The 128,559-nt window shown below is 40.8% G+C and overlaps 1 protein-coding gene across 2 annotated transcripts; it reads left to right on the top strand.

The window, feature by feature from the left end:
- The first annotated feature begins 43,286 nt into the window (after positions 1 to 43,286).
- Positions 43,287 to 90,421, top strand: LOC102137239 (uncharacterized). 2 transcript variants are annotated; one of them, XM_045378973.3, is made up of 4 exons: positions 43,287 to 43,433; positions 57,690 to 57,816; positions 62,855 to 62,950; positions 77,457 to 90,421. In XM_045378973.3, exons 1-4 carry the CDS (start codon positions 43,431 to 43,433, stop codon positions 79,847 to 79,849), a joined length of 2,619 nt encoding a protein of 872 aa, XP_045234908.2. In that variant the 5' UTR covers positions 43,287 to 43,430; the 3' UTR covers positions 79,850 to 90,421. The 2 variants fall into 2 exon arrangements, with proteins under 2 accessions (XP_045234908.2, XP_073882709.1); XM_074026608.1 differs by lacking the exons at positions 43,287 to 43,433; positions 57,690 to 57,816; positions 62,855 to 62,950 and adding an exon at positions 68,205 to 68,272.
- The last annotated feature ends 38,138 nt before the right edge of the window (positions 90,422 to 128,559 follow it).

The raw sequence follows: 128,559 nt of genomic DNA on the forward strand, positions 1-128,559 counted from the left end.
TACTCGGGAAGCTGAGGCAGGAGAATGGTGTGAACCCAGGAGGCGGAGCTTGCAGTGAGCTGAGATCCGGCCATTGCACTCCAGCCTGGGCGACAGAGCGAGACTCCGTCTCAAAAAAAAAAAAGAAAAGCTCAAAGGGCCACATTCTCAAAGGGATTCTTTTTAAGATGTCACAATGCAGAAAAATTCCTCCTGTTCGTTTTCATTACCTTCTTAATCTAAAACCTGGCCCTGTCTTGTGAATCGCAGGCAGAGGCCAGCTCTTACATGCATGTCAATAGAGGCAAAAAAAAAAAAAAAAAAAAAAAAAAAAAAGAGCTTTGAACAAAATTAACATCCTTTATGTTAAAAGCCCTCAACCAATTAGGCATTGAAGGTACTTTACTTTAAAATAATGAATTATCTGTGACAAACCCACAGCCCACATACTGAATGGACACAAGCTGGAAGCATTTCTCTTTAAAAAATGGCACAAGATAAGAATGTCTTCTGTCACCACTCCTATTCAACACAGAATTGGAAGTCCTGGCCACAGCAATCAGGTGAGAAAAAAAAAAAAAGAATCCAAACAGGAAGAGAGGACGTCAAACTATGTTTGCTGTCAGACAACAAGATTCTGTATCTAGAAAAGACTATAGTCATGGCAGAAAAGCTCTTTAAACTGACAACTGCAAAAAAGTTTCAGGATACAAAATAAATGTACAAAAATCAGTAGCATCCATGTACATCAACAATATCTGAGCTAAAAGCCAAATCAAAAACAAAATCTCATTCACAACTGCCACAGAAAAATAATTATCTAGGAATACAGTTAACCAGAGAGGTACAAGATCTCTATGACAAAAATAAAAACAACAACAACAACAAAAACATTGCTTAAATAAGTCAGAGATGACAAACAAATGGAAAATCATTTTATGCTCATGGATAGAAAAGACCAATAGCATTAAAATGGGCATACTGCCCAAAGAAATCTACAGATCTAATAATAATCCTATCAAACGACAAAAAATATTCTTTTTTTTTTTTTGAGATGGAGTTTTGCTTTTGTTGCCCAGGTTAGAGTGCAATGGCTTGATCTCAGCTCACCGCAACCTCTGCCTCCTGAGTTCAAGCGATTTTCCTGCTTCAGTCTAAGTAACTGGGATTACAAGCATGAGCCACCATGCCCAGCTAATTATTTCTGTATTTTTAGTAGAGACGGGGTTTCTCCATGTTGGTCAAGCTGGTCTCGAACTCCCGACCTCAGGTGATCCGCCCACCTCGACCTCCCCAAAGTGCTGGGATTATAGGTGTGAACCACCGTGCCTGGCCCAAAAACATTCTTAAGAGAACCAAAATAATCTGTTTTAAAATTCATATGGAACAACAAGAAAAGAGCCCAAATAACCAAGGCAATCCTAAGCAAAAGAAACAGAGCCGGAGGGCTTACATTACCAAACTTCAAACTATACTACAGGGTTACAGTAACAAAAGCAGCATGGTACTGGTACAAAAACAGGCTCAGAGACCAAAACAACAGATTAAAGCACCCCACAATTATTCTGCACACCTACAACCATCTGATCTTTGACAAAGCTGACAAGAGGAATTTGAGAAAAAATCCCTATTTAATAAATTTTGCTGGAATAACTAGCTAGCACTATGTAGAAGATTGAAACTGGACCCCTCTCTTACACTATATATAAAAATCAAGATTGATTAGGCCAGGCACCATAGTTCATGCCTATAATCCCTGCACTTTGGGAGGCCAAGGCGGGCAGATCGCCTGAGGTCAGGAGTTTGAGACCAGCCTGGCCAGTATGGTGAAACTCCGTCTCTACTATACTAAAAATACAAAAATTAGGCCAGGCATGGCGGCTCACACCTGTAATCCCAGCACTTTGGGAGGCCGAGGTAGGTGGATCACGAGGTCAGGAGATCAAGACCATCCTAACAGGGTGAAACCGTGTCTCTACTAAAAATACAAAAAACTAGCCAGGCATAGTGGTGGGCGCCTGTAGTCCCAGCTACTCGGGAGGCCGAGGCAGGAGAATGGTGTGAACCCGGGAGGTGGAGCTTGCAGTGAGCTGAGATCGTGCCACTGCACTCCAGTCTGGGAGACACAGCAAGACTCCATCTCAAAAAAAAAAAAAAAAAAAAAAAAAACCACCCAAAAATTAGCTGGCCGTGGTGGTGGGCACCTGTAATCCCAGCTACTCAGGAGGCTGAGGCAGAATTGCTTGAGCCCGGGAGGCAGAGATTGTAGTGAGATAGCGCCACCACACTCCAGCCTGGGTGACAGAGGAAGACTCCACTGGGTGGGGGGGAGGCGGGAATCAGGCAAAAAACATCAACAGATACTTTTCAAAAAAAGACATACATGTGGTTAACAAGCATATGAAAAATGCTCATCACTAATCATTAGAGGAACGCAAAGAAAAACCACAATGAGGCATCATCTCACACAACTCTGAATGGCTATTACTAAAAAGTGAAAAATATCACAGATGCTGGCAAGGTTGTAAAGGGAATGCTTATATACTGCTGGTGGGAGTGTGAATTAGTTCAACCATTATAAAAAGCAATGTAGTGATGCCTCATCTAAGTAAAAAACAGAATTACCATTTGACCCAGCAACCTCGTAATTGGGTATATACCCAAAGAAATATAAATTATTCCATCATAAAAACACATGCACATGCATGTTCATTGCAGCACTATTCACAATAGCCAAGACATGGAATCAACCTAAATGCCTATCAATGATAGACTGGATAAAGAAAATATGGTATGGGCAGGTATGGTGGCTCATGCCTGTAATCCAACACTTTGGGACACCAAAGCAGGTAGACTGCCAGAGCTCAGGAGTTTGAGAGCAGCCTAAGCAACATGGCAAAACCTCATGTCTGCAAAAAATAGAAAAATAAAAAATTAGTGGGTGTGGTGGCATGTGACTGTAGTCCCAGCTACTTGGAGGGCTGAGGTAGGAGGACTGCTTAAGCTCAGGAGATTGAGACTGCATTGAGCCTAGATCACACCACTCCACTTCAGCCTGGGTGAAAGAGTAAGATCTTTACTTCAAATAAGAATAAAATAAAAGATTTAATAAAAACAAATTATGGTACATAAGCATCATGGAATACTGTGTGGGCATAAAAACAAAACAAAAACAAAAAAACCCAAAAGGCCAGGCGCCATGGCTCACGCCTGTAATCTCAGCACTTTGGGAGACCGAGGTGGGCGGATCACAAGGTCAGGAGATCGAGACCATCCTGGCTAACATGGTGAAACCCCGTCTCTACTAAAAATATGGTAGTCCCAGTTGGTGGGCACCTGTAGTCCCAGCTACTCGGGAGGCTGAGACAGGAGAATGGCGTGACCCCGGGAAGTGGAGGCTGCAGCGAACTGAGATCATGCCACTGCACTCCAGGCTGGGCTACAGAGCAAGACTCAGTCTCAAAAAAAACCAAAAAGAAACAAAATCATGTCCTTTGTAGCAACATGGATGAAGCTAGAGACCATTATTCTTAGAAAACTAATGCAGAGACAGCAAAGCCAGCACTTTGGGAGGCCGAGGCGGGTGGATCACATGAGATCAGGAGTTCGAGACCAGCGTGGCCAACATGGTGAAACCCTCTCTCTACAAAAATACAAAAATTAGCTAGGTGTGGTGGCAGGCACCTGTAATTCCAGCTACTTGGGAGGCTGAGGCAGGAGAATCACTTTAACCAGGAAGGTGGAGGTTGCAGTGAGCCAGGATTTTGTCACCACACTCCAGCGTGGGTGACACAGCAAGACTCTATCTCAAAAAACAATAATAAATAAATATATGTTACCATTTATAAGAACTAAACAATAAGAACACATAGACACAAAGAGAACAGACACTGAGGGGTAGTTCACAGTGGATGATGGGAGGACAAAAAATGTCAGAAAAAACACCTATTTGGTACAATGTTTAGTATCTCAGTGACAATACAATCTGCACACCAAACCCCCATGACACAATTTTACCTATATAACAAACCTACATGTGTACTCAGGAACAAAAAATAAAAGTTAAAAGGGAAAAAATCCATGAGTTTGGGAGAGTGCAATGTAGGCGACAGGACTGGTTTGTGCTACAGATAGTGGCCCAGGTGTGACTCTATTCTAATTTATTTCTGTATTCATGCAGGCAGATGAGATTATGAACAAGTGGTCCAGAACCCTAGGTGGGTGGAGAAAACAGGTTGCTGCTGCAGATTCAGTGTCTGGGGAGGGGATATGGGGAGACTTGTAGACACTTGTGGGCTTTTGGCAAGAAACATTAGGATCAAAAATGCTGTGGTGAAATTCCTGAGGGTGGTGTCTAGCCCTGGGAGTGGTGTAGACACCTCAGTGTCTAGTGGGTGTGTTTGTGAGTGAGTAGAAATCCTGTGCTGGCAGCTGTGAAAAAAGGGAATCTGCTATCATAGCTTCTTTAAATTTTCAGTCCTCTCTCAACCTGGGAGGAAACCTAGAATCACAAAACAATGGGCACTGTGACAGAAAAGCAGAGCCTCCCAGAGTTTCATTCCAGGCCAGGCCTCTGTGGTATCTTTCTTCTGGCACCAAATCTGTAGAGTTTGCTGAACACCAAGATTCTCCAACATCAACTCATTGTCTAAAATTTGCATTCTGACACCACCCATTCAGCACAGACCCTGATTCAGGACTCAGTCGCACAGTATTCTCCTTACTGCAGATGTCAGTAACAAACCCAATGAACCCATCTACGCTCCTGAGCTACCGTTTAAAACTTGGGGACTCCCGCGCCATGAGTGGTGGCTCTCGCCTGTAATCCCAGCACTTTGGGAGGCCAAAGCGGGAGGATCACCTGAGGTCTGGAGCTCCAGACCAGCCTAGCCCACGTGAAACCTCGTCTCTCCTAAAAGTATAATAATTAGCCAGGCGTGGTGGCAGGTGCCTGTAATCCCAGCTATTCAGGAGGCTGAGACAGGAGAATCTCTTGAACCTGTGAGGCAGAGGTTGCAATGAGCAGAAATCTCACCCCTGTACTCCACCCTGGGTGACAGTGAAACTCCTTCTCAAAAAAGGAAAAAAGAAAAAAAAAAAAAAATCAGAAAATTAGCCTCCTGTGGAGTGTGAAAATAATCAAATGGCAGGCAACTAGACTGAGGTGGCTATGGTCCCTGGATTTCTACTTTAAAGAAATTTAACTCAAATGTGTGGTTTTTGTTTTGTTTTGTTTTTTGAGATGGAGTTTCACTCTTGCCCAGGCTGGAGTGCAATGGTGCAATCTTGGCCCACCGTAACCTATGCCTCCTAGGTTCACGCGATTCTTCTGCCTCAGCCTCCCAGGTAGCTGGGATTACAGGCATGCACCATCACGCCCGGCTAACTTTGTATTTTTAGTAGAAACGGGGTTTCTCCGTGTTGGTAAGGCTGGTCTTGAACTCCCGACCTCAGGTGATCCGCCCGCCTGGGCCTTCCAAAGTGTTGGTATTACAGGCGTGAGCCACAGCGCCCGGCCTCAAATGCATGTTTTTATAAATTACTAAACTGGGGGAAACAGTTGAGGCTTAGCTAACTATAATTAACCTCTGATTACACAACAAGGAAGTGTCCGCCTTGATCGTACAAATTAAGAAACTATGTAACTGTACTTAGCCAATTATTGAGTTTAGTTTAAAAGTCTTTTCTTCAAGCCCTTGCTATGGACGACAAACGACAAACCATAGCTGGGTACCCTACTTTTTTTTTTTTTTTTTTTTTTTTTTTTTTTTTTTGAGACGGAGTCTCGCTCTGTCGCCAGGCTGTAGTTCAGTGGCGCCATCTCGGCTCACTGCAACTTCTGACTTCCTGGTTCAAGCGATTCTCCAGTCTCAGCCTCCCTAGTAGCTGGGATTACAGGCACGTGACACCATGCCCGACTAATTTTTGTATTTTTAGTAGATACAGGGTTTCACCATACTGGCCTGGGATTACAGGCGTGAGTCCCCGCACCCGGCCTACAATTTTTGAATCACTCTTTAAATTACTTAATATTTTTGCAGTGACTTCTGTTCATTTTTAATAAAAGAGGAACTCAGAACCCCACAGACCAAAGTTCTTCCCATTCATGAACCCCGCACCCCAAATCAGGATTCTCCTCAGACTACCCTCCCGTGGTCCCTGAACGATTTGGGAGAGACGCTGCGCTGCGGGTGCAGAGCTGCCAAGAGAGGGCTCCAGACCAGGGCACAGTCACTGCGCAGGGAAGAGAGAGGACGCCCGGGGTCTTGGCTTCCAGCGCAGCCGCCATCTTGTGGCTGAAGGGGACTGAGGGCGAGCTGGCCTAGGAAAACTCCGGCGCAGATTATGGAGCTGATTGCGGGGAGGCCTGATTCCCGCCACTGCCACTTCCCACAGGTTCCAACCAGCCCCTTCCCCTCTCCCCGGATGTCCGACCCAGCATTCTCACCATTTCTAGGCTTCCAGGGAGGACCTGGCGTCTTAGCTGGGGATCTCCCAATACCTGCAGGTCACAGGGCCACAGAGGCTGGGCCTCTAAGAGCAGAGGACATAGATTAGGGAAGCCAAGGACATAGATTAGGGAAGCCAAGACCTGCAGCTCCGTCTGCAGCTAGAGACAAAGTACCCGCCAAACCCGAAAGCCGCCCCGTCCGCTGCAGCTGCGTGTCTGATTGGACGGTTTCCGCCCAGCGTCCCTGATTGGATAATGTTGAAGGCCCCGCCCTTTCAGGCCTTGAGTGACAGGAGATGTGATCACATGCTGGCCGGAATGAAGAAAGAGTAACAGCTTCCAAGCTGCAGCCTTTTCAGGCAGGACTTCCTGCCTGAGCTGAGTCAGGCCGAACTCAGAGGTATTTGCATTTAACCTTGTGTGTAAGGTCATATGCGTTTATACATAATACATTATATGGGTGGGAGCGGTGGCTCACGCCTGTAGTCCCAGCTACCCGGGAGGCTGAAGCAGGAGAATCCCTTGAACCTGGGAGGCGGAGGTTGCAGTGAGCTGAGATCGCTTTGAATTCCAGCCAGGGCAACAAGACCGAAACTAAACTCCGTCCAAAAAAAAAAAAAAAAAAAAAAAAGGAGGCAATTTTCTGAAATAGAATGTGAGCCAAAGGTGAATTTTAAATTTTCTAGTAGCCAAACTTTAAAAAGAAAGAAGAAACAGGTCAAAGTGATTGTAACAATTTCAGTAACCCAATATATCCAAAATATTACTATATGAGCAATGTGAATTATTAATGTAGCATGTATATATTTGGAACTATATCTTTGGAAGTAAATCTGGGTTTTTTGTTTGTTTGTTTTGAGACGAAGTTTCGCTCTTGTTGCCCAGGCTGGGGTGCAGTGGCAGGATCTCAGTTCACGGCAACCTCTGCCTCCCGGGCTCAAGCGATTCTCCTGCCTCAGCCTCCTGAGTAGCTGGGATTACAGGCATGTGCCACCCTGCCCTGCTAATTTTTGTATTTTTAGTAGAGACGGGGTTTCTCCATGTTGGTTAGGCTGGTCTGGAACTCCCCACCTCAGGTGATCCACGCGCTTCGGCCTCCCAAAGTGCTGAGATTACAGGCGTGAGCCACCGCACATGGGCTACTAAGTCTGTTTTTTGCCTTTCCAGCACATCACAGTGTAGACCCAGTTACATTCCAGGCACTCAGGAGCCACACATGAAGTGCACCTCTGATGTTATGCAGGTGAAGGGCCTGAACAAATTTATTCTGCCAGTGTGAAGGAAGGGCCTCTTCCTAACAACATTTCTCTCAGTTTCGAGGAGGGAAAAGGTAGTGGCCTTAGAAAGAGCAGGGGGCAGCAGGAATAAAATAACCACAGGTAGATAACTCCTGGCCACCTTTGGCCTACCTTCCTTCCAGAGATCAGAAAGGGAACAAAGGATGATAGGACCAGAGGAGAAGAAAACTCTAAGTCTTCATACCTGTACGTACTCTTGACTTGCAATGTTTAAATATAGAGAAAATAGATTAAAGGCAAATACATTTTACTATTTGGTCTAGAACCTAATCATCGGGCCTCCTGGATTCAAGTGATTCTCATGCCTCAGCCTCCGGAATAGCTGGGATTACAGGCGTGTACCACCATGCTCAGCTGAATTTGTTTGTATTTTTAGTAGAGATGGAGTTTGCCATGTAAGCCAGGCTGGTCTTAAACTCCTGGCCTCAAGTGATCCGCCCACCTTAGCCTCCCAAAGTGCTGGAATTATGGGCATAAGCCACTGTGCCTGGCTATGATATATTTTTACATTTATGGTTTAGGTAATGTGTTCTTCTTCTCTGCCAGGCCCCTGCCAAAACGTGGGATGCTGACATATCCCCGGACCTAGCACCTAGGTAATGTGACTCTTGTATTTTGCATAGGTCCCACGTATTTTGAGTACTGCGACTTATGACTAGACCAAACACGTAGAAGATGGGAGACACCTGTCTGTGCCCTGTAAACAAGGTGTTAGCCCTATCATTCTCAAGAGCCTTATGACATATCTCTGTATTCATCACCTGGGAGATGTGACTCTCCTCTGCTGCCTGCATCCTGCCCACTGGAAAGATTGTGACATAACATTTGGCCCAGCAACAGGGTGATGTGTTTTCCAGGGTCCTGTTCACAGGGAGTGAGTGTTGTGACATATCACTGGGCACATCACCCACGTGCTGTGACTCTGCTCCCTGTGCCCGCCTTTCAGAACAGGAATGTAACATATCCCTGGCCAAGCACCCAGGTGACGTGACTCTTCTTCCTAGTTTCTGCCATGAGAAAAGATTGTGACATATCTCTGACCTAGCACCAAGATGATGTGACTCTCTTGCTCACACACTCTATGCACAGGTGGGATTGTAAAGTATATTTTTGTTCAGCTCATAGGTGAGGTGATAACTGTCATATCTCAAATCAACAAATAGGGGACATACTGCCTTTCAAAACTAGGGTTAGGGAAATACATAAGATTCTGGGTCTCCTCCTTGTATGAAGGTCATAGTGGACTACCACTCTCTTATATATCATATAAACCCTTCAGGTGGTACAGAGAGTGTCATCACAGGGCCCAGCACACAGGTGACATTGCATTTCTTGTATGCATACTGCATCATCTATTAGGATTGTCACCTGGCACGTGGACAGAGCCTATTGGTAAGGTCTTGAATCTCACACGTGGATGCAGTCTACAGTTGAAATTGTAATGGTCGTAGTTGAACATCTGGCTGCACTTGAGATGGTGACTCATTTATAACCTAGGTCCACAGCAGGTGAGAACTCTTTTATCTGGAACCAGCCAATTATAGAGATGTTGACTGTCATACCTGGGCTTAGAACCACAGGTACAATCATGGGTCCATACCATCATAAAGGTCACAGAGCAGTTTGCAACTCTCATTAATAGTGTAGAAAGCTCTTGACTGGTACTGAGAGAGTCTTAGCAGAGCCCAGCATACAGGTAAGATTGTGAGGCTCACATGCACACCCAGCCAACAGCAAAAATTGTCAACTTTCCATATGAACACAGTCCACTGTTGAGGTCCCAAGTTTTCCTCATGAAAACAGTCAAAAGTTGGAAAATTTACTCGTGTGGATTTGGTTCAAAGGTGAGTTGGTGATGCTCAGACCTCTATTCAACACATATGTGAGTCTGTGGCTCCAGTAAGCATTCAGTCTGCATGAGAAATTGAGGCTCCCACAAACAAATCAAGTAGCACCATTGAGATTGTGACTCTTGTACTTAGACCCAACATACAGGAGGTGTTGACTCTCAGATTTAGAACTGGGACATGTGTGAAATTGTTAATCTAATTTGTAAACCATTCTGCAGGTGTGATTGTGACATATGCCTCTGCTCAGTACATGGATAATTTGACTCTCCTGCCTGGGCCCAGTCTGTAGTTACAATTATGACATATTGCTGAACCCAGCACATAGGATATGTGACTCCATACTCCTTCCTTGGCGCTGCCTATAGGGGCCATTGTGACATATCACTGGGCCTTGCATCCAAGTGATGTAAGTCTCTCCTTTTCTGGTACTGCCCGCAGGGGACACTGTGATATATTCCTGGGCCACAAACCTAGCTTATGCCATTCTCCTGTTTGTTCTCTGCCCACATGGGCCACTGTGACATACTGCTGAGTTTAACACCCATGTGATGTAACACTTCAGCCTCAGCCCTGCCTACTTGGAACATAGTGATGTATCACTGCACCCATCACCCAGGTGATGTGACTCTCTTTTCCTTTGTGCTCTCTGCTCAAAGGGGAAGATTGTTACCTGTTGCTGGGTCCAGCACCTAGCTGATGTGACCCTTCTCATCTTTCTAAGTTCTGCCTGAAGGGGAGATGTTGACATTTTACTTTGCCCAACACCGAGGTGACACTAACCTGTTGGCTTTGTCCTACTTTCAGAAGACATTGTGACATATTGCTGGGCCAGCACCAAGGTGATGTGAGTCTCCTGCCGGGACCCTGTTCTCAGAGGGCATTGGTACATATTTCTGACTTCATCAACTATTTCATGTGACTCTCCTCTCTTACCTGGGCTTTGACTGTAGAAAAAATTGTGACATATCTTTGGGACCAAAACCTAGGTTATGTGACTCTCTTCTTAGCACATGGTCAAGCCCACAGAACCAAGATGCCTTATCGTTATATCTAGCACACAGGTGAGGTGATTATTCTGTGTGGTCCCTGCCTACAGGGGTCATTTTGACATATTTCTAAGCCCATCACCTAGATTATGTGACTATCTTCATGTAAACTGTACACAGAGAATATTGTGACATATCGCTTGGTCCAGAACTTTTGGGATGATTGTGACATATTGCTGGCACCACCACCTAGGTTACGTGACATTTTTCTTCTCTCTTAGCCCTACCCACAGAGGACATTGTGACATCTCTTCACCTAGGTAATGTTACTTTTATGCCTGGACCATGCCCTGTGACATATTGCTGGACCCAGAAACTAGGGGATGTGATGTAGGGGAAAGAAGAGAGATCCGACTGTTACTGTGTCTATGTAGAAAGAAGAAGATATAAAAAGCTCCATTTTGTTCTGTACTAAGATAAATTCTTCTGCCTTGAATTGCTGTTAATTTGTAACCCTAGCCCCAACCCTGTGCTTGCAGAAACGTGCTGTGTTGACTCAAGTTTTAATGGATATAGGGGTGTGCAGGATGTGCTTTTTTAAAAATGTGTTTGAAGGCAGTAAACTTGGTAAAAGTCATCGCCATTCTCCAGTCTCAAGTACCCAGGGACACAATATACTGCGGAAGGTCACAGGGACCTCTGCCCAAGATAGCCTGGGTATTGTCCAAGGTTTCTCCCCAGGGAGACAGCCTCAGATACCGCCTCGTGGGAAGGGAAAGACCTGACCGTCCCCTAGCCCGATACCCATACAGAGTCTGTGTTGAGGAGTATTAGCAAAGAGGAAGGCCTCTTTGCAGTTGAGATAAGAAGAAGGCATCTCTCTCCTGCTCGTCCCTGGGAATGGACTGTCTTGGTGTAAAACCTGATCATATGTGCTATTTACTGAGATAGGAGAAAACTGCCTTATGGCTGGAGGTGAGACATGCTGGCGGCAATACTGCTCTTTACTACACTGAGATGTTTGTGTAAAGTCAAACATAAATCTGGCCTATGCGTACATCAAGGCAAAGTACTCTTCCTTAAACTTACTTATGACACAGAGACCTTTGTTCACACGTTTTCCTGCTGACCCTCTCCCCACCATTACCCTATAGTCCTGCCACATCCCCCTCACTGAGATGGTAGAGATAATGATCAATAAATACTGAGGGGACTCAGAGACCAGTGCCAGCCCAGGTCCTCTGCATGTTAAGCACTGGTCCCCTGGGCCCACTGTTCTTTTTCTATACTTTGTCTCTGTGTCTTATTTCTTTTCTCAGTCTCTCGTCCCACCTGATGAGAAACACCCACAGGTGTGGAGGAGGGGCTGGCCTCCTTCAATGTGACTCTCCTCTACTGCTTAGGTTCTGCCCAAGGAGAAATTTGTGATGTATTGCTGGGCCAACAGCTAGGTAATATCATATTTTCCTTTTACCTGGGCCCCACATATTTTGAATATTGTGAGGTACTGCTGGGCTCAACAGTTAAGGAATGGGAGAGTACTGCCTGGGCCCTGCTTACATGAGTCCTTGTGAAATATCTCTTCATCCATCACCTAGACTATGTGGTTCTCCTTCCTGCATCCTTCCCGTAGAGAAGATTGTGACATAGTAGTACTGGGCCTAGCAACTAGGTGATGTGTCTCTCCTGCCTGGGCTCAACCCACAGAAAGCATTGTGATATGTTGCTGGGTCCAGCACCCAGGTGGTACAACTCCACTGCCTGGTCTCTGGCCTTAGGAAAGATTGTGACACATCCCTGGCCCAATAAAACAGGTGATGTGACTCTATCCACCGGTGGTATTGTCACATTTACCTTGGTTTAGCTCACAGGTGCAATACATTTAACCAACCAAGAGCAGAGATTCTGTGTCTCTTTGCAAGGCTTTGGCTAACAGACAGGTTTCTGGGTCTTATTTTTATAAAGACCATACAGAATTGCCATTCACTTGCGTATTGTGTAAAGCTCTTGGATGTTACAGAGAGTGTCATTAGAGAGCCTGGCACACATTTGAGGTTGTGTTTCTCATATGCACAACACAGCAACCCTTAGGATTGGAACCCCCCCCATACACACACACATACACAGAGCTCACTGCTGAGGTTCTTAATCTCATAAGTGGATACGGTCTGCAGTTGAAATTGTGATTGTCATATGTTAATATCCAGCCAGAGTTGAAATAACTAGACATTCACACATGGCTCAATGGCTATGAGCTTCCTGCAGCTCATAGTCAGGTAAGAAATCTCTTATCTAGGCTCAGCCAACTGGAGACATGTTAACTCTCGTACCTGAGCTTAGAGCCTCAGGCCCGATCATGGTTCCATACCAGCATAGAGTTCTCAGACCAGATTGTAACTCTTTTTTTTTTTTTTTTTGAGATGGAGTTTCGCTCTTGTTGCCCAGGCTGGAGTGCAATGGTGCAATCTCAGATCACCACAACCTCCGCATCCTGGGTTCAAGTCATTCTCCTGCCTCATCTTCCTGAGTAGCTGGGATTACAGGCATGTGCCACCACACCTGGCTAATTTTGTATTTTTAGTAAAGATGGGGTTTCTCCATGTTGGTCAGGCTGGTCTATGAACTCAGAAACTCAGGTGATCCGCCTGCCTCAGCCTCCCAAAGTGCTGGGATTACAGGCTTGAGCCACCACGCCCGGCCAGCAACTCTTATGCATGCAGTATAAAGCCCTCAAGTAGGAGAGATTATGTCCTAACAGGTCTCAGCACACAGGTGAGATTGTGACACTTACATGCAGACCCAGCTGACAGTAATGATTGTCATCCCTCCACATGAACACAACCCACTGTTGAGATTCTGAATCTCAGAACCAATAAAAATTTCTAAAGTTGAAAAATTGACTTTCATCCTTGAATCCAGTGTACAGATAAGCTGGTGGCTCTCAGACCAAGATTCAGCATGCCTGAGACTTGAGAGACTGTGAGTCACTAAAGAGACACAGTCTAGAGGATAGACGGAAGGTCTCATGCACAGATCAATTTCACACATTTCACAAAAATGTGTGCGGGGCTCACAGTTGAGACTGTGATTCCTGAACATAGATGCAACATAAAGGAGGTGTTAATTCTCATACCTGGAACCTCGACATGTGTAGGATGGTTAATCTCATTTATAGACCTTCCTGCAGCTATGATTGTGACATTCGCCTCTGTCCAGCACCTGAGTTTTTTGACTCTCCTGCCTGGGCTCAGCCCACAGATTGGATTGTGACACATCGCTGAACCCAGGATCTAGGTGATGTAAATTTATTCTCCTGCCTTGGCGCTCCCCACAGGGAGCACTGTGACATATTGCCACAGCTAACATAGGAGAACCATAACCAGGTTGTGTGACTCTCCTGCCTGTCCCTTGCGCACATGGGCCATTGTGACATATTTTTGGTCTAACAGGAAAAAACCCATGTCAAGTAACTCTCTTGCCTGGGTGCTGCCTACAGAAAGTATTGTGACATATCTCTGTGCTCATCACACAGGTGATGTGACTCTCTTTTCCTCCTGGGTTCCTGCTTACAGGTAGTATTGAAGGAGATTGCTAGTTCCAGCACCTAACTGATGTGACTCTTCTCTTCTTTCTAGGTTTTGCTCATGGGGAACATTGTGACATATCGTTGGGCCCAACACCAAGGTGATGTTCCTCTTTTGCCTTGGTCCTGCTCTCAAAAAGCATTGTGACATATTGCTGATCCCAACAGCAGATTGATGTGTGTTCTGCCTGGACCCCATTAACAAGGGGCATTGCAATGTACCTCTGGGCCCATGAACTATTTGATGTGACACTTCTTTCTTGCCTAGGCTTTCTCCATAGAAGTCACCAGCCCACAGTTTGGATTGTGACTGTCATATTTGAACATCCAGCTACAGTTGGGATGGTGACTCATTTGTAATTCTGGCAAGTTAGATCCTTTCTACCTGGACATGTTTTTTTTTTTTTTTTTTTTTTTTGAGACGGAGTCTTGCTCTGTCGCCCAGGCTGGGGTGCAGTGGCCGGATCTCAGCTCACTGCAAGCTCCACCTCCCGGGTTTACGCCATTCTCCTGCCTCAGCCTCCTGAGTAGCTGGGACTACAGGCGCCCGCCACCTCGCCCGGCTAGTTTTTTGTATTTTTTAGTAGAGATGGGGTTTCACCGTGTTAGCCAGGATGGTCTCGATCTCCTGACCTCGTGATCCACCCGTCTCGGCCTCCCAAAGTGCTGGGATTACAGGCTTGAGCCACCGCGCCCGGCCCTACCTGGACATGTTAAATGGAGAGATGTTTACTCTTTTTTTTTGTTTTTATTTGAGATGGCATCTCTCTCTGTCGCCCAGGCTGGAGTGCAGTGGTGTAATCTCCGCTCACTGCAAGCTCCGCCTCCCGGGTTCACGCCATTCTCCTGCCTCAGCCTCCCGAATAGCTGGAACTACAGGCACCCGCCACCATGCCCGGCTGATTTTTTTGTATTTTTAGTAGAGACGGGGTTTCACCGTGTTAGCCAGGATGGTCTTGATCTCCTGACCTCGTGATCTGCCCATCTCGGCCTCCTAAAGTGCTTGGATTACAGGCGTGAGCCACCGTGCCCGGCCTGAGATGTTGACTCTTATTCCTGGGTTTGGGGCCACAGGTAGGATCATGAGTCTGTAGATGCACAAAAGTCTCAGAGCATACTGTAACTTTAATATGTATATAAAAAATATATAGTATGTAATATGATTTATATATAATATATAATATATTTAATATATATTTAATGACATATAATATAATTTAATTACATATATAATTATATAATATAATTATATACATTATATATTTTATATTATAATATTGATTGTAAATAATATATGATATATAATATATATTTATATAGATACATATATTTTTATATATGATTTTTTATATAAAAAGTCATATATATGTGACTTTTTATATATAAAGAAAACCCATATATAATTATATATATAATTAGTATATATAAACAATATATAATCTATAATATATATTTTATACATATATATACATTTTTTATATATATATACACACACACACACCCCACCCACAGACTGGGCAGTGACATCTTGCTGCACCCAGCACTTAGTCAATGTCTTGGTTCTGCCCATAGAGACAACTTTGACATATTGTGGCTCCTCGCACTTAGGTTATGTGACTCTCCTGCCTGTGTTTTACCCACATGGGCCATTGTGACATATTGCTGAGTCCAGCACACGGGTGATTAATCCTCCACCCTGTCCTCTGCCTACAGAAGACATTGTAACATACCGTTTGGTCCCTCACATGGGTGATATTACTCTCTGGCTCACCCTTCTTTCAAGGGATATTGGGATACACTGCTGTACCCAGCACCTAGGTTATATAAATTTTTCTACTGCTTTGGCTGTGCCCAATGAGGGGTTATGAAGTACCTCTGGGCCCAGCACCTAGGTGATTGGACTCTTCTTTTTTTTCTTCTGAAACAGAGTCTCACTCTGTTGCCTGGGCTGGAATGCAGTGGTGCAATCTTGGCTCACTGCAGCCTCTGCCTCCCGGGTTCAAGCGATTCTCTTGCCTCAGCCATGTGAGAAGCTGGGATTACAGATAACCACCACCATGCCTGGCTAAATTTTGTATTTTTAGTAGAGACTTGATTTCACCATGTTGGACAAGCTGGTCTTGAACTCCTGACCTCAGGCGATCCACCTGTCTTGGCCTCCCAAAGTGCTAGGATTACAGGTGTGAGCCACCATGACCAGCCAGGTAAGAAAGCATCAGTATGACAAGGGCCATTTATAACTCTTGAGTTCTTAACAAAAGATGATATCTGCAAAATTAAGTGTTCTATTTAAGAAAACATTGAGCAAGCTTATCCTGCATTTTTACACAAAGAACACAACAACAGTATAATCCACAACAATAAAGCAAAGTAAGTAAAATTATCCCACGTAAACTAAATAAGGGCAAATGTTGAAACGAAGCTGATATGGGTTTGCTACCTGATTCCAATATGTGTTCAGAATTAGAATACTGATCCGGATTTTTTTTTTTTTTTTTTTTGAGATGGAGTCTCTCTTTGTCAGCCAGACTGGAGTGCAGTGGTGCAATCTCGGCTCACTGCAACTCCGCCTCCCGGGTTCAAGTGATTCTCCTGCCTCAGCCTCCCGAGTAGCTGGGATTACAGTCATGTGCCACCATGCCCAGCTAATTTTTGTATTTTTAGTAGAGACAGGGTTTCACCATGTTTGTCAGGCTGGTCTCGATCTCCTGACCTTGTGATCCACCCGCCTTGGCCTACCAAAGTGCTGGGATTACGGGCATGAGCCACTGTGCCCAGCTCTGATCCAGATTTTTAGATTACCTATCTCTCTTGGTTCTTTCGAGCTGCAGTCAGAGATCACTGGTGTGTTCACAGGAATAAGCAGAATTAGTCTAAATAGCAGGGAAAATACTCAAAAACAACAAATGAGACTAGTGTCTAATAACAGGTGTACCATAGTTCTTGAAACAATTTTTTTCTCTCTCCAGTCTTCCATTTCTACTAAAGACAAATCACAGTAAAACTGATTTACTTGCATAAAAACCTTTAGTATTATACTTGGCCTGATTATTTGTATAAAGTGCAGCAAAAATAATTATTTTTCACATAGGTTTTTAAAATTGGCTTTGATGTAACTACGTCCCATTAAAGGAATATCAGAAAAGACTTTTTAAAAGCCAAGCCCAGCCATGGGTTTGTACCATCAAATACCTATGAGTTGGGTGAATTTCTCTCTTCTTGGGGTCCCAAGATAACTTTGGGCTCCTGTTTCTGTCAGACAGAGACATTCCTGGCCAGGCATGGTGGCACACACTTGTAATCCCAGCACTATTGGAGGCCAAGGTGAGTGGATCACCTGAGATCAGCCTGGTCAACATAATGAAAACCCATCTTAACATGAAATACTGATATTAGCTGGGTGTGGTGGCATGCACCTGTAATCTCAGTTACTCAGGCAGCTGGGGCAGGAGGATCACTTGAACCTGAGAAGCAGAGATTGCAGTGAGTTGAAATCACACCATTGTACCCCAGCCTGGGTGGTAGAAGGAAATGCTGTGCAAAAAAAAAAAAAAAAAGGAAAAAAGAAAAAGAAAGAAAGAGCCGGGCGCGGTGGCTCAAGCCTGTAATCCCAGCACTTTGGGAGGCCGAGACGGGCGGATCACGAGGTCAGGAGATCTAGACCATCCTGGCTAACACGGTGAAACCCCGTCTCTACTAAAACATACAAAAAATTAGCCGGGCGAGGTGCCGGGCGACTGTAGTCCCAGCTACTCGGGAGGCTGAGGCGGGAGAATGGCGTAAACCCGGGAGGCGGAGCTTGCAGTGAGCTGAGATCAGGCCACAGCACTCCAGCCTGGGTGACAGAGCGAGACTCCGTCTCAAAAAAAAAAAAAAAAAAAAAAAAGAAAAGAAAAAGAAAGAAAGAAATGACATTCCTTACTTACCACGGCTCAGGAAACCTCCAACAAATTCGGAGGCCAGATTTCCCAAAAGACTTGTATTGACTCTACAAATTCAGTATGATTTCTTCAAGGATATCACCCCATTCCAGTCAAAGTCTTTGTGAAATTACCAGTGTCTCCAATTGTGCCCTGTTGCAAAACAAAACATGCTTATGACATGTATGCAAATAACTATATTTCCATAAATTAAAAATACTAATAGGTTTCTACATTCTGGAGAAATCAGGTAGAGAAAAACAAATTATGCTCCAAATTTTTTTTTTTACAGAAGTATACATTCCTCAGTTGTTAAAAACTGTAAATAGCTAAAAATATTTTGACTCTGAAAAACAAAGAATTTGCAGTATTTTAAGAAAAAAGTCAAAAAATATTACTTTTGTCTTCTATTAGTTCAGTTTATGCCATAAACTCCTTTTCTGCTTGATATTCATTAACATTTCAGCTCTCCATGACAGTCCTGAAAGCTTTTCCTCTGTTCTGATGTTGCTGTCTCCAAAGTTATCAAAAACCTGCATTTAAAAACACCTGGCAAAGTTCCATTCTGGACCATAAATCACCTCTTGAAGAGAATCAAATCAAGACAACAATTTTCCGTGGGTGACAAAAAGTCCTAGGCCAGCTGTTATTTATTTATTTATTTATTTTTTAGATGGAGCCTCATCTTGCTGTGTCACCCAGACTGGAGTGCAATGGCACAATCTTGGCTCACTGCAACCTCCATCTCCTGGGTTCAAGCAATTCTCCTGCCTCAGCCTCGGGAGTAGCTGGGATTACAAGCATCTGTTACCATACCAGGCTAACTTTCTTTTTTTTATATTTAGTAGAGACGGGGTTGCACCATGTAGATCAGGCTGGTCTTGAACTCCTGACCTCAGGTGACTCACCCACCTTGGCCTCCCAAAGTGATGGGATTATAGGCATGAGCCACCACGCCCAGCTAGAGAGCCATTATTAAAGCCACAATTGACTAGAAATTTTGCTTACTCCTGTGGGATATAACTATTTGACATAAAAATTATAAGTATTAATAACATACACTAAATCACATCAGATTTACAGTTTTCCATAATTTTGGGACACTCACCAATAACGTATTTATACAAATATAACCTAAAGAAAGTCAACACCATTTCATATTTGACAATACATCTTGTATGATTTTAATACCAAATAAGCTGAATAGGTCATTTGGGGACTTTAGGTAACCTAATATTTAAAAGATTAACTAGGTCAGAAAAAGACAAAATTTGTAATTTAATATTGAAAATTTGTCAAATATCAAATGTTTAAAACACTTGATATAATGAAATCAAATTCCAGGTCACCATATGTCATTCATTTAGCCAAAATGAGGCTGGGTGTGGTGGCTCATGCATGTAATCTCAGCACTCTACTAGAAATACAAAGATGGATCACTCGAGACCAGCCTTGCCAACATGGTGAAACGCTGTTTGTTTGTTTCTTTCCTTCCCTCCTTCCTTCCTTCCTTCCTGCCTTCCTGCCTTCCTGCCTTCCCTCCCTCCCTCCCTCCCTCCTTCCTTCCTTCTTTTTTTTTTTTCTATTTCTTTTTTTGAGATGGAGTCTTGGCCGGGCGCGGTGGCTCAAGCCTGTAATCCCAGCACTTTGGGAGGCCGAGACGGGCGGATCACGAGGTCAGGAGATCGAGACCATCCTGGCTAACACGGTGAAACTCCGTCTCTACTAAAAAATACAAAAAACTAGCCAGGTGAAGTGGCGGGCGCCTGTGGTCTCAGCTACTCGGGAGGCTGAGGCAGGAGAATGGCGTGAACCCGGGAGGCGGAGCTTGCAGTGAGCTGAGATCCGGCCACTGCACTCCAGCCTGGGCGACAGAGCCAGACTCAGTCTCAAAAAAAAAAAAAAAAAAAAAAAAAAAGAGATGGAGTCTTGCTTTGTCACCCAGGCTGGAGTGCAGTGGCTCAATCTTGGCTCACTGGAAACTCTGCCTCCCAGGTTCAAGCGATCCTCCTGCCTCAGCCTCCTGAGTAGCTGAGATTACAGATGCATGCCACCACGCCCAGCTAATTTTTGTATTTTTAGTAGAAACAGGGTTTCTCCATGTTGGTCAGGCTGGTCTCGAACTCTGACCTTGTGATTTGCCCGCCTCGGCCTCCTAAAGTGCTTGGATTACAGACAGGGGGCACCCGCCTGGCCTGAAACCCTGTTTCTACTAAAAATAGAAAACTTAGCTGTGTGTGGTGGCACATGCCTGTAATCCCAGCTACTCAGGAGGCTGAGAAAGGAGAATTGCTTTAACCCAGGAGGCAGAAATTGCAGTTAGCTGGGATCAGACCACTGAACTTCAGCCTTGGTGATGGAGCTAGACTGTTTCAAAAACAAACAAACAATGACAAAAAACAAAAAAAAAATAGCTGGGCACGGTAATGCGTTCCTATAATCATAGGCACTCAGGAGGCTGAGGCATGAGAATCACCTGAACCTGGGAGGAAGGGGTTGGAGTGAGCTAATCGTGCCACTGCAATACAGCCTGGGCGACAGAGACTTTATCTCAAAAATAATAATAAAAATTACTTGCTTTCTTAAAGATTATTAAAAAGGCAAAAACCTTTCCTTTTTGATAGAGGAAAGACTTAGGTTTCCAAACTATTTGCCTCCTGTCTTGTTTTTCTTGTAGTTTATTCAAAAGGCAGACAAAAATTTTTCATTTTTCAAAACATGATATAAAGATCTTGTTTAAAAGAGAAAGCCTACATTTCACCTTTGAACTACTGTACTATTGATGTCAAACTCAGTTTTTTTTTTCTTTTTGGGATGGAGTTTCGCTCTTGTCACCCAGGCTAGAATGCAGTCATGGGATCTCAGCTCACTGAAACCTCCGCCTTCTGGCCTCAAGCAATTCTCCTGCCTCAGCCTCCCAAGTAGCTGGTATTACAGGCATGCACCACCACACCTGGCTAATTTTTGTATTTCTAGTAGAGATGGGGTTTCACCATGTTAGTCAGGCTGGTCTCAAACTCCTGACCTCAAGTGATCCTCCCTCCTTGGCCTCCCAAAGTGCTGGGATTACAGATGTGAGCCACTGCACCTGGCCAAAACAAATTTTTAATAAATTATTATTTACAAATCTATCCAATATTAATCAGTTTGACCATAAGGCAAGATTCTCATAAACCTTTAATATAATAACCCTGTACAACTTTTGTTAAGGAACAGATCCGTGCTCTAAAACAAACAAAAAACCTGTTGTACTTATATTCCAATGTTTAATTTATTAAAAGCAACAACAACAACAAAAACTGAATACAGGCCTGGCATGGTGGCTCACACCTGTAATCCCAACACTTTGGGAGGCTGAGGCGCATCACCTGAGGTCGGGAGTTCGAGACCAGCCTTACCAACATGGAGAAACCCCGTCTCTACTAAAAATACAAAATTAGCCAGGCGTGGTGGCACATGCCTGTAATCCCAGCTACTCAGCTACTAGGGTGGCTGAGGCAGGAGAATTACTTGAACCTAGGAGGCGGAGGTTGCGGTGAGCTGAGATCATGCCACTGCACTCCAGCCTGGGCAACGAGAGCCAAATTCTGTCTCAAAAAAACAAAAAACAAAAAAACCTGAATAATATGTCTTTAATTTTAGCCAATATGTTCACACACAGAATTTTTTTTACAAGATTAATTTTTTACAAACCTTCCACAACTTGCTCAAACCTTCAGCTCAGTCCTAACTTAAAACAACTCTTTAGCCCTCTAAACTAGGCCAAAAAAAATAACATTTTATGCTATCTTATAATCGTTTACAAAAAGCACATTCTACTTTTCTTACACCTTGCATGTAAAACTGCTTTTATTTCCCAAAGATTACTTAATGTCACATGAACTAAAAGGCATTATGTTTGTTCCTTTTCTGAAAAAAAGTTAGACTTAAGCATTTATTATTTTTAAGTCAATTAATCAGAACTCTTTCATATATAAATATCACACATGGCCGGGTGCAATGACTCATGCCTGTAATCCCAGCACTTTGGGAGACCGAGATAGGCAGATCACTTGAGGTCAGGAGTTCGAGACCAGCCTGGTCAACATGGTGAAACCCTGTCTTTACTAAAACTACAAAAATTAGCTGGGTGTGATGGCAAATTCCTATAATCCCAGCTACTCGGGAGGCTAAGGCAGGAGAATCGCTTGAACCTGGGAGGCAGAGGTTGCGGTGAGCCAAGATTGCCCCATTGCACTCCAGCCTGGGCAACAACAGAGAAACTCCCTCTCAAAACAAACAAAAAAACAAAGGACAGTTGCCCTGAATAACAGAAAAGATAAGAAAGAAAGAGGATAGAAGGAAAGAAAAGCATTGCTTGAGGCAGGTTGGGGAAAGGGAGGAGCTCAGGGATGCCAGTGAAAGACCCACCCATTGCAGCGACACCGAGAAATTCAGTCATGAAGGGATCTTTTCCAGCAATTTCATTAGCTCTCAAGTTTCCCCTTTTGAGGACAATAGAAGCTCCCCATGTCTCATGATCCTGTATATGCCTAATCGTGTCACACACAACTGTCAGCAAAGAACACAGGGAAAATTAATCTACAGAGTGCAGTGGAATGATCTTGGCTCACTGCAACCTCTACCTCCCGGGTTCAAGACATTCTCCTGCCTCAGCCTCCTGAGTAGCTGGGATTACAGGCATGAGCCACCGCGCCTGGCCTGCCTCGTCTATTTTTAACCAAGAGTGATATTACTGAGGGGGCCTCTAACCCCCTAAGTTTTTTTTTTTTTTTTTAGCCGGAGTTTTCCTCCTGTTGTCCAGGCTGGAGTGCAATGGCATGATCTTGGCTCACCACAACCTCCACCTCCCGCTTTCAAGTGATTCTCCCACCTCAGCTTCCCGAGTAGCTAGGACTACAGGCATGTGTCACCATGCCCAGCTAGTTTTTGTATTTTTAGTAGAGACGGGTTTTCTCCATGTTGGTCAGGCTGGTCTCAAACTCCTGACCTCAGGTGATCTGCCTACCTTGGCCTCCCAAAGTGCTGGGATTACAGATGTGAGCCACCATGCCTGGCCAACCCCTTAAATCTTAGAAAGGTCTCGAACCTTCCTAACTGGGGTCTCAAGCTTTTTATTAAGAGAGGTCTTTAACCCAGTATATCTTAGGAGAGACTCTAACTCTTCTATGTTGGGCCTCCAACCCAATCCTATTTTTTACCCTGGTAAAATGTACCCCACTAGTTACCCAAATTTGGCTAATTGGTGCTGCAGTTTATTTCCTTTGGTTCAGTTTTCTCCTCAGTATAGTCATTTTATAGTTTGCCAGAAAGCTGTTACTGAAAAGTGTCATGCGCGTCCCTGTGAACAGACCACCAAACAGGCTTTGTGTGAGCAATAAAGCTTTGTAATCTCCTGGGTGTAGGCAGGCTGAGTCTGAAAAGAGAGTCAGCGAAGGGAGATAAGGGTGGGGCCGTTTTATAGGATTTGGGTAGATAAAGGAAAATTACAGTCAAAGGGGGGTTGTTCTCTGGCGGGCAGGAGTCCGGGGGTCACAAGGTGCTCAGTGGGGGAGCTTTTTGAACCAGGATGAGCCAGGAAAAGGACTTTCATAAGGTAATGTCATCACTTAAGTCAAGTACTGGCCATTTTCACTTCTTTTGTGGTGGAATGCCATCAGTTAAGGCGGGGCAGGGCATTTTCACTTTTCTTTTGTGATTCTTCAGTTACTTCAGGCCAGCTGGGCATATACGTGCAAGTCACAGGGGATGCGATGTCTTGGCTTGGGCTCAGAGGCCTGACAAAAAGGGTTTTTGATCCAACCCCAAGAAGTCAGGGTAAGTCCATGCAATAAAATAAAAGCAAGTTTATTAGAGAAGTAATCCTTTTTTTTCTTTCTTTTGGCCGGACACAGTGGCTCATGCCTGTAATCCCAGCACTTTCGGAGGCTGAGGTGGGCAGATCAGGAGGTTAGGAGTTTGAGACCAGCCTGCCCAAATGGTGAAATGCCATCTCTACTAAAAATACAAAAAATTAGCCAGACATGGTAGCGGGCACCTGTAATCTCAGCTACTTGGGAGGCTGACGCAGGAGAATCACTTGAAACCGGAAGGCAAAGGTTGCAGTGAGCGGAGATCAGGACACTCACTGCACTCCAGCCTGGGCAACAAGAGTTAAACTCCATCACACACACACACACAAAAATATATATATATATTTTTATATGATTATGTGTCATTTTCTTTAGTCATTTTATTTTCAGTAAAAGAAACTGCCTTCATCATTCTTTTTTTTTTTTTTTTGAGACGGAGTCTCTCTCTGTTCCTCAGGCTGGAGTGCAGTGGCACGATCTCGGTTCACTACAAGCTCCGCTTCGCAGGTTCACGCCATTCTCCTGCCTCAACCTCCTGAGTAGCTGGGACTACAGGTGCCCCCCCACCACGCCTGGGTAATTTTTTCTATTTTTCATACAGATGGGGTTTCACCGTGGTCTCGATCTCCTGACCTTGTGATCCGCCTGCCTTGGCCTCCCAAAGTGCTGGGATTACAGGCGTGAGCCACCATGCCGGGCTTTTTTTCTTTTCTATTATTACACTTTAAGTTCTGAGATACATGCGCAGAATGTGCAGGTTTGTTACACAGGTATACATGTGCCATGATGGTTTGCTGAACCCATCAACCTGTCATCTACATTAGGTATATCTCCTAATACTATTCATCTCCTAGCCCTCCACAACCTGACAGGTCCCAGTGTGTGATATTCCCCTCCTTGTGTCCATGCATTCTCATTGTTCAACTCCCTCTTATGAGTGAGAACATACAGTGTTTGGTTTTCTGTTCTTGTGTTAGTTTGCTGAGAATGATGGTTTCCAGCTTCATCCATGTCCCTGCAAAGGACATGAACTCATCCTTTTTTATGGCTGCATAGTATTCCATGGTGTATATGTGCCACACTTTCTTTATCCAGTCTATCACTGATGGGCATTTGGATTGGTTCCAAGTCTCTGCTATTTTGAATAGTGCTGCAATAAACATACGTGTTCATGTGTCTTTGTAGTAGAATGATTTATAATCTTTTGGGTATGTACCCAGTAATGGGACGGCTGGGTCAAGTGGTATTTCTGATTCTAGATCCTTGAGGAATTGTCACACTGTCTTTGACAATGGTTGAACTAATTTACACCCCCACTAACAGTGTGAAAGTGTTCCTATTTCTCCACATCATCTCCAGCATCTGTTGTTTTCTGACTTTTTAATGATTGCATTCTAACTGTCGTGAGATGGTATCTCACTGTGGTTTTGATTTGCATTTCTCTAATGACCAGTGATAGTGAGCTTTTTTTCCATATGTTTGTTGGCTGCATAAATGTCTTCTTTTGAGAAGTGTCTGTTTTTATCCTTTGCCCACTTTTTGATGGTGTTGCTTGTTTTTCTCTTGTAAATTTGTCTAAGTTCTTTGTAGATCCTGGATATTAGCCGTTTCTCAGATGGATAGATGGCAAAAATTCTCTCCCATTCCATAGGTTGCCTGTTCACTCTGATAATAGTTTCTTTTGCTTTGAAGAAGCTCTTTAGTTTAATCAGGTCCCATTTCTCAATTTTGGCTTTTGTTGCCATTGCTTTTGGTGTCTTGGTCATGAAATCTTTGCCCATGTCTATGTCCTGGATGGCATTGCCTAGGTTTTCTTCTATGGTTTTTATGGTTTCGGGTGTTACATTTAACTCTTTAATCCATCTTGAGTTAATTTTTGTATAAGGTGTAAGGAAGGGGTACAATTTCAGTTTTCTGCATAGGGCTAGCCAGTTTTCCCAACACCATTTATTAAATAGGGAATCCTTTCCCCACTGCTTGTTTTCATCAGGTTTGTCAAAGATCAGATGGTTGTAGATGTGTGGTGTTATTTCTGAGGCCTCTGTTCTGTTCCATTGGTCAATGTATCTGTTTTGATACCAATACCATGCTGTTTTGGTTACTGTAGCCTTCTACAATTGTTTGAAGTCAAATAGTGTAATGTCTCCAGTTTTATTCTTTTTGCTTAGGAATGTCTTGGCAATGCAGGCTCTTTTTTGGTTCCATATGAAATTTAGAGTAGTTTTTTCTAATTATGTTAAGAAATTCAATGGTAGCTTGATGGGGATAGCATTGAATCTATAAAATACTTTGGGCAGTATGATCATTTTCATGATATTGATTCTTCCTATCCATGAGCATGGAATGTTTTTCCATTTGTTTGTGTCCTCTCTTATTTCCTTGAGCAGTGATTTTTAGTTCTTCTTGAAGAGGTCCTTCATATCCCTTGTAAATTGTATTCCTAGACATTTTATTCTCTTTGTAGCAATTGTGAATGGAAGCTCACTCATGATTTGGCTCTCTGTTTGTCTGTTATTGGTGTATAAGAATGCTTGTGATTTTTACGCATTGAGTTTGTATCCTGAGACTTTGCTGAAGTTGCTTATCACTTTAAGGAGATTTGGAACGGAGATGATGGGGTTTTCTCGACATAGAATCATGTCATCTGCAAACAGAGACAATTTGACTTCCTCTTTTCCTATTTGAATACCCATTAGTTCTTTCTCTTGCCTGATTGCCGTGGCCAGAACTTCCAATACTATGTTGAATAGGAGTGGTGAGACAGGGCATCGTTGTCTTGTGCCAGTTTTCAAAGTGAATGCTTCCAGATTTTGCCCATTCAGTATGATATTAACTGTGGTTTGTCATAAGTAGCTTTTATTATTTTGACATATATTCCATCAATACTTGGTTTATTGAGAGTTTTTAGCATGAATGGGGTATTGAATTTTGTCGAACACCTTTTCTGCATCTATTGAGATAATCACGTGGTTTTTGTCATTGATTCTGTTTATGTGATGGATTATATTTATTGACTTGTGTATGTTGAACCAGCCTTGCATCCCAGGGATGAAGCTGACTTGATCATGGTAGATAAGCTTTTTGATGTGCTGCTGGTTTCGGTTTGCCAGTATTCTATTGAGGATTTTTGCATCCATGTTCATCAGGGATATTGGCCTGAAGTTTTCTTTTTTGTTGTGTCTCTGCCAGGTTTAGGTATCAGGATGATGCTGACCTCATAAAATGAGTTAAGGAGGAGTCCCTCTTTTTCTGTTCTTTGGAATAGTTTCAGAAGAATTGGTACCAGTTCCTCTTTGTACCTGTGGTAGAATTCGACTGTGAATCTGTCTGGTCCTGGCTATTTTTTGGTTGGTAGGCTATTAATTACTGCCTCAATTTCAAAACTTGTTATTGGTCTATTCAGGGATTTGCCTTCTTTCTGGTTTAGTCTTGGGAGGGTATATGTGTCCAGGAATTTATCCTTTTCTTCTAGATTATCTAGTTTATTTACATAGAGGTGTTTATAGTATTATCTGATGGTAGTTTGTATTTCTGTGGGATCAGTGCCAATATCATTTTTTATTGCATCTATTTGATTCTTCTCTCTTTTCTTCTTTATTAGTCTGGCTACTGGTCTCTCTATTTTGTTGATCTTTTAAAAAAAACTAGCTCCTGGATTTATTGATTTATTTTTTATTTTTTATTTTTTTGTGAGATGGAGTCTTGCTCTGTCCCCAGGCTGGAGTGCAGTGGCGTGATCTCGGCTTACTGCAAGCTCCACCTCCCGGGTTCACAACATTCTCCTGCCTCAGCCTCCTGAGTAGCTGGGACTACAGGCACCAGCCACCACGCCCAGCTATTTTTATTGTTTATCTATTTATTTATTTTTAGTAGAGACGGGATTTCACTGTGTTAACCAGGATGGTCTCAATCTCCTGACCTCGTGATCCGCCCACCTCGGCCTCCCAAAGTGCTGGGATTACAGATATGAGCCACCGCGCCTAGCCTAATTGATTTTTTTGAAGGGTCTTTTGTGTCTTTATCTACTTCAGTTCTGCTCTGATCTTGGTTATTTCTTGTGTTCTGCTAGCATTTGAATTTATTTGCTCTTGCTTCTCTAGTTCTTTTAATTATGATTTTAGGGTGTCGATTTTGACCCTCCCTGCTTTCTCTTGTGAGCATTTAGTGCTATAAATTTCCCTCTAAACACTGCTTTGTGTGTGTCGGAGAGATGCTGGTACATTGTGTCATTGTTCTCATTGGTTTCAAAGAACTTACTTATTTCTGCCTTCATTTCATTATTTACCCAGTAGTCATTCTGGAGCAGGTTGTTCAATTTCCATGTAGTTGTGTGGTTTTGAGTGAGTTTCTTAATCCAGAGTTTTAATTTGATTGCACTGTGGTCTGAGAGACTGTGTGTTATGGTTTCCATTGTTTTGCGTTTGCCAAGGAGTGTTTTACTTCCAATTATGTGGTCAATTTCAGAATAAGTGGGATACTTTTCAGCATTCTTTATAGGGCATATGCAGTGTCAGTATGCTTTTTCAAAATATTGCTATTTTGAAAGGTTTTCCTCTTTTGATTTGGCAGGACAGATTTGCTGATGCTATTATTCTAACTTAAAGTAAAAGTAAAACAGGAAAATCCAAAAGCATGTAAAAATTAAACACATTAGCTGGGCGCAGTGGCTCACCTCTGTAATCCAAGCACTTTGGGAGGCCGAGGCAGGTGGATTACCTGACATCAAGAGTTTGAGAGCAGCCTGACCAACATGGTGAAACCTCGTCTCTACTAAAAGTACAAAGAAATTAGCTGGGCATGGTGGTGGATGCCTGTTATCCCAACTATTCAGGAGGCTGAGGGAGGAGAATGACTTGAACCCAGAAGGTGGAGGTTGTGTTAAATTGAGATTGTGCCACTGCATTCCTGACTGGATGACAGAGAGAGACCCCATCTCAAAGAAAAAAAAAAAAAAAAAAAAGCAAGATCCTTTCTCTCTCTAAAAAAAATACAATAAAATAAAATAAAAATAAAACACTCTAACATATTCTTGCTCAAGAGTCAAAAACTTTAATGTTGTTAAGATTTCAGTACAACCGAAGTGGTAAACAAATTCGACATAATTTCTATAAAAAACCTAATAGCACAGGATTTTTAAACAGAAATCTTCTTTAACATTTTAAAATTTGATTATGAACTATAACTAGCCAAACACCCACGAAAAAGAAGAGGCAATATACTTTCTCATTTCAAAACATGTTAAAAGTTGTAACAAAAACAATGTAGTACTGACACAAAGACACATAAACGGATGATAAATCAGAATATAGAGCCCAGAAATGAACCCTTCTGTAAATAAGTGGTCTTCCACAAAGCTGCCATGAGCACACAATAGAGAAAAGATAATATCTTCAAAAATTAATGCTGAAAACTGAATATCTATACTGACAAAGTTGAATTCTTTCCTTGAACCACATGCAAAAAAATTTCAAATAAAATACTTAGATATAAAAAACAGCTCACAAATCTCTTTAAAAAAATGGAGAAAAACATGACATTGGCCTTGGAATCATTGTCTTAGATAACATTAAACTCATGCGCAGCACTGAAAAGAACAGAAAAATTTAACTGAAATATACGCCAAAATTTTTGCACATCAAAAAAAAAAAAAAATTCAAGAGAGTGACAAGGCCTCCTAGGAAATCAATGAAAGTATTTGCAAATCACATGTGATAGAAGTTAATCTTCAGAATATATAAGCAACTCTTAAAACTGAACAATAAAGTGGAATAACAGGATTTAGAAATGGAAAACTAATTAATCTAAATTTTATCAAAAGTATAAATGGGAAGAGCATTTGAAAGGATACACAAAATTATTAATTTGTAGAGGAATGCATAAATATCACAATGAAATACAAAATAACTTCACAACCATTAGAACGGCCACTATCAATTTTTTCAGAAAACCAAATCTGTTGATGATGCTATGAAAATGAAACCTAGGTTGATTTTTGGTGGAAAACAAAGATGCAGCCATTATTTTAAAATGTTAAAAATATTCCTCAGATCATTAAAAGTAAAATTATAATCAACTACAGCAATCTTATTTATAAATTCATTTCCCAAGTATGCAACACAGAACCTGGAAGAGGTATGTAAAGGTTTATGCTTTTTGTACCAGATTTCACAAAAGCCAAATATCTGAGGCAACCTAGATGTCCCTTGATTTATAAAAACAACAAAAAATTTAACATATACATACATGGAATATTATTCAGTCTTAAAAGAGAAAATTTTGTCACATTTTAAGATAAACTTTGAAAATATTATGTCACGTGAAATAAACCAGTAACAAAATGATGAATACTACATGATTCCATTTATAAGTTAAATAGTCAAACTCATAAAAACACAAAGCTGAAAGGTGTTTGCCAAGGGCTAGAGAGAGGGTAAAATGGGCAGTTGTTATTTAGTGGGTATTGAGTTTTAGTTTTACAAGACGTAGAACCTCTAGAAGCCTTTCACATAACCAGGTGAATATACTTTAACATGCCTGAAATCCGCTTTTTTTGACAGAGGGTCTCACTTTGTCACGCAAGCTGGTGTGCAGTGGCAAAATTATGGCTCACTTCAGCCTCAAACTCCCAGGATAAAGTGCTCCTTGTCCCTTAATCTCCCGGGTTGCTGGAACCACAGGTGCACACCACCATGGCTTGTTATTTTTAAAATTTTTTTGGATACAGCAGGTCCTTATGTTTCCCAGTCTGGTCTCAAACGTTTGGGATCAGGTGATCCTTCTGTTTTGACCTCTCAAATTTCTGGGATTACAGAGGTGAGCCACTACCATGCCTGGTCATAAAATGACACTAAAATAGATTCTAGATAATCAATTTTATGATATGTTTCTACAAAAATTATTTTAGAAGAAAAACTAAACGCAGAATTATAAATCTTTTCTAGAATTACCTTCAAATCACAAATGTGTTTCCCTCACACAAAGGAAATATATATTCATTATTAAACACAGGGCAAAAATAAGATTATTTCCACAACTACTCTCTTAGACAAGATAAAACAATCACTGAAAATCAGCTAAGAAAGAATATACACAAGATAAGCCATAACCATAATTGGGATGATATTTATAAATAAAAACACACAAATATATAATCTGATTGTGATAGACATATGGCTAATTTATTTCTTAATTAAACCCCACGTTGAGTTAAAGTGTACAAACAGAATTGCAAATTGTCTAGAATTATAATACATAAATAAAACAAAAAACCCCAATACAGTGATATTAAGAAACTGACACTAAAAAGCACACATATAGAACTGCAAATAATAATAAATGTTTACTCATAAGATCTGGTATGCAACACTGATGTACCATTAAAAAAATTTGTCTAGATAACTGCAATATTTGACTGTATCTGTGTAGTCATGGAAAGCAGGTATTTTGAATCATCCGCACGCACAGTATGACAGCAAAATTTAAGAGAAATTGCAGTATAATCATAAATAGAAGATTCTAATGATAAGCTTTTAATAAATAAGGATTAAATAAAACTAGAGGTAAATTTCATCATTATATATGCTTTTTTTTTTTTTTTTTTTTTTTTTGAGACGGAGTCTGGCTCTGTCGCCCAGGCTGGAGTGCAGTGGCTGGATCTCAGCTCACTGCAAGCTCCGCCTCCTGGGTTTGCGCCATTCTCCTGCCTCAGCCTCCCGAGTAGCTGGGACTACAGGCGCCCACTGTTATGCCCAGACCGTTTATTCCCCGAAGAAGACCACCAGAGTCCAGAGTCAAAGCTAAGCAGCAAGGATCTTTATTACAGGTTCGAACCTGGAACTCTCCCTCGCTCGTGAAACGAGACGGGCAGGAGAGCTCCCCCACTCAGCTCCGAACAATGTTATATAGTCTAAGAAAAGTGGGCATAGAGTTATTATACAAATCAGATATATGATTGGCTGGTGTTTGAACAAGGCGATTTGGCTAACTATGATTGGTTCCTGCCATTTCTGATATTTTGGTTCAAACTTTGAGGCGGGAGAGCAGGTTTATGGCAGCAAGAGTTTATCTTACTTGAACACGTCTTGTGACCTTGCCTCAGAACTTACAAAATCTCTGGTATGTGCAAAACAAAATCTCTGGTACGTGCAGAAAACCAGGTACTCACAGAACTTACGAAATCTCTGGTATGTGCAAAGATTAGAGAGCAGAACAAGGGTGTAGCGGGTGGGGGGCGGGTACACATCTATCTTTGTGTCCTTTCACCGCCACCTCGCCCGGCTAGTTTTTTGTATTTTTTAGTAGAGACGGGGTTTCTCCGTGTTAGCCAGGATGGTCTCGATCTCCTGACCTCGTGATCCGCCTGTCTTGGCCTCCCAAAGTGCTGGGATTACAGGCTTGAGCCACCGCACCCGGCCTATATATGCTATTCTTATGCAATATATGCTACATATGTTCTTAAAGAATATGTGCTATTCTTACACAAAATGAAACTGCTGGAATTTAACTTTAGAAGCAAAGTATAGTATTACCTTGTTAAATTAAAGAAAAATGTCTTGCAGAATATAATTAAAGCCTCTGATATATAAAGCCAATTATCTGGGAAAAACTTATTTTATTATTAAATATGGGCTGAAGAAAGTGAATGGAAATCATATAATTCCTTTCTGCCGGCAGCAAACTTAAATTTATATCTAAATATTTTAGTAAATATAGAATACCTACTAATCATCTAATTTACTTCAGGCATAACATGTAAATTCTAACATATTATCCTGAATGTCTGAATCTAAAATAACAAAGAAATTTGAAATAGAAAATAGAAAGTAAAAATGTATACGGAGAGCGACATCAGTAAAATTAAAAAAAAAAAAAAAGGTGACCTATTTTCTTATCTCCCGGCAACGAGAAAACTGTGAGCCATCCTGGACAAAAATGTCCTTATGAGAGATCCAGGCATCCTGACTCATATCTGTAATGATAGCTACATAATACATTCAGGTTCAAGAATTTCTTCAGGCCAGGATTTCAAGAGCAATCTGTGTAATGTAGCAATACTTCATCTCTAAAACAAGTACCTTCAAAAGAGCTTTGAGATCCAGGGATGGAGTTGTGAAACTCTGCTAAAGCTCAAGATTGAGGAACGTTCTTTTCAGGAGACAGGCTTCCATTAAGATGGCAACTACAGGACTTCTGTTCTTGGCTACAGACCAAAAATTAGCCAACACAACTTGCTCCCACTGAGAATTCTTTTTTCGGCCGGATCTCAGCTCACTGCAAGCTCCGCCTCCCGGGTTCACGCCATTCTCCTGCCTCAGCCTCCCGAGTAGCTGGGACTATAGGCGCCTGCCACCTCGCCCGGCTAAGTTTTTGTATTTTTAGTAGAGACGGGGTTTCACTGTGTTAGCCAGGATGGTCTCGATCTCCTGACCTCGTGATCCGCCCGTCTCGGCCTCCCAAAGTGCTGGGATTACAGGCTTGAGCCACCGCGCCCGGCCCCCACTGAGAATTCTGAATTTACCTTGTAACCATTCCAAACTCCTCCCAACCACAGCCTGGGAGAGCTCCTGCCCTTCCAGAGACCTGGAGGAAGACACCCATTTGTAGCCATACAGTTTAATGTTTTAGTTCTAACTCCAAGCCACAATTCATGGCCAATTCTGCCTAGGTAGAATCCCACACAGTGACCTGGGAAGACCCCCTCTGGTACTCAGTGAAAGGCATCCTCATCCACATCCTGATGTAAGGCCCACCCATATGCAGATATGACTGCAACAACTTCCTCTAGTGCCTGCTCTACAGGTGAAAAGTCCTGAAAGATACTCAGTCTGTCCAATAATAAAACGGGAATTACCACTACCCAAGCCTTCTGTAAGAAGCGAACTAAAGGTAAATCCTATACAGAGGCAGCAGCCTTGTGACCAACCTACCACCTCTCTCTATTACAAATAAAGAGGGCATTTTATAAATATGGTGGCCCAACAAAAGAATATCTTTACCTCTTGTAACCAGTTTATATAAGCTTGAAGAGGTTTTCACTTCATGAAATTTACAAAAACCAATGCAATGCAAAACTATATTATGTCCATTGTCAATGCTTCTATTTTAACATAACCCTGGAAGTATGTGGCAGAAGAATTAGGCAAAAAAATTGTTTAAAGCCATTGAAATTGAAGACAAATAAGTAAAAAGTTGCTGTTTGCAAATCATATAATCTTATATATTAAAAAAAATAAACAGTACATTTAAGGCCAGGCACAGTGACTCACACCTGTAATCCCAGCACTTTGGCAGGCCAAGGCAGGCAGATCACCCGAGGTCAGGTGTTCGAAACCAGCCCGGCCAATATGGTGAAACCTTGTTTCTACTAAAAACACAAAAATTACTCATGCTTGGTGGTGGGTGCCTGTAGTCCCTGCTACTCGGGAGTCTGAGGCAGGAAAATCACTTGATCTAAGAGGCAGAGGTTGCAATGAGCCAAGATCATGCCACTGCACTCCAACTTGGGCAACAGAGAAAGACTCCATCTCAAAGAAAAAAAAAAAATATTTTTTAGCCTAAGCTGTTACTTCTGTGCTTCAGAAATATAAATTTTCTTGTTTCACCTAAGTTGTCCCTTAGATTCTACCCAATAACTGCAGAATACACATTCTTTCTATTAGCACATAAAACATTCAAGATATACCACATGATAGGCCATAAGACAAGTCTGAATTTTTTTGCGTGTGTGACAAAGTCTTGCTCTGTGACCAAGGCTGGAGTGCAATGGCACAATCTCAGCTCACAGCAACCTCTGCCTCCCAGGTTCAAGGGATTCTTCTACCTCAGCCTTCCAAGTAGTTGGGATGACAGGCTTGTGCCACCATGCCTGCCTAATTTTTGTACTTTTAGTAGAGATGGGGTTTCACCATGTTGGCCAGGCTGATTTTGAACTTTTGACCTCAAGTTATCTACCTGCCTTGACCTCCCAAAGTGCTGGGATTAAGGCATGAGCCACCATGCTCAGCCCCTGAATAAATGTAAGAATATCAAAATTATATCAAGTACTGTCTTAGGCCACAGTGGAACAAAATTAGAAATCAATTCCAATAGGAACACTCAAAACCGTACAAATACATGAAAATTAAATAAACTGCTCCTGAATGATTGTTCATTCCACAATCAAATCAAGATGGAAATTAAATAATTCTTTAAACCAAATAATAGTGACAAAACATATTAGAACCTCTGGGATACAGCAAAAGCGGTGCTAAGAGGAAAGTTCATAGTTTTTTTGTTTTTTTGTTTTTTTTTTTTTTTTGAGACGGAGTCTCGCTCTGCCGCCCAGGCTGGAGTGCAGTGGCCGGATCTCAGCTCACTGCAAGCTCCACCTCCCGGGTTCACGCCATTCTCCTGCCTCAGCCTCCCGAGTAGTTGGGACTACAGGCGCCCGCCACCGCGCCCGGCTAGTTTTTTTGTATTTTTTAGTAGAGACGGTGTTTCACCGTGTTAGCCAGGATGGTCTCGATCTCCTGACCTCGTGATCCGCCCGTCTCGGCCTCCCAAAGTGCTGGGATTACAGGCTTGAGCCACCGCGCCCGGCCCAAGTTCATAGTTTTAAATACATGCATCAAAAAGTTCAAAAAAGCACAATAAATAACCTAAGATTACACCTCAAGGAACAAGAGAAACAAGAACAAACCAAACCCAAACCCAGCAGAAAATAAATAAATAAATAAATAACAAAGATCAGAGGAGAACTAAATAAAATTGAAATTTAAAAAAACACAAAAGATAAAACAAAAAGCTAGTTAATTGAAAAGATAAACCAAATTGATAGACTACTAGATTAACCCAGAAAAGCAGAAGGAAGATCCAAATATGCTCAATTAGAAATAAAAGATCAGTCAAAGCTACTATGAACACCTTTACATGCTCAAACTAGAAAACTAGAGGAGTTCGATAAATTCCTGGAAATATACAAACCTCCTAGGTTAAATCAGGAAGAAATAAAAGCTCTAAACAGACCAATAACAAGTAGCAAGATTAAACTAGTAATAAAAAATTGCCAACTGGGTGCAGTAGCTCGTGCCTGTAATCTTAGCACTTTGGTAGGATGAGGCGGGTAGATCACTTGACGTCAGGGATTTGAGACCAGCCTGATCAACACGGCAAAACCCCATCTCTACTAAAAATACAAAAATTAGCCAGGCATGGTGGTTTGTGCCTGTAATCCCAGCTACTTGGGAGGCTGAAGCAGGAGAATCCCTTAAACCCAGGAGGCAGAGGTTGCAGTGAGTCAAGATTGCAGCACTGCACTACAGCCTGGGTGACCAAACAAGACTCAAGAAAGAAGAAACAAAACAAAACAAAACAAAACAAAACAAAAAAAAACACTGCCAACCAAAAAAGTCCAGGATGGATTCATAGCTCAATTCTATCCAATATTCAAAGAATTGGTACCAGTCCTACTGAAACTATTCCAAAAGATAGAGAAAAAGGGAGTCCTTCCTAAATCATTCTAAGAAGCCAATATCATTCTAATATCAAGATCAGGAAAAGACACAATGAAAGAAAACTACACACCAATGTTCCTGATGAGCATAAATGCAAAAATCTTCAATAAAATACTAGCTAGCCAAACACAGCAGCATATTAATAAGATAGTACAGCATAAACGAGAACATTTTATGCTAGAGATGCAGAGATGATTTAACATAGGTAAGTCAATACATGTTATACACCAAATAAACAGAATTAAAACAAAAATTATATGAGTATCTCAATATACACAGAAAAATCATTTAGCAAAATCCAGTATCCCTTTATGATTAAAATTCCCAGCAAAATCGGGATAGAAGGAACATATTGTGAGGTCATAAAAGCCATCTATGACAGGCCGGGCACGGTGGCTCACGCCTGTAATCCCAGCAGTTTGGGAGGCCAAGGCTGACAGATCACCTGAGGTCAGGAGTTTGAGATCAGCCTCGCCAACAGGGTGAAACCTCCTCTGTTCAAAAATACAAAAATTAGCCAAGCATGATGGCCGGTGTCTAGTGGTCCTCGTTACTGGGGAGGCTGAGACGGGAGAATCGCTTGAGTCCGGAAGGCAGAGATTGCAGTGAGCGGAGATCCTGACATTGCACTCCAGCCTGGGAGACAGAGCGAGACTCCCTGTGGAAAAAAAAAAAAAAAGAAAAAAAAAGCTATTTATGATAAACAGCCAACATTACTCTGAATGGGAAAAGGTTGAAACGATTTTTTTCTGAGAACTGGAACAAGACAATAATGCCCACTCTCACCACTTCTATTCAACGCGGTAATGGATGTCTTAGCCAGAGCAATCAGAGTAAAGCAAAAAGTAGACAGCATCGGCCAGGCACAGTGGCTCACGCCTGTAATCCCAGAAGTTTTGGAGGCCGAATTGGACGGATCACCAGGTCAGGAAATCGAGATCATCCTGGCTAACATGGTGAAACCCCGTCTCTACTAAAAATACAAAAAATTAGCCGGGTATGGCGGCGGGCACCTGTAGTTCCAGATACTGGAGAGACTGAGGCAGGAGAATGGCGTGAACCTGGGAGTCGGAGCTTGCCACTGCACTCCAGCCTGGGTGACAGGGCGAGACTCCGTCTCAAAAAATAAATAAAATAAAATAAAATAAAATAAAATAAAATAAAATAAAATAAACAACATCTAAATTGGCAAAGAGGAAGTCAAATTGTCACTGATGTTTACCAATGATATAATTGTATACCTGGGAAACCCTAAACACTCATCTAAAAAGCTTGTAGGGCCGGGTGCAGTGGCTCAAGCCTGTAATCCCAGCACTTTGGGAGGAGGAGGCAAGTGGATTACCCGAGGTCAGGAGTTCAAGACCAGCCTGGCCAACATGGTAAAGCCCCGTCTCTAATAAGAATACAAAAATTAGCCGGTCATGGTGGCGAGTGGCTGTAATCCCAGCTACTAGGGAGGCTGAGACAGGAGAATCACTTGAACCTGGAAGGCAGAGGTTGCAGTGAGCCGAGATCTTGCCACTGCACTCCAGCCTGAATGACAGTAAGACTTTGTCTCAAAAAGGAAAAAAAAAAAAAAAAAAAACTTTTCGATCTGATACATAAATTCAGTAAAATTTCAGGATACAGAATCAATGCGCACAAATTAGTGGCACTGGTGTACACTAACAGTGACCAAACTAAGAATTAAATTAAGAACTCATCATTTTAAAATAGCTGCAAAAAAAATAATTAGGAATATGTCTAACCAAGGTGGTGAAAGATCTTTACAAGAAAAACTACAAAACGTTGATGAAAGAAGTCATAAACTGTCATGCGTGTCTGTGTGAAGAGACCACCAAACAGGCTTTGTGTGAGCAATAAAGCTTTTTAATTACCTGGGTGCTGGCGGGCTGAGTCCGAAAAGAGAGACAGTGAAGGGAGATAGGGGCGGGGCCATTTTATAGGATTTGGGTAGGTAAAGGAAACTTACAGTCAAAGGGGGTTGATCTTTGGCAGGCAGGGGTAGGGGGTCACAAGGGGCTCAGTGGGGGAGCTTTTGAGCCAGGAAAAAGAATTTCACAAGGTAATTATCACCAGTTAAGGCAGAAACAGGCCATTTTCACTTATTTTGAGGTGGAATGTCATCAGTTAAGGCAGGAACTGGCCATCTGGATGTGTATGTGCAGGTCACAGGGGATGTGATGGCTTAGCTTTGGCTCAGAGGCTTAACATAGACAACAAAAATAAATGGAAACATATTTCATGCTTATGGATGGGTAGCAATCTTATTGTGACAATGATCAACCTACCAAAAGCAATGTACAAATTCAATGTAATTTCCATCAAAATAACACTATCATTCTTCACAGAACTAAAAAAAAATCCAAAAATTTATATAGATTAAAAAGAGAGTCTCCATAGTCAAAGCAAGACTAAGAAAAACAAAACCAAACCAAAAACAGACCAAAAAATCTGAAGGCATCACGTTATCTGACTTCAAAATATGCTATAAGGCTATAGTTACCAAAACAGCATTTTAGGGGTATGAAAATAGACACATAAACCAATGAAACAGAATAGCAAAACCAGAAATAAACCCAAATACTTACAGCCAACTGATGTTTGACAATGTAAACAAAGATATAAAGTGGGGAAAGAACACCCTATTCAATAAATGGTGCTGGGACGATTGGGACGCCACACATTGAAGAATAAAACTGGATCTTCGACTGGGCACGTTGGCTCATACCTGTAATCCCAGCACTTTGGGAGGTCGAGGTGGGTGGATCATGAGGTCGGGAATTCAAGGCTAGCTTGGCCAAGATGATGAAACCCCGTCTCGACTAAAAATACAAAAAAAAAAAAAAAAAAAAAAAAAAAATTAGCCGAGTATGGTGGTGGGTGCCTGTAATCCCAACTACTCGGGAGGCTGAAGCAGAGAATTGCTTGAACCCAGGAACCAGAGGTTGCAGTGACCTGAGATGGTGCCACTGCACTCCAGCCTGGGAACAGAGACTCGGTCTCAAAAAAAAAAAAAAAAAAAAAAGAAAAAAAAAGCCGGGCTCCGTGACTCACGCCTGTAATTCCAGCATTTTGGGAGGCCGAGGCGGGCGGATCACGAGGACAGGAGATCGAGACCATCAAATGACTAACACAGTGAAACCCCGCTTGTACTAAAATACAAAAAATTAGCCGGGCGTGGTGGCCGGCGCCTGTAGTCCTAGATACTCGGGAGGCTGAGGCAGGAGAATGGTGTGAAACCAGGAGGCGGAGCTTGCAGTGAGCCGAGATCATGCCACTGCACTCCAGCCTGGGCGACAGGGTGAGTCTCCGTCTCAAAAAAAAAAAAAAAAACCAAAAAACCAAAACGGATCTTTGTCTCTCACCTTTTACAAAAATCAACTCAAGATGGATCAAATACTGTCAGGCCTCTGAGTCCAAACTAAGCCATCATATCCCTGTGACCTGCACTTATACATCCAGATGGCCTGAAGTGACTGAAGAATTACAAAAGAAGTGAAATTTAAATGGCGTGTTCCTGCCTTAACTGATGACATTCCACCACAAAAGAAGTGAAAATGGCTGGTCCTTGCCTTAACTGACGACATTACCTTGTGAAATTCCTTCTCCGGGCTCTTGCAGGCTCAGAAAGCTCCCCCACTGAGCACCTTGTGACCCCCCACTTCTGCCCGCCAGAGAACAACCCCCCTTTGACTGTAATTTTCCTTTACCTACCCAAATCTTATAAAACAGCCCCACCACTATCTCTCTTTGCTGACTCTTTTTGGACTCAGCCCACCTGCACCCAGGTGAAATAAACTGCACCTTGTTGCTCACACAAAGCCTGTTTGGTGGTCTCTTCACACGGACGCCAGTGAAAAATACTGTGATCTAAGACCTGTAACTACACAAAGTCTAAAGCATTGAAAAAACTCTTCTAGGCATTGACTTAGGGAAAGAGTGCACGACCAAGAACCCCAAAGGAAATGCAACAAAAACAAAGACAGATGGGACTTAAACAGTTCTCAAAAGAAGTTATACAAATGGCCAACAAACATAGAAAAAAAAAAATACTGAACATCATTAATGATTAATGATTAGGGAAATGCAAATCAAAACCACAGTGTGATACCACCTTACTCTCCCAAGAATGACCATGATTGGCTGGGCATGGCATCTCTTGCTTCTAATCCCAGCACTCTGGGAGACTGAGACAGGTGAATCACCTGAGGTCAGGAGTTCCAGGCCAGCCTGGCTAATGGTAAAACCGTGCCTCTACTAAAAATACAAAAATTATCAGGGCGCGATGGCGTGTGTCTGAAATCCCTGGTAGTGCGGAGGCTGAGGCTGGAGAATAGCTTGAACCCAGGAGGGGGAGGTTGCAGTGAGCTGAGATCACACCACTGCACTCCAGTCTGGGCGACAGAGCGAGACTCCATCTCAAAAATAAACAAACAAACAAACAGAAAAGACCATAATTAAAACATCAAAAAATAGGCCAGACACGGTGTCTCACGCCTGTAATCACAGCAAACTCCATCTGGAAAAAAAAAAAAAAAAAAAAAAGAAATAGGGAATAAACCCGCAAATTTTGTATGTCCTCACTTACAAGTGGGAGCTAAGCTATGAAGATGCAAAGGCATAAAAATTATATAAGAGGGCCGGGTGCGGTGGCTCACACCTGTTATCCCAGCACTTTGGGAGGCAGAGGCGGGCGATCACCTGAGGTCGGGAGTTCAAGACCAACCTGACCAACATGGTCAGGCTGTCTCTACTAAAAATACAAAATTAGCCGGGCATGTTGGGGTACGCCTGTAATCCCAGCTACTTGGGAAGGCTGAGGTAGGAGAATCCCTTGAACCTGGGAGGCGGAGGTTGTGGTGAGCCAAGATGACGTCACTGTCCTCCAGCCTGGGCAACAAGAATAAATAGATAAATGAAAGAATTATGTAATGGACTCTGGGCACTCAGTGGGAAGAGTGGGAGAGGGGATGAGGGATGAAAGACTACACTGTTGTACCCGAGCGAGTTAGAAAAACACCACACTTTGAGACAAATTCAAGAGTCCTTTATTAGCCGGCGACGCTCGAAATTCTCTCCGCCTGGAGGAAGGGGCTTGATTTTCTTTTATATTTCGGGTTAGGAAGGGGAGGGGGACTCAGTTGCAATAATTCTACAGAAGTAAAAACATGTAAAAAAGTTAAAAAGACAAATGGTTACAGAGAAACAAAAAGTTTCCAGGTGCAGGAGCTCTTAAGTCTTTCATAAGATCATGTTGATATGTTGAGAGTCTGCTTATACAAGTTAACTCCTTGAGGAAGGGGGTGGGTAAGGAGTCCTTGAAGCCTTGCAAATGATAGAGCCAAATGGAGTTCATCCGGCTTTTTCAGCTAAGGGAGAGCTTATTCATGTGGAAACAAGGCTAGGTGATTAAGGAAGAAAGGGAGAGTCTAAAAACAAAGTTAGTGAAAAACAAGGTTAGGTATTACAACACAATGGGTACAGTGAACATTGCTTGGGAGATTGGTGCACCTAAATCTCAGAAATCACCACAGAAGAGCTTATCCATGTAACCAAATACTACCTATGCCCCAAAACTATTGAAATATAATAACTTAAGACAAAAATAAAAAATCTCCAAACTCCCGTAAGTTTGTTTATATGCTTTGGCTTTTTATTTTTTAAATTTAATTTAATTTAATTTAATTTTTTTAGAAAGGGCTCACTCTGTCACCCAGAATGGAGTGCAGTGGCTTGATCAGGGCTCACTGCAGCCACAACCTCCTGGGCTCAGGCAATCCTCGTACTTCAGCCCCTGAATAGCTGGTACTACAGGTTCAGGTCACCATGCTAAATTAGCTGGGCGTGGTGACGGGTGCCTGTAACCCCACCTACTCTGGAGGCTGAGGCAGGAGAATCACTTGAACCCAGGAGGCAGAAGTTGCAGTGAGCTGAGATCATGCCATTGCACTCTAGCCTGACTGACAGAGCAAGACTGTCTCAAAAAAAAAAAAAAAAAAAAAAAAAAAAAAAAAAAAAAAAAAAAATTAAGGTTGTTTCAAGTTAAAAAACAAAAAGTCTATTAAAATAAAATAGAAAAAGTCAAAAAATGTGAGATTATAAAATATATATGAAAATCTAGGGTGTTCAAAAATGACGTTTGATGGATTTATTTATAAGGTTTTACTAAAATTAGGTTTAGTTTTTGTTTTGTTTTGTTTTTTGAGATGACATTTCACTCTTGTTGCCCAGGCTGGAGTGCAATGGCCCAATCCTGGCTCACTGCAATCTCCATCTCCTGGGTTCAAATGATTCTCCTGCCTCAGCCTCCTGAGTAGCTGGGATTACAGGCGCCCACCACCACGCCCGACTAATTTTTGTATTTTTAGTAGAGAAGGGGTTTCACCATGTTGACCAGGTTGGTCTTGAACTTCTGACCTCCAGTGATCCGCCCGCCTAGGCCTCCCAAACTGTTGGGATTAAAGGCGTAAGCCATCGCGCCCGGCCTTTAGTATTGATAATACACTATTACTAAAGTAAAAATTGGTTTACTTTTGAACAAAAGTTTTATGTATTATTAACATGACAGTAAAATACATCTGTTCACAATTCGAATACATTTAAAAAGAGAGAAAGTAAGGAAGAGATAGAATTTTCCCATGCTCTGGGGTGGGCCTGGCTCAGCTCAGGGAGGAAGCCCTGCCTGAAAGGGCTGCAGCCTAGGATGGCACTCTTTCTTCATTCAGCCCAGCATCTGATCACATCTTCTGTCACTCAGGGCCTGAAGGGACGGGGCCTTAAACATTATCCAATCAGGGACGCTGGGCTGGGAACGTCCAATCAGGCACGCAGCTGGAGGGGACAGGGCGGCTTCCTGGACGTGGTTGAACCTTTGACTCTCGCTGCAGCCGGAGGTCAAGGTCTTGCCTTTATTGCTGTGTGTCCTCTGCTCCTAGAGGCCCAGCCTGTGTGGCGCTGTGACCTTCCTGTGTTGAGAGATCCACAACGAAGTCGCCAGGACCCCCTGGAAGCCTAGAAATGGTGAGTGTGCCCGGTCCGACAGCCCGAGAGAGTGGCCGGGGCTGGTTGGAACCGGTGGGAAGTGGCTGTGGCGGCACTCTGGCCTCCCCGCAGTCAGCTCCACATCTGCGCCCCGAGTTCTCCTTGCCTAGCTGGACCTCAGTCCCCTTTAGCCATAAGATGGCTGCTGCGCTGACAGCCGGCCCCGGGCGTCCTGTTTCTTCCCTGCGCTGTGACTGTGCCCTGGCCTGGAGCCAGGGCTACTCTTGGGGCAGCTCTGCACCCGCAGCGCCGGAGTCTCCCCCAGATGTGCAGGGACCATGGGAGGGTCGTCGGAGGAGAATCCTGACTCGGGGTGTGGTTTCATGAATGGGAAGAGCTTTGGTCCGTGAGGTTCCCAGTTCCTGCTTTCTCCTATTAAAAATTTACGGAAGTCACCGCAAAAATATTAAGGAATTTAATCAAAGAGTGATTCCAAAATTGTAGAGCACCCAGCTATGGGTTGTAGTTTATGATCTATTGAAGGGGTTTGACGGAAAGAGTTTTATAAGGTGCATAATGAAGAAAACCACATTCAATAATTGATTAGGTACAGTTACGTAGTTTCTTTTCTTCTTCTTTTTTAAGTCAATAAATATTTATTCAAGGAATTCCATGTTGTGATTTCTTCCACTGTCCATCAAGATCACTTTAGATCTCTAAAGAGCTGGAGTCAAAAGATTTATCTTCAAGTTTACTCTTTTTAATGGAACTTGATCCAGTTGTCCTGTCAGCCCTACATAACAATAATATAAAAGTAAATTTCACATTTCCAGAGATGATTGTACAGTGAGTGAACATGAATGAGTCCTAGAACCAGCCTGAGTTAACTCTGCTACAAACTGCTTGGTTATTAGCAACCCACAAGGGTTACAATACAAAGGCAAAGCACATTTGCATGATTCAAGCGATCTAGGAGAATTTTTAAATCTCATTGATTACTGACGAAATAGTTATTAGAAAAAAAAGAAAAATCTCATGTGGTTCACATTATATTTGTATTGCATTTCTATTACAGTTAATCAAGAAACTACAATTACGTAGTTTCTTGTTTTGTTTTATTATTATTATTTTTTGAGACGGAGTCTTCCCTCTGTCACCCAGGCTGGAGTGCAGTGGCACGATCTTGGCTCACAGCAAGCTCACGCCATTCCCCTGCCACAGCCTTGCGAGTAGCTGGGACTACAGTCGCCCACCACCTAGCCCGGCTATTTTTTTTTTTTTTTTGTATTTTTTAGTAGAGACGGGGTTTCACCGTGTTAGCCAGGATGGTCTCCCTCTCCTAACCTCGTGATCCGCCCATCTCGGCCTTCCAAAGTGCTTGGATTATAGGCGTGAGCCACCGAGCCCGGCCTTGTAGTTTCTTAATTTGTAACATCAAGATGGAAATTTCTTGGTTATGTAATCAGAGGTTAATTGGCAGTTCATAGTGTGTTAAGCCTGAATTTTTCCCCCCAATGTAGTAATTTACAAAAAATGCATTTGTATTAGATTTTTTTTTTTTGAAACCAAGTCTCACGCCCAGGCTGGAGTGCAATGGTGCCATCTGGGCTCACTGCAATCTCCGCCTTTCAGGTTCAAGTGATTCTCCTGCCTCAGACTCCCAAGTATCTGGGATTACAGGCATGTGCCACCATGCCCAGCTAACTTTGTATTTTTTACCAGGGACGGGGTTTCACCATTTTGGTCAGGCTAGTCTCGAACTCCTGATTTCAAGTGATCCACCTGCTTTGGCCTCCCAAAGTGCTGGGATTACAGGTGTAAGCCGCCGCGCCTGGCCGAAGTAGATTTTTTAAAAGTAGAAATTAGGAACTAGAGCCTTCTCAGTCTAACTGCCAGCCACTTAATTATTTTCACACCCCACAAGGAACTGCTGTTTCCTTGCATTTTTCACATGTGTCCCAAGCAGGGCCTCAAGTCATTTCGCCACCCCCTGTTTCTCCAGCCTGACTCTGGCTTGCAGTAAAATACTTAATTTCCACTTCCTTCTGACATTCCCAAATGCCAATTTCCCTTCCCTTATTCACATTATCAACTATTTGTCCTTTAGTGTACATTTTGATACCTATTTTAATCATTTTTTGACAAAACATTTGATGGCACATTTAAAAAGATTTGTTTTCTGTTTGTAAATATTTTTTTCTTCTGTTTTCCCTAGACACAGATATCAGAATGTTTTTGGATCAAGGTTTCCCTTTGGAAACTTTATAGGGAGATGTGTCCTCAGCCACCTTTCAGTTTTTTCTTGGACCTGAGATTCAGTACTGTCTGGGGAAAAACCAGGATACCCTCCATGGCTATGTCTGCGAGAGTGTCTAGTGAATATCAGTTCCTGGGTCATTTTCTCCCATAAGATAACCTGAGGTATGGAGTGTAGCCTCTCATTTCCCATAAGACAACCTGAGATATGGAGTGGAGCCTCTCGAGAGCAGGTGAATGCCCTGGGGCTGAGAAGCATCTTCCGGTGCGCTGTTTTTTTGGAAAGCTATCCCCTTGAGATATTAATATTGTCTTTACCAACCCAGCTTCCATTTCTTGGAGAGACATTGTTGTTCAGACAATCAGATGCTGGTATTGAAGGGGAAACCAAAATAATTTTTGCCCCTGGATTCTCTTAGGGGACAGAAAAATAGTGAAATAAAAATGGTAAAAAGTTTGTGGAAAAGAATAGCACTCCAAAGACAAAGAAAAAAACTGACCCCAGTGAGATGGTGCAAGAACTTGCAAAGTAAAATGTACCTGGGGCACTCACTGGGGCAGAGTTCAGAGGATGATTATTGACCACTTAAGTGAACAGGATGGGGTGGGAGAATCTCTCAAGTAATTGGATGGCCTGACGACACAAGAGTCAGGCATATCTGTACCTTCAAATGATTTTGTTCACTCATTTTGACCTCAGTTTTATTTCTTTTATTTATTTATTTTTTTTTACATAGAGTCTCATTCTGTTGCCCAGGCTGGAATGCAGTGGCACAATCTCTGCTCACTGCAACCTCCACCTCTCAGGTTCAAGCAATTCTTCTGCCTCTGCCTCCAGAGTAGCTGGGACTACAGGCGCACACCACCATGCCCAGCTAATTTTTGTATTTTTAGTAGAGACAGAATATCACCGTATTGGTCAGGCTGTTCTCGAACTCCTGACCTCGCGATCCATCCGCCTCGGCCTCCCAAGGTGCTGGGATTACAGACATGAGCCACCAAGCCCGGCCGTTTTTGTTTGTTTGTTTGTTTGTTTTAAGACAGTGTTTTCCTCTGTCACCCAGGCTGGGTGCAGTGGTGCAATCTCCTCATTCCGAGTTCCGAGTTCAAGTGATTCCGAGTTCAAGTGATTCTTATGCCTCAGCCTCCCAAGTAGCTGGGACTACAGGTACCCGCCACCACACCTGGCTACTTTTTGTATTTTTAGTAGAGATGGGGGTTCGCCATGTTGATCAGGCTGTTTGAGCTCAAAATTCTGACCTCAAGTAACCTGCCATCCTTGGCCTCCCAAAGTGCTGGGATTGCAGATGTGCCCAACTGACCTCAGTTTTTTAACTGTAAGTTGCATTTTATTAGTAGGTCTTAAAAGGTAAGAAAATATTTACAAAGGGCATAAAAAAGGTGAATTTCAAAAAAATAATATCTAATTATATATTTTATTTGTTGAAAATTGTCATTCACCTTTTTCTTTCTCAGAGTGAATTTAGGAGTTTTTTCAGGTGTTTTGTTTTTTGTTTTTTGTTTTTTTTTCTTGGAGACACAGTCTCACTCTGTCACCCAGGCTGGCGTGCAGTGGCGGGATCTTGGTCACTGCCAGCTCTGCCTCCCCGGTTTATGCCATTCTCCTGTCTTAGCCTCCCGAGCAGCTGGGACTACCGGCGCTTGCCACCACACCCAGCTAATTTTTTTGTATTTTTAGTAGAGATGAGGATTTACCATGTTAGCCAGGATGGTCTCCATCTCCTGGCCTCATGATCCGCCTGCCTTGGCCTCCTAAAGTGCTGGGATTACAGGCGTGAGCGACCGCGCCCGGCCCATAGGTGTGTTTTTTAATGACTGATTAATTTCAAACAGAATTCCATCTAGCTTTTACAATGTTAGCTACTGAGGAAAAAAACAAAAATTTTTCTTCCATTTTCTTCCATTTCCATTAATATATTTCCACAAGAAAATGTGGTAGATAATTGATGAGTTACATAGATTCGTGGAAACATCAGTTTCTTTTTTTGCAGGGTGAATTTGCAAAAATAAATATGTTTGTTCTATATTCTGTTATTTTGATTTCTGAATTTAATGGTAAATTTTATGTGATGAAACTTGGTACCTCCTAGAAGGTTCCCATATAACTATTTACCACATAATTTTTAATACAAAAAATAAAATCATGCTTTATTGTCCAAAAAAAAAAAAAAAAAAGAAATACATTTGCTTCTCTTACTGAGGTACAAAAGGTAAGCATCTTAACATTTTTCTTACATGAACACTGTTTTTGAATCATTTTGCTGGATTTTTCAAACAGTTTCAAAAGCTAAGTAAATGACTCTGACATAGTAATTAAAGCTTGAGCCCAATGACTACAAGATAAGGTTAATTTTGAGCCAGCAAAAGTAGGTTATTAAAGGCCCAGTTAGTTCCTTCTGGAAAGCCTTTCCTGCAGATGTCCCAGCCTGCTTACCCCCGCGGTGGAAGAAGCCTCCATAGTGAGAGAAGCTACAGAGCCCTGCAAAGCTGGGGCCCCACAGGCAGATGCAGTTAAGGTTAAGAAAGAAGGGATTTGGGGGTCTTACTGAAGATAAAATTGTTACTGTTTTGAGGCAGTTTCGAGAGGTTTTAAAATAAACCAGTTAGACGTATATAAAAAAAAAAAAAATTGAATTCCAAAGGAGTATTGCAAAAGGAGGAAGTACCAACTATAAGATCTTTAAGGATTGCAAAGATTAGGTAGAAAAGGGCTTTTTTTCCTAGGGAAAAGCAAATAAGATTAGAAAGAAGGTGAGGGGAATGTTTAAACGAAGGGTGAAATACTCAGATTTTAGATCAGAGAATGTTTTAACCTGAAGTCAGTGTGTTCTAAGGAATGTTCTTCAGACAGTGAATCTGCAGTAGCATAAAATGAGGTCGTATGGTGGCTCAGAGTGAGTGTAGCTCAGAGTTTAGGATCCTGTGGGAAGAAAATAAACTTAAGTTTGATTAAAAAGTATTTTGGCCGGGCGCGGTGGCTCAAGCCTGTAATCCCAGCACTTTGGGAGGCCGAGACGGGCGGATCATGAGGTCAGGAGATCGTAGACCATCCTGGCTGACACGGTGAAACCCCGTCTCTACTAAAAAATACAAAAAACTAGCCGGGCGAGGTGGCGGGCGCCTGTAGTCCCAGATACTCGGGAGGCTGAGGCAGGAGAATGGCGTGAACCCGGGATGTGGAGCTTGCAGTGAGCCGAGATCTGGCCACTGCACTCCAGCCTGGGCGGCAGAGCGAGACTCCGTCTCAAAAAAAAAAAAAAAAAAAGTATTTTATGTTGACCACTGAAGGCAAATTCAGCTGATTTTTTTAATGAGAAGAAGAAAATATGCAGAGTGTTTTCCTGGCTGTGTATTAGGTAAGTAAAGAGAGCAGCATCTAAGTCATAATGGGAAGTGTGTTTCTTCTCATAAAATGTTCCTGGAGAACACAGAGGATAGAGAATTTTATTAGTCACAGCTGTTTATTATCTATATGCATCATCTTTTCCCACCCATTTTTTTGGTTCTATACTTTTCTTCCATTTGACTTTTTGGGGTTTGTATATTTTATTTGAAGCCAGTAAATATAACTACAGTGTTCTGTTGAGTTCTGTGAGTAACTCTATCAGATTATTGGATTTCAAAAAGGAGAGTCCCCAATTTTTAAATAGTACCTCAGAAGCATAGATGGGGCCCATGGAGTTTGTGACTGGCATCTGCAGTCAGTACAATGTTGTGGGACTGAGCCCTGAATCAGGGTCTGTGCTGACTCTGGGTGGTGTCAGAATTCAAGTGTTAGACAATGAGTTGGTGTTGGAGAATTGTTGGTGTTCATCAAACTCTGCAGATTTGGTGCCAGAAGAAAAATATCAGATTCCTGGCCTGGAATGAAACTCTGGGTGTCTGGGAATGGGAGGCTCTGCTCTCCTCTACACGGGCTGTCACACTGCCCCTTGTTCTTTGATTTCAGATCTCCTCCCAGGGTGACAGAGGACTGAAAACTTAAAGGAGATCTGATGACAAACTCCCTTTTGTCACAGCTGCCAGCAGAGGATTTCCACCCACTCACAAACACTCACTAGACATTGATGTGTCCACACCCCTCTCAGGACAAGGCACCACCCTCAGAAATTTTACCACAGCATTTTTGATCCTAGTGGTTTTTTTGGCCAGAAACCTACAAAAGTGTCTATGAATCTCCTGGCATATCTATTTTCAGACACTGAATCTGCAGTAGCGACCTGTTTCTCCACCAGCCTAGGGTTTGTAATCTTATCTGCCTTCATGGGCCCAGAAATAAATCAGAGTACAGCCCCACCTGGGCCACTACCTATAGCACAAACCAGTCCTTCTACCTGCCTTGTACTCTCTCCAACCCAGGGACTTTTTTTTTCCTTTAACTTTTATTTTTGATTGGTTCAAGGGTACACGTGCAGCTTTGTCATACAGCTAAAATTGTACCATGGGAGTTTGGTGTGCAGATTATTTTGTCCCTGCAGTACTAATCATAGCACCAAAAAGGTATTTTTTCTGACCGTTTTAGTCCTCCCACCCTTCACCCTCAACTAGGCCTCAGTGTGTTTTTCTCCTGTGTGTTCTTGTGTTATCATTAACTCTTACTTACAAATAATATGCATTTGGTTTTCTGTTTCTGCATCAACTTTCTTTTTTTTTTTAATTTATTTATTATTATTATACTTTAAGTTGTAGGGTACATGTGCATAACGTGCAGGTTTGTTACATATGTATACTTGTGCCATGTTGGTGTGCTGCACCCATCAACTCGTCATTTACATCAGGTATAACTCCCAATGCAATCCCTCCCCCCTCCCCTCTCTGCATCAACTTTCTAAGAATAATGATCTCCAGCTTCATCCATGATGCTGCAAAGGACATAATCTTGTTTTTTTTGTTGTTGTTCTGGTAGAATTCAACTGTGAATATGTCTGGTTCTGAGCTTCACTTAGTTGGTAGGCTATTTATTACTAATTCAATTTTTTGAGCTTATCTATGTATTTAGGGCTTTGATTTTGTGTGTGTGTGTGTATTCAGTCTTGAGAAGCCTTGAGAAATTCAATAATTTTTTCATTTCTTCTAGATTTTTATTTGTTTGTTTATGTACATGGCAGACTTCAGTATATTTTTGTGGGGTCAGTGGTAATGTTATTTTCTAATTGTGTTTATCTGTATCTTCATTAATCTAGCTAGTAGTTTATTTACCTTTTTAAAAAAATAGATTTAATACCTGGATCTTGGTATTTTGTAGTTTTTCATGTCTAAATCTCCTTCATTTCAGATCTGACTTTTGCTAGCTTAGGGGCTGATTTGCTTTTGTTGCTCTCAGTCTTTTATTTATGGATTCAGGTTGTTAAACTGAGATCTTTCTTTTTGATTGAGGATTTAATGCTATAAATTTTTCTTTTAACACCGCCTTAGCTGTATTGCAGGGATTCTGATGTGTTGTACTTTAGTTCTTACTTGTTTTAAAACACTTTTTGGTTTCTGCCTTAATTTCATTATTTACCAAAAAGTTATTTAAGTGTAGGCCATTTAATTTTTATTTAATTATTTAGTTTCCAGTTGTTTTATTGGTATTGAATCATATTTTTCTTTTCTTTCTTTTTTTTTTTTTGAGACAGAGTCTCGCTCTATCGCCCAGGCTGGAGTGCAGTGGCCGGATCTCAGCTCACTGCAAGCTCTGCCTCCCGGGTTCACGCCATTCTCCTGCCTCAGCCTCCCGAGTAGCTGGGATTACAGGCGTCCACCACCACGCCCAGCTAGTGTTTTGTATTTTTTTTAGTAGAGCTGGGTTTTCACTGTGTTAGCCAGGATGGTCTTGATCTCCTGACCTCGTGATCCGCCCGTCTCGGCCTCCCAAAGTGTTGGGATTACAGGCTTGAGCCACTGTGCCCGGCCTGAATCATGTTTTTCTTAAGCTGTAATCTATGTGTGTGGTTTGTATCATTTTGGGATTTTTGAATTTGCTGAGAATTGTTTTGTTTCTGATTGTGTGGTGAATTTTAGAGTATGTGCCATGTGATGATGAGAAGAATGTGTTTTGTGGTATTTTTAGATGAATAGTTCTGTAGATGTCTATTAGGACTATTTATTTGGTAAAGTGTTGAGTTCAGGTCCTAATATTGTTAATTTTTTTCTTCAATGATCTGTCCATTAGTGCCTGTGAGATGTCATCTCTGATTATTACTGTGTCAGATTCTAAGTTTCTTCAAAAGTCTCTAAGAACTTGCTTTATTCATGTGAACCCATGGATTTTTTTATAACACCTTTCTCTCTTCTGCTTTTCCCCCCATAAACATCCTTTCAAGTGCACACAGTGTGCAAAATTCAGATGTCCAAGAGTTCAAGAACTTGTCCAGAGACCTGCTGTTTTAAGAGAAAATATAAATTATAAATAAGAGGTTTTATTCTCATATGTGAAAATAAGGGAGGATACCTACCTGATTTTTATAAAAGGTTTAGATTATATGTATATATTTCTTCTGCTTTTTGAAATATATGTAAATCATATTAGCAAAGAAACAATCCTTTTGCCATTCTTTTTGACTCAGAATTGTCTTTATCTGCGACTTGAGATTCATTGCTTTTTTTCTTGGCAAAAGATTATTATTTTTTTTATCTTTAGTCTTTAAGGTAGACACAGACTTGTTCAGAGTAAAGTTCATTCAAGAGCATAATAAAATTGAGCACAAAGATCAGATTAAATTTACCAATACAGAATAACAAAGACCAAAAGATACTGAGTAAGTTCTTTGGCAGAAACCTGGTTATCCAAGGTGATTATTTGCAGGCTGACATACTTACACTGCAAAAGCCAGAAGAGTTCAGTGTATAAACTGAACAGTGGAGTCTGTTGTACTTGGGTTACTTCAGTACAGTTAGTGTAGTTATGTGTAGTGTTTGTAGACAACCTGCATTCATATAAACAGTATTTCTACAGCAGTATGAAATTAAGGCCACAATATTTACTTTTATTGAATTCCTTAGTTATTTTAATATTATTATTCATATTTTTGAAATATAGTGTTTCAACCGAATTATAGTTCAGATAATTTTTAAAAATCTTCCACACATTATGACTAGTACATAAAATTATTCATACTTATATATTTATATCTGATACCCAAAAAAATTTCCCATTAAATCGTTATAGTAGATATTAGTCCGACATGCTTATTAATGTATCCAGTGGGAATAATTATAGGTAAGCATAATTTTAGTGTCATGTATTTTACCAAATTAGTGTGCTGCTATTAGAGGACAAATAAAGACAGGTGATATGGCTACCTAGAAACCGTAATAGCTCTCCAGTCAGCTATGTTGCAAGCTCTAATATATTCTACTATATTAACACAGTCAGATTTCAATTTTTTATAAAAAAAGTGCTGGTGGAAGTTGTCAGATACATTCCAATATAGATCTCACATTCAATGGTTAGGAAATGCTCATGCCTGTAGTCCGGGCTACTTAAGGCTGAGACAGGAGAATCTCTTGAACCTGGGAGGAGGAGGCTGCAGTGAGTCGAGATCACACCATTGCACTCCAGCCTGGGCAAAAAAGTGAGACTCAGTCTCAAAAAAAAAAAAAAAAAGGAAAGAAAGAAAGAAAAAAGAGAAAAATCGATGAAGCAGTCATTGTTCCTACCATCCTGGCAGTTTTAGTCTAGACTAGCAACTGGAAAAGTGGTTGAATTATACATCAGATGGTGGGTACAATAAATAGATGTGTGCAAAAAACTTGGGTTTTATTTGAGCCACTTTCTTTATATTGTGATTTCTCTTTTTTTGGGGGGGGGGGACAGAGTCTCTCTCTGTCACCCAGGCTGGGGTGCAGTGGCCGGATCTCAGCCCACTGCAAGCTCCGCCTCCCGGGTTTAGGCCATTCTCCTGCCTCAGGCTCCTGAGTAGCTGGAACTACAGGCGCCCGCCACCTCACCCAGCTAGTTTTTTGTATTTTTTAGTAGAGACAGGGTTTCACCGTGTTAGCCAGGATGGTTTCGATCTCCTGACCTCATGATCTGCCCATCTCGGCCTCCCAAAGTGCTGGGATTACAGGCTTGAGCCACCGCGCCCGACCCATATTGTGGTTTCTGGTGGCTACACCTGAACTTACAACCAGAAGAGTCTTTATTATTATTTGTGTTTCTTTTACCCTGCTAAGAATACTTATTTTTCTTCTAAAAAAATTATTCTAGAAAACCTTAAGGGATTTTTTTTTGAATTGCCTATTAGCATATAATATAAATTTTACAGGGCAGTGGCTAAAAAAGGTTAAAATTATAAAAACTCAGATTTTTTTTTTTTTTTTTTGAGACGGAGTCTCGCTCTGTCGCCCGGGCTGGAGTGCAGTGGCCGGATCTCAGCTCACTGCAAGCTCCGCCTCCCGGGTTTACTCCATTCTCCTGCCTCAGCCTCCCGAGTAGCTGGGACTACAGGCGCCCGCCACCGCGCCCGGCTAAGTTTTTTTTGTATTTTTTAGTAGAGACGGGGTTTCACCGTGTCAGCCAGGATGGTCTCGATCTCCTGACCTCGTGATCCACCCGTCTCGGCCTCCCAAAGTGCTGGGATTACAGGCTTGAGCCACCGCGCCCGGCCAAAAACTCAGATTTAAGTTTACTTAAGTAAGCTTTATAAAAAAAGAACTGACAATACCCCCCAGTGGCATAGAGAACAGAATTGTACATCGGCCCTCTACTGTGCCCCAGCCCTGTTCATATTCACCGTTTTTGGAGTCCTTATTTATGTCTGGCTCTACCCTGGAGTCTTGCCTCAAAGAACTGATTAGAAGAGATCAGAGTTTTGGGTCATGAATCCTGTTGCCTTTTTAGAGCTGGTGCTCAACATTTTCTGAAACTTAAAAGCAGATAAATGGGAAATATAAAGTATATATTATAGGATCTTTTCAAATTTTTTATTAAAACCAGTGCTTGCAGAGACATTATTTAGCAGCTTGTTTTCTGTTCCTGCAGATCTAGTAGTTGATTCATAAGTCACAAGAAAGTAAACATAAACACAATAAAAATTTATCTAAATTTTATTAAACTCTTTCCAGCTGTATCCTTTCATCTGTCTATATTTAGCTTTTATTCTATGCATTTTTTGAAAAAAATAAATGACAGATCAACAGAAATAGAAATAAAAATGCTGGGTCCTTTAAAGCCTTGGAAATATTGAACACGTAGTATCACTCACAGGGTGTTATTAGGATTAAACCACATAATGTGGTATCACAGTGCTCTGTAACATCCTATTGAGCCCATAGTACCTGCTTAATAAACACTGCATTAGTACATGTGCACATGTTCTCCAAACGCAGACTTACTCAGAAATTACTGCTTTTTTTTTTCTCTGTAAACTTTAAAGAGTCAGCAAAGAATATAATACTTTAGATTGAAGAATGATTGTCTTCATTTGTACTAGAATATATGTGTTGTGACAAGAGTGCTACATGTAAGGGACTCTGTGTTGTGCCTCATTTCTCTAACTAATGCTAATAATAAGCCCAGGAGGAGCAACATCATGATTGACAGGGCACTTGTTTAAAAGACCCATTTATGGACCCTTTCCATACCTCAGAATTACATTTCATAGAGTAGGGCCAAAATTACCAAGTGATTTTATAAGCTCATTAGAGCTTGAGAGGAAATGCTTAATTAAGGGATTATCAGCCCAGGCTTCCAATTAGTATCACCTGGTCATTTTGCAGAACTCTTTTTACTTGTGCCCTGTCCATGGATTCTGTTTATTGTTCTGGTGCAAGCCACCATGTTGTTGTAATTGAGTGGCTCATGTGACTCTAAGGTGAGGCCAGAATCAAGTATGAGGAATTCAAAATACATTCATGACAGTTAAGTTCCATCTTTGCATTAAAGGGTGGTCCAAGAACCTATTCTGTTTGGATTTGGTAGGGACAGTACAGCATGGCCCATATTTCCATTGCTGTAGCAGAAATTGCTGGTGCCTGTGTCAGGGGATGGCTCCTGAGGACAAAATAAAGAAAAGTGCATTTTTATCTCTGTGGAGGAGATAAAGGACACAACAGATGGAGTTTTTCTGTCTTGGTCCTTCTGCCTATGGATGTGGTGAGAGCAGGTAGACCTGTGGTGCTGACACTTTTAAAGGGATATTCTCAAGATGCAGGTGTAATTTGTCCAGAAAACTTTATCTGAGAAAGGACCGTAGAGAAAGAGGAGAAATATATAAAAATGGCCTTTTCTTTTTCAGCTAAACATGTCTCAGATCAAGATCTGTGTCCACTCTGCTTCCTTCAGGAAACATGCGTTTGGTACTTGCAAACCTGTATTTCTGTACTTGTGTTTTTCCTCCCTTATAAGTTTGTCTTAACTACTTTAAAAAATTCTTACAATAATCAAAGTCTCTGAAAAATATACATTTTTTCTATATACCAGAGCCTTTTCTATATCACCGCTTCTTATATGCCATGCAGAAATCTCACTGTGAATTTATAATCTGCAATATTAAAAATGTCCTTTTGTGGCTGTTGAACGTGGAAGGTGTAGATACTCCAAATTCCTGTTGGGGAAAACCTGGTGTTTTTAGTGAAGACAGAGAACATGTAATGTTGAGGTTTCATCTGTGTTCTTTATTATGTCTATGCAGTACAGGATTAAGAAAACACTCATTGAAGCAGTATGGTATTTGTTACCCAGAAAATTCTAAAAGAATTGTTAGGAGATACCTGCTCTCTACAGTGCTAAAGAAAGACTACTTAAAATCACTATTAAGCATTACAGCACATGGGAGATATCTCTATCTTGAACTTTCCATAAAACTAATGTTTCCTTATGGTGAAATTCACACTATAATTTACCTTTCAGGGGGCGGTATCTCAGCAGCAATGCTGTGTCCTTCTGGGTGCATCAGGACATTATAAAAGTTTGTTCTAGTGTAGTTGATGTTAATAAATCACTTAGTTGATAAGCTCTCTGACACATTTTTTCACTATAGAATTAATTATTTTTCTCTTCATCATTAAGTATCTTTATGCAGCTGATATGAACAAACCAACACATTTAATCTGGCAGCTGTCCTTCTTTCTTAGGTTTCCTTTGCATTTATCTGTTTTTGGAAAATGAAGGCTCTCATCTTTGTTTACAAACCAGAAAAACTGAGAAAAACACAGGCTTATTCAATTACTGGATGTTTGACCAAATAGTCTTTTTGGGCCAAAAACATTGGCATTCTGATGAGCTTATTAGAAATTCAGCAACTCAGACTTTATCCTAGAACTTCTGAAAAATAAAAAATCTGCAGTAACAGGATCTCTAGCTTATTGTACACATTAAAATTGGAGTGACATCTGCTAACTCAACATGTCTGTTCTATCTGAATCATATACAAAACTATGTCTTTTCCATCTGAAAAATTCAATTAATTCCTTTTTTTTTTTTTTTTTTTTTTTTGAGATGGAGTTTCACTTATGTTGCCCAAGCTGGAGTACAATGGTGTGATCTTGGCTCACTGCAACCTCCGCCTCCCGGGTTCAAGTGATTCTCCTGCCTCAGCCTCCCAAGTAGCTAGCATTGCAGGCATGCACCCCTACGCCTGGCTAATTTTGTGTTTTTAGTAGAGACGGAGTTTCTCCATGTTGGTCAGACTGGTCTTGAACTCCCAACCTCAGGTGATCTGCCCACCTCTGCCTCCCAAAGTGCTGGGATTACAGGCATGAGTCACCACGCCCAGCACACAATTAATTCTGTATGGTGTAAATACAGCACTCAAAATTGTACGTGCTAGTGTTTGTGCCCTCAATTTATACTTTATTATCTAGAAAAATATTACATATACACTGATGTTATGGATCTTATACCACTTTCTTTTGTCAGAGTTAGAGAAAACATTAGAGAATATTTCTGTGTTGAAAACTATTTTATTGAATAATTTCCATTCTGCTTATAAGTCAGAACCAGCTCTCTTTACTTTCTCCATTTTACCTTGAGTGAAATTAAAAATTCTGCCCATGACCAATTGGTAAATATGTGTGTTTGTTTGTGTTTTCCAGGGATCACTGACATTTAGGGATGTGGCCATAGAATTGTCTCTGGAGGAGTGGCAATGCCTGGACACTGCACAGCAGAATTTATATAGAAATGTGATGTTAGAGAACTACAGAAACCTGGTCTTCCTGGGTGAGAATAACTTTAATACGCAATTCCTAGTATATGCTACAGGTTTCATTTTGCTGCAGACCTTATTGGACTGAACAAAGGATGATGAACGTGAGAATAAAGACAAAGACAAAAGAGTATATTTGGAAGAAGTGGTCGGGGGCTCCTTGCTTCTAGTGAACAAGGGACCTGAGCTTCTATAGCCCTTTTGTATTTACTAAGTAAAGGAGATAGGGAGGAGGAGGAGGTTGTGGTCAGTTGCTTGACTTAATGCAGGCCTACATGACTGTATTCTTGTAACAGTACTCTCCAGATGTTCCAGTAGATAACCACAAGGAGCATGGCACCAGGGGGTGACTGCCCTCAGTGTACCTTCTGGTGGCAGGGGCAGATGCGAGTTTGCCCACATTCTGCATTCATTATAAACAGTTTACTCTTTGATCATATAGCCTCCAGTGGAATGCTGAGTTGGTCATGACCCTCAGGCTTTCAGCTCCCAACGTTTCCCCCTTTCTGTTTAGCATTAACCGAATGAATGTAAGGCCAGGTTGGGCAGCTCTCATATTCTGGTCCATCCGATTTTACAGACTATGAAGAGAAAACAGAGAACAGCATTACTCCAAGAACCACATATGAGATTTTAATGTGGTGCCTTAGATAGGTCCAAGGATTGAGGCTCTCCAGGCCTTGCTGGAATTCGATCCAGTCTTCTAAAGAAGGCTGAAACTCTTGAGTTTGCCTATTTAAATCAAGAATTTTGTTTTGTAATTCATCAGTATCAAAGGTGATGTTGGATGTGAAAGCTCCCTGCAAATGGGCTCTCACAAGGCCCCATGGATACTCACTTTGGTTATGTTCTAAGTTGGTTACACAAATATGAGTGTGATTTAAATGACAACACAATTGCTGTTGCAATTGAAGCTTTGTACTTGTTCTCCTCAACATAGAACTGTTGAATAGAACTATGCAAAGCTACAGAGGACATCACAACAGAAGTTATTAGTGTGACCAAGGAAACAATAGCAAAAATTATCATGCCTAAGGCTCTATGGACACGATGAGTAAGTTGAGTTAGAAGAAGTTTCATGAAGTGCAAAGAAGGGGTGGCAGCCCAAGACTCGGACAGATTAACAGGAATCCATAGCCCAGGGATGCGACCCAAAATGGGCCAAAATTGGGGCTAATTTTTACCGGATATTACTGACACATCAGCTCCTGTTTCAATAAGCCCATAAAATTTCTTTCCTTTAATTTGCACTACACAGCTGGGTCTATTAGAGACTATGGGTTGTGATGGATGGATTTCTCATGTAGTTGTGCTCCCAAACCCTTTATTTCCTCATTTCTCCTTTTGTGGAGAAGGGTGTAATTTACAGGACATAAGCAATAATTACACTATATATTCCCCTGGTTCAAAAACCCAAAGATCTTGTGACGTTAAAACTACTTGAATTTCTCCTTCATAATCAGAGTCAACTACTCCTGGGACTACAGTGATGCCTTGCAAGTTAAGGCAGCTATTGCCTAAAATTAGTCCCATGTGTCCTGCTTGTAAAGGTCCCCAAAGTGACAGTGGGTACTTTGGTAGGTTTGTCTCCTGCAACTAATGTAATTCTTTCTCTGACTGGGAGATCTAATCCAGTACTTCCTGGTGTTCCTGGGGAGAGGAAATCAATGTTTCTCCTGGGACCAACCCTTTAAATGGGGTTGTGTTCTGAAATGGGAATGCCTTCATTGTTTGAGGGGCCTGGGTCCAGGGCCCCTTCTTGTTTCCTGACAGGGGGTTGTCATTATGATGAAATTTTGAGTGGCACTGATTAGCCCAATGATTTCCACTGTTGCAGCCCAGTGATTCCCTTTGTTACAGTGAGGACAGAGTCCTGGTGTTTTTTCTGCTCTGGGTGGGGGGCACTGCATTGTAAGGTCCTTTCTGTCCTGAGATCTGGTGACATCCCTTTTTGAAATGTCCAGTTTTTCCACAATTATAACATTTTTCCACTTTAGGGTTTGACCCTTGGCTCCTTTTAGATCTGGCCACTACTAAACTAGCCATTACTTGTGCTAACATTGTGGAACAATGAAATTCAATTTCTACATTCTGACAAGCTTTAAGGTAATTCCCCAAGCTTTTTGTGAATCTCACAGGAGCCACTGCTCACTTGCAATCTGCATTTGTGTTTTCATAGGTTAGAATTATAGTAAGTATTTCTGGAGCAGGGACATGAGGGATCTGATGCCACACTGCCTCTAGCAACCATGCGATAAATTGTGCATAAGGCTCTCATGATCCCTGCATGATATGTAGAAAGACTGCACTGGAACTCCCTCTTCAGGTATTGTTCTGCAAGCATGCTTGGCGGCTAAGGCAGACCCGTGGTAAGCAGCCTCTGGGAATGTTAATTTTTGCACCAGATCTGAAAATGGGCCACTGCCTGTCGTCATTTCCTCTGTAATGTTTCCTTGACCAGTGGCGTGGTTCTACCTTGCCTGATCTGCACACATTTCTTGCCAATTTAAACTCCATGTCAGGTGTGCCCTGGTGGATAAGCAAGTGCAAGCCAAATGTTTTATATGAAAGGGTGGGAGGTGCATGGCTCTGAACACTGATTCTAACAGCCCTGTAGTGAATGGGGTTTGCACTCTAGTATTAACCACACTAACTTTTAATTCTTTTAGTAATTTAAACTGTACAGGAGTGTGCTCATGTAAAAGATGTTGTGGATTGTTCGGATCAGGCCTCACAGTAATAGGAAAAGCACAAGGTCATAAAGGCTCCCCAGCCACAGCAGCAGCATGCAAAATTATTTTGTATGGGGGTTTCTACTTCTGTTATTGCAGGGGGTGGCAAAGGCCAATTCTCCTCTCCTTTCTCCTGCTTAGCAAGTGGCCAATTCTCCCCTTTCTTTTGCTCATTATTTTCAGTAGGCATTGTCGGAGGAACAAATTATCTTTTTAATTCTTGAGACTCAGAACCTGACTCTTGTTGTCTGACAGAATAAGGAGACAGCAGCAGTAGGACTGTGCAAACCAAACCCCAAGCAGAAAAGAACAGAAGGGTCTACTTTAAGGCCTTTTTGATGAACCCATTTCAATCCGTCTCCTACTCTGTCCCAATTTTCCACATTGAGAGTGCCTGCCTGCAGAAACCATAAGTTATACGTAATAACCTCCTTCAGAAGCTTAGTTAATGTCTGTGAATTAACTTGAGCTCCAGACTGTTTCAACAGAACTTTAAGCAACTGCACATAATGTGTTTCTTCAATAGACAAATTCTGCTCATGTTACCTTGATTCAGAAAGTTCCCATTCCCAGTATTTCTTTAGAGCACTGACCTTATATCCACTTCTGGCAATTTTGTCTCAGGGTCCCCGTTCATCTGGTCAATTTCACTTCTGCTCCAGCAGACCTTCTTCATTCATGTCCTCAAAGTCCCTGTGTTCGGATGCCGCTTTGCTGCAGACCTTATTGGACTGAACAAAGGGGGATGAATGTGGGAATAAAGACAAAGAAAAAAGAGTATATTTGGAAGAAGGAGTCAGGGGACTCTTTGCTTCTAGTAATAAGGGCCCTGAGCCTCTATAGCCCTTTGTATTTATTGAATCAAGGAGATAGGGAGAAGCGGGAGGTTGTGGTCAGCTGCTTGACTCAGTGCAGGACTGCACGACTCAGTGCAGGACTGCACGACTGAACAGTAGTCTCCAGATGTTACAGTAGATAACCTCAAGAAACATGGCACCAGGGAGTGACTGCCCTCAGTGTACCTTCTGGTGGCAGGAGCAGAAGCGAGTTTGCCCACATTTTGCATTCATGATAAACAGTTTGCTGTTTGATCATATAGCCTCCAGTGGAATGCTGAGTGGGTCACGACCCTCAGGCTTTCAGCTCCCAACATCATTTCTTTTTTGTATAATTTCTTTTTGGTAATTTATGCTTTCAGATTTTTGTTTTCAAGAAAATCATAGGGATTTTTCCATATAGAAAAAAAATTTCAAGATGTTTCATCTTGACCTGAACTTACCACATTTTTGAGCTGATCTGTGTCCTTCACTTTAGATTAATGGTAATTTCAAAAGTTTGCTGGCAACCCCCAAGTTTTAATTCAGTAGTACCAGGTGATAAAATTAAGAACCTGCAAAATTAGAGTGCTTTCTAAATATTTAGAAATTTCTGTTATTGTTGGGGACCAGCCTTAACACCACCTGTAGGGTACATAAAGTGTGGTGGGGATGAAGGAATGAGAAGGGGTGAAACGGTGAAAGGGAGGTGGTGTGTCATACACCTAGAGTAGTGGTAGTTTGGGTACATTTTCTTTGTGCTGAAGCAGCATAAACTTTTTTTTTTTTTTTTTTTTTTTTTTTTGAGGCGGAGTCTCGCTCTGTCACCCAGGCTGGAGTGCAGTGGCGCGATCTCGGCTCACTGCAAGCTCCGCCTCCCGGGTTCCCGCCATTCTCCTGCCTCAGCCTCCCGAGTAGCTGGGACTACAGGCGCCGCCACCACGCCCGGCTAATTTTTTTGTATTTTTAGTGGAGACGGGGTTTCATTGTGTTAGCCAGGATGGTCTCGATCTCCTGACCTCGTGATCCGCCCGCCTCGGCCTCCCAAAGTGCTGGGATTACAGGCTTGAGCCACCGCGCCCGGCCAGCATAAACTTAACTACTGATTTATTCTTTAACTTATCAGAGAGCAGCTGTGGGGAGTGGGCCTAACTGGGAGCCAGCATATCTGGCCACATTCCAATGCTTCAAAGGAGTATCTTTCTCCTTGAGCACAGTGTTTATAAATAAGGGAGCAGGTCAAGCTCTGGTCATGGGAACGTGATGGTAATAAGGAGGCTTTCCTCCTCAGAGACCTCCTGTAACTTTCCACAACTTATTGTCCCATATTTTTATGGCCAGTTTATGCAGGCACTCCATAAGCCTTTTTCCCAACATGTTATAATTTAGTATTTTGGGATAAATGTATTAGAATATTCTATTACATCCTCTTTACTGAGCACATTACTAAGTCGGTAATTGGAGAATATGAGCAAGACGCATGTTGTTCATTTTTAATAAAACAGGTATTGCTGCCTTTAAGCCAGACCTCATCATTTTTCTGGAGCAAGGAAAAGAGCCCTGGAATATGAAGAGACATGAGATGGTGGAAGAACCCCCAGGTAGGTGAGAGTGAATACAGACAACATGGATGAGAGGTCCAAAGTCAAGGAGGAAGCCAGTCCTTAAAGTGATTCTGGAAGCTGTGCTCCGAAAGAAGTAGTTTCTGGAAAGCCTTATTTTTATTTTTATTTTTTAATTTTCTCTCACACACGGGCATCTTCTGTCTTATGCTTTTAAAATTTCTAAGATTTCTTCTTTCACTTCCGTAATCTTCCTTCAAGTTTACAGTGACAGCTAAAGTACTGTTCATGGCATACAAGAGAGTGAACATTCTGACTTTTTGTTTGTTTGTTTTTGTGGACACACAGATATCTGCATAATTTTAAGATACTCCATGTTAAACTATCTTTTACATTCTCTTTTTCCATCATTTCTGAAATGTGTGAGACTAGTGGTTTCTGTATCATTGAGTTTTTTTGGTTCATTTTTCTGCACATTTCATTCTGTTTTTATTACTATAGTCTTGAAATATAGTTTGAAATTTTAAAGTATGATGTCCTGCTTTTTTCTTTTTCTTCAAGATTGCTTTGGCTATTCACAGTTTCTTGTGGTTTCTTTACTTTTTTTTTTTTTTTTTTTTGAGACGGAGTCTCGCTCTGTCGCCCAGGCTGGAGTGCAGTGGCGCGATCTCGGCTCACTGCAAGCTCCGCCTCCCGGGTTCACGCCATTCTCCTGCCTCAGCCTCCCGAGTAGCTGGGACTACAGGTGCCCACAACCGCGCCCGGCTAATTTTTTTTGTATTTTTAGTAGAGACGGGGTTTCACCGTGGTCTCGATCTCCTGACCTTGTGATCCGCCCGCCTCGGCCTCCCAAAGTGCTGGGATTACAGGCGTGAGCCACCGCGCCCGGCGGTATCTTGTGGTTTCATGTAAATTTTATGATTGTATTTTTCATTACTGTGAAAAAAAAACACTGGAATATTGATAGAGAGTTCACTGAATCTAGAGAGCACTTTGGATAAAATGGCATTTTAACATTTATTCTTTGAATTGATAGACATAAAATATATTTAAATTTATTTGTGTTCTCATTATTTTTCATTGATAAGTCTTTCACTTGAAAACTTTTTCAGCTTGTCAGTTAAATTTGTTCTCAGATATTTATTATTTTAGTGTGATTGTAAATAAGATTGTTTTCTTCCTCTTTTATCAGATAGTTTAAGTGTATGGAATCATAACTTATACTTGTATGTTAATTTTATATTTTGCTAATTTATGGAGTGTACTTATTGGTTTCAAAAGGTTTTAATGTACTGTTTATGGTTTTTTATAGAGGACATTGCAAGATCTACAAACAGCAACATTTTACTTATTTGTCTTCAATTTCAGTGACTTTAAAATTTTTTTGACTAATTTTTCTTCCACATCAAGTGCTGTGTTAAAATGGAGGCATTGACAATGGGCACAATATACTTTTGCATTGGTGTCTGAATTTGAAGGAGCAAACACCTCTTAAAGTTTTTGTAAACTTCAAGTTTAAGGTTTCAGAGGGTAAAAGTCTTTTGTTGGGCCCCTAGGGTGACAGAATGCCCTCTGGGTTTGTAGTTGAGTGGGGTTGTAGCTTGGTCACAAGGCTGCTGGCTCTGGACTAGGGTTGGCTTATTGGAAGGGGCTTGGGTAATTGTAATTCTCATTTTATTTTTGGACAGAGTAAATATCCTTCAGGACTTTACTCAGTAGGATAAATGCTAGGGCAGGTTCTACAGTTAGGTCTGCATATGGTGGGCTTTGTATTAGGATGTGGATTAGTATGGCTTGTACTGAGTACCAGAGAGGATTTCTGAGGTCACTGTGGCTTTCTACATGGGCAGAAGTGGCCATGAACTGTGACTTAGGAAGCTGGAACTGCTATTAGGACCACAGTAAGGACCAAGGTCTGCCAGCCTGCCAGCATGGGTCTAAATTGGTATCTCTCTCCGGGCTTCTGGAAGACTAAGACCTCTCACAAACTGTGGCTGGGAGGAGTTTGGGATGATTACACAGTAAGTTCAAAATTCTCAGTGGGACCAAGTTGGGTGGGACATTTTCTGTGTCTGTAGTCAAGAGCAGGGATCCTGTAGTTTGCCACCTGAATGAAAGCTTGCCTTCTGAAAAGGGTGCTCGTCGACCTTGGGCTCGGCAAAGTTTCACAATTCTCTCCCTGGATCTCAAAGCTCTCTTAAAGGCACTTATTTTTGAGATGGCGTCTCACTACATAACCCAGATTGGTCGTAAAATTTTGGCCTGAAGCCATTCTCCAACCTTACTGTACTATGTAGCTGTCATTACAGATGTTAACCATGATGCCTGGTTCTCTCATTAAGACATTTTTGTCACAGATGACTGACAAACTTTCTTGCTGTTACGGGTTAAGCAAATAGGAGACCTTTTTATTTTTATCTGTTTCTAAGTGTGTAAATGCTTTATATCTGTCTGTCTCATACAATCTTTGTCTTTTTGTGGCTGAGTCATTTCATTTTGCATAATGTTATCAAGATTTATCTTTATAATTGGTAGAATATTTTCTGCTTTTTGAAAACTGAGTGATATTCCAGTATTTTTATATTTCAGATTATATTTACTGAATGATTTGGCAATAGAAATTTGCATTGCCTTTACCTATTAGCTTACAGTAATAATTATTGCTCTGTAAATGACTTCTCATATGACCATGTTAAAGTATATGTAAGTGTTGCATTCTATTTTATTAGTCTAATTTTTCTTCCTTATACTTATACCAGATTGTTTTAATTCTGCAGCTTGGAATGTCTTTTGAAATCAGGAACTTTAATGCCTGCAATATTGCTTTATTATTATTATTATTTTAAGATTGTTGGGAACTCTATTGTCTTGAGATTCTATATACACTTAGGGTTGCTATTTCTATTTTTTCAAAAATGCAATGAGAAATTTGAAAAACATTTCATTAAATTTGTAGATTACATTAAGCAGGATGAACATCTTTACAATATTAACATTACAACCTTTACATAAGAGCATGCTCGAGTGTTTTGTTAAATTCATATATATACACACACATATAGTTTGTTTGTTTGTTTGTTTTTGTCTTTTTGAGATGGAGTCTTGCTCTATCACCAGGCTGAAGTGCAGTGGCATGATCTCAGCTCATTGCAACTCCACCTCTTGAGTTCAAGTGATTCACCTGCCTCAGCCTCCCTAGTAGCTGGGACTACAGGTGTGTGCCACCAAACCTCGTTAGTTTTTTGTATTTTAGTAGAGACAGGGTTTCACCCATGTTGGCCAGAATGGTCTTGATCTCCTGACCTTGTGATTCTCCCACCCTGGCCTTCCAAGGTGCTGGGATTACAGGTGTGAACCACTGTGCCTGGCCTATTTTTTTGTTTTCAGTTGTTTTCTATTTTTGTTGTATACTTGCAATCGAGTTTAGTCATAGAAAATAATTCATAAAATTTGTTTTAAAAAATTTGGTAAGACTTCTTTTTTGGCCCAAGATGTGATCTATCAAGAAATATATTGTATGAGCTATTAAGAAGGGTGTGTATCCTGATGTTGAGGAGTGCTCTCTATACCTCTGTCAGAAATAGTTGTTTTATGCCTCCTTTATGTAGTCTGTTTCCTTATTAATATTCTGTTTTGTTTTTTTAATTATAATTTAAATTCTGGGGTACATGTGCAGAACATGCAGGCTTGTTACTTAGGTATGCACGTGCCATGGAGGTTTGCTGCACTCATCAACTCATTATCTACTTTAGGTATTTCTCCTAATGTTATCCCTTCCCTAGCCCCCCACCCCCCGACAGACCCCCGTGTGTGATGTTCCCCTTCCTGTGTACCTGTGTTCTCATTGTTCAACTCCCACTTGTGAGTGAGAACATGCTGTGTTTGGTTTTCTGTTCTTGTGTTAGTTTGCTGAGAATGATGGTTTTCAGCTTCATCTATGTCCCTGCAAAGGACATGAACTCATTTTTTTTAATGGCTGCGTAGTGTTCCGTGGTGTATATGTGCCACATTTTCTTTATCCAGTATATTACTGATGGGCATTTGGGTTGGTTCCAAGTCTTTGCTATTGTGAATAGTGCTGCAAAAAACATACGTGTTCATGTGCCTTTATAGTAGAATGATTTATTATCTTTTGGGTATATAACCAGTAATGGAATTGCTGGGTCAACTGGTATTTCTAGTTCTAGATCCTTGAGGAATCAACACATTGTCTTCCACAATGGCTGAACTAATTTACACTCCAACCTGCAGTGTAAAAACTTTTCTACTTCTCCACATCTTCTCCAGCATCTGTTGTTTCCTGACTTATTAATGATCGCCATTCTAACTGGCATGGGATCGTATCTCATTTTGGTTTCGATTTGCATTTCTCCAGTGACCAGTGATGATGTGTTTTTTTTCATATGTTTGTTGGCCATGTAAATGTCTTTTTGAGAAGTGTCCATATCCTTTGCCCACTTGTAAATTTGTTTAAGTTCTTTGTAGATCCTGGTATTAGCCCTTTGCCAGATTGGATAGATTGCAAAATTTTTCTCCCATTCCGTAGGTTGCCTGTTCACTCTGAGAATAGTTTCCTTTGGTATGCAGAAGTTCTTTAGTTTAATTAGGTTCCATTTGTCAATTTTGGCTTTTGTTGCCATTGTTTTTGGTGTTTTAGTCATGAAGTCTTTGCCCATGCCTGTGTTCTGAAGAGTATTGTCTAGGTTTTCTTCTAGGGTTTTTATGGTTTGATATGGAACATTTAAGTCTTTCATCCATCTTAATTTTTGTATAAAGTGTAAGGAAGGAGTCTAGTTTCAGTTTTCTGCATATGGCTAGCCAGTTTTTTCAACACCATTTATTAAATAGGGAATCCTTTCCCCATTGCTTGTTTTAGTCAGTTTTCTCAAAGATCAGATGGTTGTAGATGTGTGGTGTTATTTCTGAGGCCTCTGTTCATTCCATTGGTCTATATATATGTTTTGATACCAGTACCTTACTGTTTTTGTTACTGTAGACTTGTAGTATAGTTTGAAATCAGGTAGCATGATGCCTCCAGCTTTGTTCTTTTTGCTTAGGATTGTCTTGGCTATATGAGGTTTTTTTTTTTTTTTTTTTTTTTTTGGTTCCATAAGAAATTTAAATTAGTTTTTTCTAATTCTGTGAAAAAAGTCAATGGTAGCTTGATGGGGATAGCATTGAATCTATAAATTACTTTGGGCAGTACGGCCATTTTCACAATATTGATTCTTTCTATGCATCAGCATGGAATGTTCTTCCTTTCTCTTTTTTTTGTTTTTTTTTTTAGACAGAGTCTTGCCCTGTCGCCCAGGCTGAAGTGCAGTGACACGATCGAAGCTCGCTGCAAGCTCCACCTCCCAGGTTTGCACCATTCTCCTGCCTCAGGTTTGCGCCATTCTCCTGCCTCAGCCTCCCAAGTAGCTGGGACTCCAGGCGCCCGCCTCCAGGCCCTGCTAATTTTTTGTATTTTTAGTAGAGACAGTGTTTCACAGTGTTAGCCAGGATGATCTCAATCTCCTGACCTCGTGATCCATCCGACTCGGCCTCCCAAAGTGCTGGGATTACAGGCATGAGCCACTGCGCCCAGCCATGGAATGTTCTTCCATTTTTTGTGTCCTCTCTTCTTTTCTCTTTCTCTCTCTTTCTTTCTTTCTTTCTTTCTTTCTTTCTTTCTTTCTTTCTTTCTTTCTTTCTTTCTTTCTCTTTCTTTCTTTTTCTTTCTTTGTTTCTCTCTCTCTCTCTTTCTTTCTTTCTTTCCTTCTTTCTTTTTTTTTTTTTTTTTTTTTTTTGAGACGGAGTCTCGTGCTGTCACCCAGGCTGTGGAGTGCAGTGGCCGGATCTCAGCTCACTGCAAGCTCCGCCTCCCGGGTTCACGCCATTCTCCTGCCTCCGCCTCCCGAGTAGCTGGGACTACAGGCGTCCGCCACCTCGGCCGGCTAGTTTTTTGTATTTTTTAGTAGAGACGGGGTTTCACCGTGTTAACCAGGATGGTCTCGATCTCCTGACCTCGTGATCCGCCCGTCTCGGCCTCCCAAAGTGCTGGGATTACAGGCTTGAGCCACCGCGCCCGGCCTGCTTGCTTGCTCGCTCTTTCTTTCTTTCTTTCTTTCTTTCTTTCTTTCTTTCTTTCTTTCTTTCTTTCTTTCTTTCTTTCTTTCTTTTTCTTTCTTTGTTTCTCTCTCTCTTTCTCTCTTTCTCTCTTTCTTTTTTTTTTTTTTTTTTTTTTTTGAGACGGAGTCTGGCTCTGTCGCCCAGGCTGGAGTGCAGTGGCCGGGTCTCAGCTCACTGCAAGCTCCGCCTCCCGGGTTCACGCCATTCTCCTGCCTCAGCCTCCAGAGTAGCTGGGACTATAGGCGCCCGCCACCTCGCCCGGCTAGTTTTTTGTATTTTTAGTAGAGACGGGGTTTCACCATGTTAGCCAGGATGGTCTCGATCTCCTGACCTTGTGATCCGCCCGTCTCGGCCTCCCAAAGTGCTGGGATTACAGGCTTGAGCCACCGCGCCCGGCCTTCTCTCTTTCTTTCTTTCTTTTTCTTTTTTTTTTTTTGAGACGGAGTCTCGCGCTGTCACCCAGGCTGGAGTGCAGTGGCCGGATCTCAGCTCACTGCAAGCTCCGCCTCCCGGGTTCACGCCATTCTCCTGCCTCCGCCTCCCGAGTAGCTGGGACTACAGGCGTCCGCCACCTCGGCCGGCTAGTTTTTTGTATTTTTTAGTAGAGACGGGGTTTCACCGTGTTAACCAGGATGGTCTCGATCTCCTGACCTCGTGATCCGCCCGTCTCGGCCTCCCAAAGTGCTGGGATTACAGGCTTGAGCCACCGCGCCCGGCCTTCTTTCTCCCTTCCCTTCCCTTCCCTTCCCTCCCCTCCCCTCCCCTCCCCTCCCCTCCCCTCCCCTTCCCCTCCCCTTCCCCTCCCCTTCCCCTCCCCTCCCCTCCCCTCCCCTCCCTTCCCTTCCCTTCCCTTCCCTTTCTTTGGACAGAGTCTTGCTCTGTCACCCAGGCTGGAGTGTGGTGGCAGAATCTCTGCCCACTGCAAGCTCCTCCTCCTGGGTTCATGCCATTCTCCTGCCTCAGCCTCTGAATAGCTGGGACTACAGGTGCCCGCCACCACACCCAGCTAATTTTTTATATTTTTAGTAGAGACGGGGTTTCACCATGTTAGCCAGGATGGTCTTGATCTCTTGACCTCCTGATCCGCCCGCCTCGACCTCCCAAAGTGCTGGGATTAGAGGCGGGAGCCACTGTGCCTGGCTTCTCTTACTTTCTTGAGCAGTGGTTTGTAGTTCTCCTTGAAGAGGTCCTTCACATCCCTGGTAAATTGTATTCCTAGGTATTTTATTTTCTTTGTAGCAATTGTGAATGGGAGTTCACTCATGATTTGGCTCTCTATTATTGGTGTATAAGAATGCTTGTGATTTTTGCACATTGATTTTGTATTCTGCGACTTTGCTGAAGTTGCTTGTCTGCTTAGAGAGATTTTGGACTGAGACAATGGGGTTTTCTAAATATACAATCATGTCATCTGCAAATAGAGACAATTTGACTTCCTCTTTTCCTATTTGAATATCCTTTATTTCTTTTTCTTGCCTGATTGCTGTCACCAGAACTTCCAATACTATGTTGAATAAGAGTGGTAAGAGAGGCCATCCTTGTCTTGTGCCAGTTTTCAAAGGGAATGCTTCCAGTTTTTCCCCATTCAGTATGATATTGTCTGGGGGGTTGCCATAAATAGCTCTTATTATTTTGAGATATGTTCCATCTATACCTAGTTTATTGCGAGTTTTTAGTATGAAGGCTGTTGAATTTTGTCGAAGGCCTTTTCTGCCTCTATTGAGATGATCATGTGGTTTTTGTCATTGGTTCTGTTTATGTGATCAATTATGTTTATTGATTTGTGTATGTTGAACCAGCCTTGCATCCCAGGGATGAAGCTGACTTGATCACGGTAGATAAGCTTTTTGATGTGCTGCTGGATTCGATTTGCCAGTATTTTATTGAGGATTTTTGCATCCATATTCATCAGGGATATGGACCTGAAATTTTCTTTTTTTGTTGCCTCTGCTAGGTTTTGGTATCAAGATTATGCTGGCCGCATAAAATGAGTTAGGGAGGAATCCCTCTTTTTCTGTTGTTGAGAATAGTTTCAGAAATAATAGAATCAGCTCTTCTTTGTACCTCTCATACATAGGCTGTGAATTCATCGGGTCCTGGACATTTTTGGTTGGTAGGCTCATCATTACTGCCTCGATTTCAGAACTTGTTATTGATCTATTCAGGGATTTGACTTCTTCCTGAGTTAGACTTGGGAGGGTGTATGTGTCCAGGAATTTATTCATTTCTTCTAGATTTTCTGGTTTATTTGTGTAGATAGGTTTATTCTCTGATGGTAGTTTTTATTTCTGCGGAATCAGTGGTGATGGCCCCTTTATTATTTTTGATTGCATCTATTTGATTCTTCTCTACTTTCTTCTTTATTAGACTGGCTAGCAGTCTATCTATTTTGTTGATCCTTTCAAAAAACCAGCTCCTGGATTCATCGATTTTTTTTTTTTTTTTTTTGAAGGATTTTTTGTGTCTCTATCTCCTTCAGTTCTGCTCTGTTTTTAGTTATTTCTTGTCTTCTGCTAGGGTTTGAATTTGTTCTTGTTTCTCTAGTTCTTCTAATTGTGATTTTAGGTTGTCAATTTTAGATCTTTCTTGCTTTCTCTTGTGGGCATTTTTTTGCTGTAAATTTTCTAGACACTACTTTGTCTGTGTCCCAGAGATTCTGATATGTTGTGTCTTTGTTCTTATTGATTTCAAAGAACTTTTTTATTTCTGCCTTCACTTTATTATTTACCCTGTAGTCATTCAGGAGCAGGTTGCTCAGTTTCCATGTAGTTGTACGGTTTTGAGTCAGTTTCTTAATCCTGAGTTCTAATTTGATTGCACTGTGGTCTGAGCGACTGTTTGTTATGATTTCCGTTTTTTTTTACATTTGCTGAGGAGTGTTTTACTTCCAATCATGTGGAATAAGTGTGATGTGATTCCAAGAAGAATGTATATTCTGTTGATTTGTGGTAGAGTCCTGTAGATGTCTATTAGGTTTTCTTGGTCCAGAACTGAGTTCAAGTCCTGAATATCCTTGTTAGTTTTTTTTTTTTTTTTTTTTTTTTTTTTTTTTTTTGCAGTGATCTGGCTAATATTGACAGTGGGGCATTAAAGTCTCCAACTGTTATAGTGTGGGAATCTAAGCCTCTTTGTAGGTCTTTAAGAACTTGCTTTGTGATTCTGGGTTCTCCGGTATTGGGTGCATATATATTTAGGATAGTTAGCTCTTCTTGTTGCATTGATCCCTTTACCATTATGTAATGCCCTTCTTTGTCTCTTTTGATCTTTGTTGGCTTAAAGTCTACTTTATCAGAGACTAGAATTGCAGCCCGTGCTTTCTTTTGCTTTCCATTTGCTTGGTAAATATTCCTCCATCCATTTATTTTGAGTCTATGTGTGTCTTTGCACGTGAGCTGGATCTCCTGAATACAGCACTTTGATGGATCTTGACTTACTCAATTTGCCAGTCTGTGTCTTTTAATTGGGGCATTTAGCCCATTTACATTTAAGGTTAATATTGTTATGTGTGAATTTGGTCCTGTCATTATGTTGCTAGCTGGTTATTTTGCCCGTTAGTTGAGGCAGTTTCTTCATAGTGTCAATGGTCTTTACAATTTTGTATGTTTTTGCAGTTGCTGGTACCAGTTATTTTCAGTGCTTCCTTCAGGAGCTCTTGTAAGGCAGTCCTGGTAGTGACAAAATCTCTCAGCATTTGCTTGTCTGTAAAGGATTTTATTTCTCCTTTACTTATGAAGCTTAGTTTGGCTAGATATGAAATTCTGGGTTGAAAATTCTTTTCTTTAAGAATGTTGAATATTGGCCCCCCAGTCTCTTCTGGCCTGTAGGGTTTCTGCAGAGAGATCCACTGTTAGTCTAATGGGCTTCCTTTTGTGGGTAACCCGGCTTTTCTTTCTGGCTACCCTCAACGGTTTTTTCTTCATTTCAACCTTGGTGAATCTGACGAATCTATGTCTTGGGGTTGCTCTTCTCTTATCTTTGTGGTGTTCTCTGTATTTTCTGAATTTGAATGTTGGCCTGTCTTGCTAGGTCGGGGACATTCTCATGGATGATATCCTGAAGAGTGGTTCCATTCACCCTGTCACTTTCAGGTACCCCAATCAAATGTAGATTTGGTCTTTTCACATAGTCCCGTATTTCTTGGAGGCTTTGTTCATTTCTTTTTATTCTTTTTTTCTCTAATCTTATCTTCTTGCTTTATTTCATTAAATTGATCTTCAATCTCTGATATGTTTTCTTCCACTTTATTGATTCAGCTATTGATATTTGCGCATGCTTCAGGAAGTTCTTGTGCTGTGTTTTTCATCTCCATCAGGCATTTATGGTCTTCTCTAAACTGGTTATTCTTGTTAGCAATACCTCTGACCTTTTTTCAAGGTTCTTAGCTTCTTGGCATTGGGTTAGAACATGTTCCTTTAGCTTGGAGGAGTTCATTATTACCCACCTCTGAAATTTGTCAAATTTGAGTTTGTCAATTCATCAGACTTATTCTCCATTCAGTTTTGTTTCTTTGCTGGTGATGAGTTGTGATCCTTTGGAGGAGAACAGGCATTCTGGTTTTTGGAATTTTCAGCCTTTTTGCACTGACTTCTCCCCATTTGTGGATTTATCTACTTTTGGTTTTTGATGTTGATGACCTTCGAATGGGGTCTCTGAGTAAACATCTTTTTTGTAGATGTTGCTTCTATTCCTTTCTGTTTGTTAGTTTTCCTTTTAACAGTCAGGTGCCTCTGCTGCAGATCTGCTGGAGCTTGCTGGAGGTCCACTCCAGACCCTGTTTGCCTGGTTATCACCAGTGGAGGCGATAGAACTGCAAAGATTGCTGCCTGTTCCTTCCTCTGGAAGCTTCGTCCCAGAGGCCACCCACCACATGCCAGCCAGAGCTCTCTTGATGAGGTGCCTATCAGCTTCTACTGGGAGGTGTCTCTCAATCAGGAGACACGGGTGTCAGGGACCCACTTGAGGTGGCAGTCTGACCCTTAGCAGAGCTCGAATGCTGTGCTGGTAGATCCACTCCTCTCTTCAGAGTTGTCCAGCAGGGATGTTTAAGTCTGCTGAAGCTACTCTCACAGCTGTCCCTTCCCCCAGGTGCTGTCCCAAGGAGATGGGTGTTTTATCTATATGCCCCTGACTGTGGTTGCTGCCTCTTTTTTCAGAGATGCTCTGCGCAAAGAGGAGGAATCTTGAGATACAGTCTGGTCTTGCTGAGCTGCGGTGCGCTCCACCCAGTTCAATCTTCCAGGCAGCTTTGTAAACACTATGAGGGTAAAACTGCCTACTGAAGCCTCAGCAATGACGGATGCCCTTCCCCAACCAAGCTCGAGTTTCCCAGGAGTAGCTTAGACTGCTGTGCTTGCAGCCAGAATTTCAAACCAGTGGGTCATAGCTTGCTGGGCTCCATGGGTGTGGGATCCGCCGAGCCTGACCTCTTGGCTCCCTGGCTTCAGCCTTCTTTCCAGGGGAGTGAACAGTTCTGCCTCACTGGCCTTCTGGGTGCTACTGGGGCATGGGAAAAAAAAATCTCCTACAGGTACTTTGGTGTCTGCCCAAATGGCCACCCAGTTTTGTGCTTGAAACCCAGGGCCCTGGTGTCATAGGCAACAGAGGGAATCTCCTGGTCTGCAGGTTACGAAGACCATGGGAAAAGCATAGTATCTGGGTTGGAGAGCACTGTGCTTCATGATACAGTCCCTAAACCCTTCCCTTGGCTAGGAGAGGGAGTTCCCCGACCCCTTGCACTTCCCAGGTGAGGCGACATGCCACCCTGCTTTGGCTCGTACTCAGTGAGCTGCACCCACTGTTCAACCAGTCCGAATGAGATGAACCGGGTACCTCAGTTGGAAATGCAGAAATCACGCACCTTCTGTGTCGATCGCGCTGGGAGCTGCAGACCAGAGCTGTTCCTATTCGGCCATCTTGCTAGCCTCCTCTATTTTGATTTTTATTACAGAAAGTGTGGTATAATAATATCCTGCTATAATTATATTGCTTTCCTTGTGTTTCTTCTATTCTGTCAGTATTTGCTTTATGTATTTGTAATCCTAATGTATGACACACACACACACTCACACACACACACATATTCAAAGTTTTCACAGGTTCCCAGTGAACCTACTATTGTTAATATCTTTCTTTGTCTTTTTGGAGTTTCACTGTCAAGTGCATTTTATGAAATATGAGTCTTTGACTTAAAATTTAGCTCATGTAATATTATTTTGACCTCTTCTGCTCTCACTTGATTAACATTTGCATGAAATGTCTACTTCCACCTTCCACTTTGAGTCTTTTTAACATTAGATTTCAACTGACTCTTGTCGAAAGGCAAGTTGGATCTTGGTATTTAAAAGTTTTTAATAGCCTGGGCATGGTGGCTTATGCCTGTAATCCTAGCACTTTGGGAGGCCAAGGCGGGTGGATCACCTGAGGCCAGGGGTTCCAGACCAGCCTGGTCAACACTGTGGAACCCCGTCTCTACTAAGAATACAAAAATTAGCTGGGCGTGTTGGTGGACTTTTGTTATCCCAGCTACTCAGGAGTCTGAGGCAGGAGAATTGCTTGAACCTCAGAGGCAGAGGTTATAGTGAGCTGAGATGGTGTCATTGCACTCCAGCCTGGGCGACAAGAGTAAAACTTTGTCTCAAAAGAAAAAATGTTAATAAATCTATTAAAAATCTGTTGATTTGAAAGTTAATTTTCCATATATTTAAATAATTTTCTGAAAGTGAAGGAGTTACTTTTATTTTATTACCGATTCTATTTGATTCTTGCATCTTGTCCCTCATTTTCTCTCTTTCTGTCTTCCTTTGTTTCTTTCTGATTTTTGCATTGATATACTTTCACTTTCTTATTTTTCTTTTGTATATGATACCGTTGGGATTACATAAAACCTCTAAATTTTTTTTTTGTGTATGATACCGTTGGGATTACATAAAACCTCTAAAACTAAAACAGTATATTTTAATCAGGTGAAAAATTAGCTTCAGTTGCATAAAAAATTCTTCCTTATTATGTCTGACCTTAAATTTGTCACTGATGTTGCTAAGTTTATGTGTTTATGTTGTATATACATTTACAGATGTTTATAATAATTCCTATGCTTTTATCTCTCAAATATTAGAGAATAATTAAAAATGTTTTCTGCACCATTAGAATAATGCTAGAAATTCAGTTTTTTGTATGTGCATATCTTTCCTAGAAAATAATGTATTTTTATATGATTAGGTGTTGTTTTCTTACATTGTTATTTTCACTGGTAAGAACTGCTTTCAGCATCTTTCGTATGGAAGACATATGCAGTGCCAAGATACTTCTTAAGAATTTAGTTATTTTGAAAGTTTTTGTTGTTGTTGTTTGTTTTTTCCTATTAGGCAGTACCGATTTGCTGATGGCATTATTCTCACTTGATAGGTATTTTTTTTCTTTTTCTTTTTTGGACTTTGACTATATCACACAGTTCTCTTCTGGCCTGCAAATCTTTTGTTGACAATTCACTGGTTATTTTTGTTCTTATCCTCATTTTTCTGATTTTCTATACTCTTCTGTGTTCCTATTTCACTCATTGAATGTTATTCAGTTTTTAAAATTAGTGTATACATTTTTAATGGTTTCTTTCTGAAAATTTTATAATATTTTTGATGAGATTATATTACCCTATTTTGTATAGATTGTAATCTCTGAGATTTGGACATTTAAAAAGGCTACCTGTCACATAATTTATAATGTAGCTTTGTCCTGGCATAGTCAGAAAACAGTCATCTTGGCTAGAGATTATGTGGGTCTCTCAAACATCTCCTTGAGATTTGTCTTGTCTGAAATTTTGTGTTTGGTTTTAGTTAAAAGAGATTATTTTTGTTTCTTCTGAAAAGTAATCACTTGGTACACTGTTCTCTCTCTGCAGCACTGCAGTGCTCTGCTGCAGTGTATTTACCTTTGGTCTCAGCAGACTCAAACTGTCATTTCAAAGTATACCACTGTATCTATCAGCCCTTTTTGTCGTGAGAGACAGAAACCAGTGTGTGGAAAGGGTTGTAGAAGACAAAAATTAAATCATATGTGCCAATATTTTACTTTCCTTAAAAAAAAAAAAAAAGAACATACAGAAGTTGACAATTTGCTTCTGAAGGGACTAGGTAATATTGAGGAGTAGAAAGAGTTGTATTGGGTAAATTTAACAAACTTTTCTTTTTTTCTATGTGGCTCTTTGCATTGGTCTTAATTCAGGCACTGCATGCACTTAACTCATGTATAAATTATCCACATGTGTATTTTGGTCTGTGTGTTTTTATTACATTTCTATGTCTATGAAGACTTAGGGCCTGTGTCATATTGCAATGTCATCTTGCTTATGTAGTTTGAATAATTTTGTAGGTTAAATTTGGAAACTATATTTACCTGAGTCTAATAAGTGGACTAATTTGTTATTTTTATTTCTTTTCAGTTATATGTTCTCATTTTGCTCAAGACCTTTGGCCAGAGCAGGGCATAGAAGATTCTTTCCAAAAAGTTACATTGAGAAGATATGAAAAATGTGGACCTGAGAATTTACAGTTAAAAATTGGTTGTACCAATGTGGATGAGTGTAAGGTGCACAAAGAAGGTTATAATCAGCTTAACCATAGTTTGACAACTACACAGAGCAAAGTATTTCAATGTGGCAAATATGCAAATGTCTTTCATAAATGTTCAAATTCAAACAGACGTAAGGTAAGGCATACTGGAAAGAAACTTTTGAAATGTAAAGAATATGTCAGATCATTTTGCATGCGTTCACACCTATCTCACCATAAAAGAATTTACAGTAGAGAGAATTCCTACAAATGTGAAGAAGATGGCAAAGCCTTTAACCGGTCCTCAACCCTTACTTATCATAAGAGAATTCATACTGGAAAGAAACTCTACAAATGTAAAGAATGTGGCAAAGCCTTTAGTAATTTCTCAGTCCTTACTAAACATAAGGTAATTCATACTGGAGAGAAACCCTACAAATGTGAAGAACATGGCAAAGCCTTCAGCTGGTCCTCAAGCCTTACTAAACACAAGAGAATTCATGCTGGAGAGAAACCCTACAAATGTGAAGAATGTGGCAAAGCCTTTAAGTGGTACTCAAACCTTAGTTATCATAAGAAAATTCATACTGGAGAGAAACCCTACAAATGTGAAGAATGTGGCAAAGGCTTTAGTACGTTCTCAGTCCTTACTAAACATAAGGTAATTCATACTGGAGAGAAACGCTACAAATGTGAAGAATGTGGCAAAGCCTATAAGTGGCGCTCAACCCTTAGTTATCATAAGAAAATTCATACTGGACAGAAACCCTACAAATGTGAAGAATGTGGCAAAGGCTTTAGTACGTTCTCAGTCCTTACTAAACATAAGGTAATTCATACTGGAGAGAAACTCTACAAATGTGAAGAATGTGGCAAAGCCTTTAAGTGGTCCTCAATCCTTACCAAACATAAGAAAATTCATACTGGAGAGAAACCCTACAAATGTGAAGAATGTGGCAAAACCTTTAGTAAGGTCTCAGTCCTTACTAAGCATAAGGTAATTCATACTGGAGAGAAACCCTACAAATGTGAAGAATGTGGCAAAGCCTTCGGCTGGTCCTCAAGCCTTGCTAACCACCAGAGAATTCATGCTGGACAGAAACCCTACAAATGTAAAGAATGTGGCAAAGCCTTTAGTAAGTTCTCAGTCCTTACTAAACATAAGGTAATTCATACTGGAGATAAACCCTACAAATGTGAAGAATGTGGCAAAGCCTTTGGCTGGTCCTCTAGCCTTACTAAACACCAAAGAATTCATGCTGGAGAGAAACCCTACAAATGTGAAGAATGTGGCAAAACTTTTAAGTGGTTCTCAAACCTTAGTTATCATAAGAAAATTCATACTGGAGAGAAACCCTATAAATGTGAAGAATGTGGCAAAGGCTTTAGTACGTTCTCAGTCCTTACTAAACATAAGGTAATTCATACTGGAGAGAAACTCTACAAATGTGAAGAATGTGGCAAAGCCTATAAGTGGCGCTCAACCCTTAGTTATCATAAGAAAATTCATACTAGAGAGAAACCCTATAAATGTGAAGAATGTGGCAAAGGCTTTAGTACGTTCTCAGTCCTTACTAAACATAAGGTAATTCATACTGGAGAGAAACCCTACAAATGTGAAGAATGTGGCAAAGCCTTCAGCTGGCTCTCAGTCTTTAGTAAACATAAAGAAACTCATGCTGGAGAGAAATTCTACAAATGTGAAGAATGTGGCAAAACTTTTAAACAGTCCTCAACCCTTATGACGCATGAGAAAATTCATACTGAAGAGAAACCCTACAAATGTGAAGAATGTGGCAAAAGCTTTAGTAGGTTCTCAATCCTTACTAAACATAAGGTAATTCATACTGGAGAGAAACTCTACAAATGTGAAGAATGTGGCAAAGCCTATAAGTGGTCCTCAACCCTTAGTTATCATAAAAAAATTCATACTGGAGAGAAACCCCACAAGTGTGAAGAATGTGGCAAAGGCTTTAGTACTTTCTCAATCCTTACTAAACATAAGAGAATTCATACTGGAGAGAAACCCTACAAATGTAAAGAATGTGGCAAAGGCTTTAGTAGGTTCTCAATCCTTACTAAACATAAGGTAATTCATACTGGAGAGAAACCCTACAAATGTGAAGAATGTGGCAAAGCCTTCAGCCGGTTCTCAGTCTTTAGTAAACATAAGAAAATTCATGCTGGAGGGAAATTTTACAAACGTGAAGAATGTGACAAGGCTTTTAAACAGTCCTCAACCCTTACTACATACAAGAAAATTCGTACTGGAGAGAAACACTAGAAATGTGAAGACTGTGGCAAAGGCTTCAACCAGTCCTCAAGCCTTATGGAGCATAAGATAATTCATACTAGAGAGAAACCCTACAAATGTGAAGAATGTGATAAAGACTTCAACTGGTCCTCACACCTTACTGCTCATAAAAGAATTCATACTGGAGGAAAAACCCTACAAATGTGAAAAATGTGGCAAACGTTTTAATTAGTTCTCAACTCTTACTGAACATAAGGGAATTTATACAGGAGGGAAACCCTACAAATGTGAAGAATGTGGCAAGCCTTTAAACAGCTGTCACACTTGATTGTAGATAACTCATACTGGAGAAAACTACTAGAATAAACCATGTGGCAAAACATTTAACCAATGCTCATGACTTATTGCAAAGGAAAGCATTTATACTAGCCTGGGCAACAGAGAGAGACTCTGTCTGGAAAAAAAAAATTGTGAATGCCACTAATATCTTCCCACATCTTACTAAACATCAGAGCGTTCATACTAAATAAAAGCATTAAGAGTGCAATTACTCTCACTAGATCTTTCAGAAAATAAAAGCCCTTAAAGTATAGAAGAATATTAATTTTGAGGAAACACATTACAAATATAAAGAGGGTTGTAGTATATTTACTTGTATCACAGATTTTATTGTACACATTTTGTACTACAGGAATACCTGAGGTAGTTTTTCCAACTTTGCTCAACATCAGGGAATTTATATTGAAGAATAACCCTGCAAGTTTAATAAGTTTGGAAAAACATTTTTTCAAAAACTACTGATTATAAAACACAAAAGAGTTCGTATTAAAATGTATTTTTGCAGATATATAAAAGTAAAAAATATTTAATCCAAAAGTAAGTTTATGTCAATATGAGAGAATTCACAGTAGAAATATCTGTCTCAAATTTCAGACATTACACTAAATCAGACTGCTGAATATAGGAATAAATCCAAAACTAAAGTTGGTAAAAAGAAAAATTATTTGTTTATAACTTTAAAAGAAGTAGATTTTGAGAAGTTATAATTAAATTTAAAGTATACTTATATCTTAAAAATACAGATTTTTTTTGGCCAGACACAGTGGCTTATACCCATAAGGTCAACACTTTGTGATGCCAAGGTGGGCAGATCACCTGAGGTCAGGAGTTCAAGACCAGCCTGGCCAACATGGTGGAATCCCATATCTACTAAAAAGAAATACACATGCGCCAAGCATGGTGGTGTACACCTGTAGTCCCAGCTACATGGGAGGCTGAGGCATGAGAATCACTTGAACCTGGGAGCCAGAAGTTTCAGTAAGCTGAGATTTTTGCCAGTGCACTGCAGCCCAGGTGACAGTGAGACTCTGTTCCCTCACACCCAATAAAAAGACAGCTTATTTGGAAACTGAATAATGATGGAATTCAACTCTTAAATTGCTTCCTGCTATTTCTTCATTTCTGTTGCATTCACATGTAAAAGAATGTGATCAATTCTTTTTGCATCAAAGATTTGGGAGACTTTTTTAATAGGTGGTTATTATTTATGACCCTTCTTATGGATGACTAAGGAAATTAAAATGTAAGATGCATGATGAAAATCTAAGTAGAAAGGCTATTTGTGGTTAACTTATGGAATTGAGTGATGTATGAAGTAGGTATTCTGAGTAATTTTTTTTTTTTTTTTTTTGGGAGGGAATCTCATTCTGTTGCCTAGGCTGGAGTGTAGTGGCGTGATCTCGGCTCACTATAAGCTCCTCCTCACAGGTTCAAGCTATTCTGCCTCAGCTTCCCAAGAGGCTGAGATTACAGGTGCCTATGACCACATCCAGCTAATTTTTGTATTTTAGTAAAACGAGGTTTCACCACGTTGGCCAGGCTGTTATTGAACTTTTGATATCAAGTGATCTGTCCACCTCGGCCTCCCAAAGTGCTGTGATTATAGGCATGAGCCACTGCGCCTGGCCCTTAGTAATATTGTAATGCAGAATTATGAGATAAAATTATTCTTTTTTTTTTTTTTTTTTTTTTTTTTGAGACGGAGTCTCGCTTTGTGGCCCAGGCTGGAGTGCAGTGGCTGGATCTCAGCTCACTGCAAGCTCCGCCTGCTGGGTTTATGCCATTCTCCTTCCTCAGCCTCCCAAGTAGCTGGGACTACAGTTGCCCGCCACCTTGCCCGGCTAGTTTTTTGTATTTTTTAGTAGAGACGGGGTTTCACCATGTTAGCCAGGATGGTCTCGATTTCCTGACCTCGTGATCCACCCGTCTCGGCCTCCCAAATTGCTGGGATTACAGGCTTGAGCCACCGCGCCCGGCCAATTATTCTTAATTATAGTTAAAATTAACTAAATTACTGTCATTTTACTAATTGTACTTTTATGTGATGAAACTACGTTTTTTAAAGTTTTAGGTTATGTGTTACTTTAATTTTTTAATTCAACATTTATAACATGTTAAATACTGTTATACATTGAAAAAGTGTTATTATGCCACTAATTTTAACCTATTTCACCTTACTCAAGGGTATATTTAGAAGATAGTAACAATTCACTATTTGCTAACATAATAGACTAACATCTCTAGTATTCTTTTTCAGTGGCTTTAAACTGAAAATAAGTTAAATAGTATGGTTCCTGCAGGTTAAATTTTTTTGACATTTAAATTTATTTTTCTTAGTTTTTGTGTGTACATGATATGTGTATACATTTATGCCATATATGGCATATTTTGATACATTCATAAAATATATAATAATCACATGGTAAATAAGGTACCTATAACCTGGCTTTTATGTTTTGCATTACAAACAATTTAATTCTACAGTCTTAGTTATTCTAAATTGTACAATTAAATTGTTATTGACTACATGGTTATTTTTATGGTGATAAAAATTGTAAATAAGTGTAAATAAAATCAATATATTTCTGAGTCCTGAATAATTTTCAAAAATTTATTGTATATTTTTTGAACATGTGGCCTCTGCCTGTGAGCACATAATAGAGTTTTAGTTTTGACCTGCATAGAGTTAAATATACACGTCTCTTAGTCTAAAGATATAACTTAGGTTTAATGAGTAAGTGTGTTTCACTATAAATTTGTAAGTATTTTCAGAAGAAAAGAGTAATATTGAAGCAAAATAAATCATTTTAGTAAGATGTCTAATTTACTAGGAAACAAAAATCCTCAAAAATGTTAAAAGCGAATGTATACTCTTTGCTTTGTATTCAATTTATACAACTATCTTATAGCTTATCATTTAGAATCTTTCCATGCAAACTTTCTGTTTTTGCTTGCATGATACTGGTGCTCGACCCATAATCTTTTTGTTTCTTTTTTTGTTTTATAGTTTATGAAGTGTTTATTATCTGAGCTGATGTGTAGTTAAAATAATATTTTTTATAAAATTTCATCATGCACACAAAATTATTTTTAGACATAATTCCACAATTTGTGTATTAAGTTATGTTTTATTTTGTTAAAACATTTCATTAGGTTCTTTTAATGGGAAAATCCTATATAAGCTTACTTTTCTTTAGTTACTGTTCCCTTAACTTTTTATAAGTGACATTGAGTCAATTTGTTTCAGTAAGTACTAGGGAAGCTTCATAAGTCATGCAGATGCTTTTACATATAAATGTAGCAAACAAACATGACAGTGCTCAGTGTGTAACAGATGCTCCATAATTAGTCATAAATACTCCTGCTAAAGTTAGTTTGTAACTTCGAGTCAGAGATGGAAAATACCAATTGCAAAGAAATAACATTGATTCTTCTGCGTTATGATTACAGTCATAACACAAATAAAATAACACAAATCAAATAACATTGATTTTTCTTTGTTATGACTACAGTTTTCTCGTTGTTGATTTCACAGGGTATGTTGTAGGTTTTAAGGAGAACATTGTTTTTTTTTAATTTTTTTTTGAGATGGGAGTCTCGCTCTGTTGCCCAGGCTGGAGTGCAGTGGTGCAATCTCGCCTCACTGCAAGCTCTGCCTCCCGGGTTCACACAATTCTCCTGCCTCAGCCTCCCAAGTAGCTGGAACTACAGGCATCTGCCACCACGCCCGGCTAATTTTTTGTATAACATTGGTATTTTTTAATGCACTGAAAAATCGGTTTTAACTGGAAGGTTTGTTTATCAATAACTTTTAAGACTGGTTAGTTAACATAAAAGATATACACTGTCTACCAAAGAGAGGATTAAATCAGCATGGTGTTCCTTCATAAGAGAAAGAGATTGGATTTTCATACAAAGTGTGGCAGATATATAATTTGCTAGAACACACATATATTATAAAAATTAAATTTTTAAGAGAATTAATAGTGAGCAATTTTCAATTTAGTTATTTAGGATGTACTTACAGCACAACTTATAGTTCCATGTAAAATCCTCTATTTTAAAGTGTCAGTGTTAAAGATTGCAAAACAATAAAATGACCCCTATAAATCTGGAATAATACTTATTTTCCATATTGATATTACAATTTGAAGAAATTTATCGCTCATTTTTTAAATAAATTTTTAGGAGGTTGAAGTTTAGTCTACAGTTTATATTGTTAGTCACCTAACTGTAGCGAGCTCCTTGATCATTTTCTCTTAAAACTTTCAGAGATAATGGCAGCTTCTGGATTAAAACATTTCCTGTTAGTTTGCATGCAAACCAGTTTACCATGATCACAGTGGCCAGTCATGGGAGCATAAGCAAGCCTGCCCCTTTTCGTGTCTTTCATACTGTTACCACAAACACCAGTAACTCCAGGTGCCCCAAGCTTAAAATAAAAACCCTAGAGTCATTGGTTTCTCCCATGCACTGTGCTGGGTTCAGAACATGCTGTTGAACATCAACGTTCCTATGGTTATGACTGACAAATGAGAAAACAGCAAAAAAAAACTATATTTTGGTAGGATTCTGCTAAGTTTATAAAAGAGATAGACAGTATTTGAAACATTGTTATCCTTCTATAGTGTCTTAAAAATATATTTTTAACTTGACAAAATGTATATTAATTTTGTAAAACAACATTTTGAAGTATATATACATTGTCAAATGCTTAGTTCTACATGCTTAATGCTTTATCTCATTGGTAACGTTTTTGTGGTTAGACAACATGAAATTGTAAGCATTTTTCAAAAATACAAATACATTGTTGTGAACTATAGTCACCATACTGTACAATAAATCTCTTGAAATTATTTCTTTTATCCAAGTATAATTACGTGTTCTTGGACAGACCTTTATCAATCCCCTCGTCTCTTCTAAATAAATACCTTGGCATTTGGTGGTCACCATTTTACTCTGCATCAATGAGATTAACTTTTTTAGAATCCGTGTGTAAGTGAAATCACGAGACATGAATTTTTCTGTGCCTCGCTTATTTCAACTAATTTAATGTCCTCCAGTTTAATCCCTGTGATTGAAAATAATATAATTTTTGTTATTTAAAGATTAATAGTCTTCCATTGTGTATATCTACCACATTGTCTTTATTTACTCATTCAGTGTTGAACTGTTGATTTTATATATTTTACACATGAAGAGTGCTGCAAAAAACCTAGAAGTGCAAATGTTTCTTCATTCTGATTTCATTTGTTTTGGATATACAATGGGGCAATTTTTTTTTTTTTTTTTTTTGAGACAGAGTCTTACTCTGTGGTGCAGGCTGGAGTGCAGTGGCCGGATCTCAGCTCACTGCAAGCTCCGCCTCCCGGGTTTACGCCATTCTCCTGCCTCAGCCTCCCGAGTAGCTGGAACTACAGGTGCCCGCCACCTCGCCCGGCTAGTTGTTTTTTGTATTTTTTAGTAGAGACGGGGTTTCACGGTGTTAGCCAGGATGGTCTCGAACTCCTGACCTCGTGATCCCCCCCTCTCGGCCTCCCAAAGTGCTGGGATTACAGGCTTGAGCCACCGCGCCCAGCCGTACAATGGGGCAATTGTTATATGGTAGTTTGATTTTTAAGTTTTTTGAGAGAACTATTTTGTCTTTCATAATGACCGTCCTCACTTACACAACGAATAGTGTGCAAGAATTTTCTTCAGATTTCTACCAACACTTTTTCTTCTTAATTAGAGTCATTCCAACAGAAGTGAGTTGATATCTCATAGTTTTTTTGGCTTGCCTTGCCGTGACAATAATTGACATTCAGCGTTTTAAAAATATATCTGTTGGCCGTATATGTATCTTTTTCTGAAAAATATTTAAGCCTTTTTCTCATTTTCAATAGTTATTTTCAGTAGTTATTTGTTTTTTGTTTTATAGTCATTTGAGTGTGTTTTGATATTAATCCCTTGTCACATTTATGATTGCAAATATTTTCTTCCATTTTTTGGTTGTCTCACCCTGTTGATTGTATTATATTCTGTGCAGCAGTTTTTAAATTTAAAATAATCAGATTAATCTATTTTTTCATTTTGCCTCTTGGGATTTGAGGTCAAATTTTAAAAATCCCTGCCCAACCAATGTTACAGGGTTTTCAGTCTATATTTTTGTAGTAGTTTCAGAGTTTTAGATGTATTTAAGTGTATTAAATGTATTTAAGTATCAAATTTATTTTGTGTTTTTATTTTATTTATCTAATTTATTTATGCTGTGAGTTGAGGGTCTTATTAAATTCTTCTGCATGTGGATATAAACTTTTCTCAACACCATTTATTGAAGATACTACCTTTTGCCTAAGAAATTGCCACCTTTATTTAAAAAGCAGATGACTGTAAATACATCCGTATATTTCTGGTCTCCTTTTTCTTCTCTACTGGCCTGTGTGTCTGTTTTTATGCAGGTACCATACTTTTTTTTTTTTTTAGCTATAAAATTTTAGTATATTTCAAAGTCAGGTAGAGTGATACCTTTACTTTTTCTGTTGTTTGGTTGCTTTGGCTATTCAGGGTCTCTTGTACTCTATAAATTTTAGATATATTTTTAAAAATTTGTTGATTATATCATTGGTATTTCGATAGAGGTTGCATTGTATCTGTACATCATTTTGTACAGTACAGATGTTTAACAATATTAGTAATGCCAATTTATGAAGCAGTAATATTTTTTCAATTGTGTATTAATTTCTTTCACTCATTTAGTGATAGTTGTCAGTGTATAGAAATTCTGCTGACTTGGATGTTGCTTTTGTATTCTGCAAGTTTAGTAAATTTGTTTTATTAGTCCTACTAATTTTTAGTAATGTCTTAGACTTTTGTTTACTTAAGATTATGTATAGAAATAAAAAATTACACAGGAATAGCTTAACAATTTTTCTAATCTCAGTGCTCTGATTTTATTTTCTAATTTCTCTGTCTTGGATATTTAGTACTATGTTTAATAAGACTGAAGAAAGTGGGTAATTTTGTCTTCTTGCTCTTAGAGTAAAAGCTTACAAGATTTCCCTGTTTAGTATGTTATCAGCTGTGCTTTGTTTTGTCTGCTTGTTATATGTGGCATTTATTGGCTTGAGCTTCTTTTTTCAGAAATTTATCATGAAGAAATGTTGAATTTTGTTAAACTCTTATTCTGCATGTATTTAAATGTTAGAGATGTGAAATCACATATAATTCTACATAGATGTAAAAATATTCTCAGAGACTTCTATGAACATGCATGCAAAGTAGAAAACTTAGAGAAAATAGATTAACTCCTGGATACACAAAACTTCTCAAGATTGAACCAGAAAACAACAGAAGTCTTTTTTTTTTTTTTTTTTTTTTTTTTTGAGATAGAGTCTATCTCTGTCACCCAGGCTGGAATGCAGTGGCATGATCTTGGCTCACTGCAAGCTCTGCCTCTAGGATTCACACCATTCTCCTGCCTCTGCCTCCCGATTAGCTGGGACTACTGGCACCTGCCACCACTCCCAGCTAATTTTTTGTGTTTTTGGTAGAGATGGGGTTTCACCATGTTAGCCAGGATGTTCTCGATCTGCCAAACTCATTATATTCCCACCTTGGCCATCCAAAGTGCTGGGATTACAGGCATGAGCCACAGTGCCCGGCCTAATAACAAGTCTTTAGCAGAGCAAAAATGTATAACACGTATAATGACATTGAATAAGTAATAATAAACCTACTAACCATAAAAAGCCCTGGATCGTATGAAATGGCAGCCAAGTTTTACCACATATACAAAGATAAGCTGGTCCTAAGCCTACTTTATGTATTCCAAAAAATCAAGGTGGGATTTCACCCTAACTAATTATATGAAATCAGTGAAATATATGAAACTAAAATCTAGTGAAGACACAAGATAAAAAGGAAACTACAAGTCAATATTCTGGGTGAATATTGGAACAATAATCCTCCATGAAATACTAGCAAACTGAATTCAAAAGCAAATCAGAATGTTAATTTTCTTTTTTTTTTTTTTTTTTTTTTTCTGGAGACGGAGTCTCGCTCTGTCACCCAGGCTGGAGTGCAGTGGCCGGATCTCGGCTCACTGCAAGCTCCGTCTCCCAGGTTCACGCCATTCTCCTGCCTCAGCCTCCCGAGTAGCTGGGACTACAGGCGCCCGCCACCTCGCCCGGCTCGTTTTTTGTATTTTTTAGTAGAGACGGGGTTTCACTGTGTTAGCCAGGATGGTCTCGATCTCCTGACCTCGTGATCCGCCCATCTCGGCCTCCCAAAGTGCTGGGATTACAGGCTTGAGCCACCGCGCCCGGCCCAGAATGTTAATTTTCTACAATCATATGAGCTTTATTCCATAAATACAAAGATGTTTCATCATATGCAAATCAATAAGTGTGATTCACCATGTAAAGATAACTAAAAAAAATATTTAACAATAGGGACAGAAAAAGCATTCAAGAAAATCCAATATTGACTCAAAAATGTTGTCAGCACACTAGACATTGATGAAACATATCTCAATAAGAGTCATCTATGACAAATCCTTAGCCATCATCATACTAAAAGAGCAAGAACTGGAAGCATTCATAAGAATAAAAATATCAATTCTAAACTGTCCTATTGAAGTTATGGAGTCCTAGCCAGAGAAATAAAAGGAATCCAAACAGAAAACAAAGGAAGTCAAATTATCTTTACTGATGATAGAATTCTCTACCTAGAATACTTTAAAGATTTCACCAAAAGACTCCTAAGTGTGAAAAAAGACTTCAAAAAAATATGAGAATACAAAATCAACACAAATGCATAGCATTTCTGTACACCAATAATATTCAAACAGAACAAAAAACAGCTCTATTTACAGTAGCCACAAGCAAACAAAAAAACTCTGGAAATACATTAAATCAATGGAGTAAAATATCTCTACAAAGAACAACAAAACATTGCTGAAAGAAATGAGAGGCATTTCTTTTGCAAATAAATGCAAAAATATTGCATGTTCATGGGTTCAAAGAATATAATTAAAATGGTCATTCTGCCTAAAGCAACCTACAGATTAAGTGCTATTTTTATCAGACTATCCATGATGCTTTTTCATAGAATTAGAAAAAGAAAACTATTCTAAATTATATACAAAAGAATTAAGGAGATTGAATAGCCAAGACAGCATCAGACTAAAAGAATAAATCTGGGCCGAGCGTGGTGGCTCATGCCTGTCATCTCAGCCCTTTGGTAGACTGAGGTGGATGGATCACCTGAGGTCAGAAATTTGAGACCAGCCTGGCCAACGTGGTGAAACCTGCGTCTCTACTAAATACAAAAAATTAGCCAGGTGTGGTGGTGCATGCCTGTAATCCCAGCTACTTGGGAGGCTGAAGCAAGAGAATCACTTGAACCTGGGTAGTGGAGGTTGCAGTGAGCCAAGATTGCATCAGAGTAACCAGTATGACATGGTTCTGGTACAAAAATATACATATAGACCAATGAAATGGAATAGAGAGTCCTGAATTAAGCTATATTTTACAACCAGGTTATTTTTACAAAACCAACAGAAATAAACAAAAGGGGAATAAACTCCCTATTCAGTAAATAATACTGGGAAAACTGGTTAGTCATATGTGGAGGAAAATTGTACTCCTACCTTTTTCTATATATAAAAATAAATAACATAGATTAAAGACTTGATCTGTGAGTCTCCAAGCTACAAAAATCTTAGAAGAATACTTAGAAAATATTGGCCTCTGGAAAGAATTTATGACTAACATCTAACATGAGTGGAACCAAAATAAAAATTAAAAATGGCATCTAATCCAAAGAGCTTTTGCACAGTAAAAGAAACTATCAACAAAGTAAACAGATGACCTACAGTATGAAATAAAATATTTGCAAACTGCAGACAATGAAGGATTAGTATACAGAATCTATAAAACATTTAATAAAAAGAGCAAACAAGATATGAATAGCCAGCTTCTCAAAAGAAGACATATGAGCTGCCAATAAACATGTAAAAATTGCTCAACATTCCTAATTATTAGAAAGATGTAAATCAAAGTGACAGTGTGATACCATTTCACACCAGTAAGAATGACTGTTGTTAAAAGTAAGATAAATAAGATGTTGAAGTTGTGGAGAAGAGGAAATCTTTCTGCACTGTTGGTGGGAATGCAAATTCATTCAGGGCCTGTGCAGAGCAGTTTGGAGACTTCTCAAATAACTAAAAATAGAATTGCCATTTGACCAATCAAGCCCATTACTGGGTGTCTGCCCCAAAAAGAATACATAATTTTGCTAAAGAGACACCAGCACTCACAAGTTCATTGCAGCACTATACATAATAGCAAAAGCAGAATTAAAGCAGTTGCCCATGAATCTCTTATTGGATAAGAAAAGTGATGTGGTTATACAACCTCCAATACTATGCAGCAACATGAATGCAGCATGGACGCTAAAAATTGGGTGCACATGGAAACAAAGATGAAAACAATAAACACTGGGAATTCTATAAAGAAGGAGGAAGGATGGGAGATAAGCATTGAAAATCTGCTTAGGTATGATGTACACTACTTGGGCAATGGAATTATTAAGTGTCCAAACCCCAACATCATGTAGTATACCTGTTTTACAAATCTGCACATGTATCCTTTAAATATAAAATAAAAATAATAAAATGCTTTTTGGTATAATGACATGTTCTATTTTTCCAGCTCTGGGTTAATAGTTGAAAGGGGTGAAAGACAAATTTTCACCCCTTAAGACATAGTGGTGAATGTTTCTATACAAGGTCTCACATTTTATAAGCTAACCTCTGAAATTTCTTTGTCTATAGCCAAAAAGTGTTTTATTTTCAAGTGTGCAGGTAAAACAAATTACAGCTTTATTATTTATGTATTAACTGTACACTAGACTATAGACTTAATTTGTTACTCTACTGTTTTGGGAGAAAATGTGGTAAGTGGCTTAATCATATTTTTTTCAGAATGAACTATTTTTGAAAGGGTGAGACTAAAAATTATGCTAAATTACTGAATTAGAAATATAAAACATTTTTTCTTAAAAAAAAAAAAGCACAAGGCCGGGCGCGGTGGCTCAAGCCTGTAATCCCAGCACTTTGGGAGGCCGAGGCGGGCGGATCACGAGGTCAGGAGATCGAGACCATCCTGGCTAACACGGTGAAACCCCGTCTCTACTAAAAATACAAAAAGAAATTAGCCGGGCGTGGTGGCGGGCGCCTGTAGTCCCAGCTACTCGGGAGGCTGAGGCAGGAGAATGGCGTGAACCCGGGAGGCGGAGCTTGCAGTGAGCCGAGATCGCGCCACTGCACTCCAGTCTGGGCGACAGAGCGAGACTCCGTCTCAAAAAAAAAAAAAAAAAAAAAAAGCACAAAAAGCTTATGGTCATATTCCAAAAATAATTCAACAGAAAGTGGGGGTTAGGCCGGGCGCGGTGGCTCAAGCCTGTAATCTCAGCACTTTGGGAGGCTGAGACGGGCGGATCACGAGGTCAGGAGATTGAGACCATCCTGGCTAACACGGTGAAACCCCGTCTCTACTAAAAAAAAAAAAATACAAAAAACTAGCCGGGCGAGGCGGTGGGCGCCTGTAGTCCCAGCTACTCGGGAGGCTGAGGCAGGAGAATGGCCTAAACCCAGGAGGCAGAGCTTGCAGTGAGCTGAGATCCGGCCACTGCACTCCAGCCTGGGCGACAGAGCGAGACTCCGTCTCAAAAAAGAAAAAAAAAAAAGAAGGGGTTATTTAAGACCACAGTGCTGCAAATGCTCATTTCATCACAATAATTCCTGTGAAAAATAGAAATAATGGGTCAGAAGGTATTTTTAGAGTACTTTTCTTATGCCATTGCAGTATGAAATTACTGTCTTTATTACTCTCCATACAAAAGTCTTTACTTGAACAAAAGATGCCATGAATTTCAAGGGAATCTGCTCACACATTTATTCTCCCTAGAAGGGCACTTATGTGTTTGCAATCAGAGTGTAGCCTTTCTTGCCTTCCTTGTGCTGCTGTGTTTGAAATAAAAAGGCAGCAAGTAAAGAAGAATCAACCATGACATTTCTAATTTCAATGGCCACAGCCTCTGTAATTTAGTGTTATATTACCTAGAAATAATGACAGTATTTCAAAACTGAGAAAAATAAAGTGATACTTTATATTTTTAGTTCATTATTTAGTTTATAAAAATTTATAGTTTCTGATTTATTATATGCTAAAAAACCTGAACCTGCAGATATCTCAAATTTCCACCTAGATGATAGTATTAATATTTTAATAGCTTATAATTGAGAGTCAAAATTGCCCCATTTGATTTACTGGAAAGCAGTTATTTATCTTCTAAGTGTAAATAGGTTATCCATAATCTTAAACATACAGATCTTTTAAGATTAGCACTATGTCTAAATTTAAATAAAATTTATAAGCTTGTAAAAACATACATTTTCATACTCATTTTCTAATAAAAGTGAAAAAGCAAAAGAAATGTTGTTAAAATGATTTTAAATGAAACTTTATATATCTTCATTAAATAATATTTAAAACCACATTGTGAGTGATAAGTAATTCCAATCATTTTTAGTCACTGAGAAAATTTAAATTATTCAATTGAAAGAAGTGTTCTTATATTAGCGTTTCTGAAACTCAGAAACTGTAGACTACTCAATGGATGATGATGTACATGCAGACCACGAATTTTCTATGTAATAATAGGCTAATCCTAGATTTTAATATAAAAATGTAATATATGTCTAAGTTAAAACTAGTGACTTTTAAGTCATGAGAGATATCATCGTTAGAATCCCTTTATCAAAGTATTTGGTTAAATGCAGAGTGTCTGTCAGTTTTATAATTAGAGAGAGGAAGGCATCATGTTTTTTATTTACTTGTTTAATGAATTTATGTTAATTTGATAAATTTCAATATAGTTTAAAAATAAAATTTTTATCTAACAAGTGAAGGAAATCACTTATTTAAAAATATAGAGAGAATTTTACTCTAAACAGTTGCTTCAGAGTCTGTCTTTTAAAGTACTATACTATTTTGAACATTAAAAATCAACAGTCTATTTCTGAGTGCTGGGTTCTGTCTGTTCATGATATTAAAAGTTTACTTACCTACATCTGTAAATGAGCAAGCCATTTGAAATTATATATATATATATATATACATAAAATGTATATGTTTCCTAAAATTTTAAGGTGAACAACCACATTTTTCTCTGGTGCAATAGCTTATTTCATTCTCTCTTATAAAAAAAAAAGTATTAGTAGTGTTTTTGATTGGCAAATCACAGTTGCATAAATTTATGGGATACAATGTGATGTTTTAGTATATGTATAAAATATGGAATAATTAAGTTTCATTTAATAACATATCTATGAACTCACTTGCCAATCATTTTTGTGGTGTTACATTTGAAATTTACTTAGTTATTTTGAAATATACAATACTTTATAGTTACTATAGTTACCCTGCTGTGCAATAGATCTCAAAACTTACTTAACCTATTTGAAATGTTTTACTTTTTGTCAGTTCCCTAACTTTTCATAAAATTTATATCCATTCTGAATGTGAATATATGAGAATTTGCCAAGAGTAGTATTACAAACATTCAACTACTATTATAGTCCAGACTGTGAATCTAGTTCTCTCAATTTAGAGTGAATTAAGAGAAGATTTATTTTTTTCAACCAAGCAAGTAAGTGTATAAAACTAATGGGTAACAAATATGGCATTAGTTGCCAAAAAATAGTATGACTAGCTTCAGTATGTCTAGCTTCAGTATGTCTAGCTAGTATGTCTAGCTATGCAAATGACAGTTCAACTAAATTAAGACCCTAATAGCTGCATGTGAAAAGCATTCATCTGCAATGTTTTGCATCTCCACTCAGCACCTTTTTTTCCCCATTTGTAAAGATATCAATTTCCCCTTAGTGACTCCGAGAAAATACTGAAAATTGAAAATTCTGTGTTCAGCGTAATTACTGGGAACACGGTTAAAACATTTCTTCAATGTTATGAAAAGTTTTTATAAATATCATTCCACTTCAAAAAGTATTTTAGTAGAAGATTGTTTATTTATAGTACTCAGTTTAGATTCATAACAATTTCAATATTCCAGGAAAGTCAGAGACACGTAAATGTAAACAAAATTCCATAAAACTTGAATGAGATAAATTCCTCTTGGTTAAGAATTTTATTTTATTGCCAGGCGCGGTGGCTCACGCTTTTAATCCCAGCACTTTGGGAGGCCGAGGCAGGTGGATCACCTGAGGTCGGGAGTTCAAGACCAGCCTGACCAACATGGAGAAACCCCGTCTCTACTAAAAATACAAAATTAGCTGGGGTGGTGGCACATGCCTGTAATCCCAGCTACTCGGGAGGCTGAGGCAGGAGAATCCCTTGAACCCGGGAGGCGGAGGTTGCGGTGAGCCGAGATCGCGCCATTGCACTCCAGCCTGGGCAAAAAGAGCGAAACTCTGTCTCAAAAAAAAAAAAAGTTAAAAAAATAAAGAATTTTATTTTATTAATAAATATAGAGAAAAATAGAAAACCAGTACTTCAGGCAAAATAACAGTTTTTGGCCGGGAGTATCACCAAAACAAGTGCTGTTGATTATCATTGTTAAAGTAAAAAGAGCATTGCCTGCTTTCCTGGAAGCAGCTGGCCTTTTAGAAAACTGCTATTCTCAGCTCTACTCACATTGACGAATAGCAAGTGGAAGTGATGTGTGGATGAGAAGCAAATGTGTCTTCTCTGCATCTCTTTTTTAATCAATTGGCTGAAGAAAGAGAATGAAGGTAAAGGTGAAAGAAAATATAATCCCTGAAAGATCATGAAAAAGTCCTTTTAGTCAGGAAAAAAAAAAGGAAATGGTGATTTGAGCAGAATATATATTTAAAAATACTTCTTTTTAAAAAAGTCTCCTTTTTTTGAAATATAAAAAAAGCTGACCAAATAAAGTCTAAATGAGTTAAGTATAGCTCCTAGTATAACTCACAGTTAATAAAAGTTGACTATCTTCTCTGTAGACAACAGTTTTCATCAGCACTTTTCACCATACAGCTAGACCTCAGCTAACACTTATTATGTGTCACAAAAATGAATCACTTTAGAAGCCATCTTAATAATGAGACAATTTGTTGCAGGAAGTCAGGGACCCCAAATGGAGGGACGGCCTGGAGCTGCAGCAGAGGAACATAAATTGTGAAGATTTCATTTTAATATGGACATTTATCACTTCCCTAAAAATACTCTTATAATTTCTTACACCTGTCTTTACTTCAGTCTCTAAACATAAATTGTGAAGATTTCATGAACATTTGTCAGTTCCCAAACAATACTCATAATTTCTTATGCTTGTGTTACTTTAATCTCTTAATCATGTTATCTTTGTAAGCTGAGGATGTACGTCACCTCAGGAGCACTATTGTACAAATTGATTGCAAAGCATGTGTGTTTGCACAATATGTAATCAGTGGACCTTGAAAAATAACAGAATAACAATGATTTTAGGGAACAAGGGAAGACAACCATAAGGTCTGACTGCCTGCCGGGTTGGACAGAATAGAGCCATATTTTTCTTCTTACAGAGAGCCTATAAATGGACTTGCAAGTAGGGAAGATATCACTGAATTCTTTTCCTAGCATAGCATACTAATAATTAAGACACTTTGGGAGTGTCTGTCTTATGCGGTTGAGATAAGGACTGAAATAGGCCCTGGTCTCCTGCAGTACCCTCAGGCTTATTAGGGTGGGGAAAAAAACTAGGGTGGTGAATTTCATGTTAGACCGGTTCTCTGCTCTTGAACCCTGTTTTCTGTTGTTTAAGATGTTTATCAAGACAATATGTGCACAGCTGTATATAGGCCCTCATCAGTAATTCTAATTTTGCCATTTGCCTTGTGATCTTTGCTTTTGTCCTTGCCCTGTTTCCTCAGAAGCATGTGATCTTTGTTCTCTTTTTGCCCTTTGAAGCATGTCATCTTTGTGACATACTCCCTGTTCATACACCCCCTCCCCTTTTGAAGTCCTTAATAAAAACCTGCTGGTTTTGCAGCTCAGGTGAACATCATGGTCCTACCAATATGTGATGTCACCCCCGGAGGCCCAGCTGCAAAATTCCTCTCTTTATACTCTCTCTCTTTATTTCTAGACTGGCCAACATTTAGGGAAAATAGAAGCTACATTGAAATATTGGGGGTGGGCTCCCCCAATAACAATTGACTTCTGGTACACAATTCAGAACATCTACAAAAGGAGTGGTGAACAGATTTCAACCATGATGCAAAATCTTATTCATTGGCATTGGTAGCTGAGTGCTGTGTTAAGGATTCTGGAATCACTATTTATTAAGTGGAAGTAGATCATCATAAAGGTCTTCATTCTCATCATCTTCACACTGAGTAGGGTTGCTTTCTTTTCTGCAATTGTGTTTAGAACTGTCCAAAGAGACCCTCCAAATGCTTGGCTTTCTGTCTGGAAGTTTCAAATGAGGCTTTTGGATGTGCATATTTTTCTAGTTTCACACAGCTGCAGAGGCTTCAGGAAACTTAAAATCATGGTGGAAGGCAAAGGTGAAACAAAGACTTTCTTGTTGTGGCTGGAGAAAGAGCTACAATATACTTACTGGTCTCACTCAAGATGTTCTTGACGTTCAGGATAGGTGGGGTGACTGAGCAATCATATTGACACTATCCATTCCAGTGATGCTCAAACTTCAGCATGCATCAGAGTCCCTGCAAGGCTTGCTAAGACACAGACTGCTGAGCCCACCTCTAAGACTTCTTTCTTTTGAAGGAATAAAGAGCATTCCATTGTGTAAATATACCACTTTTTAAAGTTCATTCACCTGTTGATGGACACTTAGGTTGATTTCATACCTTAGCTATTGTAAGTAATCCACTTTTTTTCCTTTTCTTATTTCTTTATCTCTTTTTTCTTTTTTATTTCTAGAAACATTTTAATTTTATTCTATAAATTATGACTGTTAAATACCTTTATTTCTATGCCTTCTTTTGGTTAATATTTCGACTGAAACAATAAATTTAAAAAAAATTTTTGGATCAAGGCCATTACTTTATTATTAACATAATCTGAGACAATATAGCAATAAAAATCAACATTGATTAGTGAAACAACAATTTTCTAGCACCTGGTAATCATTTTCTCTCCCACCAACATAAATGTTGGATCTTTGTGTCATTTCTCACAGTTGTAAGAAAGAAGCTTCTGATTAAATTGGTCAGCGTATATTTGTGTAAAATTTTACTTTTTTAATCTAAAAATTAAACTTCTCCATTACCAGAAAAGGTATTTTTAATATGTATTATTTTACTCTATTATATTTAAATTCTTCAGAAAAACTAAGCTGACAAAATATGCACTCACATTTTTTTGAAAATTAAAAATGCTTAAAAAGCATTTTTTACAGAATCTAAAACTAAAAATATTTTTAGTTTCTTAGAGAACATCTCTGAAATACTTCAAGTTACCTTCTTCTGACAGTAGATATATATTTTTCTATATTGCTATAATACAGCATTGACTGTCTTTTGTGGACAACTCCCTTATTTTTATTCTATTTTCTTCTGCTGTATTTATGATATGCATTTTATATTTTAAAAGTTGTAGCACGTGCAATGTAATCTTCAAACAATTGACAATGTTTTTCCGTGTGTAACTGTCTGCTCCATCTGCAGTAACTTTATTTTCACTGCTCGAAGGCATTTTTACTGCCTGAAAAGCAATGGGATCGTTCAGGTGACTGTGCTGAGCTGGTCTTCTCCAGTGTCAGTCTATTCACATTCACAAAAGTATTCTTCTGGTGAAAGAGGGTGCACTTCAACACTACTGTAGCAGCAATATGGAAAAGATTTAATAGAATAAAATGTGAATCATGGCTTTCTAAGAAAATAAGTTAATTTTTCTCATTCTGCTTATGTTAGTATGTGGTAGTTGTAAGGTTGGGAATTGAGACTAAAGTGAGAGAGAAGAACACTTCACATGGGTCGCACAAGAAGGTCCTGTGCAACCTTCTTGTTTGTCAAACATACCCAGAATGATTTTGTGAAGTATTATATTGCTGTATTCATCACTTATTAGACTCTGATGGTCATTTTTCACTTTATGAATTTAAATATGCTCTTATCATCATCCAGAGTCCTGTCCTTGAGGCTTAAGTACTCAGACATAAAACTATTAAAATATTGATGAAAGATGAGGTCTTTGTTTGTTTGTTTTCTTGAGACTGAGTCTTGCTCTGTCACCCAGGCTGGAGTGCAATGGTGTGATCTCAGTTCACTCCAACCTCTGCCTCTGAGGTTCAAGCAATTCTCATGCCTCCTGAGTCACTGGGATTGCAAGTGTGTGCCATTATGCCCGGCTTGGTAGGTATGTGGTTATGAGGCACTGACTCATGGATTGGGGGCTCTCTGGGGACCCTTCCCTCGCTGTCTACATTAGGCTAGCTAGTTAATCCTTCTCAGTCACCTCTCAGGAGTGGAGACCCTAACTGCTGTTAGGGAGAATAGGCATTGATATTTCTGGCTATTCCTCGCTGGAGAGGGGTGCTGTGTAGAAAACAGCAGCTAGAATTTCTTCCAGGGCTGGTTTAAGTGTCTCGGAAGAAACATGTGTTTATGCATCATTCCATTTGCATTACTACTTGGAGCTTGAGAGTTTTTAGGGAAAAAGAAACAATCTGGTTTAGTAGAGGACATGCATTGAAATGAAACGAGGAGGGTAGGAAAAGTCTAAAAATGTTGAGGCTGCTGACACACCCCGATAACTGGTAGCTATAGTTATGTTTGCTAAGATTTGGGGGCATGAGGCTTGGCTTTGGTTAGCTCCCTTGATCTTACTTTCTGATAAAAGAAACCTGTGGGTTATTGACACCTTATTTATTTCCATCACCCAGCTGGATTTCCAGAATAATTGCTTAGAACTAGAATATTGATTTAGATTTTTACGTTACCATTCCCTTTCTTTTTTTTCTGTACTGCAGGCAGAGATTGCTGGTTGGCTTACAGGAATAAGCAGGGTTAGTTTAAAACGTCATCAAAAACTTTAAAACAATGAATGAAACTAGAAGTTGATGATAAATGTATGATAAGTTTTGAAACATAATTTCTTTCTTTTAGATTTAGTTTTGTTAAAAACAGCTTACAATAGTCTGAATTGTTTGCAAAACAGACTTTAGTATTATCCTTGGCCTAACTATTTGAACATAGAGCAGCAAGAATAACTCTCTCTCCATAGGCCTTTTTGATAGGCTTTGATGGAACTCTGTTCCAGAAGAAATCTTAAATAGGACTTTTTTTTTTTTTTTTTTTTTTTTTTTTTGAGACGGAGTCTCGCTCTGTAGCCCAGGCTGGAGTGCAGTGGCCGGATCTCAGCTCACTGCACGCTCCGCCTCCCGGGTTCACGCCATTCTCCGGCCTCAGCCTCCTGAGTAGCTGGGACTACAGGCGCCCGCCACCTCGCCCGGCTAGTTTTTTGTATTTCTTAGTAGAGACGGGGTTTCACCGTGTTATCCAGGATGGTCTCGATCTCCTGACCTCGTGATCCACCCATCTCGGCCTCCCAAAGTGCTGGGATTACAGGCTTGAGCCACCGCGCCCGGCCTTAAATAGGACTTTTTAAAGCTGGGCCAAGCCATGGGTTTGTACTCTTAAATACCTGTGAGTTGGTTAAACTCCTGTATTTCTGAGGTTCCAAGAGCATAGTGTTTCTGAGTCTGCTAGAAAGTGACATTTTTTTACTCACCACAGGCCAGGAAATCTGTATGAGGACTGTGTAGACAAGGATGAGACCAGCTTTCCCAAGAGGCTGTTACTGGTTTTGCAACTTAAACTTGATTTCTTAAAGGAAAACACACCCTTCCAGTTAAAGCCATGATAAAAGAACTAGAATTTTTCTATTGTGTTTCATTGCATAAGAAAATGGATTTTTCAGCTGGGCACAGTGACTCATTCCTGTAATCACATCACTTTGGTATGCTGAGGTGGGCAGATCACTTTGGTATGCTGAGGTGGGCAGATCATGGAGAGATCAAAATTATCCTAGCCAACATGGTGAAACCCCATCTGTACTAAAAATACAAAAATTAGCTGGTCATGGTGGTGCCTGTGTGTACTCTCAGCTACTCAGGAAGCTGAGGCGGGAGAAACACTTGAACCTGAGAGACAGAGGTTGCAGTGAGCTGATATTGTGCCACTGCATGCTGGCCACAGACAGAGTGAGACAATGTCTCAAAAGAAAAAAAAAAAATAGAAAATGGATTTTTGTTTCACTGATGCAAACAACTATATTGTTGTAAGTTAAGAATGCTTATAACTAGTTGATAGAGGTTCCAAGATGGCCGAACAGGAAGAGCTCCAGTCTACAGTTCCCAGCGGGAGTGACACAGACAATGGGTGATTTCTGCATTTTCAACTGAGGTACAGGGTTCATCTCACTGGGGCTTGTCGGACAGTGGCTTCAGCCTATGGAGTGTGAGCCAAAGCAGGGCGGGGCATCGCCTCACCAAGGAAGTGCAAGGTGTCAGGGTAATCACTTTCCTAGCCAAGAGAAGCTGTGACAGACCATACCTGGAAAATCGGGACACTCCCACCCTAATACTGTGCTTTTCCAATGGTCTTAGCAAATGGCACACCAGAAGATTATATCCCATGCCTGGCTCAGAGAGTCCCATGCCCGTGGAGCCTCGCTCACCGCTGGCACAGCATTCTGACATCCCACTGCAAGGTGGCAGTGAGGCTGGCAGAGGGGCATCTGCCATTGCTGAGGCTTGAGTAGGTAAACAAAGTGACTGGGAACCTTGAACTGGTTGGAGCCCACTGCAGCTCAAAGAGGCCTGCCTGCCTCTGTAGACTCCACCTCTGGGGGCAGGGCATAGCTGAACAAAAGGCAGCAGACAGCTTCTGCAGATGTAATCTGCATAAACTAAACCAATGACAAAAATCACATGATTATCTCAATAGATGCAGAAAAAGCATACAACAAAACCCAACAGTCCTTCATGCTAAAAACTCTCAGTCAGCTAGGTATTGATGGGATGTATCTCAAAATAATAAAGGCTATTTATAACAAACCCACAGCCAATAGCATACCGAATGGGCAAAAACTGGAAACATTCCCTTTGAAAACTGGCACGAGACAGGGATGCCCTCTCTCACCACTCCTATTCAACATAGAGTTGGAAGTTCTGGTCACGGCAATCAGGCAAGAGAAAGAAATAAAGGGTATTCAATTAGGAAAAGATGAAGTCAAATTGTCCCTGTCTGCAGATGACATGATTGTACACTTAGAAAACCCCATCATCTCAACCCAAAATCTCCTTAAGCTGACAAGCAACTTCAGCAAAGTCTCAGAATATGAAATTTTTCAATGTGCAAAAATCACAAGCATTCCTATACACCAATAACAGACAAACAGAGAGCCAAATCATGAGTGAACTCCCATTCACAATTGCTTCAAAGAGAATAAAATACCTAGGAATCCAACTTACAAGGGATGTGAAGGACCTCTTCAAGCAGAACTACAAACCACTGCTCAACAAAACAAAAGAGGACACAAACAAATGGAAGTACATTCCATGCTCATGGATAGGAAGACTGAATATCGTGAAAATGGCCATATTGCCTAAGGTAATTTATAGATTCAATGCCATCCCCATCAAGCTACCATTGACTTTCTTCACAGAATTGGAAAAAAATTCTTTAAAGTTCATGTGGAACCAAAAAAGAGCCCACATTGCCATGATAATCCTAAGCAGAAAGAACAAAGCTGGAGTTATCATGCTACCTTCTTTCAAACTATACTACAAGGCTACAGTAACCAAAACAGCATGGTACTGGTACCAAAACAGATGGATCAGAAGTAAGACCTCAGAAATAGCCCTTCCTTACACCTTATACAAAATTTAATTCAAGATGAATTAAAGACTTAAATGTTAGATCTAAAACCATAAAACCATAAAAACCCTAGAAGAAAACTCTAGAAGAAAACCTAGGCAATACCATTCAGGACATCGGCATGGGCAAGCACTTCCATGAGCATGGAATTTTCTTCCATTTGTTTTTGTCCTCTCTTATTTCATTAGCAGTGGTTTGTAGTTCTCCTTGAAGAGGTCATTCACATTCCTTGGAAGTTGTTTATTAGTTTTTTCAGCCTTTTCAAAAAGACCATGGGATTTTAATCTGGTTTGTGATTTAACAAGGACAGGTTAGAGTAGTTAACATGCTTGATTGTGGCTCTTTGCAACCTTTCTAATATGCACATCAGATAGTGTTTTCTTTTCCACTACTGTATAGGATTACAAAGGCTTCAATTAGAATATTTAAAGGGCATTGTTTTTATTCTTATTGGGAATGGAGATTCTGTCTCTTTTTTTCCCTTTTGACTGGGTTCTTTTCTGACTGGCTCTAGGAAACCTACTGTGTTTTTTGAGTTTTTTTTGCTGCCTGTCAGGTTGCCTGTTTCTTAACAGTTAGGGTTTGGCTTAAAAGCAGCCAATAACATTAAACATGTAACATTAAACATTCTCCATGTAACATTAAACCTTGTCTTAAATTTTGGAAAGACTCTATATATGTATCGGGGTCATTAGAGAACTTGCCTGGGGCTCACTTTATTTTCTTAAGGTCCTGCAATAAGAAGGGAACTTGAATCCTAGTCACACCATGTCTATTGGGCATTTTCTGTAGGGGACAGCAGCAATGTTGTGGGTTTCTTGAGTGACACAACCAGAGGAGCTGATGATATATGGGTATTGGTGGCCCAAAATATGGGAAGCTGGTAGGGCACCCAGAAGTTGCATTTGAGGGTTCCCCAAGGGTTTATATCTCAACTTTTGGGAAATATATTTTTTAGTCTTGTCTGATATGGCTGCCAAGAGGGCAGATTTAATTTTACAATGCTTACAAAGATCTGGGTTGTCTCACAGGGCAAAGAAAGATCAATTTGTTGAATAGTGTTGAAATGAATACTTCCCTTAGAAAGCCAGGTCTCCTGTCTCTAAGATGGCCATGGGTTTGTGCAATAGAATATAAGTCATTTTTTCTTTAGTTAAAGGGTTAAAGAAGTTCCAGTGTTTCAGAATGCACTAGAGGGGAATGCAGAGTGTAGATGGGTTGTTACTTATCTAGAAAAAGGTGAGACAAGGTGTTCCTCAGTCGCCTTTCTCTTTTCAGTGTGGGAGAAAAAGAAAAAGGACATATCACTTCTCGATCTTCCTTTTTTTCCTCTGGGTCCCAGCAACCATCATAGATGTTACCCATGGGTGCAAGCATGACCTTCACCCATGGTTCTGGAGGAGTTCATTGATAGGGCACATTATGCTCACCTTCTCACCTAACTTTCCATCCTGCTTGTTTTCTAGACCCAGTCAGCCCAAAAGGCTCTCAAGGTACTCCAGTGGCCAGGAAGAGATTATGAAGTAGTTGGATTTGGGTAAGATACTTTTTTTTTTTTTTTTTGAGACGGAGTCTCACTGTGTCGCCCAGGCTGGAGTACAGTGGCCGGATCTCAGCTCACCGCAAGCCCCACCTCCCGGGTTTACGCCATTCTCCTGCCTCAGCCTCCCGAGTAGCTGGGACTACAGGGGCCCACCACCTCGCCCGGCTAGTTTTTTTTGTATTTTTTAGTAGAGACGGGGTTTCACCGTGTTAGCCAGGATGGTCTCGATCTCCTGACCTTGTGATCCACCCGTCTCGGCCTCCCAAAGTGCTGGGATTACAGGCTTGAGCCACCGCGCCCGGCCGGATAAGATACTTTTATAGAGGGAATGCCCTAATACCATTTTTTGTTTCTCTAGCTATGGCCTCAGGAAGGCATCAGAATCCCAGATAATGGGACCAATTTACTTTCAAACATAAAACTCCTTTTCTGTTCAAATTCCAATGTAGTTTGATGAAGAACAGATGCCTTTAAAATGTGTAAAAATTGAAGATTTGTTTTGCTAGCATGGCTTCTTCTGGCTGTTGAAAGCTCAGTTTTTCTGTTTACAAACAGGGCATGAGGTTTTATCATTGATAAAGGGATGTAAAAGGGAAAATAATTGGGGAACTGTTATGTTTTGGGCATTGACAAGGCTTCCTGTGGAGAACAATCCCATTCCACTAGGGATGCTGTAAAATTAGAAATGGTAGGTAAAAACTCCAGCTTTATATTTTTAGGCAAAAGTAAGAAAGAGGTTTGGGTTTTGATAGGCTGTTCCTGTAGCATATGCCACAGAACAAAAAATGAACTTGTCTCAAGGAACTATTTAGATTCATTGGACAGTGCTGAGCTTTCACATGGAGAGAAGAAACAAACCAAATGCAAAGCAGGGTATTTACTCAGGGTGAAATACTCTCTCATACAGTGCCATGAATGTTTATTACTGGGGAAGAGAAAGGCCTTAACTAAGTAAAAATTTAGAGAGATTTTGAATTGTCCCTGTTGCTAGGAAATTCCAAACCACAACTCTGAGTTACATATCTGATTACTAAGACACTGACTGATTTTCCTCAGCATGATTATATCCATACAACATTGCATACAAAGAATGAATAGGAGAAATGATAGGCACAAAAAAGAAAAAGAAGAAAAAAAAATGAAATGAAAAAAAAAAAAAGACTGGAAGTTCTTGTGCCAGTGCCCTCATTGGCTGTTGGGGACTGGAGTTAGTCCAAGGGTTTTTAGGTAACACTGAGGCATAGACTCAGCCAGGAAGCTTCAGTTGCCCTAAGACCTCCTTTCAGTTCCACACGCTGGGTAGGCCCTTCATGAAAGCAAACTGGATTAGAACAGAACCAATGTTTTCTTTTTTTTTTTTTTTTTTTGAGACGGAGTCTTGCTCTGTCGCCCAGGCTGGAGTGCAGTGGCGCGATCTCGGCTCCCTGCAAGCTCCGCCTCCCGGGTTCACGCCATTCTCCTGCCTCAGCCTCCCGAGTAGCTGGGACTACAGGCGCCCACAACCGCGCCCGGCTAATTTTTTGTATTTTTAGTAGAGACGGGGTTTCACCGTGGTCTCGATCTCCTGACCTTGTGATCCGCCCGCCTCGGCCTCCCAAAGTGCTGGGATTACAGGTGTGAGCCACCGCGCCCGGCCAGAACCAATGTTTTCAAGGTTATTTCTGAGAGAAAAAAACTTGGGACGAGAAACCTCAGAAAGTAACTGAGGTCAAGGAGCCTCACTCCTAATCACCCTTCTGATGAATTCCTTTCTCCCTGGTCAACACACCAAAATATGTTGTAGTTTTACTATTGCACCAAGATGTAACAACCTCTGTTGTTTGAGATAATACCCAGAATTCTTTGCACTACATTCAAGAAGATTAAGGAGTGTGGACACAAGGTTGAGGTTTGGAGCAAAAAGTTTAATATGCAAAAAGAAGAAAGTCCTACTCCAGCAGAGAGGGAGGTCTGAATGGGTTGTCCACTCTAAGGCTGGGATGTAGTGTTTTTATAAACTGAAATGGGAAAAAATTGTGCTTAGTTTGTGGGCTGTCTTAGATAATGTGTGACTCAGCTTTGCCTGGGGCCTTGACCTGGGACCAATCAGGGGCTGAAGTAATGATTCATAAAGGCTGCTCATGTTGGCCCAAAACCTATTAGAAGCGGAAGCAAAAGCTTGACCAAAGACCTTGGCCCACGACTAATCAAGGGCTGAAGTAATAATTTATAAAGACCAGATTCACAGTTAAAAGAGAAAAGAAAGTGTCCATGGAATCCATCAAAGCCTACTGTGTTCATGCCCACAAAAAAAGAAAAACTTTTTCCTGGGAGCCCACTGGTTATACAAAGAGCAAAGACATTTCTATGTCAGCCCCTTCCCTTATCTAAGTAAGCCAGAGTTGTGTGCAAATTTTTATCTAAATGGGCTTTAGGTTCTCCTACTTGTGCATCCGAGGGCATGAGTCCAGGCACAACCCCCTGTGCTAGTTGTCTTAATAGTGCAAGAGCTTATTTTTTTTTCCAAGCCGCTTTTTATGTTATGTGGGGATAAGGCACTAACCCGTGGGTTGGGGGCTCTCCATAAACCCTTCCCTTGCTATCTACCTAAGGCAAGCTAGCTAACTTCTCTCAACGCTATTAAGTTCCTTAATACTTTGAAAACATGCTTTAGATTTCCTTTAGTTTGGAAAGCCAAACTTGGCCAAAAGTAAATATAACAATATATTTCCATATAAATCATTTTGGAATTGAATTCAAATTATTAATTAAAATATTAAATTTGATATATGTATTTGACCGTCAAATTTTTTAAAAAGTTGAATAGATAGAAAGTGTGGTGAAGGTGAAACATGAGAGAGATACACGCTTTTATGATAAATTATTTTGTGGTCATTTAAATTTTCAATTTAGCAGTGTTGACTGTGTTTAAAATGTGAATATTGACAGATGAGAGAAAAAATGTTGACAATAAAAAATGCAAAACAAAGCATGATAGTATTAATGGCTTTTCTGAAACCTCAGTTGTTGTCTTAGTTTCAAAAAAATTTAAACAAGAGACAAACAACAAAGAAGATGCAGCATGGAATAATTTACTGCAAAGGAGTAGACTCTTTTAAAAGTTAGGTGCAGAATACCCAGTACACCTTGAGAGAGAAGGGATTCAGGGCCTGTTGCTTACAGAATGAGAAAGCAAAGACTGGAACTAGGGACTTTACTTATGGGACTCTTATTATAAAGAGGTGGAAAGTGGTGTTAGTAGTAAGCATGTCCTGGGTGGCCCTCTTGATGCATAGACACAGTAGCTGTACATGCTTGTTCATGTTTCACATCACTAGCATCTTAAATCTCCACCCACAGTGTGTTTTTACTATTATAACAAGTAAAAGGTCAGTTTGAGGAAAGGTAAAATCAAAATGTGCATGCTCTTTACAGGGGAGTTTTTCTATTGGAGAGAACTTTGCTTGAATAAGCTGGAATGCAATACAAATACTGGGGCTTATTCTGTTGGCAATATGCAGCCACTGTAAAATGGCCATATTTGCTGCATCCCAAAGACATAGTCACTTTCCTGACTACTCATCCTTCCTCAATAGTACTTGTCTTGGTTTATTCCAAACTACCAACTCTAAGACTAAGATTTGGCTGTTATGTCAACAGTGGGAAAATTAAATTTTTTTTTTTTTGAGATGGAGTCTCACTCTGTCTCCCAGCTTGGAGTACAGTGGTGCAATCTCAGCTCACTGCAAGCTCCACCTCCCGGGTTCACACCGTTCTCCTGCCTCAGCCTCCTGAGTAGCTGGGACTACAGGTGCCTGCAACCACGCCCGGCTAATTTTTTTTTTTTTGTATTTTTAGTAGAGACAGGATTTCACCACATTAGCCAGGATGGTCTCGATCTCCTGACCTTGTGATCCACCAGGCTCGACTTCCCAAAGTGTTGGAATTATAGACATGAGCCACCACACCCAGCCTTCAGCTTGATTTGGGTATTTAGCTGTATGCCCAGAAAAAAATATTTTACATCATTGGAACTTTGATCTTCATTATTAACTAAAAATCCTATTTTCCCACAGCTGTTTTAATTCATACATGGTAGCTACAAGTATTTTTTACTGAAAGTCTTGTCTAAGCAGTATAGTATATATTTAAGAATAAGAATAAAACCATACATGTTTCAAAATATTTTATTGTAAGTGAGTGGGTATGTTTTGTCATATGTAATGTATTTATGTTTTTCTAAAAATGCCAAAATAAGAATTTGATGATTGTTGATAACAGACTAAGGGTTTCTACATTGTGACTTTGCTTATTTTTGCATATGATATTGACTACCACTGTTGAATTTAGGTTGAATTTTAAATCTACTGTTGTTTAGCTTGTGTGGTTTTTGGTTCATTTGGGGAACCAAATACATTAGGTATGGACTGTTTGGGTAACTTGGCTTCATTTCTGCTCTCTTTCTATTATTACATATGGGATTTTGGAAATGACTAGGATTCAAATAAAGTTGGTTTGAAAACAAGGAACAGAAAATCCCAGAAAAGACTGAGGGAAATAGCTACTGAATAGTGCCTTTTAGTGAGATTTATACATGAAACAGAGTTTAATGAAATTCATAAAATTATTGCAAGTTTGTTAAATTTAGAAACTAACTGCAAACAACATATTAGACACTTGTCTTAGTTTGTCTATGGCACGTGTATCTTGAGAAGTTGACATTACAGACAAGAGTACTGCTGCTGTAACTAGATATGGAACAAATACTAATGTGTTTGTAAATATTCCCTTTAATAATCCTTACATACAAGTCATTCTGGCTCAATACTTTTAGCACAACTATGTATAATTCCAGAGACTCTGTTCCACCAAATTAAAGTCATGGTGTTTTCAGCTTTTTATGTTTCTTTTTACCCAGTAAGATTCATAGTTGATACCAGTATATTGAGGTCCCCCAGGCAATTGCTGAGCCTTAGAAGTGACCATCCTATCTCATTCTTTTTTGTTTCACATATCCTGTTATTGAGTCCCTCTCACTCCATATTTAAGACTTAATCAGGCTTCTGTTTGGAAGAAACAGGGGAATGGGTTGCCATATATGTTTAGTTGAGAATCAGGATCCTCTTGTGCATAAAGACTTTTACATTTATTATTCATAGTACAAAGCAGTTTTTTTTTTTTTTTTTTGAGATGGAGTCTCGCTCTGTTGCCCAGGCTGGAGTGCGGTGGTGCAATCTCGGCTCACTGCAAGCTCTGCCTCCCAGGTTCACACCATTCTCCTGCCTCAGCCTCCCGAGTAGCTGGGACTACAGGCGCCTGCCACCACGCCCGGCTAATTTTTTGTATTTTTAGTAGAGATGGGGTTTCACCTTGTTAACCAGGATGGTCTCGATCTCCTGACCTCATGATCCGCCCGTCTCGGCCTCCCAAAGTGCTGGGATTACAGGCTTGAGCCACCGCGCCCGGCCTCAAAGCAGTATTTCTAAGATGTGGACATGTTCGTTCAAATTAAAGATAAATCATTTTTATGAGTACGCCACTGTGGCAAAATATCTTTATAAAGTTCATGCAATGGTCTGTTGCATACTCTCCCAAAATAAGGATCAATATTTATGCACTACTGGATCTTAGTTTTTGTTGTTGTTGTTTGTTGTTGTTGTTGTTTTTAGGTGTAGGGTTTTGTTTATTTATATTTTTAAAGGATTTTTGTCCTAACTTATGATAATGTTCATCTACAGAAAGCTTACCAAAAATTCTTTTACTACATTTTTTTAAACCAAAAGTCCAAATACTCAGACATTGAAAGTGACATTCTCGATTACCATTTTTCATTTGCTGTATCTTCACTTATTACTACTGCATTGCAGTTTTTTTCTTATGTGGTGCAAGGTTATAAAAACGCCTTCCAGTTGATTTTTTAGGTAACAGTAGGATCTGTTTTCTCAGACAGTAACATGAGAATTTTGGAAATATTACCTTTTGAGTTACTAAAAGCAACTTGATATGTGCAGAAATTTGTCGTTGTTAATAGACATTTTATTGAAAGACTAAAGAAAGAAAAGTTGGCCGGGTGTGGGGGCTCACACCTGTAATTCCAGCACTTTGGGAGGTTGACGGGGGTAGATCACAAGGTGCGGAGTTTGAGACCAGTCTGGCCAACATAGTGAAACCCCATCTCTTTTTTTTTTTTTTTTTTTTGAGATGGAGTCTCGCTCTGTCACCCAGGCTGGAGTGCAGTGGCCGGATCTCAGCTCACTGCAAGCTCCGCCTCCCGGGTTCACGCCATTCTCCTGCCTCAGCCTCCCGAGTAGCTGGGACTACAGGCGTCCGCCACCTCGGCCGGCTAGTTTTTTGTATTTTTTAGTAGAGATGGGGTTTCACCGTGTTAACCAGGATGGTCTCGATCTCCTGACCTCGTGATCCGCCCGTCTCGGCCTCCCAAAGTGCTGGGATTACAGGCTTGAGCCACCGCACCGGGCCTGTGAAACCCCATCTCTACTAAAAATACAAAAAATTAGCCAGGTGTGGTGGTGTGCACCTGTAATCCCAGCTACTACTCAGGAGGCTGAGGCAGGAGAAGTGTGTGAACCCAGGAGGTGGAGGTTGCAGTGAGCCAAGATTGCACCATTGCATTCCAGCCCAGATGGCAGTGCAAGACTCTCTCTGAAAAAAAGAAAGAAAAAAAAGTCAACAAACGCCCTGAAAATAAAGTGGAATCTGGCACCTGACACTGATTAACAGGTTGAGCAGATTAAACTAGACCTAAATCCCTGTAAACAACATTGAAAGACAGAATTTTTTAATTAAAAATATTTTCAACAATTTAATAAACCTATGGGATTAGCAAGGAAAGATTTGTTTACCCATCATCAATCAATATTAGGTTAAACCAGAACACTTTGAACACACCATATATAAAATAAAATTAGTAAACTATCCCCAGAGCTAATCTGATTAAAACAAGACTTCTGGGTATTTAGAAACACCAAATTATTGATAAATATATCGATTTTTAACAGATCTTTGATCTTATATATATACTACTATTAAGTAAAACCTAGTACTAATAGAGGTGATTTATAAAATATCTGTGAATATTTATTACTGTAGTAAAATATCAAGAAATTATTTAAATCTATTGTCTAAAAAGTTTTCATTAAAATATTTGGTATTTTAATTGAATGCCAGTATTCATATAGTATGCAAACCACCCATTTCTTTACTGTTTTGTCATTTTATAACAAGCTGAAGTTGTAGACTTTTTATAAAAAACAATCTTTTCTCAAGAAAGATTTACACATCAAAATGTAGAGGTATCAAAGTCACATTGTAAACACAGTTTGCTGAACCCTACAGTAATTTGTAAAGTTTGTTTGTGTATACCAATCTTAGATTTTCTAAAACATAATAAAGTTTTTTTTTATGTTGTATTTAACATACAAAAGTCCAAAATATATCCAGACAGGCAGGAACTATGGTTGCCACTTTAAAAAACAAATGTTTTAGCATGATACACTATTCTGTGTATGTACGGATAAATAATCAAACTTTGAACTTTTCAAATCATAAACAACTACATTATTTGTTACTTTGAGCCTTTAATATGTAAAACAAATACATACAGTTTACTCTTCTTAGTTTAAAATATACTTACTTTGAACAATTCAACTAATGCAAGACTATCAAAAACTTCATAAGCCATACAAATGTCAACTTCATTTTCAAAATTATGAGAACTCAAAAAAAAAAAAAAAAAGCTAAAGCATGGCAGTTTAGTTTTAAACAAAGATAAATACCTTTTTATTTGCACTTGTGATAAGAATCAACTGTATTCATTTAGGAGTAAGTAGGAAATGATGCAGTTATAACTCGTTGTGTGGTGACTGTGATGGTATTTACTGTCCTGGGGATGGTGGGATCCGGTGGCCCAGAATCATCAGCACCTTACCATGTTCACTGCTGTCCTTTCGCTCTGTCACTAAGATTAGTTTCCGAGACTCATCAACTCTTTCTATCACTGTGTGAACAACTGTTTTGCACTGCGTTAGCGTCTGCCTTCGGTTTCTGCTAATTTTCTTTGACTTTCATTTTTCTTGTCCTTCTCTGGTGTTTGCTTTGCTGCTCCACTTTGAGGAGTCTGGGCAGCTTCACCCTCAGCCGCTCTAAACAGTTCGTCCATTTGGCTGAAGCTCTCCGTTCTTCTGTTCTTGGCGTCTGAGATTTGTCAGCAAGGCCTGGTTTACAGGGACCAGGGCTACCGCCTCCTCCCGCCTGCGGGGCTCCTCCTTCACTTCTGGCGGGCACCAGTTCCAGTCTTGACTCAGCTGAGCACAGCAGGAAGAGCGACAGCAGCCGGAGCACCCACGTCCAAGGTCGCCCAGCCCGGGGACCCCTTGGCTCAAAGCCAGGGTCGGGGCTCAGGGTGGTGCGCAGAAATCCGCGGTCAACCAGAGCATTTCCCACAGCTGGGCGAGCCCTCCTCGACCTGCGGGGCCAGTTCCTCCCACTGGCTTTCTGCTGCCACCTCCCCTTCCATCAGAGGGAACCTCAGGATTGTGCGGGGGCGGGTAGACATCGTGAAGAGTCCAGGGAAGTGAGGAGGGGCTGGGCTGGGCAGGCTCAAGCCCAGCGCAGGGCCGCAGCCCTCACGCCTGAGCAGAGATCAGCCACTGCCACCGCGACAGGGACAGAGGGGCCCAGGGTCCCCCAGCCAGCCTCCCTCTGCGTCAGGAGAGGAGGGAACTATTTCCAAAAAAGAAAGTATAGAGTAGAACTGGCATATCTGACCCAACCGAGTTTTCAGTTTTTCTTTTCTCTTTTCGCCTTTTCCTCTCAAATTATACTCGCCTAAAGTAAGATTTCATTTTTCATCCTCACGTAGCAATTTAATTTTATAATGGCCACAAACTTAGAAACTAAAAATTTTACTCTATTTTACCTAAGAATGCCGAAGTAACATCAAACTTTTAATAGCGCTTTCTGAATTTTACAGTTTATTACCTTCTATTTGATTCTATCAACTAAACAATAATAACAAAGTCTTGGTTTGCACAGCTCGACCGTTTACAAAGGGGGTGTATTTATTCATTTAATTGATAAATGTGTGTGGAGCACTCACGTTGTGCCATACTTTCTGCTAGCCTTAGGAGATAAAATGGAGAAAAAAAAAATTAGTCTTTACTCTTAATAAAACTTTCAGCCAGGCGCGGTGGCTCACGCCTGTAATCCCAGCACTTTGGAAGGCCGAGGCGGGCGGATCACAAGGTCAGGAGATCAAGACCATGGTGAAACCCCGTCTCTACTAAAAATACAAAAAAATTTGGCCGGGCGCGGTGGCGGCCGCCTGTCGTCCCAGCTACTCAGGAGGCTGAGGCAGGAGAATGGCGTGATCCCGGGAGGCGGAGCTTGCAGTGAGCCGAGATCGCGCCACTGCACTCCAGCCTGGGGGACAGAGCGAGACTCCATCTCAAAAAAAAAACAAAAACAAAAACAAACTTTCAGTCTTGCTACATAAAATCCCCACACACTCCTGTCAAGTCAATACCTCTAAAGTCTTCTGTTAACTTCCTACCCCAAAGTGACCACACATGTTCTGGCTCTGTGTATCAGAGTGAACTCCTGTGAATTGGGTCTCAGTCAGTGAGTCACAATCTCAAGGGTGGACAGGATTTGTGCATGAGAGCCCCAGTCACACCTGCAGACTGCGTCTAGGTAGAGGAGTCCCAGCTTCCAGGTGTGCTGCCTCCTGGTCTAAGGTCATCATCTCACCTGTGGACCACATCCACCTATGAGAGTCACAATTCCCGCTTTTGACTGCTCTGGTTGTGAGATTCAGAATCTCAACAGTGGGCTGTGTCCATGTAGGAGGTTGACAATCCTTACTCTGCCTGTGTGCAAACCAGAGTCACAGTCTCACCTGTGTGCTGTTATGACCCTGTTATGACCCTCTCAGGACCAATGGGGGACTTTGTACAATATGCATAGTGTCATAATCCTCTGCTACCTTTATGCAAGCAGGAGACCCAGAACCTTACGTGCTGCTCTAAGCCTAGTTAACAGACTCAACATCTCTCCATTTGGCTGAGTCCAGGTGGAAGAGCCATCACCGTTTTCTAAGCTGGATCCAGAAATGAGTCACCATCTCACCTGTGATCAGATTTCAATATCACAGTCACAATCCCAGCTGTGAACTGTGTCGGGCCGTGAAATTTAGGACCTCACCAGCGGGCTCTGTTTATAAGTTAGGGTGATGGTACAGTCAGCGGTGTCTGCATAACAAAGTCACAATCTCACCTGTGTGCTGGGTCCTGTAATGAATCTCTGTTCCACCAGGGGGCTTTATACAGTATGCATGAGGGTCATAATCTTCTGTGACTTTCATACAGGTGGGAGACCCAGGACCCTATTAGTTTCCTTAAGCCTAGCTATAAGAGTCAACATTTTGGCCGGGCGCGGTGGCTCAAGCCTGTAATCCCAGCACTTTGGGAGGCCGAGACGGGCGGATCACGAGGTCAGGAGATCGAGACCATCCTGGCTAACACGGTGAAACTCCGTCTCTACTAAAAAATACAAAAAACTAGCCGGGCGAAGTGGCGGGCGCCTGTGGTCCCAGCTACTCGGGAGGCTGAGGCAGGAGAATGGCGTGAACCCGGGAGGCGGAGCTTGCAGTGAGCTGAGATCCGGCCACCGCACTCCAGCCTGGGTGACAGAGCCAGACTCAGTCTCAAAAAAAAAAAAAAAAAAAAGAGTCAACATCTCTTTTATTGGCTGGCTCAAGGTATGAGAGTCATCACTGCGCCTGTGAGTTAACTCCATAAATAGGTCAACATCACACCTGTGGCTGGATCTACACATGACAGTCAGAATTCCAACTGTGGACTGTGTCTCTGCACAAGATTCAGGATCTCACCAGAGTTCTCTGTCCATGTGCGATGATGACACTCGTAACTGTTGGCTGGATGAGCATACTAGAGTCACAATTTCACCTGTGTGCTGGGTGCAGTTATATGTGAAATTCTCACCTGTGGAGAAGAAACCCGCTAGGAGAGTCACGTATTTTAAGTGCTGGGCTAAAGATACGTTACAATATCCCCTATGGGCAGGGCCCAGGAAGGAGAGTTAAATTACCTGTGTGCTGTGACCAGTGATATGTCACAATGCCTTCTATGGGAATGGCCTAGGCAGGAGTTTTAAATTACCTTTGTGCTGGTCCAAAAATATGTCACAATCCCCCTCAATTGGCATGGCCTAGAGAGAATGGAAGAGTCAGAGCACCTAAATTATCGCCACAGAGATATATCACAATACTTCCTGTGGGCAGGGCCTAGGATAGAGTGTCACATCACCTGCAGTCTGGACTCAGTAAAATGATTCAATTTCCCCTGTGGCCAGGGCCCAGGCAGAAGAGGAGAATCATATCACCTAAGTGCTAAGACCTGTGGTATGTCACAGTCCATTTTGAGGGGGGCAGAATGCAGGCAAAAGAGGAGAGTTATATCACCTAGGTAATGAGTTCAGAGGTATGTCACAATACCTACTGTGGGCAGGGCCCAGGCCATATGGTCACATCACTGAGGTACTGGTTTCAGTGGTATCTCACAATGGGCTCTGTGGCCAGGGCCCTGGCAGAAAATAAGAGTCACATGACCTAAGTGCTTGGCCCAGTGACATTTTACAACACCCTCTGTGGGTAGGGCTCAAGCATGAGAGCCATATCACTTAGGTGTTTGACCCAGGTATCCGTCACAATCCCTTCTGAAGGCTGGGCCCAGGCAGGGAAGTAAAATTACTCAGGTGCTTGGCTAAAGTATATGTCACAACAACACTTGTGGGAAGGTCCAGGGCTAAGATGCACAATTCCACACATGTCCCAGCTTCAGGTAAGAGTCAACACCTCCTGTGAGTTGTATGCAAGTACATGAGTCACAATCTCAATGATGGACTGAATCCATGCATGAGAGTCCCAATCCCACCTGCAGACTGTGTCCTGGTGTCAGAGTCAAAGTCTCACCGGTGTGATGAACCCTGGTCCTAGAGTCATCATCTACCTGTGGACAAAATCCACATATGAGAATCACAATTTCACCTTTCAACTGCGTCCAAATGTAAAATTCAGAAGCTCATCAGTGGTCTGTATTCATGTGGGAGGGTGACACTTTTTACTGTGGGCTGGAAGTGCACATAAGAATCACAATTTCAGCTGTGCTCTGGGTCCTCTTATGACACTCTCCTTACCTCCATAGGGCTTTATACTGTTTGAGTGAGAGTCACAATCCCCTTTGAGACATTAGTGCTGGTATACACTCATGATCTTACCTCTTTTCCTAAGTCCAGGTATGAGAGTCAACGCCTCTCATATTGGCTGGATCAAGGTATGAAAGTCATTACTGTGTCACTTAGTTGAGTTCAGATATGAGTCACTCTCTCACCTGTGGCTGGATCCAAACATGATATAAAAAATTCAAACTGTAGACTCATCTGAGAGTGAGATTCAAGACCTCACCAGTGGGTTCTGTCTATGTGTGTCGATGACAATTTTTACTCTTGGCTCGGTGTGCACTTGAGAGTCAAAATCTCCACTTTGTGCTGAGTTATTTAATGACACTTTCTGTACAACCTGAGGGCATTATACAATAGGAGTGAGTCTGATAATTTTCTGTGACCGTCATAAAAGTGAGAAACACAAAATCTTTCTCCTTGACCTAAGCCTAAATGTAAGAGTCAACACATCTTCTATTGTCTGGGTTCACTGTGCAAGTGAGTTGGGTTCAGAAATCTGTCATCATCCAACCTGTGGCTGAATTCACATATGACAGTAACAATTTCAAATGTGGAATAGGTTCATGTGTGGATTCAGGACCTCAGCAATGGGCTCAGTCTATGTGTGAGGGTGGCAATTCAAACTGTTGGCTAGGTGTGTATAGGAGAGTTACAATCTCACCTGTGGACTGGGCCCTGTAATGACACTCTGTATTCCCCAAGAGCTTTATACCATATGTGTAAGTGTCATAATCATCTGTTGCCTTCCTACAAGTAAAAGACCCAGACCCCTAAGCCTAGCTACCAGACTCAACATCTCTCTTATTGGCTTGGTCCAGGTATGACAGTCATCACCATCATCACTGTGAGCTGAGTCCAGAAATGAGTCACCATCCCTCTTCTGGCAAGATATATATATGACAGTCACAGTTCCAACTGTTGATGTGTTCACATATAAGATTCAGGACCTCAACAGTGGTCTTTATTCATGTGTTATGGTGACAATAGCAATTGTTGGCTGGGTTTGCATACAAGAGGAAAAATTTCATCTGTGTGCTGGGCTGAGTAATAGTCACAATCTTACCTGCAGAAAAGGCTGAGAAATGATAGTGACATCATCTGAATTCTTTACCTAGAAAATGTCTCAATCCCCTCTATAAGCAAGGCCCAGGCAGGAGAGTAACATCGTTTGTGTACGGAGCCGAGTGACATATCATCATATTTCCTCCACATAGAGTCCAGGCAGGAGAGTCACAACATTCAGGTGCTGGGCCCAGAGACATGTCACAATCCACTTTGGGGGCATTTCTCAGGCAGCAGAGAAGAGGCACATTATGTAGGAAATTGGTTCAGAGATGTGTCACAATGTCCCGTTTGGGTGGTGCACAGGCAGGCAAAGGGAGTCACATCACCTAGATAATGGGCCTAGCAATATGTCACAATACCCTCTGATGGAAGGGCAAAGACAGGAAAGTCACATAACCTAGGTGAGAAAACCTGACGTATGTCACAATTCATGCTATGAGTAGGAATCATGAAAAAGAGGAGAGCCACAAAACCTAGGGGCTGCACTCAGATATGTCACAATTACCCCAGTGGGTAGAGCCTAAGGCTGAGAGGAGAGTCAAATAACATGAATGCTGTGCCAAGGAATATGTCAAAATCCCCACTGTGGACATGTCCCCTCCCACCGAAAAAAAAGAGTCACGTTATCTACATTTTGGAACCACAGGTATGTATCAATGATGCCTGTGGGCAGAGAGCAGGCAGAAGAACCACATCATTTGTGTGCTGGGTACTGACAAGTCCATCTTATCTGTAGTCATGGCCCAGAGAGAAGAGGCAAGTCAAAGTAGCTGGGTGCAGAGCCCAGAGATATATCACAATGCCTACTATAGGCAAAGCCCCGGAAAGAGAGAAGACTCAGATCACATAGTCGATGGGCCAGAAGATATATCACAGTCTCCCCTTGTCTTATGTGATAAGTCACTCTTTATCTGTAGTCATGGCTCAGACAGAGGAGGCAAGTCAAATCACCTGGGTACAGAGCCCAGAGATATGTTACAATGTCTTCTATAGGCAAAGCCCAGGAAAGAGAGGAGACTCAGATCAAATAGTCAGTGAGCCCAGAGATATATCACAATGTCCCCTGTAAGCAGGGTCCAGGCAAGTGACTCAAATCTATTTTGCGCTGGGCCCAGCAATATGTCGCCATGCCTTCTGAGGGCAGGGCTAAAGTGAAAGAGTGTCTCCTTGGTGTTGGGCCCAGCCATATTTCAATATCTTTTGTGTGAGCAGAACATAGGAAAAAAGAAGAGTCACATCAACTGGGTGCTGAGCCCAGGGATATGACCCAATTCCTCCTGTGAGCAGAAACCATGCAGGAGAAGAAAGTTAAAACACATTGGTGATGGCCACAGAGATATTTTATAATGGCCCCTGTTGGAAGGGCCCAGGCAGAAAAGTAACATCACCTGGTATTGGACAGTGCAATATGTCAAAATAGCCAATGTGATCCGGGCACAGGCAGAAATCACATAACCTGGGCGCAGGGCCTAGCAATCCATCACAATGTCTTCTATGGGCAGAGCCAAGGCAGGAGAATAGGTTACATCAGCTAAGTGCTAGACCGAGTGATATGTCATGATCTCTGCTGAAGGCTAGACCCAGGCAGGAGAATCACTCAGATTCTGGGCAGAGGCATATGTCAGATTCACACCTATAGAAAGGTCCAGGGATGAGATTAATTTCTCACACGTTCCAATTCCAGGTATGAGAGTCAACAACTGTAGGTTTGGTAGGTTTGGGCTAAGTACATGAGTCACAGTCTCAACAAGGGACTGAATTTGTACACAAGAGACTAAATTTCTCCTGAAAACTGTGTTCCCTTAGTGAAGTCACAACCTGATAGCTGAGGGGAGTCTTAGTCTGAGAGTCACCAACTCACCTGTGGATTGGATCCATGTATGAGAGTTAATTCTCCAACTTTCCACTACCTCTGGGTGGGAGATTCAGAACCTCAACAGTGGGCTGTATTCTTGTGGAAAAATGACAGTCTTTTTTTTTTTTTTTTTTTTTTTTTGAGACGGAGTCTCGCTCTGTCACCCAGGCTGGGGTGCGGTGGCCGGATCTCTGCTCACTGCAAGCTCCGCCTCCCGGGTTTACGCCATTCTCCTGGCTCAGCCTCCCGAGTAGCTGGGACTACAGGTGCCCGCCACCTCGCCCGGCTAGTTTTTTGTACTTTTTAGTAGAGACGGGGTTTCACCGTGTTAGCCAGGATGGTCTCGATCTCCTGACCTCGTGATCCGCCCGTCTCGGCCTCCCAAAGTGCTGGGATTACAGGCTTGAGCCACCACGCCCGGCCAGACAGTCTTTACTATTGGCCACTAGGAGTATGACAATGTTACCTGTGTGCTGGGCCTTGTGGGGACACTCGCTCTACCATTCTAGGGATTTATATGGTATGCATGAGAGTCAAAATCTGATCTGAGACCTTCGTGCTGGTATGCACCCATGATTGTACCTGTGGCCCTAAGCCCATTCATGAGACTCAACATCTCTTCAGTTGATTTGGTCCAGATAGAAGATTTGTCAACTGTCTATGGGCTGGGTTTAGAAATGAGTCACCATCCCAACTGTGGCTGGATGTTCACATATGACAGTCACAATTCCAACTGACCTGCATCCACCTATGAGGTTGAAGACCTCACCAGTGCACTGGGTCCCTGTGTGAATGCCTTTTAGTTCATGTGACATAAGTAATCTTTGGGAAATAAAAACAGCTTTACATGCAAAGTGTGTAAGAAAGTAGAATGTGCTTTCAGCTTAAGATTATAAAAAGGCATAAGAATGTTAATTTGGGGGCCTAGGTTAGAGAGTTGATAAAGGTTAAAGAGTTGTTTTAGGTTAGAATAAATGTGAAGGTTTGAGCAAGTTGTGGAAGGTTTTTAAAAAATTAATCTCATAAAAAAATTTTGTGTGTGAACATACTGGCTAAAGTTAAAGAGATATTATTCAGTTTTTCCATAAATCGAACATTGGAATAAAAGCACAGCAGGTTTTTCTTATAGCACAGATTTGCTCTTTAACAAAAATTTTAAATGGTTGTAAAAGATTTCTGAGAATCTTACCTTATAGTCAAACTAATTAAGATTTCATATGTTTACATATAAGATTTTATTAAGAATTGAGTTTTGGCCGGGCATGGTGGCTCAAGCCTGTAATCCCAGCACTTTGGGAGGCCGAGACGGGCGGATCACGAGGTCAGCAGATCGAGACCATCCTGGCTAACATGGTGAAACCCCGTCTCTACTAAAAAATACAAAAAACTAGCCGGGTGAGGTGGCGGGCGCCTGTAGTCCCAGCTACTCGGGAGGCTGAGGCAGGAGAATGGCGTAAACCCGGGAGGCGGAGCTTGCAGTGAGCCGAGATCCAGCCACTGCACTCCAGCCTGGGCAACAGAGCGAGACTCCGTCTCAGGAAAAAAAAAAAAAAAGAATTGAGTTTGGCATCATTAGCATACTAACACAAAGGTGAAATATAGGCTTTCACTCTTGAACAAGATTTTCATGTTATATTTAAAAAATGAAAGATTTTTATTTATGTTTTGAATACAGAAACTACAGAAAAAAGACAAGAGACAGATTGTTTGGAAGGCTAAGCCTTTCCTCTATTAATAAGTAAAGGTTTTTGGCTTTTAAAATTTTTTTAAAAAGAAAAGTTTCCATTTTGGCTAAATGAATGACATAGGGTGACCTGGGAGTTGATTTGATAATGTAAAATGTTTTAAACCTTTGCTATGGGAAAAACTTTCCAAAACTAAATTATAAATTTTGTCTTTTCTGACCTAATTAATCCTTTAGATAACTAGGTCACCTGAAGTCTGAAAATGACATATTCAATTTATTTGGTATAAAAGTTATACAGAATGTATTGTCAAACATGAAATGGTATTTGGCTTTCTAGGGGTTGTATTTGTATAAATATGTCATTAGTGAGTGTTACAAAATTATGAAAAACTCTTGTACGTCTGATATGACTTAGTGTGTAGCATGTTATTAATAGTTATAATTGTTATGTAAAATTGTTTATTCCATAAGAGTAACCAATATTTCTAGTCAGTTGTGTTGTTTGTTTGTTTGTTTGTTTTGAGATGGAGTTTCACTCTTGTTGCCCAGGCTGGAGTGCAATGGCATGATCTCAGCTCACTGCAACCTCCGCCTCCCGGGGAGGTTCTCCTGCCTCAGCAATTCTCCTGCCTCAGCCTCCCGAGTAGTGAAAATTGGGGCATTTGCCACCACGCCCGGATAATTTTGTATTTTCAGTAGAGACAGAATTTCTCCATGTTGATCAGGCTGGTCTCAAACTCCTGACCTCAAGTGATTGACCTGGCTCAGCCTCCCAAAGTGCTGGGATTACAGGCATGAGCCACCTCGCCCGGCTGTCAATTGTGGTTTTAATAATGGCTGTTCTAAGACTTTTTTTTTTGTCACCCATAGACAATTGTTGTCTTGTTTTAATCCTTTTCAAAAGGTGATATATAGTCTGCTGTGGAACATTGATGGGTACTTTTAAATGCAAATTTCTGATAACTTTGAAGACTGCAAAATTAGAACAGGAGAAAAACTTTCAAGACTCTCATGGAAAGCTGAAATATTAACATATATCATGCAGAACAAGAATTTACTGCATGAACTGAATTAATAAAAGGTGGAAATCATATTTTTTGGCTTTTTGCTTAAAATGTTGCAGATCCTTTGTTTTTCAGTCAGGAGCACTTTCCTTTACAGCTGTTAACAATTGAGTAAAATATACTCCTGTAAACATAATTTGGGGTATGTTTGTTTCTCTCTCCCTGTTTTCTCCAGAATGTGCAAAGATATTGGTGAGTATTCTTAATTTATGGAAATACAGTTATTTGCATAAGTGCAATAAACATATTTTCATTTGCAACAGGACACAATGGGAGACACAGGTTATTTGACCAAGGCTTTGAGTGGAATCATGGTCTTTTCTTTGAGAAATCCTACTTGATTTTTAGAGCCAGTAAAAGCCCTTTGGGAAAATTGGCCTTCTACCTTGTCCACACAGTCTCTGTGCAGGGTTCCTGACCTGTGGTAAGTAAGGAATGTCACTTTCTGACAGGCCCAAGAGTCCCAAGTTATCTTGGGACCTCAAAAAGAAAGGAATTAACCTAATTCCTGCACTCCCAGAAGATTAGGCATTCTATGTCACAGGATAAAAAAAGAGGTCAGCACAAGGTACCTTTCGCAAAGATCTTTCTGATGAAAGAGGATGTGGTACAAAAGACAGCAGAAACCCACCAAAATAAAAATGACAATGTAAGTGACCTCTGGTAGTCCACACTGCTCATTAGTATGCTAAAAGACACTCCCAACAGTACTATGACAGTTTACAGATGTCATGGCAATGTTAAGAGGGTATCCTATATGGTGTAAAAAGGGGAGGCACCCTAATTTCTGCAAGCTGCCCATCCATTTCCTGGAAAACTCACAAATAGTTCATCCCTTGTTTAATATGTAATCAAGAAATAACCATAAAAAGAGCCAACCAGCAGCCCTCAGGGCATCGCTGTCTATGGAGTAGATATTCTTTTGTTTATTTACTTCTCTAATAAACTTGCTTTCACTTTAAAAAAAGAGTCACATCAAATAGTTGATAGGTCTAAAGATATGTTACAATGCCGTTTGTGGGCTAAGTGCAAGCAGGAGACTCACATAACCTTGGTGCTTTGCCTAGGAATATGTCATAACTCCTTCTGAATACAGTTCAAAAATGAAAGTGTGACATCACCTTAGTTTGAGGCCCAGTGTTACGTCACAGTCTCCCCTGTGGGCAAAAACTAGAAAGGAGAATCACATCAGTTAGGTGCTGAGTTCAGCAATATGTCATAATGCCCCCTGTGAGCAGGGAACAGGCAAAAAAAGAGAGTCACATAACCTGGGCTATTGGCGCAGAGATTTGTCACAATGCCCCCTGTTGGCAGGGCCTAGGCATGAGAGTTACACCACCTGGGCATTGGACCCAGCAATATTTCATGATCATTTGTGGACAGGACACAGGCAGGAGAGTCATGTAACCTGGGTATGTAGCCCAGAGATATGTCAAAATACCTTTTATGGATAGTGCCAAGGCAGAAAAAATGAGTCACATCACCTAGGTGCTCGGTACAGCAACACATCACAATTCCATCTGTGGGCTAGGCCATGGCAAGAGTCATGTCACTCAGATGCCAAATAGAGGAATATGTAAGAATCATTCCTGCAGGGAAGTCTAAGGAAAAGATGAACAATCTTACACATGTCCCAGTTTTAGGTACAAGAGTCAACACTTCCTATATGTTGGGTCTAAGTAAATGAGTCACAATCTCAGTAGTGGGCTGAATTTGTACATGAAAGTCTCAATTTGTTCTGTGAATTCTGTTTTCTTACTGGAGTCATGGCCTCATTAGTGTGCTGAATTTTGATCTGAGAGTAACCAACCCACCAGTGGATTGGGTCTACCAACGAGAGACAATGTTTTAATTTTCAACTGCTTTTGGTTGTGAGATTCAACACCTCAACAGTGGTCTGTATTCATGAGGAAAGAAGGCAGTTTTTACTGTCAGCTGGGTGTGGCTATCACTGTCACCATCTCACCTGTGTGTGAACCCCATTAGGACATTCTGTATACTACCCAAGGAGATTGTAGCGTAGCAATGAGAGCCACAATTTGCCCGAGACCTTTATGCTGCTCCCTAAGCCCAGGTAGAAAAGTTAATATTTCTCAAATTAACTGGGCCCAGACAGGAGAGTCCTCACTTGTCTATGAGCTGGGTCTAGAAATGAGTCACCATCCCACCTTTGACAAATGTTGACATATGACAGTCAGGAATCAAACTGTGGATTGCATCTGCATGTGAGACACAAGACCTCTCCAATGGGCTGTATCCTGGTGTTAGGGTGACAATCCTAACAGCTGGCTGGGTGTGCATACAAGAAGCAATATCCCCTTTGGGACATGTGTGACACTCTCTGTACCACTTAAGGGCTTTATTCCGTATACAAGTGTGTGGTAGTTCTCTGTCACCTTCACACAAAGAGACACAGGTATTTTACCAGTTTTCCTAAGCCGAGCAATGAGAAACAGTATCTCTTCTATTGGCTTGTTTGAGGTGAGAATCGTCATCACACCTGTGAGCTGGGCCAGGATATATGTAATAATTTCTCCTCTGAATAGCGAGCAAGCAGGAAAGTCACATTACCTGGGTTTTGGGCTGAAGATATGTCACAATCTTCTCTGAGGGCAGGGACAAGGCAGGAGAGTCAAATCACCTGAGTTCTTGGCCAGGGATGTGTTACAGTCCTCTCTTGAACATTGGGAATAGGCAGCAGAGTCACATCACCTGGGTCCTGGGCCCAGTGATATGTTACAATTGTCTCTGTGTGCAAACCCCAGTCAGAAGAGACACATCACTAGGTTGCTTAGTTCTGTAATATGCCACAATCTTCCCTGAGGGCAGGGTATAGGCAGAAAATGACAGTCACATTTTTAAAGTCACATGTCTTTTAAAAAAGTCATGAGACAGACCAGGCACGGTGGCTCAGGCCTGTAATCCCAGCACTTTGGGAGGCCGAGGCGGGTGGATCACGAGGTCAGGAGTTTGAGACCAGCCTGGCCAACGTAGTGAAACCCCGACTCCACTAAAAATACAAAAATTAGCCGGGAATGGTGGCGGGTGCCTGCAATCCCAGCTACTCGGGAGGGTGAGGCAGGAGAATCACTTGAATCCGGGAGGCAGAGGTTGCAGTGAGCCGAGATTGCACCATTGCACTCCAGCTTGGGCGACAGAGTGAGACTCCATCTCAAAAAAAAAAAAAAAAAAAAAAGTCCCGGGCCCCCCTTGGGCTGAGTCCAGGCAGAAGTTTTCCTACCCATAGGTGTTGGTCACAGAGGTTTGTCAAAATACCAATAATATGTGAAACCCGAGCAAGACAGGATAGTCACATCATCAAGGTGCTTAGTCTGGTGATATGTCACAATCTCTTCTTTTTGCAGGGCTCAGGAAAAAGAGTAGAGTCACATCACCTAGGTGATGAACAAAATGCTATGTCATAATATCCCTATGGACAGAGCTTATGCAGGAAAGTCACATCACCCAGGTGTTTAACCAAGCTGCACATTGCAATACACATGTAAGCTGTGCCCAGGCAAAAGAGGAGCATTATATCACTAGGTGCTGGGTCCAGCAATATTTCTTAATATCCCTTGAGGGGGAGTCGCAGGCAGTAGATTCACATCACCAAGGTGAATGGCCCAGAGATATGTCCTAATGCCTCTTGTGGGTAGGGTTCTGGAAAAAGAGGAGAGTCACATAACCTAGTGGCTGGGCCCAGCTTTATGCCACAACCAATGCAGTGGATAAAGCATAGTCATAAGAAGAGAGTCATACCATGTAGGTGCTAAGCCAAGTGATATTTCACAATCCACACTGTGCACAAGTTGCAGAAAAAAACGGGAGCGTCATATCACCCAGGTGATGAGCCTGTCATAGTAATGCCTGTGGAAAGAGACCAGGAAGAAGTATTACATCACCTGTGTTCTGGGCCTAGCAATAAGTCACTCTCCCTATCTCCCACTCTCCTGAAGGCATGGCCCAGGCGGGAGAGGACAGTCACATCAACTGAGTGATGAGCACAGAAATATGTAACAATGCCCTCTGTAGAGAGAACTGTCATAAGAGTTACATCACCTGGGTGTTGGACCCTGCAATATTTCACAATGGCCAATGTTGTCTGGACACAGGCAAAAGAGTCACATATCCTTTTTTTTTTTTTTTTTTTTTTTTTGAGACGGAGACTTGCTCTGTCGCCCAGGCTGGAGTGCAGTGGCTGGATCTCAGCTCACTGCAAGCTCCGCCTCCCGGGTTCACGCCATTCTCCTGCCTCAGCCTCCCGAGTAGCTGGGACTACAGGCGTCCGCCACATCGCCCGGCTAGTTTTTTGTTATTTTTTAGTAGAGACGGGGTTTCACCATGTTAGCCAGGATGGTCTCGATCTCCTGACCTCGTGATCCACCCGTCTCGGCCTCCCAAAGTGCTGGGATTACAGGCTTGAGCCACCGCGCCCGGCCAAGAGTCACATATCCTATCTACAGAAAACTTTGATATGTCACAGTGCTCTCTGTGGGTGGTGCCACAGCAAAAGAATAAAGTCACATCACCTAGGTGCTGGGTCTAAGGATGTGTCATATTTTTATCTGTTGTCTGACCCCAAGAAAGTGAGTCAAATTACAAAGGTCCTGGGCAGAGGCTTATGTCACAATCACACCTAGGAAGGTCCAGGGATGCAATCAACTATCTTGAACATATCTAGGTTTTATTTATGAGAATCAACACGTCCTGTATGTTGGCTCTAAAAACAGGAGTCACAGTCTCAATGAGAGAGTGGATCCATACATGACAGCCTCAGTCCCTCCTGCAAACTGTGTCCTCTTTGTGGAGTCAGGGCCTCACACGTGTGCAGAATGTTTGAGATTAACCAACTCACCTGTGAATTGGATCCATGGATGATAGTCAATTTTCCAAGTTTCCACTGCCACAGGGTGTGAAATTAAGAACTTCAAAAAGGTCTGTGTTCATGTGGGAGGATGACAATTTTTACTATCAGCTGGGTGTGCATACAGGTGTTACAATCTCATCTGAACCCTGGACCCTGTTAGGACACTTTCTGTACCACACAAGGGTTTTATGTGGTATGTACGAGAGTCACAGTCTGTTCTGAAACCTTCATACTAGTATGGATTCATGATTTTACCTGTGGCTTTAAGCCCAGATATGAGGATCAACATCTCTTCGATTGGTAGGTTCCAGATAGAAAAGTCTTTACCTACCTATGATTTGGGTTTGGAAATGAATCACTATCTTAACAGTGGCTGAATGTTCTGTCACAATTGCATCTGTAGATTGCGTCTGCATTTGGGATTCAGGACCTCTCCAGTGGACTCAGTCTATGTGTGAGTGTGATGATCTTAATGAGTGCCACAGTGTGATCATATAAAACACAATCTCAATTGTGTGCTGTGCCCTGTGCTGACACTCTCAGTACCAGCTGAGTGCTTTATACCACATGCATTAGAGTGATAAATCTCCATGATCTTTGCACAAAGAGGAGATCAAGGATCTTACCCATTTTTCTAAGCCTACCTACAAAAGACAGTGTTTCTCCTATTGACAGGTTTGAGGAATGAGGGTGCTCATCACATCTGTTACCTGAGTAAAGACATATGTCACAATTCTCCCTGTGGATAGGGAGTGAGCAGCAGAGTCACACCATGTGGGTTTGAGTCTAAAGATATTTTTCAATATTCCCTAAGGACAGAGACCAGGCAGGAGAGTCACATCACCTGGGTGCTGCTCCTAGCAATATGTCACAATGTTTCCTATGGGTAGGGTGCAAGCAACAGAGAGTCACATCTCCTAGGTAACGTATGCAGAGATATGTCACAAGGCTTTCTGCAAGTAGGGTTTAGGCAAGAGCCTGCCATACTCTAGGTGTTGGGCCTAGCAATATGTCATAATATTCAAAACATGAGAGGCCCAGGTAAAAGAAAAGACTCACATCACCTAGCTGGTGGGTCCAGTGATATGTCTCAGTCTTCTTTTTTGGCAGAGCCCAGACAGAAAAAGAAGTCATGTCACTTAGAAGATAAATGAAAAGTTATGTTACAATACTACTGTTGGAAGAACCTATGCTGAGAAGTAGCATTACGTAGGTGTTGGCCCAACCATGTGTCACAATACACAATATAAGCAGTGCTCAGGATGGATCAAGAGTCACATCGCCTAGGTGCTGAGCCCAGAGATATGTCACAGTCTCTCCAATGGGCATATCCCAAATAAGAGGGTAGAGTTTCATCACATAATTGGTGCATCCATAGACATGTCACAATGCCTCCTGTGGGCAGAGTCCGGGCAGGAGACTCACATTATTTTGATGCTGAGTCAAGCAATATGTTACAATGTCTTCTGAGGGCAGGGTCAAGACAAAAGTCATGTTACCGTGCTGCTGGAACCAGTCATAGTCACAATCTCGTCTTTGGGCAGAACTCTGGCAGAAGAGAAGAGACATCTGCTAGGTGCTAGCCCTAGTGATGTGTCACAATATCCCTTTTAAGCAGGGACCAGGCAGGAACATAGAGTCCCATCACCTAAAAGATGAATGAAGACGTATGTCCCAATGCTCTCTGTAGGCAGGGCTCAGGCAGGAGAGTTAAATCATCTGGATGTTGGACTGACAATATGCTACAGTGTCTTATGTGGGCAGAGCACAAACAGAAAAGTCACGTAACTTGGGTGCAGGTCCCAGTCATATGTCATAATGTTCCCTGTGGGCAGTGCCAAAGCAGGAGAGGGGACTCACATCACCTGGGTAACAGGATCAGCAGTATTTTACAATGGCCCCTGTGAGCTGTGTCCAAGCAAGACAGTCACATCACTCAGCTGTTGGGCACAGGTGTATGTCCCAATGACACTTGCAGAAAATTTCAGGAAGGAGATTAACAATCTAGCACATGTCCTGGTTCTAGTCATGAGAGTCAACTCCTGCCATATGTTAGGTCTAACTGACATGCGCGTCCGTGTGAAGAGAGTCCACCAAACAGACTTTATGTGAGGAACAAGGCTGTTTATTTCACCTGGGTGCAGGCGGG

The sequence above is a fragment of the Macaca fascicularis genome, chromosome 19, assembly GCF_037993035.2.
Source record: "Macaca fascicularis isolate 582-1 chromosome 19, T2T-MFA8v1.1".
Taxonomy (NCBI): Eukaryota; Metazoa; Chordata; class Mammalia; order Primates; family Cercopithecidae; genus Macaca; species Macaca fascicularis.

Excerpts from the sequence above, each read along its gene's own strand:
- LOC102137239 (XM_045378973.3), top strand. Across the intron at positions 57,817-62,854 it reads CAGAAACCTGGTCTTCCTGG|GTATTGCTGCCTTTAAGCCA; the intron begins GTGAGAATAACT and ends TTAATAAAACAG. Across the intron at positions 62,951-77,456 it reads GATGGTGGAAGAACCCCCAG|TTATATGTTCTCATTTTGCT; the intron begins GTAGGTGAGAGT and ends ATTTCTTTTCAG.